Below are 144,179 nucleotides of genomic sequence, written 5' to 3' on the forward strand. Positions count from 1 at the left end.
GGTACAGACAGGGAAGCTGAAAGTCACACAGACCTCACCCATTTCACCACCAAGCATAAGACCAGCTTCTGTGATAGCAAGATAAACCTGGAGCTTTTTCCAAGGCAGAGCCTCATTGCTTTCAAGGGTTTTGAAAGCATGCTTTAACATGATGTGATAACTAATTTTAGGTGTTAACTTGACTGGACTGAGGAATACCTAGGGAAGGCATTATTTTGGGTTCTTTCTGTAAGGATGTTTTCAGAGGAGATTAGCATGTGAGTCTGAGTGGACTAGGTTGGAAAGATCCACCCTCAGTGTGGGCAGGCACTATCCAATTGGCTGGGGGGCCTAGAGAGAACAAAAACAGAGGGAAGGCAAATGTGTCTTTTTTTTTTTTTTTTTTTTTTTTTGAGATGGAGTCTCAATCTGTCACCCAGGCTGGAGTGCAGTGGTGCAATCTTGGCTCACTGCAACCTCCGCCTCTCGGGTTCAAGCGATTCTCCTACCTCAGCCTCCTCAGTAGTTGGGATCACAGACACCCACCACCATGCCTGGCTAATTTTTGTATTTTTAGTAGAGACAGGGTTTCATCATGTTGGCCAGGCTGGTCTTGAACTCCTGACGTCAGGCGATCTGCCTACCTCGGCCTCCCAAAGTGTTGGGATTACGGGCATGAGCCACTGAGCCCGGCCAAAGGTATCTTTATCTACCTCCTGGAGCTGGGATACATTCTCCTTCTCAGGTTACTGGGCATCGGAACTCCAGGCTGTCTCGCTTTTGGACTCCAAGGCTTACACCAGTGGACCTCTGGTTCTCAGAACTCACACCATTGGCTTTCTGGGCTCTGAGGCCTTCAGACTTGGACTGAACTACACTACCAGCATTCAGGGTCCGCAGCTTGCAAATGGCTTGTCGTGGGACTTCTCAGCCTCCATAATCACGTGAGCCAATTCCCTAGTAAATCACCTCTCATCTCTCTATCTCTATCACCTGTCTCTAATCCATCTATCTATATTGATGTCTATCTATATCCATATATCCTATTACTTCTATCTCTCTGGAGAACCTTGACTAATAAACATGGAATAACAAAGAGAAAGGGAACAACAAGAAGAAGCTGTGCAACAAAGTCTATTGCGCTCTTTGGTATTTTGGTAGGCATTTATTTCCCCATTAAAGAACCATAATAATCAACAGCTCCAACTTGTTTCCATTCTAGTGTAAGCATCTAAGTGGATGTAAGAAGACATGTTCTAAAAGGCTATGTAGCGTGACTGTACCTAATTTTATGATGAGACTTTAATCACCCTTCTTGATTTTCGTCACGATTAAACATAATGCCACATACCTATCCCCTATTGTCTTATCAAGAACATTTCTTTCCCTGATTCCTTTCCTAAGAGGTGCCTTGGACAGGCTGTGTGTCACCACGAAAGCTTGCTGCCACTCTCAAGGGCCTCTTCTATGGACTTTTTCCCTCCTGGTTTTGGTAGCCCTTCCTTTCCCTCATTCTTTCAGACATAAGGGTAGTGACAGCGCCAGTGCTACTAGCTTAGGGTTGTTGTCTTTTCTAGTCCTTTATAAACAGATCTTTTGTAAATAAACCCTCCATGCATTATCCTAATTTGAATGTGCTGTCTGATTCCTGTTAAGACCCTGACAGATTCACCCCTCCCACCAAAACAACATCCCCATTTGTGCTGTCTTACTAGGGTAACCACCAGCCACCTAGGGGTATTGAGCATTTGAAATGCGGCTAGTCCCAACTGAGATGTGCAGAAGTGTAACATTCACACTGTATGAAAAGAAAGAACATACATGACTTCAATCATTTTTATATTGACTACATGTTATAGTCACATTTTTGGATGTATGGGATATATCATGAAAAGATAACTTTCTCTGCTTCTTTTTTAACCTTTTGTAAGGTGCTAATATTTACTAGAAATTAGCCTGGGCAACATGGCAAAACCCCATCTCTACAAAAAACAACAACAAAAAATTAGCTAGGTGTAGTGGCACATGCCTGTAGTCCCAGCTACTCAGGAGGCTAAGGTGGGAAGATCACTTGAGCCCGGGAGGCAGAGGTTGCAGTGAGCCAAGATTGTGCCATTGCACTCCAGCCTGGGTGACAGTGAGACCCCATTTCAAAAAACACGGAAAAAAATTACTAGAAATTGAAAATTATCCATGCAGCTTTTATTTGTGGCTCACATTTTGCTTCTAAAGTGCAGAGCTGCCCTACATGTCATGCAAGTGATGGTGAGAACCATGTCTCCTACATCGAGCATCTTTAATACCCACGTAAAGGAAAGACCTGTGCTCAGAAAGTGAAAGACTAAACACATGCTATGATGTCATGTTGGAGCTAGAAGGGAACTTCGAGTCCATCATTTTCCAGTCCAGGAAACTGGGGCATGTTTATAAGCATTCACGGGACTGCATGCCTTCAAAACAACTTAAAAATGGTCTTTGTTTTGTTGTCTTCCTTCTGCAAATCTGACTGAAGTACTTAGGGAAAAAATGTGAAAACACAGGAAAGTTTAAGTTAGCATTAGATCTCAACTGGTTTGTCAATATCCAATTTTAGAACACAAAAGGACATTACAGCTTGGCAGGGCTTGTCCATCCTCGTAAATGCCCAGCGCTTTATGGCATCAGAATCTAAAAAGCTCTTCACTGGTTGTCGAATCAGTTGGGATTGGTAGTTCATAAACATAAAACCATAAACCATATCCAGCAGTGAGTATTTATCTAGCAGGGCACAAATTCATGGATCCATGCAAGCCCAGAGTTAGAACCACTAGGTGCCCCTTGGAAGCTGAAAAAGTGGAAGCTGACTTCCACTTCCGTGGTCAAATAGAGCACAGAAAGGCTGCGAAGTTCCTGCATGGGGACGCAGAAATGCCTGGTAAGTTTCCTGCACCGTGGACCTTGAGCCTGCGGTGGGCCCTTGTTAGCACCCGCAGAGGTCCCAGAAAGCTGCCTCCACAGCTTGCAGGGGCTGGTAAGAAGCTCCCAAGCTGCCGCCCACATGGTGAGGCATCCCGTGGAGGCAAGGAAGCCAAAAAATAAGGAACAAATAGGATTAGAACAAAAAACCACCTCATGCAGCTTCCACGGGCCACCTCCCTCCATTAGACAGCAAGGCGGTTTGTATCCCTTCCTGACCTGCTCTCCGGGGAGCGCACGAAGAGGATATAGGGTCAGGGGAGGCAAGGGAAAGAGGAAACCGCAGTTTATGAAAGGACATTTAACCCCTTTGCGAGCGTGCATGCGCGCGCGCACACACACACACACAAAAGTACAAACAACATTAAGGAAATACACACTACATTAAAAATTGGGCATAGGGACTTGGAATCGGAGTTGAATTTTTTTTTTTATTTTAATTTTGCCTTTGATTTATGCATTGGGTTTTTTTTTTTTTTTTTCGTAAGAGGTTGTTCCTTTCTAGGCCCTGGAGGACTGTATCATCTTATACAAATCCAAGGGAAAACAATCAAAATAAGAAAAGAAAAGAAAACAAACAAACAAAAAACAGACTGATGGGAGAAAGAGCTTTGCTCCAAGACCCGCAGCAGACAGTTGAGTAGGTAGAAGTCCAAGCTGCTGCAGAGGAATTCGGTTTGCTCCAGACAAACGGGGGCGTGGCGCGCAGCGCAGTACTGGGAACTGCTGCAAACAAAACTTCCAAGGGGACGAGGAGTAGGTTCCAGGCGATGGAAAGCAGTGGGATGGGGAAGGATAGGGCAACAGTGCCAAGAGGGGAGCAGAGCGCGGGGAACCTGGAGAGGGTCAGGGCTGCGGAGGGCTGAGCTGCGGTGGAGAGCTCTGGAGCCCCTCACCAAGCTAGTGGCGTCTTGGGTGGAAGTCAGGCCCCCAGAGATCCGGCCGGCCTTAGCTGTCACTCAGGCAACCCCGGAGCCGCCGCAGACACCGGATCCACTGGAAGGGGGCGAAGCCGCGGGGAGGAATGGGGGACACTGGGGAAGGGGCGTCGCCCCTGCCGCCCCCGCCCTCTCCAGTGCCATTGGGCGGCTGCTGCGGAGCCCGCGCCACCTTTTCTCCATCCCACCCCGTCCGTCTGGCCCCGCCTGGCCGCTGGTCCGCGCCCCGCTGCGCTCGTCCGGGGGCTGGTCCGGCCTGGGCCGTTGACGTCACCAGCAAGTTTGCTGCCCTCGGCGTCCCACGTGTGGCGGCGGCAGCGGCGGCCCAGGAGGCAGCCGGTGAGCGCCTGCGAGCAGAGTGGCGGGGGCCGCTGACAGGTCCCGCGCAGCCCAGCCCAGCCCAGCCACGCGGCTCACAGGTGGGGTCCAAGAGCAATTTGGAGCAACCCGGCGCTACGGAGAGGGGTGGACGGCTCTGCACGGGCCTCCTGTCTCCCGCTCGGGCAGAGGGACTCGGGGGGACCTCGCTCCTTGGCCGAGAGAACCTGAACTCGGGCGGAGAGAACGCGCCCAGGCGGGCAAGGGGACCAGAGAAAGCCGGGGCTGGAAGTCACTGTCGCTCGCCACTGTCTGGAGCGCACGGAGCGCAGAGGCCCGGCAGCCGCGCGTGCCCTCACGGGGACCGAGCCAGTGATGCAGGATCGCTGAGCGGAGATCCGCGCCGAGAAGTCTCTCGGGGCCGGGGCTGAGACGCACGCCTTCGACACCGCTGCCAAGACCCCGATTCCGGCTACTCTTGCGGGGAACCGAGGGGCCAAGGCTGCCCCAAGCTCAGGACTTGGGCGAGTCTAAGACGATGGTTTCTTAAGCACGGACCCGCGTTCCCCTTCCCGCCCCCTCGACTGGAGGCAGGGATCCTGCGCGGGGCCCCCGGGATTCCGTTTCCCCGCGGAGCCCCGGCCGCTGCCTCCCGGGACAGTTCGCACGGCCACAGGGGCGCACGGCGATGTGGCCTCCGTCCAGCGCGCTGGCCCGCCGGGGGGATGCTCTGGCACCAGTCGGGGTCCAGGCCTAGCATGGCCGGCGCGTTGCCCGACGTCGCCTCCGGCTAGGATGGCCCCTCCGGGCCCGGCCAGTGCCCTCTCCACCTCGTCCGAGCCGCTGTCCCGCAGCATCTTCCGGAAGTTCTTGCTGATGCTCTGCTCCCTGCTCACGTCCCTTTACGTCTTCTACTGCCTGGCCGAGCGCTGCCAGACCCTGTCCGGCCCCGTCGTGGGGCTGTCCGGCGGCGGCGAGGAGGCGGGGGCCCCTGGTGGCGGCGTCCTGGCCGGAGGCCCGAGGGAGCTGGCGGTGTGGCCGGCGGCGGCACAGAGAAAGCGCCTCCTGCAACTGCCGCAGTGGCGGAGGCGCCGGCCGCCCGCGCCCCGCGACGACGGCGAGGAGGCGGCCTGGGAAGAAGAGTCCCCTGGCCTGTCAGGGGGTCCGGGCGGCTCCGGGGCCGGAAGCACCGTGGCCGAGGCCCCGCCGGGGACCCTGGCGCTGCTCCTGGACGAAGGCAGCAAGCAGCTGCCGCAGGCCATCATCATCGGAGTGAAGAAGGGCGGCACGCGGGCGCTGCTGGAGTTCCTGCGCGTGCACCCCGACGTGCGCGCCGTGGGCGCCGAGCCCCACTTCTTCGACCGCAGCTACGACAAGGGCCTCGCCTGGTACCGGTGAGCGGGGCGGGCCAGGGCTGGGGCTGAAGGATCCGGGGGTCCTGGGCTGGGAAAGACGTGGAGGAGCCCTCGGTGACCCCCAGTTCGCCCTCCTCCCCACTTCATGCAGAAGGCGAAGGGTCGTCAAGGGTCTTTCTTCCCTCTCCGCCTTCTCCTTCCTGGGAAGTGGATGTTGAAGGAGAGAGTGGGAGGGAAATTCTGGCCTTCATAATTTTCATCCTTGGGAATCCCTTGCCAGTAAATAGCCAGTATGGTCTCTTTCTCCTGCTCTGCGAAAGTATTCATGTATTTAACTAAAGGAAAAAAAAAGTCTCTTCTAAATTAGAAACCTGTTCAACAATTAATAGATTGCCTTCTCCTTCCCAAGGAAGCCCGTTTTCATTCTTTATCTTTTGGAAAGTTCTTTGTGGTTAACACAGTCTTTACCATCAGGTGTTTATTTACCTTGACCTTTTGCCAGATAGTTGTCCTAGGTGGGAAGTAATATAGAGACTTAGTAAAAGTGTCAAGAACCAGAGAATCTGGGTAGTTTGGAAAATATATGTCTGTCTGAGCAAGGGAAAGCAACCAGGCTCTGTATTTTAAAGGACGCTTGGCAATAACTTTTGTTTGAGGGCAAGGAATGAGTTTTGTAAAGTGCTTTTGATATTTGCAGGGAAAAGTAACTTTTGTCTTTTGACTGACAGAAACTTTTCTAAAGATCTTCAATCCTCTTTACAAATAAGGTAGCCAATTAAAAGAAGAAGACAAAAGAGAGAAAAATACATTGGCACAACTTTGCCAATACAGTTTAGGAAATAAGTCTGGCTTAGATCTTAATCTTAAATTTGCCAGTCTCTTCAAATTCAGACCACCTTTAATAATAAAATCAGCCAGATTCTAATAAAGCTAGTGTTGCCTGGATTTTGTTTGCCATAATATATTGGCTTTTTTTTTTCTTTCTTCAAAGTACCAGTAAAAATTATGTTGCTAGAATTTTCCATTTTATAAAGTTTATCTTGTTCATAAAAGATGCATTCTCTTTGTTATTTTAACTGAAACAATGTTACAAAAATTACAACACAATTTAGGTATTTTCAAAAAGCCCATTAAATTAATCATTCATCCCCAACACAGAAATGGATATGATTTGACAAGTTTATTTACTTGAGGGGCTAATTGCAGTCTCAGATTGATTTCAGGAGCCGAATTTACAGTAAATCCACTCAGAGAGAAAAGATTTGGCCCTAAAAATAGAATTTGAACATTAAACACTTTTAAAACAGTAACTTTCCATTTGTTGGAAAGAAAAAACAAACAACCTTCCCTTAATATAGATGATATATCATTTAAAATCATCAGCCACTTAAAATATCCCCTTGTGTTTCTGTCATTTATGTTGTATCCTCTGGGAAGTTCTTATAAAAATGACCTGTCCAATCTGGAAACAACAGGTCCTTCTTTTTAGCACAAAGGCAGCTCTGTTTTTTCCATCAAGGACACGAGAAAGAAGTGATTAAAGACCCCTAAAACTCTTATCTATAGCAGTTTGCATTGAATTCAGCCTCGTACCGTGCTGTAAGCGAACACATTTCAAGCTGACTGTCTGAAACATCTAACACTACGTTGGGCTCTGAGGTGCTATTAAATATGGTGAAATATTTAGTACTAAAACCCTTTATTTTCCTTTTGCCATATAAACTTTATTTCCACAAAGTAGGATTGTTTCTTCTTATTCCAGAAATGAGTATTTGAGGGCACAGTGTATCTGCAGACCTGGATCTTATTTTCCGTGGACCTTTCTGAGCTCCTGTAAGGGGAGGAAGGTTTCAAGGTAACTAGAAACACAAGTATTTTTTTTAAAAAGAAAGAAAGAAAGAAAAAAAAGAGTCATAAACTTGTAGGCCACTCTTTCCTTTGGAAACTGAATGCATGCTATAAAGTAAATCTCTTCTTGGATTGTTTACTGCAGCAGAAGAGTTTTGTAAAGCAATTTATGGTGGTTACAAAAATAACTGCACAGTAGACTTCACGGTTTGGTGAATTTAATTTTCTAAGTGTTGGAGCAATGTCTTTGTTTTTCCATTTGCAGTGGTTTTTTATTGGATGCATAAATTTACGTTTAACTCAATTACATAGGAAACTTATTTAAAAAAAATCCAACCTGTGGAGCCTGGATTATGTGATTATTTAATGAAATTTCCCCACAGTTCTCTTTCATCTTGGCTCTGAACTTGGAGTTTGATGTTTGTGAGCAAGACTGAAGGCTCGTCTATGAAAAAAAAATCTCCCACCCAGAATGCCACTTAAATATTAAGTGCATTTTAGCTACTTATATTTAGCTAATAGTTTAGAACAGGGGATTCAGTTAGACCTGCATGAGTCAGCCCAAACTTTGCAATACAGGAGTTGTACCACACACTTATGACCACACTATCACAGACACACACACAAACAGAAATAAATTCCAGATTTTGCACCCAGCAGTGAATTATGGAAGAGAAAAACCCATATAATTATTTTTAGGTGTACATTGACACGGGAGAATCCTAAAAGGTCTAGCCTTTTTTTGCCCAGTGAAATCACTCAGTTAGCCATGATAGTTTGTGGTGGCAGTGCCACCTACTGTCCTCACAAAGGGACAAATCTGCTGCAATTAGCAAGTTTGAAGAAAGTGTCTTGGAGAATGAGTTTGTGAGTTAGAAATGCCTGTTGCTGAACTTTTTCAGTCAATTACTCTCACTGGGAAGAAAATAAAATACTTTATGAAGTTTTTTCCAAGAGTGAAGTAATAAACACTTCCTTCATTTGAACACATTTGTAGTAAAGATAAAGAAAATATTTATTATTCAAAGTCTCTAGAAAGAAAATTATTCTCACTAATTTAAATGTCCTAATAGACTTTCTCTAAAATAAATAAAACAAAGGCAAATTTTTATATGCTGAGAAACTCGACCCTGGTGGAGTTTAAAAAAAAAACACTCCTCATTACTTAATTTAGCAGACATGATATCACTAAAACAAATGTCTGTGGCTCGCATGTCACGGTAAAGCAGTCCCTTGCAATGAATAGTGTCCATTTCTCTTGTATGTATGGTGGCTTCATAAAGGAAAGGAAAAAGTTTCCTTAGCTTCAAAACATTGAGATCTTTGCTGGAAGTCAGGACCGAATACCTCTACTGTAGTTCAAGAGCAGGCGAGCTTAGAATTTAATAAGGAGGCTCTCTTCTGCTTGTTTCTGTCTGTACCAACTAAAAGGTATGTCTCCTTTTTCTTGTAAGCTAAAAGATACTTATTAATAAAGTAGTTAAATATGTGTGTACACATACACATACATATGTATGTATATAAATGTTTAGATTCAATAATATTTCAGTCTATTATTTTGGTACAAGATAGGAAATATTTATTATCCAGTCTCTTACACTAGCATGTCTATTTCTTATATTTCAGTTTCTTTTCTTTAGCAAGTCTGGACAATTTCAGCAGAGAAGGATATCACTAGAATCATTTTATTCTAGAGCATACAGGAAGATCAAAGATTGTCCAGCTCACAGTTTAGGAACTAGTGCTCCCCTGACTTCATCAAAATTTGAAATTTTCTGGCCTCGAATGATCATGGCCCCGTTTTTCAAGTCCATTAGAGAGGCATACTGAGCAGAGGCCCTTTCGAGTCCTAGGAGGAGAAATTGGCATTTCGTAGCAGCTGGGAGCAGCTGCAAAGTCCCTCCATGTGCAGTTTCCCACCCTCCTGTACTGTGCAAGCCCCTTCTGTGTGAAGAGTTTGAAATGAAATCCGAGCCACGAAGCTGCAGTCTGGCCGCCCATGCAAGGTCATGTGGACTGATGGCCAAGGGCGCTCTGTCCTTAGGGCAGAGGAAAGAACATTGGGAATAGATGAGGGCTAGGAAGAGAGTGAGATGTTACTTCGGACTCTGAGTCTAGCGTACTTGTCTATAGAAGTTCTCAGTACCTAGACATTCCCCACCTGGTCACAGGTTGGGGACCCAAAATACTGTCATCTAGTTTGCTAAATGTCTGAACTCTGGGCTCATCCCCAATAGACAACCAGAAGTGCAAGTTGATCAGCCTAGTTCCTCTGTGTGTGTATGTGTGTGTGTGTGTGCGCGCGTGCGCGCGCACACCCTCACACATGCAGGAGCAGACACCGAGAAGGCAGGGACAATGATGGAATTTATGAGAGGAAAGTTACTAAGTAGTTGGGGAATTTCTGAGCAATATTGGACATCCTGAGTAGGGAACAGTTTGGGGACACTATTGAGATCATAGTCCGGGCATTAAACAACACCAAAAACACTTGGTAGAGCTTGGACTGGAATGCCTTGTGTGAATGGATATTCCTTTACAGGGATGAGATTTATAATACGCTCTTATACTTTATGTGAAATTCACAGACTTCCATGAAAATCCACCACTACGTTATAATCTCCTGCCTGCTCTTTAAAAAGAAAATACCCTGGCCAAAATATTTGTCTCCTTTAAATAAGTCTGTTGATTGGCCAGGAAAGAATAAGTGCCAAATCTGTATTTTGGCAGGGTCATGGGAATGAAATAAGCCTGTGTAATTAATGACAATAGGGGCTGACCTCACATAGACCAGATGCTTACTTCATGAGAAGAGTGTTGCAGAGCAAACAAAACTCTCTGATATCAACAACAACAACAACAACAACAACAACAACAAAGGCCTCGTATCTCTCCGGGACACCGTTGAACAATTGCAAATTGCAATTACCATCAGTCAAATTGCTGGGCCCAGTCGGGAACTTGATATTCTTAGCTCGTTTCCTTAGGGGGAAATCTTCCTCCACCAAGTGATAGTAACTTGGCTGAAAAAGAGCATCGTTTCTTGGTATGGGTTTCCTAATGATATTAAACTCCAAGCTTTTAGAAAATTTGTTCTGCTTAAGCGATGAGTTGCAATTGTGAACATAAGGTTTCTTATTAAATATGTGCCTCTAATATGTAATCAGAGGAATTTGTACTCCCTCCTCTTTGCATTTTATAAGGATGTCTTAAAAATGCTTGTCAGCACTTTAAAACCTTTGCTAATTTGATACAGTTTTAAAATCTCTCTGGGGGATATTTATATAGTGAATAAATAAACTGTTGTGAAGCCAAAATTTAGAAATTGAATTTATGAGAGGAATGTTATTAAGTAGTTGGGGAACTTCTGAGCAGTATTGGACATCCTGAGTAGGGAAGAATTGGGGGGCACTGTTGAGATCATATTCCAGGCAATGCTGAGTTAGTGAATGGAAGCCTTTCCCCAGTTTCTTGCCTTCGTGATGTAACTCTTGAATTTTTGCCTTACTATGTGGTCATGATTCTTCAGGCCCCTAAAAACTTACATTTATCCTAAGATTGCCCGACTGTATTACAGAAATTCAGAACTGGCCTGTTTCAGTTGTCTGATGACAATAAATGTGAAAAGAGACAGGGGAAGTGTTTAATTAACAATGGAGTTTAGTACTTGCCATCTGGAGTTCGAGAGACATTCTTGCAAAGGTTTCAACACAAACTATTCACCGACTGGAACAGCCCGCTTTGAATGTGATGTGTAGCGCCACCTAGTGGGAGGAGGAGTCAGGAAGGAACCCCTAAAGGGAGAACTTTGAAAAACCTCATCATGATAGAGCATATTTGCAGTCTCAATTTAAAAAAGAAACTACAGCAACAACAAAAGCTTGTGTTTAGGTAGCACTTATAGCAAGATGATCTGTCTAGTACGGATGAGCTGCACTTTGCCTTTTTTTCAAGCAAGGATAATTCACTTCTTTTAGGCAGGGAGTTTATTCTTTGGAGAGAAAGAAGAGATTTGGCTTCACAATAAACTGAAAACCAAGATATAAATGATTAGGGGATTTATATTAAAAATGCCTATGACTGAAAGGAATACCATATGCCCCAGATTACTTTTGTTAGTGTGTTTTGCCTCTGTGTCTGAAAGCCAGCTTCAAATGAAAATACTTCCAGATGATTTTATTTCAACATCAGTAATGCAGGCCTGTTCCTTCCCCTGTGTGGTACAGGCTCTGGAGGAGGGTCCTGTGATTCTAAACAGAAGCCTGTTTAACCCTTAAGGTGCCTGAGATGCCCTGTTGAGAATCCTGTCCACCACACACGGGACAGCTTCACAGGAAAGCGCTTTGAGAGTTCCGATAGGACAGGCATTTCTACGCCTGCAGTCCAGGGCCTGGGAGGGCAGGCTGGGATGCAGGGTGGTGGTCAGGTTAAAGGAAGGCAGGATGAAAGGGACAAATAGGACAGATTGAGTGGAGAAACTGACAGACACCACCTTAACCAAGTGACCAAGGTTAGCATTCCCTGTTGTGTTGAGATCATGATCCCCGATGTAATACAATAGGATGGCACTTCACCTGTGCGGTAATCTTCCCCCAAATCCGTAACCCCAGTAGAGCCCTGAGAAAACATTAGACGAACACTGATTGAGGGACATTTTACAAAATACTTGACCAGTACTCTTCAAAAGTGTCAGGATCATACAAAACAATGCCAAGACCGCTAAGCTATCCCAGATGCGGGGAGACAAAAGTGAGTCATTACTAACAAGTAAACACGAGGGTGCCTTTGGTCGGATCCTGGGTCTGAACTAAGGCATTTATGGGAAAACTGGGGAAATGTGGATAATGTATACAGTTTAGTTAGTAACATTATACCAACGTCAGTTTCTTGGTTTTGATCGTTGTACTGTTCTAGGGTTATGATATCCCCTAAGATGATCATTTGGGTGAAAGGAGTATGCGAATTCTCTGTACTATTTTTCACAATTGTAATATCTAAAATGATTCTAAAATCAAAGGTGAAAACAGCAAAGAAGGCAGGAGAAGCCTAACAGGCGTTGAAGGATGAGGGCTCATACTGAAATCCTGTCTGTGCCGATTCTCTTTTATTCCGTGTTTCTTCTTTCGTTTCCTTCGGAAGGGCCCCCAGGATGGGCCCGCCAGCTTCCCCTCCCCTGCCCCGCACCTGTTGCTTCCAGACATGCTGATCTTTCCCTCAGCTGATTTCATAATCATATTGGCTCACGGCTCCCTCCTACTCTCTTGTTCCCGAACCAAGCACAGAGACAGTTTTGTATTCCTTTCTTTCTGTCTTCTATGGCAGGCAAATGTAAAGTGAAGAAGGTGTGAAAGGTTCCCCAAAGCTTCTTGTCATAGAGAACAAAAACGTTGATGTAAATGACAGGTCTCTGAGGGCACAAAGAGCTAAAAACTAAAATAAGGGTCAGAGGAAAATCAGACTTGGGCGTATGACTTTTTTTTTTTTTTTTTGGCTACAAACATAGAAGGAACAGGTGTCAGTGGTTGAAAGCTGGTTATAGGGAAAATAGATAGGGCCAGAGCTGTGGATGCACCTTATGGCAAAGATGACAACACGGTCCCGATTTTCCAGGCCAGCTTAGTAATTTTATCTGCTTACTTCGCTTGTTTTAACCTTTGTTGTAGACACTTTGGGTTATGAAACTTTCCATAGGAGCAAAACAGACCTGGAACAATGAACGCATTCAAGGAAGAGGCAAGAAGAGAGAAAGTGCAACCTTCAGAGCTCTGGAGGACCAGTTTCTTTGCACCTTCTAACTATGCGGGTTTATTCCACTGGAACTGCTCAGCCAGACTCCCAGCTTTATCAGACTCAAAGTTCCTGTCTAGGTGGTGTGCTGTCGTTTTCTGCTTCTGTTTTTAAATACACAGTTATGTTTATCTGGGCTTCTGGTTGACTAGAGTAATGAAAATCTCCCTCAAAACATTTCCTCTGATATTTTTAACAACTGTAAAAATAGTTTTATCCACATTACATTTTTACTTAAGCAAAACAAAACAACACCCACGCCATCAAGAGACTCCGAGAAACTAACAGTATTTTCTTTGAATCGTTCATTCACTTATCTTTATTGGATCCGTTTTATCAACTGCTTTCGTGCAAGGGATAGACTGCAAATGCTTATGTAGTTAAAAATAATTTCTGTGATTTAATACCATTCTCTACTTGTTTGGCATTTTTCCATTTTAGTGGCTATACACTTTTCTTCATGCGTTTTAGCCTTTTTTAAAATAGCAAAATAACTGGACCCTGCGGTGTATCTTTGATGAAATCTATCATTTTAGAGGTGAGGTGATATTAACTGTATTTGTTGAGGCCACACTATGTGCTGGATGATGCGGAATGATCTGTTGCTTGTAGTCTGATGTTATTAATAGGATTTATATTTTTATGCAGGTCCTATCGTTTTCTACATTTTATAGATCAGAAAAGAGGTTCAGAAAGACGAAATAACTTGTCCAAGGTCATAGAACTATGTACGTTATAGAACTACTGCCAAACCCAGATTCACCCACCTCCAGCATGCCAGAGCCTCACCACTGGGGTGAATGGTCTCTGTGATGGTCTCTGGCAGAACTGCCCAGAGGTAGTTCTTGCTACCTGCCTACATAGCAAGCCATCAGTGTCTCAAAGGTGCAGGGGATTGAAAGGCTGCCCCATGTGGTAGATGACTTGGACATTCTGATCTTGGACCTTTAGTTAGAAAATTGGGCAGCACGTTAGGGCCAGGTGTGGTGGCTCATGCCTGGAATCCCGGCACTTTGGGAGACAGAGGCAGGCAGATCACTTGAGGGCAGGAGTTCAAGACCAGCCTGGCCAACATGGTGAAATCGCATCTCTACTAAAAATACAAAAATTAGCCGGATGTGGTCGTGGACGCCCTGTAATCCCAGCTACTCGGGAAGCTGAGGTACAGGAATCGCTTAAGCCCAGGAGGCAGAGGCTGCATTGAGCTGAGATTGCGCCACTGCACTCCAGCCTGGGCAACAGAGTGAGACTCTGTCTCAAAAAAAAAAAAAAAGAAAGAAAAAGAAAAAAGGAAATTTGGGCAATACATTAAAATATGGTTGTAAAAGTGAATTTTTAAAAGTATTTAAATACCTCTGTTAGTCAATTGGCCTATTATGGAATAACTAAAACCGCCTTCATTTTTGTCAACTTTTCTCCCTTTTTCTCTAAAGAAGTTGTCTGATCACAGAACTTATCTTGTTGAACATATTAGAAATCTTGTGTCATTCAATTGATTTTTCCCCCATTTATTACAAAATAACAATAACCACTAAAAACACTCTCTAAACTGCTATGTGAGAAAGCCAATATGTTGTCAGAAATGTAATCAGAGCTGGGTGCGGTGGCTCATGCCTGTAATCCCAGCACTTTGGGAGGCTGAGGCGGGCAGATCACTTGAAGTCAGGAATTCGAGACCAGCCTGGGCAACATGGTAAAACCCTGTCTCTACCCAAAATACAAAAGATTAGCCGGGTGTGGTGGCCATGCCTGTAATCCCAGGTACTCCGGATGCTGAGGTAAGAGGATGGCCAGAGCCCGGGAGGCAGAGGTAGCAGTGAGCCAAGATCTCACCACTGCACTCCAGTCTGGCTGACAGAGTGAGACTCTGTCTCAAAAAAAAAAAAAAAAAAAAAAAAAAACAAAGAAAAAGAAAATAAATGTAATCAGAAGGACGCTTGCTGCTCCTGGAATTGGAGCAAGGAGAGCTGAGGCCCGTGTGCCGTGGCTAGTGTCACCGAGCTACCCTGAGGTCCCTTTTGCACTGTAGGGATCTCCCAATCCAGTGCTCTCCTGGAACCTTGCTGAGCCACTCTGCCAGTCTGTCTTTTTCACTGTTCCATATTTTCACCTTTGGATTGATGCTTTTTAAAAATTCTTCAGATATGTTAATACCCCCAATGAGAGCACAGCCTGGTTGTTATCCCAAGTACTATTCTATCTTCATTATTATTGTTATTAATAATGTTTGTCTAATTGATTTCCTGTCATCTGGTCATTATTAGCACCAAGCATTTACTGGAGTGGTCAGACCATTAGTCACATAAGACATGACTGTTGATCTGAACTTCCTTTAGTTCCAATAAGATAGAATCATAAACAGATAGGATGTTGGAGGTAGAAGGTATCCGAAAGATAAAGATAGTCTTCCGAATAGGAAGAAACAGAAGTGCTTTGCCCAGGTTAAGCTGAAAGACAAGAACTCAGGGCTTCTAATTCCAATGGTATAATTCTTAAATGCAATTGGGAAATAATTGCCCATCTCCACAAATGTAAGTTTAGTTTTGGCAGATTTGAAACAATGATAAAAATATTTTTTTGAATGGAACCAGTCGTACCATTGTTTTTTGTTTTTGTTTTTCTTTTTTTTTTAACCTCACAGAGCTATTAAATTAAAGCATTGAATTGAATTGAATCAATGGTCAATTCATCTTTAAATTTCTGGTTTTCATCTCAGATGTCTTCCACAATATTTTGATACTTAGAGGTATGGGAACCCATCGAGTGTGATTGGTCTTTGGGTCCTTGGAAATAATTTGTGTTTTATGGCCGTTGCCTGCTTGTTAAAGATTAGCAGGAGAAATCTGAGTATGGACAGGAAAAAGTTTGCTTTTTTCTCTCTCGAGTGTTCAGAGTAAGAAGTAATCAATCAAATTATGGGAATAAAATTTCTTTCCCTTTTTTCAGAGTTCTTACTTGGATTAGATCTCTCCTTTCACTAGGAAATATCAAAGTTGCCAGGCTGGTTTGAATGACAAAGTCAAAAATGATGTGTTTGTTATGGTCATAAATCTCTGCGGATTCTCATTAAGTTCAGGTATTTAACAAAAGGGAACTGGATTAAGCTGCAACTAAAGTTACATTCCCAGAGCTAACTGCTCCCCTTGTCACCTTTCTAAACGGAAGCCATGTTTGCCCTAACTCCATGTTTTGAAAAAACGCTGCAATGATGCAGTGATTTCATTTCACAGACAAAGCTTTTCACAAAGTAAACAGAAACTTGCACCTGTGTGTGTGCGTGTGTGTGTGTGTGTGTGTGTGTTTAATTTTCTGGTGAACTCTAATTATTCTTGTAGTTTCCTTTGTCAAATGTTGTGTGTTTGCTTTTTTGTTTTTTCTTGTTTTAAGAAAGAAATGCCACTTTTTTCTTTCTAATGAGGCCTTACTCTTACTCCTTGGTGTAGGAGGCTTTTGGATTACAACATTATTTGTTCAAAAGGGCTTTCCCCAAAGCCAGAGGGTCTACTAGAATGCCCTGCTAGGGTTTAATGATGGAAAGAAAACAGATTGGATCTGTTTTATATTTATGTGGGGAGAGGTCACAGGGAGCTAAAGCTTGTGATGACAATTCTGGGGATTTTCAGGTGCATTTGCCCTGTTGGCGAAGGGTGGCAAATTGGAGAGCAGGCCTTGGAGAAACTGCTCAGCTCCCACGGATTGTTACCAAGTAGGAAGGAGGGCTCCTAGTGCCTTGTCCTCTGACTTTTTTTTTTTTTTTTTTTTTTGAGACGGAGTCTCGCTCTGTCGCCCAGGCTGGAGTGCAGTGGCGCGATCTCGGCTCACTGCAAGCTCCGCCTCCCGGGTTCACGCCATTCTGCTGCCTCAGCCTCCCGAGTAGCTGGGACTACAGGCGCCCGCTACCACGCCCGGCTAATTTTTTGTATTTTTAGTAGAGACGGGGTTTCACCGTGTTAGCCAGGATGGTCTCGATCTCCTGACCTCGTGATCCGCCCGCCTCGGCCTCCCAAAGTGCTGGGATTACAGGCGTGAGCCACCGCGCCCGGCCTGTCCTCTGACTTTTTAAAGAAACTTGGAATATCGACTTTTTAAAAACAGATTGGAAAAGAATTTACATATTAAAAACCAAAACCCACATGAAAACCAAACAAACGTCTGTGTGGATGAAGCGAATCAATCTCAACTGAAGTGAATGGCTGCAAGTTTACAGCCTGTGACTTGTGGTGAAGGTCAGAGTTAGACAATCCACAGCTGGAGTGGACCAGCGAGTTTTTCAAACTGTGAATCACAAGACATGAATGTCTGATAAAATCAATCATTCTTTAAAAATGGAATTATATATCACGCCTGTAATCCCAGCACTTTGGGAGGCCGAGACGGTCAAGACCATCCTGGCTAACACAGTGAAAACCCGTCTCTACTAAAAATACAAAAAAATTAGATGGGCGTGGTGGTAGGCGCCTATAGTCCCAGCTACTCGGGAGGCTGAGGCAGGAGAATGGCATGAACCCAGGAGGCAGAGCTTGTAGTGAGCTGAGATTGTGCCACAGCACTCCAGCCTGGGCAACAGAGCGAGACTCAATCTTAAAAAAAAAAAAAAAAAATGGAACTACATATAAAATGGACTATACTAAGAGAGTGAATCCCATGTAGTAAGAAAGACAAGTATTGTCTTGACAAACTTGGTTCTGTTTGTTATATTTACTTATATAGATGTGTGTGTGCTGAAAGGGTTGGGTGTAAAATATATTTGTTATAGTGGATCCCAATAGAAAAAAACAGTTTGAAAAACATTGACTAGTGTACATGGAAGTCATGTTTGAAAAGACTAAAATGAATGTGCTTCAGGGCCCCTTGAGAAACTAAGTGTGAACATTCTATGCTATGGATTCTAAACTTCAATTCTTTTAACCCTATATGCCCATGGCTTGCAACTGTACCACGAATAGAATCACTATGAGTTTAATGAAAAAACAACAATTTAATGACCCCTTAGGCCAGGTGTCAGCAATTTTTTTTTTTTCTGGAAAGGGCCAGATACTAAATACTTTAGGTTTTGTGGGTGGTACAGTGTTTATCACAACCACTCAATTCTGCTTGTGTAGCATGGAAGCAGCCACAGACGATATGTAAATGAATACGTGTGGCTGTGTTCCAATAAAACTTTATTGACCCAAACTATAAAACCACTGGCTGTTGTTTGCAGACTTCTGGGCTAAGCCAGAGGCTTCAAATATCTCATATGTGCTTCCTTTATTTATGGGTTATTCTCAGGTGAGCACCCGCAGCTAATATTCATGGCAATGTTAGGGAGGCAGAATGTAGGTGATGAAACTCCAATTCAAGATCCAATTTAGAAATAACAGAGCTCCCTGTGGCTGTGTGGGAATGGGATTAGGTCATGCATTCTGGAACTGCATGCCAGTGACCTGTATTTTTGAAAGGCACAAAGTTGTTTGGGAGGATGACATTTTCTAGAATGTGATTATATGCTCAACTACAAATATTCTGTTTTGAAATAGACATAAACACCAATCAAAGTAGTGGTAGGTCTTTTTTTTCAAGCTTAATCATCTGTTTTGATGCTTCCTTGACTTTGTACTTGAGTGTGTTTAGTTTATAAATCATCCCCTGCTCTCTCTTTTTCCTTTAGATGCCTGGGTACCATATGAATCATTTAGGAGTAGTAGGGGTACAGTGAGGTCACTTTCATTGTCACCTGACTTCTGCACTGAAACAGCGTGTTATTCACTCATCTGTCTGTGCAGGTGAGGAGTGAGACATCAAGTTAGGAACAAAGGTTGGGAAAGATTTTTGAAGATTATTATTATTTTTATTTTTGAGACGGAGTCTCACTCAGTCACCAGATTGGAGTGCAGTGGCACGATATCAGCTCATTGCAACCTCTGCCTCCTGGATTCCAGCGATTCTCCTGCCTCAGCCTCCCGAGCAGCTGGGACTACAGGCGCACGCCACCACACCCAGCTAATTTTTGTATTTTTAGTAGAAGTGGGGTTTCACCATGTTGGCCAGGATGATCTCGATCTCCTGACCTCGTGATCCGCCCACCTCAGCCTCCCAAAGTGCTGGGATTACAGGCGTGAGCCACCATGCCTGGCCTCAAAGATTATTAAGGGGGCATGTTTAAGGAGTTAGGACTTTATTCAAAAGGACATCACGGTCCAATGGAAATGTAATGAGAACCTTATATGTAATTTCAACTTTCTAGTAGTTACCTTAAAAAGGTGAGAGTAAAGAGGTGAAATTAATTTTAATAAGATTTTAACTTAAGCCAATATGTCTAAAATATTATATTTTCAATATGAAATCAAAATAAAACATTATTAGTAAGAAATCTTGTAGTTTTTCATATTAAGTCTTCAAAATCTAGTATACTTTTTTTTTTTTTTTGAGACAGAGTCTCGCTCTGTCGCCCAGGCTGGAGTGCAGTGGCTTGATCTCTGCTCACTGCAAGCTCCGCCTCCTGGGTTCACGCCATTCTCCTGCCTCAGCCTCCCGAGTAGCTGGGACTACAGGCGCCCGCCACCACGCTTGGCTACTTTTTTGTATTTTTTTAGTAGAGACTGGGTTTCACCGTGTTAGCCAGGATGGTTGCAATCTGCTGACCTCGTGATCCGCCCGCCTCGGCGTCCCAAAGTGTTGGGATTACAGGCGTGAGCCACCGCGCCCGGCCTAAAATCCAGTATGCATTTTACACTTGCAGCAGATTTCAGTTTGTGTTAACTACAGTTCAAGAGCTCAGTAGCCTCATGAAGCCAATGGCTATTCTACTGGCTGCTCAAGGCACTGGAGGCAGAGTCAGAGGAGGGGGCATTGAAGGCTTGTGGTGGAGGACTGATTTCACAGACCCCCTCTGGTTCTGCTGTGGAAATCTAGTTCTCGGTGGCATACGGATGCACACTGGGATAGGTGGCTGTTGAGGAATCTAGAGGACCGATGATAGAGGCTTGAACTAGAGCAGTGCGGTATGCATGGGAAGTGAGGGAAAGATTTGGTAGGTGTTTCAGAAGCAGGACTTATAACACTGTGTGGAATATTAGCCATGCGAAAAGGAGGAGGAAAGGGAGAGTAGTTCAGTTATTAGTAACTGTAACTGTGATAAGGAACACAGAGGCGGGTTGCGGTGGCTCACGCCTGTAATCCCAGCACTTTGGGAGGCTGAGGCGGGCGGATCATGAGGTCAGGAGATTAAGACCATCCTGGTCAACATGGTGAAACCCCGTCTCTACTAAAATACAAAAAATTAGCCGGGCGTCGTAGTCCGCGCCTGTAGTCCCAGCTACTTGGAGGCTGAAGTAGGGGAATTGCTTGAACCTGGGAGGCAGAGGTTGCAGTGAGCCGAGATTGCGCCACTGTGCTCCAGCCTGGGCGACAGAGCGAGACTCTGTCAGAAAAAAAAAAAAAAAAAAAAGAACGCAGAAGGCGGAATAACAAGTCTCAAGGGGAACGAGCAATTTTGTTTCATACACATAAAGTGGAAAGCGCTCTGGGTTAAGCTGGAGCCCAGGAGTAAGGGGTCAGATTTGGGAGCTATGATCACTACGGTTGTGTCAGTGGCCAGCACAGCCAAGATGTGAACGTATGTAGAGGAGCAGACCTAGGTCTTCCGAGTCCTACTTGTGCTTATTTCTATTCTAGACCCAAAGGGAGAATTTCTGCAGTCTATACCATGCATGCAGAAATGTTTAGTGTGAACTGCTGTCCACAATTTACTTTGAAATGCATTTTAAAAAGGAAAAAAAAAAAAAAAAGGAGAATAGGACCAGGTGCACTGGCTCATGCCTGTAACCTCAGCACTTTGGGAGGCTGAGGCGGGTGGATCACCTGAGGTCAGGAGTTTGAGACCAGCCTGGTCAACATGGTGAAACCCCGTCTCCACTAAAAATACAAAAATTAGCCGGGCGTGGTGGTGCATGCCTGCAGTCCCAGCTACTCTGGAGGCTGAAGCAGGAGAATAGCTTGAACCCGGGAGGCAGAGGCTGCAGTGAGCTGAGATTGCACCACTGCACTCCAGCCTGGGCGACAGAGCAAGACTCCGTCTCAAAAAAAAAAAAAAACACACACAGAAAAATGAGTATTTAGATTGTAATTGGTGGCTAAATGGTTGTTCATGGTATGATTCTTTCAAAGTTTTGCTCTAATTTACATTTCCACAATAAATGCTGGTAATGAGGATGGGAGGATGGTTTCAAGGTCCGTGGTATCAAATACTACAGAAAGGATGAATACAGGTTTTATTATTTGCCTTGTGAGTTAAGAAGTCATTGGTGACCTTGAAGCCAGGTGGGCTTTTGCGGTGTGACAGAAGCCACATGGCATGGGGTGATGAGTAAATGGAAATGTGTCAGAAGACACAGGAATGTAATGAACTTCACCAGTGTATCTGTGTAATCTTTGCCACCTTCCCTATCTTTCCTGGACTTGAGTCACCCAATGGGATCCTCATACTTGCTTTGTGATGATTATGACTAGTTATCCACGTGAATAAAACTTCCTGAGATGAAAAGAGGGTTTAGAATGTGCTTACTGTATTTTTTCCTGGTTACTGCACCTAGATGCCCTGGTTTCTGTGTTTATGTGTTTGCTTATGTATAGTGGCATGATTAATTGTTTTTTTATCAGAGAGTTTTAGCCAAATCAATCCTTCCTTTCTTCCTTCCTTCCCTCCTTCCTTCCTTCTTTCCTTCCTTCCTTCTTTCCTTCCTTCCTTCTTTGCCTCCCTCCCTCCCTCCCTCTCTCCCTTCCTTCCTTCCTTCCTCTCTCTCTCTTTCTTCTTTTTTTTTTTTGAAAATTGCAGGTTGTGCTCTTTGGATGAATGCTTATGGTTTCCATCCTTAATGATTAAACACACGTAGCCATGTAGCATCTGAAATGCCTGTTTAATTTTCGTGAACATTTTGGTAAAAGCATAGCGGTTCTTCTTCAAGGCAGCACTTGTACCAGTCTATTCTAAGCTCCATTGCAAGTATGAAAATAAAGACAAACTTGCTTTAAGAATCTCCATTTTTTGAATACTTGCTTGAAGATTTCATCAGAGAATGAAGAAATTTAAATACCTTATGGTTTTTCCTCATTAACATTGAAGGCTTTTAAAAAGTTTTAACCATTGGCTATTCTTCCATCAGTGACATATTTTTATGTGTTCACTATGAATACCAGATAGCACATAAAATCCAGGTACTCTTTGCTTTGCATTCAATACTTTCCTTTTTCTTCTCTGGAAATCATGGTAATGGTGAGAAATCCTCAAAAACGAAGCAAAGCAAAAACCCTCAGGAGTGAGAAAACCAAACCAATGTATTATTGCTTTATAGTCTGACTCACAAATGTACTGCTCATGGCAAAACAAAACCAAACTAAGCCAAATGCCGTTGTAGTGTTCAATTTCTCATTTAGTTCACAGCGAATATTTCTCTCCAACTCATAGAGGTTCGTAGAGAAAAGAATTAGAGAAAATTTCAAGCTGAATGTTATTTAAAATAAGTGGAGTGACTATATGTAAAGTTCAGCAACTATGTTCATGTCATCTCTTTAGATTTAATATTGGGATATTGCAAGTAATTAATGTATTTCACCATGAGTTTCTTTTCCAGTTTGATAAAAAAATCTAAGGGTAGGCCTTTAGCAGCATGGTGACGTGTTAAGGGGCATTTTTCTGGAGGAGATGAGGGAGAAGAGAAATTGAGAGTATGAGGAGCCCAGAAAACAGGAGAATGTAAAAGCTGGTGGCTTAAGTTTAAACAAATAAGTGCCTGAGATCTTCACTTTTCTAATATCCTGATTAAAATAAAGCCAGACTCCTTGTGACTCTCTGCATATATGTAACAAAATTTAGAATATTTCGTTGCATGACCAGAAACTCCACACAACTGCAGCAGAGGAGAAAATAGAAAACCAAAAGGGGAAGAGAAAAGAGAAAGTAGCCCTCATCAAATGCTTCAGAGGCCCACCAATAAAAGGGCAAAGAGGCCAACATGAAGGGGAATGTGATTTAAAGGCAGTTTCAAATTTTCTTAGTGGTCGAGTCAGATTTTTTCAAGGAATAACTCTGAAGACTTCTGTGAGTCCTAAAATTCACAGATGCCGAAATGTTTGTATCTTCTCTACGTCTCCCGCGTCTCATGCCTTTCTATGGCCGTGGATTTCCAGTGAATTTCCTCATACCCACAATTTATTGCCTTTCAGTTACCACTATAATTTTGTTCACAAAGTTGCATTTTTCTCTCATATCTGGAGAGTGAATGGCTGTAACATCTTCACAGGAATTTAAACGATCTGCCTCTACAAAATTAACAAATGACTGAGTCTCAGGAACTGTGCAGGCTACTTACACATTATCAAAGAGCAAATGTGAATCTTTGCCTGCCAGAGGTTACTCTGTATTACAGCATTATCTAAAAAATAAGTCACTCGGAAAGACACCATAGTATTTTAAATATGATTTCTGATAGACTGATTGATTTCTCAGGGAAAGAAAGCATGAAAATCATTAAGTAATGTAATGAATGAGAAAGTAGTACTATGCAAATGAAAAGGTGATTATTTTGAAATCTTAGAAATACGCTGGGCATTAAATGTTTCATTTCACGTGCAACTCCTTGATCGTTTAGCAAACCACATCAGTGGACAGATTATATTTTGGCTCTATTCATGCAAGCATGTTTTTCCTTCATTTATAAAAAAGCAAATAAATCATAGTTCATTTAAATAGCTACATAAGTACATTGATTTGGACTTCTGACTTATGTATTCCTGTTATCATAGTATACTAGCACAGTTGTAAAGGTTCGGGCAAAATTATTGCCCTTTTAAACAGGAAGTTCTTAAAAACCAAATAATAACTGGATATTTAAGCAACTTCTATACATTGATTTGGGCATATGACTTTTATGTATGCCTATTATCAGAATTGCGTAGAATATGCTAGCTCAGTTTTAAAAGCTCAGGCAAAATCATTTTCCTTGAAAACAGAAAGTTCTTTTTCTTCCTCCCCAAGGCCGCTAAAAATTTGAACTATTGAACTCAGATTTGAGTGATGATGTACTATACTTTGCCAAACGAGTTGTTTCCCCTTTTATAACATCCATCAGAAAAAAAAAAGAGAAGAAACACTTCCTTTCATTTGTTCATTGGTCAAACTGTTTGCCAGGAAAGTCTTTTTTTGTGTGTCTGTTTGCTTAAGTCAAGGTAATTTTAAAATAGGAAGAAAATTTCACACCGTTCTCAGGTGACATTTAGGAAATAAAAAAGTATGAGTCTGTGTGTTACGTTCTATTGGCACAGAAATGCCCAGACAGTAGTTAAAGGGCGACCCCCTGGGAACTGAGTTTATTTATTCTTATCTAAATATAAAGTACCTTGTTATTAAGAAAAAAGTACACTATCACAAAATCTCATTATTAGCATTGGAAATGAACTTGGGGTCATTTAGCCCAATACTTATCTGATAGACCAAAGTTTATTAAAACAGTTCTGTAGCTATTCTAGTCATCAAATCATGTTTTTAAGATAAGTTCTCAAAACATTGATATAACATAACTTATTTGGATGGTAAAAATATTTATTCAGTCCATTGCTTGCTTTGCCTGCTCATTGACAAGCACATTCACATCTATTTATTCTGTATTTGTGTGGCTAGTTGTTTTCAGACAGTGTTGGGTGTGTAGACAACTTTAGAAATATTATTTTATTAGCTTATGTTAAAGTTTATTAATTAGGAAGTTTCTACTTTTTTTTTTTTTTTTTTGAGATAGAGTCTCACTTCATCACCCAGGCTGGAGTGCAGTGGCTCGATCTCAGCCCACTGCAACCTCTCTCTCCTGGGTTCAAGTGATTCTCATGCCTCAGCCTCCTGAGTAGCTGGGACTACAGGTGCGTGCCACCACACCCAGCTAATTTTTGTATTTTTAGTACAGACAGAGTTTTGCCATGTTGGCCAGGCTGGTCTTCAACTCCTGACCTCAGGTGATCCACCCACTGCAGAAGCTTCTACTATTATGTGTATATAGCACATATATAAATGTATATGATAGACACATAAGTTAAGTCAGTTCTGCTGTAATGCTTGTATTGAAATGCAAATTTGTTCCAATGGAATTAAAATATTAATATTAATATCTTTGAGCATACCATTTGAACATAATGTGAGCTTTGCATTTGCTTATGTGCATTTTCATTCACAAGAAACGGCAGTGAATACAGAAAAGCGAAAGTTGCACCCAGCCTCACAGGAATACACAAGCACACACATGCAGGTACATGCCCCAACTGCCTACCAGAGACCTCAATTGACTGTGTGTGTTCTTTTTTTTGTTTGTTTTTGAGATGGAGTTTTGCTCTTGTTGCCCAGGCTGGAGTGCAATGGCGTGATCTCAGCTCACGACAACCTCCGCCTCCTGGGTTCAAGCGATTCTACTGCCTCAGCCTCCCAAGTAGCTGGGATTACAGGCATGTGTCACCACGTCCGGCTAATTTTGTATTTTTAGTAGAGATGGAGTTTCTCCATGTTGGTCAGGCTGATCTCGAACTCCGACCTCAGGTGATCTGCCTGTCTCAGCCTCCCAAAGTGTTAGTATAACAGGTGTGAGCCACTGCACCTGGTCCACTGTGTGTGTTCTGAGTCTTACCCATAAAATCTGGCTTTAAGCTGGATTTTACTTTACTATGTTTTTCTTTTTAAAATTATTATTTTTTATTAACTTGTTTTTAATGGACAAATACTAATTTTGTGTATAAATGTATAAACAGGGTACAGTGTGATGTTTTGCTGATCTGATTTTAGATAACCTTCCATTCACCACTTCACAATAATTCACAAACTGCAACCCCTCCAATGCCCACTTCCATGAGAAAACACTAGGGCTTTTTCAAAGTCAAAGTGTCATTTTTATTTTAGAATTTCTGGATTTCTTAACCATCAACATGTATGGAACTGTGTTACCATTGTTATTTAGGTTCTTTTTATTTTTTTTAATGTACCACTGAGAAAATTTTAAGTGTTGTACCCTAATCCTATTTTCCTCTAAGTCCTGTGGTTTTTTTAATCTGTGAATTTTTATCAGCATAGTGATTTGAAGAATGCGTGTGTTGGCATTATAGCACAACAGACTGTATATGCTCCCCCTTACGAAAAACATGGCAAATGCAATGGCAAATGCAAGACATGGCAAATGCAAAACTGGTAGCCTTGCTTTTGTTTTGTTTTTAACCTAATTAAGATCATAGTATATGTATAATTTCTTTTTTTTTTTTTTTTTTTTTTTTAGACAGAGTCACTCTGTCACCCAGGCTGAGTGCAGGGGCACGATCTCAGCTCACTGCAACCTCTGCCTCTGAGGCTCCCGAATAACTGGGATTACAGGCAAGCGCCACCATGGCCCCACTAATTTTTGTAGTTTTAGTAGAGACAGGGTTTCCCCATGTTGACCTCAGGTGATCTGAGGAGTTCTGTCAGTCTCCCAAAGCATAATTTCTTATGATTTTTTTTTTTTTTTTTTTTTTGGAGATGGAGTCTGGCTCTGTCACCCAGGCTGGAATGCAGTAGTGTGATCTTGGCTCACTGCAACCTCCGCCTCCCAAGTTCAACCAATTCTCCTGCCTCAGCCTCCCGAGTAGCCGGGATTGCAGGTATGCGCCACCTGCCCAGCTAGTTTTTGTATTTTTTAGTAGAGACAGGGTTTCACCATGTTGGCCAGGTTGGTCTGGAACTCCTGAGTGCAAGTGATCTGCCCACCTCGGCCTCCTATAGTGCTGGGATTACAAGAGTGAGCCACTAGGCCCAGCCTAAATCCTCTTTTAAGAGTATCTCATAGTAATCATTACCCCTTTAAGGTACTTTTTAATTTGGGACTATTATAAGGGATACTTTTGATGGAAATCTTTGTTTGTAATGTTATTTCTAATATTGAGTAAGAGTTTAGAATACATTTCAAGAAGTGGAATCATAAGGTCGAAGGCTATGAACATTTGATACATACTGCCAAATCGACGTCCAAAATGGATGTATGAATTTACACTCCCGGCAGTACTGTACCAATAGAACAGTGGTAGAGTTTCCACATCTTTATGATGCTGAAACAACAAAGACAAAAAATTTCATTAAAATGAAAAAATGTGTCCAGTTATATGAATGGCTTTCTTTTTTGAAAAGATACACAGTGCTGGGCATCTGGGAATTTAAAAATATATAATTATGTGATATGGTCAAGAAAATGTTCAGCTTATCTAGTAATAAATGTTTTCCTAGGTAGCTGCATGTTGCATGCATATTTTGTATATTTAATAAAAATGACAAATTTGAGTATCTTTAATAATGAAAAATCAACATCTATTTTGAATACATGAAGTAATTCAAACAGTCAAATACTTGACACACCTGCAAATAATTGCTTATATTGACATGATCTCTGTAATTCCTCTTACTCAGGTAAGATTTTGTTATTAGGGTGTGTCTGGTGTTACACTAAAAATCTAATCAACATTCATTCGTTCAGTATTACTAAGTCTCTTTCCTGTGGCAAGCACTGTACTGAACACTGGATATGTATGTCTAAGAGAGACTGGGCCCAGGCTTCAGATTAGATTGAATAAATTTTCAGACACCACTATGGAAACCCTGACTTTTTTTTTTTTTTTTTTTTTTTTTTGAGATGGAGTCTGGCTCTGTCACCCGGGCTGGAGTGCAGTGGCACGATCTTGGCTCACTGCAACCTCTGCCTCCTGGGTTCAAGCGATTCTTTTACCTCCACTTCCGAGTAGCTGGGACTACAGGCGCCCACCACCAAGCCCAGCTAAATTTTTTTTTTTTTTTTTTTTGTATTTTTGTAGAGACGGGGATTTCACCGTGTTGGCCGGGCTAGTCTTGAACTCCAGACCTCAGGTGATCTGCCCACCTCAGCCTCACAAAGCTCTGAGATTACAGGCGTGAGCCACCATTCCCGGCCTGGAAACCCTGACTTTTAAAAAGATTTTAAGCATTTTTTAAAAGATTGCATGGATTCTGTTGTCTGGATGTCCCATAAGTCACTTAGGCAATCCTTATTGTTCAATGTTTAACTTGATTCCAATATTTCACTATGACTAAAACTGCCGTGGACTCCTTGTAACTAAATCTTTAATGCTCACCTATCATTATTTTCTTATGATAACTTCTCAGCAGAAAAAATGGCTGAGTAAAGTGATATATGCATTTTTTAAATCTTTTGACACCTGTTACAAAATTGCCCTTTGGAAAAGTTGTATCAAATACTGTCTCTGGTAGTGTGAAGATGCCCGTTTTGATTGGGTTCTAGATTAAGAGCTATTCTAAGAATTCTTTTGACACACACACACACACCAGAAACTGCTACCAAAATTTCTTGGCTTCTTTAAAATAGTCATTAGACATAAAAGCTGGGGCCTGAACTTGATGCAAATGGTAGTCATATTGACTAGGATAACAAAGCACTTTCGAGTAGGGATCTAGCCGTGGCTTTGCCATTAATTAATTGGTGAACTTGTACAAGGTACTTGTGTTTTATCTCTGACTGAGTTTTTTTCATCTTCTAAATTAAAATGTCAAATTTGGTGATTTCTGTTGGTTTCCTCCAAGCCTACAGTTGTATTATTCTATATGTATTCTGTCCTGGTTTATGTTAATTTTGACTAAGGAAAGCTTGTGGGTATGACTGTTGTCATGAATGTCCTCAAGCTCTCATTATTCCTCTGTCCCAGGAGGGAGAAGTTAGCTGTACTGGTTTCCTTGCCAGACCAAAAGGCTCTTCAGAGTGGAAGGCAGTGGGGAAGGAAGGTCTTCTTTCATGAGGCAGTCAGAAAGCAACCCCAGGAATACAATGAACTGATAATAGCTTGGAGAACTGGAGACTAGCAAGATTTCCTCCAGTCCTGGCCAGGCAGACTCAGGGTGAAGAAACCTTAGTTCCCTGAATTAATAGCATGCTGAGTAGGTGTTATCGTTTGGCTGTGTCCCTACCCAAATCTCATCTTGAATTATAGCTCCCATAATTTCCATGTGTCATGGAAGGGACCTGGTGGAAGGTAATTGAATCATGGGGGTGGATCCTTCCTGTGCTGTTCTTGCAATAGTGAATAAGTCTCACGAGATCTGAAGATTTTATAAAGGGGAGTTCCCCTGCACACACCCTCTTGTCTGCCACCATGTAAAGCATGCCTTTGCTCTTCCTTTGCCTTCTGCAATGATTGTGAGGCCTCCCCAGCCATGTGGAACTGTAAGTCCATTAAATCTCTTTCCTTTATAAATTACCCAGTCTCAGATATGTCTTTATCAGCAGCATGAGAATGTACTAATGCAGTAGGCCATCCTACCAACCAAATGTCTGTTCTGCCATCTAGTGCTAGACATGAAAATTGTGATTAATTGCACCATCCAGTTTATTGGTTAAAAAAATCATTAGGATTGTTGCTTGCTCTAGGAATAGTGAACTAATTTTTAGAATGTCCCTTGATCTCTACTGCTGGAGAAGCATTAATTAAAATCAGATGCCTCAGATGTTAGGTGTTATTAAAAGTTTTTGGACACCCTTAACACCGCTGTGGTGATCTTCCAGATATGTCCACAAAGTCATATACTCTTGATACTCTTTTCTTTAATAATTGAAGCATAATCCTCCTCTTGGATGTGGGCTAGACCTAGTCATTCACTTGCAACAAAAAGAATATAAGAGAAGTGATGAGATGTATCTTCCACGCTTGGCTTGTTAAAATATTGTGCTTTCTGTCTTGAGTGCGTTCTCTGTCTGGAGTGACTTGAAGTAGCAGAAATTAGCTGCCATGTTTTATGAGCAGCCCCTATGGAGAGGCCCACATGGCAAGGACCTGAAGTCTTCCAACAGCCACGTTGAGTGAGCTTGGAGTGACTCTTCCACCTTATTCAAGCATCCATATGTCTGCAGCTCCAGCTGATGACTGTGATCCCAAGAGATACACTGAGCTGAGCTGGAACCACCCACTTAAGCAGCTGCAGCATTCCTGACTCTGGGCAACTGTGTGAGATAATCAATGTTTGTTATTTTAAGCTATTAAGGTCTAGAGTCCCTTGCTGTGCTGCAATTGTTAATGCAGCCACCACCACCATTTGCTAAGGCAGTGCTTAACCTAAGTTGCATCAGAATCACCTGGAGAGCTCATCAAAACTCAAGTTCCTGGGCCTCAGTCCCAGAAATACCAATGCAGTAGGCTTAACATGAGGCCTGAGCATTTGCATTTCTAACAAGCTTCCAAGTAGTGCTGATGCTACTAGTGTGGAGATCATCCTTTGAGCGACAAGACCTTTATCTGCTTTCCAGAAAGACTTGTCGTGAATATGCTGTTCACAGCAGGGTAAATCTTTTCCATGGCACTTTTCTGGGAAATGTTTCTAGCTCCCCCAATCTAACTGGAGCCTCTGCTTCCCAGCATTGATGGGAATGACAGTTAATACTTACAATGGTTATTTTTGAGGCTTCTAAACCTGCTGGGCTTTCGGTAGACATTCCAGCCACTAGTCAATTATCAGCTCATTATTTTCCAATACAATTTCCCTCCCTTCTTAGCTTCTATTGGCAGACTCTTTGCTAACCTCTGGTTTGGTCTTGTGCTATCTGGGAACCTCAGATACAGGCACAAGGAGCTAAAATCTTTGACTGACCCCTAGAATAAGCTGTGAGCTGAAAGATTTTTTGTATTCTTTTCCTGATGCATGTCACCACAATTAGAAGTGAGAGAGCAAAAACTCCCTGATTGGAACTAGGAATCAGCAAGGTATAGATTCATGCTCTATAGTTTCCTCTTCAAAGCATACCCCTGCCTTTATCTTACCAGCGTGTTTCATTTGCAATGTCTTATGAATTTGGCAAATTATGAAATCAAAATTGAGGCTGGGAATTTCATGTCTTTCTGACCTCATCCATTATCCATTTCTTTTTTGAATCTAAAAGATGCTTTTTCCCTACTTAGTGTAGGAGTTTGCAATTTGATGGAGGAATCAGAAAAGAGCTTCAGCATGGGTAGTACATGTAATGCTAGGCAAAGGGTATAGGTAATAATTATCAGAGAGTTTCACAACTGAGAGAGCAAGCAAGAGTGGCCTTGGTATGCTAAAGCAAATAGGGGAAAGCCTCCTGAAGGAGATGGGATTATTAAAAAATGGATAGGAATTAGATAAACAGAGAGACACTGAGAAAAAATTCCAGGTAGGGGCAACTGTGAAGTGGAAGAGGGAAGCACATGTGGATGCATTACAGGATGGTGGCAAGAGGATTAATTTGACTATAGGGGATATTTTGTCTTCAAGCAGTATTACAAGGTGAGATGGGAAAGAAAAAGCAGACCCCCCTTGCAGGGGACCCTGGACATCAGTTTTAGTGTTTTACAATTACCATCTATTGATATGGGGAACATTTTTGAGCAGGGTGATTATGAGACATGCCCTTCATTTTTGTGTGTGTGGTTTTTTTTGTGTGTGTATTTGTTTCGTTTGGTTTTGTTTTCAGATGGAGTCTTGCACTCTTGCCTAGGCTGGAGTGCAGTGGCATGATCTCAGCTCACTGCAGGCTCCGCCTCCTGGGTTCATGCCATTCTCCTGCCTCAGCCTCCTGAGTAGCTGGGACTACAGGCGCCCGCCAACATGCCCCGCTAATTTTTTGTACTTTTAGTAGAGATGGGGTTTCACCGTGTTAGCCAGGATGGTCTCGATCTCCTGACCTCGTGATCCGCCTGTCTCAGCCTCCCAAAGTGCTGGGATTACAGATGTGAGCCACCACACCCGACCCACTGTTTTAAGAGTGATAGGGCTGGGCGCAGTGGCTCACGCCTGTAATCCCAGCACTTTGGGAGGCTGAGGTCAGGAGATTGAGACCATCTTAGCTAACACGGTGAAAACCCGTCTCTACTAAAAACACAAAAAATTAGCCAGGTGTGGTGACACACACCTGTAGTCCCAGCTACTTGGGAGGCTGAGGCAGGAGAATCACTTGAACCCGGGAGGTGGAGGTTGCAGTGAGCTGAGATCGCGCCACTGTACTCCAGCCTGAGCGATAGAGTGAGACTCCATCTCAAAAAAAAAAAAAAAGAGTGATATGGCAATGGGTATATACTGAATTAATTGAGCACAAGGATAGAGAGTACTGGGGTGAGAACTGCATTAGGGAATGGTCTTAGTTTATCTGCTGTAACAGAATACCACTGACTTAAACAACAAATACTGATTTCTTACTTCTATGGAGGTTGGAAAGTCTAAGACCAAGGTGTGGGAAGATCTGGTGTCCAGTAAGGGCACTCTTCCTGGTTTGCAGACTGCCATCTTCTTGTGTATTCTCACATATCAGAGAGAGCAGAGAGAAGGAGGCAAGCTCCCCTGTGCCCTTAACTCCACTTTGGAGGCTCCACCCTCATGCCTTCATCTAAATCCAATCACCTCGCAAAGGCCCCCAGCTCCTCGTACCATCACATTAGAGATGACAGTTTCAACATATGAATTTGGGGGAGGGGTACAAACATTCAGCCCGTGTTGTTGACACTCACACTCAACATTGAGCTCAGTCACATGTTGATTGTGAGGATAGAGGGTTCTGGAGGTGGGAACTCTGCCAGAGACACAGCTACTGTCTTTTGGGCTGGTGGCGATGAAGACCTGGACCAGGAAAGACTGGAGAGGAAGAATCATCAGATTTCGATTTCTGGTTGGTTCAGGAGACTAAAAAGGAATCATAAATGATGACTTTCCCAACTTTGCAGCGTGATGGTGTGGAAATGGGTAGAACTGAGGGGGCATGGTTGTGGATAGACAGAGAGGTCAGGTGGGGAGCTTCGAGTTCTAGGTGGAACCTTCCATGAGACAGGGGTAATACTATAAATGGAGGCTTGGAATGATCTGCTTGGAAGTGAGAAGACAAAGCATGGATGGATTGAGTATTTATGAGTTGGAAGGAGGAGGTCTTGGAAGAAGCCTCCCTGTGGGCATTGGGGTATTCTAAAATGCATTCAGAGAAGGGGGATGAGATCTAGGGCAACTATAATGCCATAGAGGTCGGGGAAAGGTCATTTTAAATGTAGACAGGAAGGAGGCTAAGGAGAGCCAAGAATACTGAAAATCTGATGGATTTGTCAACTAGGAGGTCAGGGTGAGGAATCTCATGGTGTTCAATATTTTGACTGAAATCCAGACATCAGTGGAAAAACTTTAGTGGAGTTGGCTATAATCTTTCTTCCAGGACCTCCTGAACTCCAGGACTCCACATAAAAGTCCTTTTCTGTTCATTGGGATCAGGCTGTTAAATAAGCAAGGTCTTGTGGCGGAAAAGGGTCATCTGCTTTCCCTAATTCAATATATACAATTTTAACTTATTCTTTTCCTGCCTCCCATATCCCTAACAGGACGGCTAGTTCCTTGAGTTTGTGTTTGGCTCAATTTTTTATTTTCCTGTGGTTTCTGGCACAGTGCCTTGCACATGGTAAAAACTCAGAAAATAGCTGTTGAATTCCCCATCTACTTAATCCTGTAAAATAAAAGCATGGGTGTGAAGATCAGGCAGGTGAAATGACCTTAACAAATTAAAACACAGCCTGGACCTCTCCTCTAGGGAGCCCAGCCTCTATGAACAGAAGCCAGAGACTTAATTACAGCCAATACAATTGTGAGCCCTATATCAACCTCAGGATCAAATCCCTGTAGCAGCTCTCACATCCTTTCTGCTGGCCCCCTTGATGCCCTTTTATCATGGGTATTTCTTAGCACCCCGACTTTCTCTAAACCTCCATTTACAATTTCCAAATGCATTGTTTTCCTAGTCCTTCCAGATAGGGTCCCACAAGAAAGTGGTCCGAGCGGTCACCCCCTAGGAAGGAAAGGATCCTTGGACGCAGGAGCCCAACCTTTGATCCTGCACCTGCCATATGATGACTTGATTTGGGATAAGTCAGTTCCCTTCTTTAGGACTCAGTATTATCCTCTCAAAAATACGTTTGATTAAATGTTTTCTGAGCATATTCATTCATCTTTAGAGAAATATCCCTAAACAATTCATAGACGTAAAAAGGACATGGTAAGGAGAGAGATGAAGAGAGACAGAAAAAATAAATCTATCCAGCAACATTTGGTTACCCAGAAAAGCATTTTCCTGTGGAGTCTCTCTGTTTTTTAAAAACATCATTGGCAGGGTGCTGTGGCTCATGGCTGTAATCCCAGCACTTTGAGAGGCCGAGGTGGGTGGATCACGTGAGGTCAGGAGTTCGAGACCAACTGGCTAGCGTGGCGAAACCCCGTCTGTACTAAAAATACAAAAATTAGCCAGATGCAGTGGCACATGCCGGTAGTCCTAGCTACTCAGGAGGCTGAGGCAGGAGAAACGCTTGAACCTGGGAGGTGGAGGCTGCAGTGAGCCGAGATCATGCCACCGCACTCCAGCCTGGGCAACGGAGTGTGACTCCATCTCAAAACAACAACAACAACAAAACATTATTATGAAAATTTCAGTATATAGCAACACTAAAATAATTTTATAGTGAAAACTCATCTACCTATTGTCTAGATTCTATTCTTTACATTTTACTAAACTTGTTTTTATCATATATGTTTCCATCTACCTATTCTCTCTCCAGCACTAATTCCCTTTTTGATTTCCTGATCCCTCTGAGGATATGACTGTCCTGAGACATCAGAGGCTTGCAGTAAAGTTATGGAAAATTGTCAGTCATTGAGGTGAAGTGAGGTTGGCCAGTTGGTAACCTGTGCCATCTAGGTTGCCCTCAGAAAGCGATTTTCTTCCTGCAGTCGTCAAAGCGTAGAGCACTTGCTAAAATAATGCATCAACTGAATTATGTAAAATATGAGAATAGGAAGACTGAGTTTCTTTGAAAACAGACACACATAATTTATAGATCCAATTAAGTAATGTCCATCAAAGCAGTCCCCAGCAGAGGTTATGTACTTACTCTAGTATTGCCGTCACACAGAGTATTTCGGGGGATTTTTATCTGGAATTCCCTCTAGAACTATATGTGTCACAAGGAAACTGGCTTTATTGTTTCTAGACAGGCCATACACTGATTAGATTCATAATCACAGCTTTGCAAAGCCCCCTTCCTCCCACCTTTCTCCCTTTAATTCCAGTTTGGCTCTAGTTCTAACTACCCATGAATTTGTATGGGCTGATAGCGCAATTGTGAATTCCCTAGGTTTACGGACACCTAAGAAGACAGCCTTGGTAACAACAGGCTTCTCCTATATCTCTAATGCTGAGCAACTCATTGCCAAATGCCTGCGTCTCAGTTTCCTTCTCTGTCAAATATGGTCAAGGACTTTTACTTTGCTTTAGTGAAAGGGTTGTTGTGATTAAAAAACAAAACAAAACAAAACAAAACTGAGATGCGTAGGAACCTAAAACTCCTGTAAATATGTGAAAAATAATGGATATTTTGATTTTAACTGTGTTTAAATAAGTTGTAGGCTGGACACCGTGGCTCACCCCCGTAATCCCAGCACTTTGGGAGGCTGAGGCTGGCGAATTGCCCAAGAGTTGGAGACCAGCCTGGGCAACATGATGAAATCCCATCTCTACAAAAAATTCAAAAATTAGCTAGGCCTGGTGCATGCACCTGTATCCCAGCTACTCGGGAGGCTGAGGTGGGGGGATCACTTTGAGCCTAGGAGGTTGAGGCTACAGTGAGCTGTGATTGTGTCACTGCACTCCAGCCTAGATAGCAGAGTTTGTTTGTCTCGAAAAACAAACAAACAAAAAGGAAATAACCTTAGAATGCTAGCAATGCTGGAATTATGGATGAGTGATTATCTTTTTTTTCAAAACTGTATAAGGTGATATTATTACCTTTATCATGAAAAAGCATATTAGAACTAAGCATCCAATATTCTTTTCACTTTTAGGACAAACAGCAAGAAATGACTTTTGTAGTAGTTACTTAGTTCAAGAAGGAAACAACGAGTCATTTGAGACAGAGATTGAAATAGCATGGAGAAGGTCCTTCTTTGTCTCCTGGTAGCATTGAGTACAATTTCCTTCTTCCATATCCTAAGACCATTGGTTTGCATTGCATCTCTGAGTAACAGCTGGAATCTCTCAAATGTGGTGAGAATATTCATATATCAATAATTCTAGAAGATTTTTCTTCTACGAGTTTTGAGCTATAAGAGGATTTTGAAAGGTTAGAATAACTGTTTGTTAACCAGCTAACTCCCATCTTCTGCACAGTGCCACTTTCCAAGAGGGATTAATGGGAAGTCCCAGAATAGAATCTCCAGCCTACACGTCTAGGACACAGCTTCTGTGAGCAGGAAGGTGGGAGGAGTGTGGAATGGTTAAAGACCCATTTTAGATGGAGACGAACAGAGAATGTGAAAACCAGGAAGGTGACAGCCAGAGCTGATGATAAGCCAGCTCCAAAGGAGAGGTAGTACTGAGATTCTTCAGACGTGCTTTTCAGTTACATTTTACTTTTTGTTTCACTACCTTTCCCAAGGGATTGAATTTACATCAGAATTTTACTGCCAGTGGAGGTCTCTTGCATTAAAGTTTCAGAAGTTGATAGTTGTAAAAAATGAACGCCTGAAAAATCACTACTGGTTGTATAGAGAGATAGAAATGGAAGGAGCTGGCAGGGCATGGCTGGGGGACACTGGCCGTGAATCACCTGATTCATGCAGGCTTTGTGTACTTGCTGGCAGGCCGCAGCAGTCTCCGGTGGAGGGCTGGGACTGGTGTGTGTATCTGCCATGTCTCGCAGCAATGCATGTGGAGCTTGGATGCCTAGCCTCTGTTCACATAATATGGTGCCAATAAAGCATCATAATTAAAATCTTTAATTATCACAGAAACATTTCCAGCAATAAGAGGGACTGAGCTGAAGAAAGAAGTGATCTACTTCTCTCTTCTTTCCACCCAAAATAAACACAAAAGAACGCTGCATAAGATGTAACAGCTACCACAACAAAAACAAGTATACCCAGCCAAAGTTCAAAGAAAGGAAATCCTGCCAGGGCAGTAAGTGGGGGCTGAGGCTGCTGTAGCCCACAGACGATAAACAGGAGAAAAGACCTGGGTTGAAAGCTGGGATTCAGGAATTTGGCCACTGCCTGCATTTGCCCCTGGAGACAAAACCATGCCTGCACATAAAGCCAAGCATCTTGACACGCTCCATGCTCCTTGACCTCATAGATTAGAAAACCCTGCCTCCCAGGCTCAGCAAAAGTGCCAGGAAGCTTGCCCTCTCTGTAGACTTTTGGACAAAATATAAAAATAAAAAAAGTCTCTCATAAGGAATTAAAACCACAGGTCTGAGCTCTATGTTTGCATGTGGCCTGAGTTTATGCTTCCCGTGAAGTGTGAGAACCACAAGCTGAGAAATCAACAGAAGAACTGGTCTCAGGACCATTGAAACCCTTGGTATCTTTGGCAAAAGAAAAACTGAAGCTGTTCCGAATGATTTTTTACAACTTGGTTCCCAGGAGACTACCCCAGAATGAACGACCACAATTGAGGATGGGAAACACAGTTAGAAATTTCAGTCACTCGAAGAAAGAAACCTACCGTGTGGAAGAGGCAGTAGAACCAACAAACCCCAAACTGACCTCAAAATCATAACACTCTGAAAGATACTTACATGCTTGTTTCAAATTAAAGAAACAAAAGAAAATATTAAAATTATTATGAAAAATCTGGACAGCATAAAAATATTTGACAAAGAGCCAAATAGAATGTGAAATGAAAAATTGTAAATGTTGAAGTTAAAAACTCAATAGGAAGGATAAACTGCAGATTAAAATAGCAGAAAAACATAGTCCAGGCATACCTCAGAGATCTTGCAGGTTCTGCTCCAGACCACTGTAATAAAGCAAATATCACAGTAAAGCAAATATTACAATAAAGTGAGCTGAACAAGTTATTTGATTTCCCAGTGTGTATAAAAGTTATGTTTATGCTATACTATAGTCTATTAAGCGTGCTATGTAATTATGTCTAAAAAAGTACATACCTTAGTTTAAAAATACTTTATTGCTAACAAAGTGCTAATGATTAGCTGAGTCTTCAGTGAGTTGTAATCTTTTTGCTGAGAAAGAGTGTTGCCTCAGTGTCGATGGCTGCTGACTAATCAGGATAGTGGTTGCTGAAGACTGGGGTGGTTGTGGCAATTTCTTAAAATAAGGCAACAATGAAATTTGCCTCATTGACCCACTCTTCCTTTCATGAAAGATTTCTCTGCAGCATGCGATGCTGCTGTTTGATAGTATTTTACCTCCAGTCAAACTTCCTTTAAAATTGGAGTCAATCCTCTCGAATCCTGCTGCTGTTTTATCTACTAAGTTTATGTAACATTCTAAATCCTTTGTTGTCATTTCAACAATGCTCACAGCATCTTTACCAGGAGGAGATTCCGTCTCAAGAAACCACATTCTTCGTTCATCCATAAGAAGCAACTCATTATCGGTTCAAGGTTTATTGTGAGATTGCAGCAATTCAGTCACATCTTCAGGCTCCACTTTTAAGTCTAGTTCTCAGGCCATTTCCACCACATCTGGAGTTACTTCCTTCTCTGAAGTCCAGAACTTCTCAAAGTCATCCATGAGGGTTGGAATCAATTTCTTCAAAACTCCTGTTTGTGTTGATATTTTATAGCCTCCTCCCAAGAATTACAAATGTTCTTCATGGCACCTAGAATGGTGAATTCTTACCAGAAGGTTTTCAGTTTACTTTGCCAAGATCTATCAGAGGAATCATTATCTATGGTAGCTATAGCCTTACAAAGTATATTCCTTAAATAATGAGACTTGAAAGTCAAAATTACTCTTTGTCCTGTGGGCTACAGAATGGATATTGTATTAGCAGGTATAAAAAACAACATTCATCTTATACCTCAGAGATCTTAGATAACCAGATGCATTATCAATGAGTAGTAATATTTAGATGGATATCTTTTTTTTCTGAGCAGTAGGTCTCAATAGTGGGCTTAAAATATTCAGTAAACCATGCTGTAAACAGATGTGCTGTCATCCAGGCTTTGTTGTTCCATTTGTACAGCACAGGCAGAATAGGCTTAGCATAAATTGTAAGGGCCCTAGAACTTTTGAAATGGCAAATGAGCATTGGCTTCAGCTCAAAGTCACCAGCTGCATTAACCCCTAACAAAAGTGTCAGCCTGTCCTTGAAACTTTGAAGCCAGGTATTAACTTCTCTGTAGCTATAAAATTCCTAGATGGCATCTTCTTCTATCTTCCATGTTGTCTACATGGAAAATCTGTTGTTTGGTGTAGCCACCTTCATCAATAATTTTATGTAGATATTCTGGATAACTTTTTGCAACTTCTGTGTCAGTACCTGCTGCTTCGTCTTACACTTTTATGTTATGGAGATGGCTTCTTTTTTTAAACCCCATGAACTAGACTCTGCTAACTTCACACTTTTTTTTCTGCAACTTCCTCACCTTCTCAGCCTTCATAAAATATGAGAGACTTAGGGCCTTGCTCTGGATTAGGCTTTGGCTTAAGGGGATGTTGTGGCTGGTTTGATCTTCTGTCCAGATCAGCGATAAGGCTGTTTCACTTTCTTATCATTTGTGTGTTCACTGGAGTAGCACGTTTGTTTCCTTTAAGAACTTTTCCTCTGCATTTACAACTTGGCTAACTGTTGCAGGAGGCCTAGCTTTCAGCCTGTCTCAGCTTTCAACATGCCTTCCTCACTAAGTTTAATCATTTCTGGCTTTTGATTTAAAGTGAGGGAGGTGCAACTCTTCCTTTCCCTTGAACATTTATAACATTGTAGGGATATTAAATGACCTAATTTCAATATTGTTGTGTCTCAGGTAATAGGGAGGCCTGAGGAGGAGAGAAATGGGGGATAGCTGGTCTGTGGAGCAGTCAGTACACACACATTTATCAATAAAATTGCCTGTCTTCTATGGGCGTGGTTTGAGGCACCTCAAAACAATTACAATAGTAACATCAAAGACCACTGATCACAGATCACCATAACAGATACAATAGTCATGAAAAAGTGAAATATTGAGAAAAATACCAAAATGTGACACAGAGACACAGCATGTGAGCATGCTATTGGAAAAATGACCCCGATAGACTTACTTGATGCAGGGTTGCTGCAAACCTTCAATTTTTAAAAAATGCAATATCTGCAATGCACAGTAAACCAGAGCTCAATAAAGCAAGGTATGCCTGTAATAACTAAAAGGTAAATGATAAACTTACTGAACAGCAGAGGAAAACAGCTGAAAAACATTAACAATGAAAAGATTTGAGAAACTTCTTAAAGAGATAAAAAGATGGAACTGTAAAAGGGTGGTTTACACACTCGGAGTATAGACTTACTAGGTCCAAAATGCATTTAACAAAACTTCCAGAGGACAGAACATGGAGAACTTTCAGATAAACAAAGAGAGAAGTAACTACATAAAACCTTTACTGAAACTACTAAATGACATGCTTTAGCAAGAAAGACTGAATCCAGAAGGAAAACAAGATGTACTAAAAGCAAGAGTGAGCCGAGAAGATGGTAAACACACTCATCCATCCAAACGAGCTGTGACTATAAAATTAATAAAAGTAATATGTTGCTTGGATTAATAGCAGTTTTACCAATGGTAAAATTAGAATGAGGGAAAGGTGAAGTGGAGGGCAGTGTTAAAGCATTTTATTTTTTATTTTACTTATTTATTTATTTTTTTGAGACACGGTCTCACTCTGTAGCCCAGGCTGGAGTGCAGTGGCACGATCACAGCTCACTGCAGCCTTGACCTCCCAGGCTCAAGTGATCCTCCTTCCTCAGCCTCTGGAGTAGCTGGGACTACAGGTGAAAGCCACCACACCGAGCTAATTTTTGTATTTTTTGTAGAGATGGGGATTCACTATGTTGCCCAAGCTGGTCTCGAACTCCTGGGTGATCTGCCTGCCTTGGCCTCCCAAGGTGCTGGGATTATAGGCAGGGGCAACTGTGCCTGGCCTCAAGCTTTTTAAACCCTTGCATTGATAGAGAAGGATTGCAATAGTAATTTGAAGTTTTCTTAAATTAACTACCGTGCAAAAATTGAAATGTAACCACTGAAATAATAATTTCTAAACTGGAAAGGGATTCAATAAAATAAACTTGACTACTCCAATAAAAGAAAAGAAAAAAACAAACAGACATAGTACATGGAAAGCATCAAATAAGATGATAGAAAACAAGTCCAAATTTCGTCCAGGCACGATGGCTCATGTCTGTAATCCCAGCACTTTGGGAGGTCAAAGCAGGCAGATCACTTGAGGTCAGGAGTTTGCGACCAGCCTGGCCAACTTGGCAGAACCCCGTCTCTACTAAAAATACAAAAATTAGCCGGGCATGGTGGCATGCACCTGTAATCCCAGCTACTTGAGAGATTGAGGCGTAAGAATCATTTGAACTCGGGAGGTGGAGGTTGCAGTGAGCTGCGATTGCACCACTGCACTCGAGCCTGGGTGACAGAGTGAGACTCTGTCTCTTAAAAAAAAAAATAAAAAAGGAAAGAAGTCCAAATTTCTAAGCACAGGGGACATTCCACATCTGTGGGTTCTACATTCAGGGATTCAACCAATCTCCAGCCCCCCCTCCCACAAAACAATACAATAATAAAAAGTAATACAAATTCTAAAAAATATGGTCTAAGAGCTGTTTACGTAGCATTTCCATTCTGTTAGGTATTACAAGTAATCTAGAGAAGATTTAAATGTATACAGGAGGATGTGTGTAGGTTATATGCAAATACCATGCCACTTTATATAAGGAACTTGAGCATCCATGGATTTTGGTATCCTTAGGGGGTCCTGGAACCAATCCTTTGTGGATACCAAGGGACAACTGTAATCAAAATAAATTTAAATGGATTAAAATCAAATACTAAAGGAGTCCAGATTGGATAATTTACTCAGAAAAAATAAATCTCTGCCAAAAAGCATCTGAACCTTTTGAGAAAATCCCTACTGCCTTTAATCTTCCTCAGGATATTTCACTTCTGTTATTTTCTGCGTCAAGGGGTAAAAATGCATGTTGCTGAGCATTGGCAAAAGGAAGTTCAGGGTACAGAAAAAATATCATTAACACATGTCATGAGGTGCTGCTGATGGAGGCAGAATTGCTTTCCTGGATTAACAGTAAAAACTTCCTAAAACCCATCTAATCTCTTTAGCTTCCTGAAGAGCAATGGTAATTCAGCTTTGTGGTCCACGAGACGAGTCCAAATGTTTTATTGTGCAATCGTAGATTGATCCATTTATTCAATAATAATTAATAAGAAATTAATTTTTCTTAATAATTAAGAAAAACTAGTGCCTGGCACCGGTGCTCATAGTTGCAATTTTGTGATCTTTAAGTTGTCCTTTCACAGTTAATTAATAGCATTTAAAAAGTACAGAAATGTGTATCAGGAAAGGAAGGAGCTGCAACCGCGTACTCCAGGAACAAATACCCATTGCCAGAAAGAGAGACAGCAGCCTTCAGTTCTGTGTTGGGGACTTGTGCGTGTCCTTTGAAAAGGCTGTTTCCTGAGGCTTTGCTCAACTATGACCCTCTGAACTCCATTGACTTAGTGATTCCCAGAGTTAGAGAGTGTCAGAGCTAAAAGAACCTCTGGATTTCTGTGAAGCTGCTCTAGAGATGAGGACAATTTACAAGCTCCCTCTCTGCCCCCCACACTGGGGTCAACACTTTAGACTAGTAGCTGGACATATCTGACATTTTCTTAGTTTGCTTACATCCTCACAAAATGCCTACATACATCCTGCTCCAATTCCCTTGGCCCCAGCTGGCATAGGTCCTCCTGCAGAGTGACTTGAGTGAAATAAATGCAACGTTGGTAGCAAACAACCCACAGACCCTCCAGGTAACTGAAAGAGCCCAGAATGTGTTGTCCCTTCTGCAGCAGGAAGCTCCCTCCTAAATCCCTTCATTCCCTTTATACCCCAACTTCAGTTTCTTTCCATAGCCTGACCAACCTAAATTGATGATGTGGTTCTACCCTTTGCTGCGGTTCTGGCGAACATTTCAGAGGCTCATCACTGTCCCTTTTTCCAAATGGGGTCTAGGTATCCCTGGAGAAGGCAGGGCTGGGGAGGTTAGATAAAGTGATTCTCTTCTCCCTGCTTCCCATTTGCAGCATACAAGATAACAGGTATGTATTTTTCCCACTTATCGTGGACCTTCAAGAATCTATGGAATCTTGTTTAGGGCCCCTTTACGTCTGACTCAATTTCTTTACCCCAATGAAATGAGCAAACAGCTGGCTTTTCAGGCTCTGTATCGGGTCCTGACACACAATCCCCCTGTAAAAGAAGCTAGGGCCTTCCAGGCAACAAAAGTTAGGCAGAAAAATCGTCTTTTTATTAACTCAAATACTGTCCTGTCATAGTAAATATAAGATGGTTTACGGTCACAGGGCACATCGACTGGCTTCATAAACGCTGGCTCCTGGAGCTCAGCTGGGTGCCTTGATATTTGACTCTGGATGGAGTTTGGCCCAGTGGAAACGTTTGCCCGTGATTTCCATCAATGTAGAAAAACAGGACTTAGAGCTCATAAATTCTCTGCCTGGCCAGGGTTGGGGATGGGAGTTCTATTGTAGAGCCTGGGGGAAGGGCCTGAAGCTTGAGGGTGGAGGATGTTAAAGGACTTCCATCAGGATACTGTTTCTTCAGTTTTTGAATCTGTCTTTCACGGTGGACATTTTTATAGGGCCATTCAATCCCAGGATGTAATGGAGATCAGAGCGGGTGTGAGGGGGCTGCAATGTCAGGAATTGGATAGGGTTACTTTCCCCCCCCACCCGCTGTCCCTCGTGTGTGCCCGAGCAGCCACACTGGTGACAGGATGTGAAATGTTCGCAGAATAGACGAGGCTGTCTGTCTGTCCACGGCACACACGTCTGTCCCTGCCTCTTGCAGAATGAGCGATCCTGGACTCCTCCAGACCATGACTGTGTCTGACTCATCTCCTGGCATGTGATGGAAGCTCAGTCCACTCTTGCAGGCTGCGGCTCCTTTTTCCTAGAGACGGAGCCAAAGTTACTGCTTGCCTATTCCAAAAAGACAGGGTGGTCATGGCCATGGGGAGAAGGGAAAGAAGAGGGAGGTATATCCGTTATTTATTCACATAGTCAGGTATTGTGACCTGTCACAAACGCTGGTCTTTGCTTGAGAATTCAACTGTTTATAAGGGACATGGGCGGCGTGACTTTGTCAATTACAGGTTTCTTCCCTAGCTAAGCTCCTGGGCCCAGTGACAGCCCACACCACTGAGAGCTTCATCTGAGGAAGCCGCCTTCAGCACCACACAGATCCGTACCCTACACTCTCTTTTTGCCCTTTGTCTGTCCTCTTTGTACCCCTGGGATCCGGACATTGGCACGGGCACAATTCACAGCTCTGTCATTTTGCGCTTGTGTGAGTGAAATGCCTGCAGTTGGGTGTGGCGTCCATCTCCTGCTGGAATCCCGCAGTGTCTCCAGCCTGGTGGGAGGTCTGACACATTGTGGACAATGCATTTAAGAACGGTCTGGTGGCTAGGTCCAGTGGCTCACCCCTGTAATCCCAGCACTTTGGGAGGCCAAGGTGGTTGGATCAAGAGGTCAGGAGTTCGAGACCAGCCTGGCCAACATGGCGAAACCCCGTCACTACTAAAATTACAAAAATTAGCAGGGCATGGTGATAGGTGCCTGTAATCCCAAATCCCAGCTCCTTGGGAGGCTGAGGCAGGAGAATCGCTTAAACCCAGGAGGAGGAGGTTGCAGTGAATCAAGATCACGCCACTGTACTCTAGCCTGGGCGACAGAGCAAGATTCTGTCTCCAAAAAAAAAAAGAATGATCTGGTATCTCAGGGTGAATGCTCGAATGCTCACAAGAAAATCAGGAGCAGAGGGAAGGAAAAATGCGGTGCAGTGTCACTTCCTAAGGCAAGAGACTTAGGTAGGGGTGGACAAGAATACACAGCCATACCCAAAGTCCAAACTTCCTTTCCTCTAGGGCAATGGGTCTCAATTCTGGCTGCTTGTTAGAATCACCTCGGAGCTTGTAAATACCAGCATCCTTGTTCTGTCCCCAGTGATTTCTACTTTTATTGGTCTGAGGTAGGCTCCAAGGCATCTCTGCATCTTTTAAAAGCTCCCAAGATGACTCTAACATCCATCGAGGAATGGAGGCCTCTGGCTGAGATGTATTACAAACAGAAATGAGGGAGATGGAAGCAATGTGTTTCTGGTCTCTTACTGGATCGTCTGTGCCCACCTCTCCCATAGGCTACATGGTGTCAGGATCTGTGCTTTGCTGTACAGTATTGCTGGAACTTAAGTTTGAATTTTACCAACCTTCCTTCTGTAAACTTGAGGAATGTCACTTTAATTTCCCACACTTTGCTTCCCCTGTCTTTTACAAGAAGAAAACATTTTAATAAGTTTTCCTGAGGTACTAAGTACTTCAGTTCCAAACCAGATTCTCTATCAGGCACCTGTGTTGAAATTGCACTTTGATCAAAATGGAATTGCAATAGTTAATTATTTAGAGATATTTACTCATGATTTTTAGTAATGGAGCTATATTGTTAGTCAGCTCACTTTACCATAGGCATAATCAGCCAGGGTATCCAGACTAAAAGAAACTCTATATTCCAAACCAAAAATCCAGACACACGCTGTAATAAAATTTGTTTTCCTCCATGTTAAATATCCTGAGTATGATGATTGTATTATGATTACTTAGGAGAATGTTTTTGTTTGTAGGTAATACACGTGGAAGTATTTGAGGTGAGATGTTTAACTCTATTACAGTTCAGAAAGAATATATACAGTTACACACACACAGAGAGGCAAAGGTGGCAGGAAAAAAGAAATGGTGACTCCAGTTGAAGAGTATGTAGGTAATACACTTTTTTTTTTTTTTTTTTTTTTTGGAGACGAGTCTCCCTCTGTTGCCCAGGCTGGAGTACAGTGGCGCTGTCTCGGCTCACTGCAACCTCCACCTCTCGGGTTCAAGCGATTCTCCTGCCTCAGCCTCGCGAGTAGCTGGCATTACAGGCATGTGCCACCATACCTGGCTAATTTTTGTATTTTTAGTAGAGATGGGGTTTCACCATGTTGGCCAGGCTGGTCTTGAACTCCTGACCTCAGGTGATCTGCCTGCCTCGGCCTCCCAAAGTGCTGTGATTACAGGCGTGAACCACCACGCCCGGCCAATACACTCTTACTATTGTACCTTTCCTGTAACTTTGAAAATTTTCAAAATATAAATTTAGAGGATCAAAGAATTGTTAAGAAAACAAGATGGGCCTTTTGCAAAAAAACCAAAACCAAACTTGCTGCTTGAAAAATAAATATTAATTGTACAACCTAAGCAAAAAATAAAATAAAATAAAATAAAAATATGTATTTACACATTGCCCCTCAGTCTCCTCAGTTGCCTTAGGGATAGCCTGTGCTTCCATCCTGTACCTGGAATGTGAAGAAGAAAGTGCTGTTCACTGAATTTGGTAGGAACATGTTCATTTCCATTTCTAGAGTTTTCTAAGGGGAAGGATACTTTAAAGATAATCAATTGCCTAAGACCTTAATAATAAATAAATTAGCCAATAATAAATTAAACATATGATACAAGATCAAACTTTTATAATATATAATATAAATAAAATTATATCATAAAATATAAGATTATATCTAATATGTAATTAATGTAATATGTTATATAATTAAATTTTATATAGAACATTAAAATATATGTATATAATTGAATATATATTCACATGTAATAAAAATAATATATTTTCAAAAATATTTTTACTTTTAGGTGTAAGAAGAGTGTAGAAGTAGAGTTTGGACACATAAATGTCTGAATTTCTAGATGCTTGAAGAGGTGTGTCCATTAATACGAAATTACCTGTTCCAGATTTGCCTTGGGTGGTAGCCCCCAGCTGAGGGGCTAAGAGACTGGAGTAAAACAAAGCATCTCCACCCAGTCTCTTTTTTTGTTGTCATAATAATACTAACAGTTAATATTAGTTGAATACTCATATGTGCCAGGCTCCAGGCTGATTGGTATTCATTGTTTTACACAACAGTGTTCTGGATTTGTATTCCTTGTTTTACATAATTGTTACAATTTCCCCATGAGGTAGGTATTATTATTAGCCTTTGTACAAGGGCATAGCTGAGATTCAGACAGGCATTGTAACTTACTGAAGGCCACATCACTGCTAAGTGGTAGAGTCAGAATCTGAGCACAGAGCAGTATTATTCCTGAGCTCAAGCCTTAAACCATTGTAATCTACCACCTGGCCTTTTATTATTACTTTTCAGTAGCATTGTGGTTTTTTTCTTCAAGGGCTATTTTTTACACTGGCATTTCGTAAACATTTTTGTGACAATTTTTTAGACTTCCGTGTTTAGCTTATTTGATGATGCAACTCTGCAGTCTCTAATCTCTTCATTATTCAGTTCTTTTAAAAAGCATGTACAATATATTAAGTCTGCAAATGATACAGTTAACTTCTCACATGCCAGATTTGATATTTTGCCATGTTTGTTTGTTTCAGACATAGCTACAGATAGATAGAGATCGTTTTAAAGAAAATAAAACTGGAATAGTTACAGGCAGATGTGCCTGTGTCAGATTCCACCCTCTGCCTTCCTTCCCTCGAGATAATCATCTTCTTTAACATTTTTATCATTTGCTTTCTTACTTTGAATTTTTTATTACTTACATATAGCATAGATCACTACTGTTTTTGTTTTTAAATTGTATAATTGATCTTTGAAATTTTTATTTTATCTATGTATTATTGAAGTACATAGTACTTTATATATATTATAAATAATACCATATGTATACAGTATAAAGTAATGTTTTCAACATTTAAAATTTTTTGCACATCCAATTTTTGTTTGTTTGTTTTAGAGACAGTGTCTCACTATGTTGTCCAGTCTGGTGTGCAATGGTTATTCACAGGCACAACTGCAGTACACCAAGTCTCTAACTCCTGGGCTCAAGGGATTCTCCTATCTCAGCCTCCCAAGCAGCAAGGAGCTACAGGCTCGAGCCTCTATGCCTGGCTTTTCCATTTTTTTCTTAAATCTTGTCTTATAAATGAAATCTTGGTGGACTATAGCTTTCCTGAGTCATAGATATTTTCCCTCAGATTTCTGCAGAATCTGCTCCCCGGTCTTATGGTATTTAATGGTGTTAAGTAAAGGCCTTAGACCACTTCTTTTATCTTGCTTTTAGGTAACTTACAGGATTCTGTCTTTATTCCTAAAATTCAAAACGTTTACCAGGACACAGCAAATGCTTGTCCCTTTTCAGCAATTTTGTTAACGATGAACATTTTTTCTCTGAGGATTCCAGGTCTTGAGATCTTTTTCCAAAACATTCAATGACCTGCATCGTGGAGCTTCATTCTCTGATCTCAACCTGTCTGCTCCTCTTCCTGTTCCCATATCTGAGTAGCTTTTCTCTGCAGCTTGAGAGGAGATGGCTTCAAGCTTGGCCTCCACAATGATACTTAACCTTTCTACTTTTGTATTTTCAGTTTCTTTGAATGATTTCACCTGTCCTTTTTTCCTGCTCACCTCTTAAGTAGCTGCTTCTTAACCTGTCTTTATTCTTACTATTCTTTATTCTTACTATTTCCAATTTCATCTCTGTTTGATGAAGTCCATATTTACATTTAGTGAGAGGATTGGACAGGTATCACTTAATTCTTACCTCGGGTTTTTTTGTTGTTGTTGTTACAAATCTTCTTTTTTCTTCCCTCTGAAAGGTGCCTTTGTTGTCTCTTTCTCTTTAGAGGTTGTCTTTTTCTTTTAATTTTGTAACTTCTCTTTCTGATGTCTGTTGACTCATGCTTAAATGTTCAAGGGTTTTACTCAGGCCTTTAATTTGCTCAAAAAGTAGAGTGTGTGATTCGCCTCAGATAAACAGGAGGTCTAGCTGATGAAAAATCCATTCTTATTAAGTGATTCAGCAACTGTGAAGAGGGGAAAAGAGGCGGAATCGCAGGGCATCCATTAAGGAAACATTTCTGGGCCTTCGTCCTACCCGTGCTCATTTTTATGAATCTGCTGGGCTAGATGTTTGCTTTGTATGTATCGTTTTGTTTGTTGGAAGTTTGTTGTTCTCATTGGTTTTAATTTGGGTGAGCTAAGGCGTCTCTGTGGCTATACAATTTGACTGTGTCAAACCTATTGCCTATTCTGGTACCTGCTCTTTCAGGGAATCTGTTCGCTGTCCTGAGGATATTCTGCTGGGTGCAAGTATGTGCAAGCATGGCTGCCATTGAGTTTCTGAGTGCATTTCTGTTTATGCTGATTTCACCTTGCTTTTTTTTTTTTTTTTAGACGGAGTTTCACTCTTTCGCCCAGGCTGGAGTGCAGTGGCGCGATCTCTGCTCCCTGCAACCTCTGCCTTCCGGTTTCAAGTGATTCTCCTGCCTCAGCCTCCCGAGTAGCAGAGGCTACAGGTGCCTGTCACCATGCCTGACTAATTTTTGTATTTTTAGTAGAGACAGGGTTTCACCATGTTGGCCAGGCTGGTCTCGAACTCCTGACCTCGTGATCCGCCTGACTTGGCCTCCCAAAGTGCTGGGATTACAGGCATGAGCCACCGTGCCCGGCCTCACCTTGCTTTCTTTTTATTTTTTATCTGTTTATTTTATTTTATTTCTTTTTTGAGACAAAGTCTTACTCTGTCGCCTTGGCTGGAGTGCAGTGGCACAGTCTCGGCTCACTGCAAGCTCCGCCTCCCGGGTTCACACCATTCCCCTGCCTCAGCCTCCCGAGTAGCTGGGACTACAGGTGCCCGCCACCAGGCCCCACTGATTTTTTGTATTTTTAGTAGAGATGGGGTTTCACCATGTTAGCCAGGGTGGTCTGCCCTGTCCTGACCTCGTGATCTGCCCGCCCCGGCCTCCCAAAGTGCTGGGATTACAGATGTGAGCCACCGCGCCCGGCCGGCTTTGCCTTGCTTTCTAATTCTCCCCAAATCTAGGGAGATTGAAGTCCTTCTGGTGTAGCCCCTCATCACATCACATACTGTTTTCGGGAAGGTATTATATCTGTGCAACATGGCCCTAGGTGTCATCCTTTAACTTGATTCCTCAAAGCTGAATGTGGATGCCACCCTTCACTAGGGCTCAGTACTGAAGAAGGGCTTCCCAGATTTTTCTTCTTCTTAGGTCATTTTGCATAAGATTGGGAGAAAGACAAGAGAAGGAGGAAATCTAACGAAACCAAAGGTATCTTTTATTTCATAATTCGTGCCTTTGCTTTTATGCTTAGAAAACAGTTCTTCAGGAATGACTTCATCTGTTTTCAAGTTCTTATATGTAATATAATATACTCTCAGACACATTTAACTCAACACATCTGGGGTTGACTTTTGCATGTGGTTTGAGGTGCTGCTGGAGCTTCATTTCTTATCTCAAGTAGTTAAATGATTGTCTCAGCACCTTCTGTTAATTATAAATATCTTTTGCATTTTTATTATTTTATGAAAAAATGACATATTTGTGCATGTAGAGAAATCATGTTTTGTTTGGGTGTTAGGTCTAAAACTCCACGTGTAAGTAAGCTCTTAATACAGTCTAACATTGACTTGAGAAACTCTTTAATAAAGTCTAGGATGGTTTTGAGGCAAGATGCTTCCGCTCTAAGGGGCCCTCAGGGATCTGGGGACCTTGGAGAAGACAGGTGAGTCTCAGCCCCATTTCTGTTTTCTAGGACACAGGCTCCTAGTTGAACACCAGGCTAAATTGCCTGCATCATTTCAATTGTGCTGTGTCTCCCCATTGCCAAGTTGAATCTGTGTAAGTGAAATGGGTTTAATGTTGAATGTGACACCCCTTTATACAAAAGTAGATTACATTTCTTCCTCCACTGTTCCATTCCCATACTGCTTGAAACACGGTAGGTTTATAAAAACAAGGGTTTGTGAAAGACTTCCTGGAGTGGAATGGAGGGAGGATGAACTCCAGGCAGAAAAGACCCACCCAGCGGGAGGCATAAGGGTGTAATCTGTGCTCAGGAAGCCATAAGTGTTTTTGTTCAGCAGAAATGGGGGTCACCGCTGGGGAGTAGTGGGTGAGAACACTGACGAGGTAGGTAGCGTGGGACACCATTGGTGAAAATGGTGAATTCTAGACTGAAATGTCTGTGAGTTATTTGCAAATCAGGCACGTGCTGCTGAATGAGGTTAAGTGACATTATTCTCAGGGGGCTTGAGGAATACTAATTTGGCACACCAGGACACAGGGTGGAATAGAGTTAGGGGGCAGTCTGCCTGTGGGGAGATAATTTATGGGGATATTGCCATCGTTTAGTTTCAAGATAATAAGGTACTAGACTTGTTGGGGGTGGAGGGTATGGTGGAGGAAGGTGGTACCTGTTAAATCCTCAGGGATGGCATCTTATCCCAACCCTGCAGGTTTTGAAAATCTGGATGAACATTTCCTCTTCGTGCTTGAAAGACAAAACCTTTGCTTTATCTCTCTTTCAAAAGGAGGCTGAGCATGCTTCAAACTAGATTGCCTTGGTAGGTCTGGGGACTTAACAGTTCCAAAGTCAGCACCCCTCAACAAGAAAGGCAATAATCAGCTGCGCACCCCTCAGGGGTTTGCACTGAGCTGCCTTGAGCACATAGCCCACAAGGCATCACAGAGATATCAGCACCGCACAGGGCTGAGCGGCTGTCAGATGTCAGCTCTGGTAATGACTGTATCTTGTAAAACTTTGTGAATTTCCCATTCCCCTTGTGAGCACTTTTATTTCTCATTTATATTTTTTAATAAGCTTGATACATTATACATTGCTCATTTGCTACTAAAATTGGAACCAGTAGAGCAATAACTGGCAATTACCTCCTGAGCGCTGTGAATTTTCCTGCTACTTTTCTGGAATCCGTGGAAGGCTCAGAGCTACTCAAACCACCAGGCTTTGGCCTTAGGCTTTGCAACTGGACCAGTAGTCTTGCCAAGCCTCTGCCTAGAACACAGACTAGCCACTCAATAGAAACTCTCAGAAAAAAGGTACAATCGAATGTCTTGCTTATGAGGCAGGAAGTTTTCAAAAATGCTCTTTTTCCTTCTGAATCTGTGACTTTTTTTGAGTCTCTGGCCCTCATGCTTCCTGGTGATGATATCAGTGGCATCACTCCCTTACCTTTGTGTCTAATTTTCCTTGCAGAGTCCTGTCTAGAGTTTTTATAGGACAATTATTAGATCGTCTATTGCTCTATAGCTCCTATCTGTAAGCAGTATCAGTGGAATAAAATTCCTCCTGGATGTTATTTTAAGGGAAGTTTAATTAAGATGTGGATAGTTAGGTCAGGGGCCTACTTACAGATTTCAAAGGAAGTACCTGAGACGGGAGAATGTGTGAGAGAAGGGGATTAGGGATGATGAGCTTAAAAAAAGGTATTTTGATAAACTAGTATTATTTCACATGTCTAGAAAGAACTCCAGGAGTTGCCAGAAAAGAGTAAGTTAGCTGGCTAGGGGCATCTCAGAAGAAAAGCTTTTAAAACAAGGGATGATGTGGACAGGTGTTTGATTGGTAAGGAATCAAATCGAAGACATTCAGGGGATTTGAACTGCTGTTCAGAATTTGAGATATGGATTTTTTATTTAGAATGTAATCTAATCTGGACAGGTCTTGAGGACCCCAACAAAATCAAGGGTAGAGAAGATCTTAGTTGTTTCAACTAAGAGAGAAGGCACAGTATCCTCATCAAAGAGGTCTGTAATGATGCTGTTATTTAAAGCTGCCAGTGCAATGGTGGCTTCTGGCTTAAACCACTGGTGAATGCAGCCACAAGACCCACTCCTTTCTGCAAGCAGCTTCTCTCACACAAGGTATGTCATGGCGGTCTTCATGGCCAACCCCAATGCTGCACCTGCTGGGGCATCAGCGCTTCCTGTCCTGTGAACTTACAGAACACCTCTCCTCAACCCAGCACTGTCACTGCTGAAGGGAAGAATGACTCCAGCTCTCTACTTAGCCATAGAGACACAGTGGGATCATTTGTTACTGGGATCCTGTATTTTGTTATCACCCTTTAGCCAAAGCAATTCTTGTAGACTCTGCCCCATGAAAAACATTGTAGACTCTGCCCCATGAAAAACAAAAGAAGCTTTAACTAACATGGTCCTAGAAAGACCAGGAAGCCTTAGACCCAGGGGACTAGAATTCCAAATGGCACTACAGGCAACTTTTCCAGGCAGTCAATTATAATTCTCCTTCTTGCTTAAAGGGGAGGACTGTAAGTCTACCAGAGAGGGAAGAAGTTCTTGACTTGATTTATTCAAGGCTCCAATAATGTGCATGCAATGGAAAATGTGAAAAGTGGGAATCACTTTTCTCCAGTATACCACATCCGTTTCCACTTCTCAAGCACAAGGGCAGCTGATCATGCTGAATTGGGAAAGGTTTTAGCTGTGCCTTTCTTTGTCTTCATTTGCATTTGAAAAAGTTCTCCAGCCTTGCCTAAAACAGTTAATCATTTTGGGTTCAGCACTGTTCCTCCAACCAGTAGGCAGAGTTCTGGAGAAAGACATATTTCTGTATACATGGGGATTCTCTTTATAAGTAAACTTAGAAATGAGGTGACAGAGCCAAAGCCAGCCACCTAAGATGAGGCAGAAACGGCCTCCTCTGAATCCCCCTTTGATGTTGCCCTTGAGAATGCTTCCATGGGGAAGCTGTACTGATCAACACTGGAATCGTATTTTGCCCTGCCATGCCTGGTGCTTAGGTTATCAGTATTGTGGTCAGCCAAGGGAAAATTAAAGTGTTCAAGAACCGGCCAGGTGCGGTGGCTCACGGCTGTGATCCCAGCACTTTAGGAGGCCGAGGCGGGTGGATCACGAGGTCAGGAGTTCGAGACCAGTCTGGCCAACATAGTGAAACCCTGTCTCTACTAAAAATACACAAAAAATTAGCAGGGTGTGGTGGTGTGTGCCTGTAATCTCAGCTACTCAGGAGGCTGAGGCAGGAGAATCGTGTGAACCTGGGAGGCGGAGGTTGCGGTGAGCCAAGATTGTGCCACTGCACTCCAGCCTGGGCGACAGAATGAGACTCTGTCTCAAAAAATAAAAATAAAAAAAATAAAGTGTTCAAGAACCAAATACAGCAATTGCCAGTCACACAGCAATAAAATCAGGTGTAAATCAAATCAGTAAGTGCCCATCAGTGTCCTGTGCAGGTGGGAACAGAAAGAGGATTCAGACAGGGTTCCTATTTTTACAAAGCATGCAGCTTAGTTAGATAGAGTAGACTCAGATCTGAAGCGTTAGCTAGTAATCCTCAAGTTAAATTATATAAGAAAAAACATACAAGAGGAAGAGGAAATGCCACAAGGAAATACCAAATGCGTGGAAAACAAATCATTATGGTCAAGTTGCACAGAGGAGGTCATTGGACCTTAACTAATAAGGATTTGGTATGATCAGGAAGATGATCAAGAAGGAAATTCTAGGAATGGGAAGCTGTTTGAGGACAAGCATGAAGAAATAAGTGAATACAATTTATTCAAAATAACGTAAAAATACTCCCCCCCCCCTTTTTTTTTTCTTGGAATGAAATTTATTTAAGCAGGCAAAATCGTTTAGAGCCAAAAGTGAAGAACTCTGGCTGGGCAGTTTTGAGATATCTAGTAACCCCTTCTGAACAGGACAGTGATATGGCCACAGTGGTGGGACTGTTTATCAATTGCTGTGTGAGTGTTGGAAACCTCTGTCAGCTGGGTATGGCTGCTGTAGCAAGTAAATGGTGATCCTGTATTTATTTTTATATTTATTTATTTATTTATTTATTTTTTGAGATGGAGTCTCTCCGTGTCGCCAGGCTGGAGTGCAGTGGCCCGATCTCAGCTCACTGCAACCTCTGCCTCCCAGGTTCAAGCGATTCTCCTGCCTCAGCCTCCCAAGTAGCTGGCATTACAGGCACACACAACCATGCCCAGCTAATTTTTTTGCATTTTTAATAGAGACGGGGTTTCATCTTGTTGGCCAGGATGGTCTTGATCTCTTGACCTCGTGATTATTGGTATTTTACTCGTTATAGATTTTTTTGAATTGATTTCTTTTTTTTTTTTTTTTTTGAGACAGTCTCACTCTGTCGCCCAGGCTGGAGTGCAGTGACGCGATCTCGGCTCACTGCAAGCTTCGCCTCCCGGGTTCATGCCATTCTCCTGCCTCAGCCTCCCCAGTAGCTGGGGCTACAGGCACCTGCCACCATGCCCGGCTAATTTTTGTATTTTTCGTAGAGACGGGGTTTCACTGTGCTAGCCAGGATGGTCTCGATCTTCGGACCTCGAGATCTGCCCGCCTCGGCCTCCCAAAGTGCTGGGATTACAGGCGTGAGCCACTGCGCCGGGCCTGATTTGAATTTTTAAAAAATATTGCATCTTGTTTATCTTTATATCTGTTTTGTTGTTGTTGTTGTTTTGGTGCTTGCCTTCCATTTTGCACCTAAAGCAAGTAAGTACCGCATTTGTCTTATCCTAATCTTGGTCCTGAATATATCTTCAAATTTTAGTGTCTACATAACAAAGTTTATTTTTCACTCATAAAACTGACAATGCAGGCGTTCTTGGTCAGGTGACTCAGCTCCAAGTGGTGATTCAGGGACCCAGGCTCCTCACGCAGCACATGCTTCTAAGATCGCTCAGGGGCTTAGCTCCATTCCAGCAGCCAGAACCAGAAAAGAACATGGGGGACGTGTGTGGAGGGAGGTTTCCAAAGACCAGACTAAGAAGCAATGCACGTCATCTCTACTGTAATTTCCTTGGCCAGAGGTCATTCACACCTTATGCCATACTGGAAGGGAGGTTGGTAAATGAGGTGTAGCTGTGTTCTCAGGAAGAAGAGGGAATAGGCTGGGTGAACAGCCAGTGAACCTTTCTGTCATGAGTCCTGAAAAGAAAATTTAAACTAAAGTCATTCAAAATTTAGTCCATGCACTCTAAAAAATTAAAACAAAACAAAACAAAATGATTACTACTACTAAACAGATTCAGTTATCACATAAACTTGTATATGCTGTGTGGTGTTGCATATACAACATTTAGCAAATTCACAATGCATGCTAGCGTTTTAAGGCTCTGAAAATAAATGAGACAAGTTTATTTAAATTTAGCCTTATATTCCCCCAATATCTATATGACCATGGAACCTTCTTTCCATAGAATATTTATCAGTATCCTGTCAGCACTTTGGAGATAGTGGGTTTACAGGAAAGGAAAGTTTAAGTTAATCAATAAGAAATGAATCAAGGGTCCTCAGGGTACAATAACTAATTCAGTTATGAGAATTGGCAACTCTTTATGGTGAACTAAAATAAACTAGTTTTGTGACTTTTCCCAATAATTTTCTTAGACGCTAAAAGGAACCAAGCACGTGGCTGAAGAGCTTCCTGTGTGACAGTCGGCACGGAACCATGTTAAGTCTGTATGGGGGTTTAGGGGGCTTGGCTAGGTGATGTCCAATAGTCCAGTGCTGGAGCCCAGTAGAGTGGGGAGCAACCACCATCAGAAGAGGACGAATGGACTTAGTGCTTTGGAAGTCATCAGTGTTCAGGAAATTGCCCTGAGGTCAGAGGATTGTCGAACAGCGGTGGAACAAAGGAATGCGGCAAGAGGAAATTTTTACACAGAAGGAAGGAAGAGAGCTCAGAGGCTGAGCAGTGCAATGCAATAACAACTATGAGCCTTTGTGGGTAGATGACATTGTGTCCCGAATTTATTCCTTCCGGTGGGTTCTTGGTCTTGCTGACTTCAAGAATGAAGCTGCGGACTCTCACAGTGAGTGTTACAGTTCTTAAAGATGGTGTGTCCAGAGTTTGTTCCTTCGGATGTTCAGATGTGTCTGCAGTTTCTTCTTTCCAGTGGGTTGGTGGTCTTGCTGACTTCAGGAGTGAAGCCGCAGACCTTCGCAGTGAGGTTTACAGCTCTTAAAGGCAGCGTGTCCGGAGTTGTTTGTTCCTCCCAGTGGGTTCGTGATCTTGCTGACTTCAGGAATGAAGCTGCAGACCCTTGTGGTGAGTGTTATAGCTCATAAAGGTAGTGCGGACCCAAAGCGTGAGCAACAGCAAGATTTATTGTGAAAAGCAAAAGAACCAAGCTTCCACAGTGTGGCAAGGGACCGGAGCAGATTGCTGCTGCGGGCTCCGGTGGCCACTTTTTAATTCTTATTTGGCTCCGCCCATGTCCTGCTGATTGGTCCATTTTACAAAGCACTGATTAGTCCATTTTACAGAGTGCTGATTGGTGTGTTTTTACAGAGTGCTGATTGGTGCATTTACAAACTTTTAGGTAGACACAGAGCGCTGATTGGTGCATTTTTTACAGAGTGCTGATTGGTGTGTTTGTAAACCTTTAGCTAGACACAAGAACGCTGATTGGTGCGTTTTTACAGAGGGATGATTAGTGCGTTTGAAAACCTTTAGCTAGACAGAGTGCTGATTGGTGTGTTTACAATCCTTTAGCTAGACAGAAAAGTTCTCCAAGTCCCCGCCCGACCCAGAAGCCCAGTCAGCTTCACCTCTCAACATGTGGAGTGGAGACTGCCAGTGAAGTCTAAGAATATGGTAGACTGGGGGATAGGATTAGAGACGGTTTGTTAATCTGAACACTAAGATGTTAAGACACATAGTGGATATAATGGACTAAACATGTTCCTGCAAAATTCATACATTGAAGCCCTTATCTTCTGTGGGGTGGTATTGGTATAGGTAGCACCTTCAGTAGATAATCAGGCTTGGGTGAGAGGATGAGAGTAGAGATGCTATGACGGGATTAGTGCCCTTATAAGAAGAAGAGACCAGGGGTTTCTCTGACTCCTCCATGTGAGAATGACACAGAATATGGCCATTTACAAAGCAGGGAGAGAGCCCTCACTAGATGCTGAATCTGCCTACACCTTGATCTTGGACCTCCCAGCCTCCAGAACTGGGAGAAATACATATTTGTTGTATAAACCATCTTGTCTGTGGTATTTTGTTATAGCTACCCAAAGTAACTGTAACAATTTAGAGAAGTAATACAGATACAAAGTCATCAGACAATGAAAATGGCTACTGGAAACCATGAGAGTGTGAAAGTGAGAATTTAGACTTGGTTAGTATATTTAAATAATCAGGACTACTGTGCTGTGTTTAATAACACCATACCTGACGCCAAACGTGTGGTTTTTTTTTTTGTTTTTTGTTTTTTTTTGCTCACACCAACCAATTCTCCAACTCTCCAGACACCAAGTAGGTGTTCAACAACTCAATTCAATTCTGACACTATCTACCCGGAGTTAGCATCCTATCCCTGGAGTTAAGGGCTCAGTCCCTCCCACAAGGCTGTCCCGTATCAGATGCTAATCCCAAGTCCCAGGCCTCCTGTACTTCTGACTGACTGGCTAAATATCAAGGGTTCTCATAACCCCTTTCTTAGGTTCAATAATTTGCCAGAATAACTCACAGAACTCAAAAAAGACTGTACTTATTATAACCAGTTTATTGTCAAGAATACAACTCAAGAACAGCCAAATGGAAAAGATGCTTAGGGCAAGGTGTGGAGGAAGGGCATGGATCTTCCCATGTCCTCTCTGGGTGCACAGCCTCCCAGCACCTCCGTAAGCTTTCTGAACCCTGGTTGTTTAGGGGCTTTTATGGAAGTTCCATTACATAGACATGATGAACTAAATCACTGGCCATTGTTGATTAGTTCCAATTCCAGCCCTTTCTCCCCTCCAGGGAGGTTGTAGGGTGAGGCTAAAAGTTCCACCTCTCTAATGGTGCGTTGGTCTTTCTGGCAACCCGTTCCCCTGAAGCTATCTAGGGGCCCCCCAACCATCAGTCATCACATTTACTTGCAAAAGGCACTTATTACTCCCAAAATTCCAAGGGCTTTAGGAGCTGTGTCAGGAACTGGGGACAAAGACCAAATTTTTTTTAATGATCACAGGACTTTAAAAGGAAAAACATAGTGTTAGATGCTCTGGGGAGGGATGAAGTTGAAGACTTATTTTCTTCCCTTGAGGTGAATGGGAGTGATGGGTGGGTCTCTGTGTAAGACACGTGGTCATAGAATTTAATAGCCAAAAGAAATTTGGTAATCATTAAATCTAATGTATATTCTGTGACGGGTTCCTAGGCAACTGCAAAACATGAAATTCAATGGTTAAATAAGTTTGCTAAAAGTTGCATACCATATGAAGTTTCATACTGCTTAGTAGCCCATCGGAAGGTCTGAAAAGTTTTAGAGTAAAGATTAAACACATTTTTCTCAGCTCTCCCTACACTTGTCTCCAGAATCCCTTTTATCATGACACAAGTATTTTCATTTATTCAACAAATATTTATTGAACAACTGCTGCTTGGCACTGTACTACGAAAAGTTGGTGTTCTAGAGAACACAGTTTGAGAAATGATGATTTTGTCCAACTTCAGCGATTTTCAGGTGAGCAAATTAAGTCTATGAATAATCATATTTTAGTCAAAGGAGGTAGTTAAAAAGAGAGGATGAAAGAGGGGGTGCCATTTCCATAGGGAAATCAGTAGGAAAAATCTACTGCAAGATAACGGCAATTAAGAAGCGTAATATGGGCTGGGTGCGGTGGCTCACGCCTGTAATCCCAACACTTTTGGGAGGCTGAGGCGGGCAGATCACGAGGTCCAGAGATCAAGACCATGCTGGCCAACATGATGAAACCCTGTCTCTACTAAAAATACAAAAATTACCTGGGCGTAGTGGCACACGCACTTGTAATTTCAGCTTCTCGAGAGGCTGAGGCAGGAGAATCTCTTGAACCTGGGAAGCAGAGATTGCAGTGAGCCAAGATCACGCCACTGCACTCCAGCCTAGCAACAGAGTGAGACTCCATCAAAAAAAAAAAAAAAAAAGAAAGAAAAGAAAAACAAAGAAAGAAAAAGAAAAAAGAAACATGATAAGGAGTTGTAGAAATGGTTTCAGAGGCAGATTCGTTTTTTCCTGGGAGTGGCATATAAAGATAAAGGACTAGATAAGATGAAAGTGCTTGCATCTTAGTGGTGAGGAGTTGGTCCACGTGGTAGACAGTCAATTTTATGAAGTCAGAGAGGGCGGACAGGTGGAAATTAGTCAAATAAATGCACATACGCACTCTCTCTCTCAAACGACCCCCAGAGCTGGCAAGAGGCTGGAGATCAGATTCACCTGGTACTTTTTTAAAAATTATTTTGAGATGGAGACTCGCTCTGTCACCCAGGCTGGAGTGCAGTGACACAATCTCGGTTCACCGCAGCCTCTGCTTCCTGGGTTCAAGCGATTCTCCTGCCTCAGCCTCCTGAGTAGCTGGGACTCTATAGGTGCGCACCACCACACCCGGCTAATTTTTGTATTTTTAGTAGAGAAAGTTTCACCATGTTAGCTAGGCTGGTTTCGAACTCCTGACCTCAAGTGATCCACGCGCCTCGGCCCCCGAAAATGCTGAGATTACCACCTGATGCTTTTTAGCATTTTGCTGGATGTACTGAGTGATGCAGACATGAGCAACGGAGGTTTCTCCCGGGACTCCGTGGAGGAGGTGATGCAGCCGCAGCTCCAGGATCAGCAAACACTGGTGTCCTAAGCATAGTGGGGTTATTTCAGATGTCACAAAACCAAAATCTCTGTGGCCCAGTGGAGTGTAACAAAAGATACACAAACCTCTTCCATGCAGAGAGATGCATAGCTCTCCGGTATAGCTAGGGAGAAAGAAGGAAAGATTTCTCAGATGGTGAAGGCAGGCCAATCGAAGAGAAAAGGCCGGAAATAAAACTCCACCACGATGAGAAGCAACCTCTGTGAGGAGTTACTGGGGGAAGAGTCCCCTGTGGAACCAGCATTGATGTCTCCATTCATTGTGCAGGTCCCTCTCACACTGCTTTCATTACTTGAACACTATCTGGTGTCATTAAGATATCAATTTTATTTAGGTATATCTGCATTGGCAGTTTAATTATGTCTGGGTAAGGCCCGGTATTTATTCATGGGTGATCTTGGTAGTTGTCAGACACCAGCCTGAAGATAAAGGCGTCCATGCCTGAGGAATGCTAATGCTCCCCAGCCTGTCATTTGACAGGCGCACATGCCAGTTACTACCAAACTGATTATTTCAATCATTAACAACACATGCATCAGCCTCCTTCACCCGAGATTGCCACATGCATTCATCTTTTCATAAACAATTATCTGACAAGGGTGCTGATAATTGATGTTCTGGGGGGAATTGCCCAACTTGCCTTAGCTACGGATGCAGCAAGCTGAACGCCCCGCTTAGCATCGTCATTTCATTAATCAGATTAGCGCAATGCCCAATTGAGTGAGCACCATGTTCCTAAACAATCTCCAATCAGGGTTCCTTTCTGTTGTCCATGCTGGTGGCTGCACTTTTTTTTTTTTTTTTTTCCTGGAGGGTTCAGCTTTGCAGATCCTCTTAGAAAACTTGGATCTTTGCTTATCCCACCACCCATCCCATTTATAATAATTACTCTTGTTCCAAGGAGCAGGGTGCGGGGAGAGGCTCTGGGTTTGTGGAGGCGCCATCTGCTCCTTATTGCTCACCTGAGTCAGAGCCTCCTGACATCACTTCTCTGCCCCAATGAGAGCCAGATATCCACACAAAGAGGCTGGGGCTGTGCCAGACGGCGCAGGGCCTGTAAAGTGATGAATGAAAGAAATGTGAAACAGTAAAACTGCTCCCAGGCAGCGAGCCCTTCCTTCAAAGGGTGACTCACAGAAAAGGCAGTTTTGCCTTAGTTAGGAAGGTCGTCCCAGACCCCTACAGCTGAAGGACTAGCATTTGTTTCTCTACACTCACAGCTTGTGCAGATCGCATCTCACCCATCAGGGAAAAGAGAACACTCTGTTCAGTTTCACTAAGGCTTTTTGTTGCTCTTCTTCTTATGATGTAAGGCAAACTTCCAGGGTTTGGGTTTTTAATGGTTTTATATGATTGCCTTTTCATGAGAAACACAGTTATATTTATATTTTTAAAGCAAACCCAAAGTAAGAAAAAATTTATATATTTTCATCATATGAATGGAAAGCATTATATATTTTTTCTTTTCTTGGAATATTTTCATTTGATGACACCAATGGCATGATGATGATGATAATGTTTTCTATTTATTTGATGCTTTACTAATATATTCTTTTCAATTTTCACAAAAACTGTACTTTCTTTTTAAAAAGATTTTTGGAAACTGAGATGAAGAGACTTTGGGCAACTTGCCCAAGATAATGAGCTACTTAGTGGTAACCCTTGATGAGAGGGTTTTAAAATCCTACTTTTACCACTTAAAAGTCATCATAGAGTCCTGGTAGTCCAACATTCTTTGTGATGCTTCGGAATCCAGATCGATGGTTATTTATGAGATGGGATCTTACCCACTTTTGTTATGTAGCTCATTCTCATTCTTCTTTTGAAAAGCTTTAACAGTTAAAAATTCCTTTTTTATCATTGAGACAAATTCCTTATTTTTTAAAACATTTCCAACCAGTTCTAGATTTCCTTCTAGATTCACAGAGAACAAATCTGATTCTGCATGTATTAGGTTGGTGCAAAAGTAATCGCGGTTTTTGTCATTGAAAGTAATAGCAAAAACTGCAATTACTTTTGCACCAACCTAAAAGTAGTCACTGTCTTCAGATGTTTAAAAACAGCCATAATGTCTTCTGCAAACTTCTCTTCTTCAGACTGATTCCAAATGTTGAAGTTATGTGGCACTGTATTAGTCTGCTTGGGCTATGTCAGAGAAAAAAAAAATCTTTTTTCTCTACTTCCACACATCTCTCAATATAACACTTTTGACACTACATTCTCCAGCACACATCATCTGGGTGTCTTATTCAATTCAGTTCGGACACCATCAACGTGTAGATAGCATCAGATATCATAGGTTAAGGGCTCAGTCTCACAAGACTGCCCCCCACTTTAAATGCTTGTTGCGAATAGTATACCTCTGATTGATTATCTGGCTATAAATTGGGGTTTTCCATGAATGCTTCATTAGATTTGTTTAATTTGCTAGAGTGGTTCACAGAACTCAGGGAAACGCTTATGTTGACCCACTTATTACAAAGGATATTACAAAGGATACAGAGGAGCAGCCAGATAGAAGAGATGCATAGGGCGAGGTATGTAGGAAGGGGTTTGGAGCTCCCAGATCCCTGGTTGCACCAACCTCCAGGAACTGCTGTGTGTGCAGCTCTCTGGAAGCTGTCAGAACCCACTCTTGGGTTCTTGTAGAGGTCTCATCACATAGGCATGATTGATTAAACCACTGGCCATTGGTGATGAACTCAATCTTCAGCTCCTCTTTCCACCCCAGAGGTGTGTGTGTGGTGGTAGTGGGGGAGCTGAAAGTTCCAGCCCTCTAATTACAACATTCCCCTGGCAACCATCCCCCATCCTGAGGCTATCCAGGAGCCCCCAGCCACCAGTCATCTCATTAACATTCACAAAGACATTTATTGCTTTAGATTCCAAGGGTTTTGGGAATGATGAGCCAGGAAACAGGAAGACCAAATATCAAAATATGGTAGCCTGTGATATTTCAAAATATCACAGGCTACCATAACAAAGTGCCACAGGCTGGCGGACCTAAACAACAGTTTATTTTCTCACAATTCTGGAGGCTGGAAGTCTGAGATTGAGGATGGGTAGGGTTGTTCTCTCCCATGACCTCTCTCCTTGGCTTGCACATGGCCACCTTCTCTCTGTGTCTTCACACAACCTTTCCTCTGTGCAGACATACTCCTGGTATCTCTTCCTCTTCCTTTAAGGACACCAATTCTGTTGGATCAGGGATCTACTCTTCCAACCTCACTTAACTTTTTTTTTTTTTTTTTTTTTGAGACAGAGTCTCGCTCTGTTGCCCAGGCTGGAGGGCAGTGGCGCAATCTCTGCTCACTGCAACCTCCACCTCTCCCGAGTTCAAGTGATTCTCATGCCTCAGCCTCCCAAGTAGCTGGGACTGCAGGTGCACGCCACCATGCCCAGCTATTTTTGTATTTTTTATAGGGATGCGGTTTTGCCATGCTGGCCAGACTGATCTCAGACTCCTAACCTCAAGTGATCCACCTGCCTTGGCCTCCTAAAGTGCTGGGATTACAGGCATGAACCACTGTGCCCGACCCCTCATTTAACTTTAATAACCTCCTTTAATGCCCTTTAATCTTCAAATACAGTCACATTGAGAGCTGAGGCTTCAACATACCAATTTTGAGGGGACATAATTCAGTCCATTCCAGGTATCAATGAAGTCAAGGCATCCATTCCTTCAACATGCTTCACTACATGTACAGAAACCACAGCAAGCCAAGACTGTTCACAGTTGAAAGAGGTTTCTGGAGGTGTGTGAACCATCTGAACTTCATCCTCTTTCTTCAAGTAGCCTTCAAGATTTGTGCCCACTGAACGAATGCTATGGAAACTGCCAACAGATGACCATCTGGTCATGATGTTCAAAGGCTCAACCTAAACAACATTGAAAATTACCAAAACTAAGGCAAAGGGTATGATTCTACTAAAGAAAGAGACTCCTTAAGGAGCAAGAGTCTCTAGGAACTGACTCTTCAGCAGTACTGAATGTAAAATTGGAATAACCACCCTCTCAAATCTCAGAGAAACTGGACTTAGGGCTCTTTTTTTATTAGAATGTGTTTGGGAAGGTGGACAGGGTGATTATATTAACTGGCCCTTCCATTCCCAATGTGTGTACCAAGAGCGAGTGAGACAGTGATGAATTACCCAGGATGAGGTTAGAATAATTTAATAAAAAGAGGTGGAAATGGGGTCTTTAATTCCTAACCTTTTGAGCTGTGGCTAAAATCCATTAATAGAACATGGATTAAGAGTCCAAAGTAAGATTAGTCAGCATCACCCGCCAGTGAATCACTCTGGCACTTGGGTCAGAATTAATATCTGAGAATTCTTTGAAACTTTACGGCTGGAATTTTTCTTTCCCCCTGGCTTGGCTTCTTTTGTAGTCTTAGCCTCTTTAGCAGAGGAGATAGGAAATCTTTGGCATCCATTCAAAAACTCATTCAAACCACAGGGTAGAACTTTAAAGGAGGCCTTTGGGGATATGTGGGGTCAGTTGGAATAGTTTATATCATAGCTTTCAGTTTAAAACATTTTTTTACAGCATCAGTAGGGAGAATTATATCACAATACATAAATAGATTTAGCAGGATTTACAAATCCACATGTGTTCCCTTAAGCAGTAGTTTTCAAATATTTGATGACCTTAGAACTCCTAGTTCAAATGAAACTTTACACTGAAGTGAAAATGAACACTGATAAAAGGGGAGTTTCTCTGCTTAAATAAGGATGTGAGGTCCCAGAGATCCCTTCTGCCTTTCCCTTTTGCTCTTTTGGGTAGCCCCTAAGGGGAATGAATGCCAAGATCTTCCAGGAAGATAGATTGAATGTTTTTTCTCTAGGAGACTCTTGTTCTACAGTGAAGTTCGCTCAATGAACCACAGAAATGTGTGAGCAAAGGCTGATCATTAAGTAGTAAGTCACACCTCTCCTTAAGTTTTGAAAAAATATTTTGAAAGTGATATCTGGTCTTCCAACGTAAATGCAGAGATGAAAGAAACAGACTTCTTTCTCCACAGCAGGAGCACTTAAGTCTTTGACTATTTAAACTACTGGAAAAAGGTACATTTTATCAATTGAGCATGCATTTTTAATCCATCAAATCATACAATGTTGAAGATGGAAGGAACCCTAGAAATTGATATCAAATGAGGCAATTACACAAAATGCTTTGGAACCTGTGAAACATTTTGCAAGAGTAAAATTTGATGATGATATTTAACCCCTTCCACTAACTAGAGCTTTAATGCGCCTTTAATGTTTAACCCTGAACCCTTTGGCAAGAACTCAGAAAGGGAAAAACCACCCTGCCAGTGTCAAGCTGCTGGTCAGTGACACAGATAACACTAGAACATTATAGATTGTTGCTTGAAGACATTGTGGTCCGTCATAAAAACCTAGGAATCAGAGGTCAATCAGAAATTAGAAAGAAATCATTTACTTTCTCACGCACAAAAATATGTTTTATTTATACCTAAGGTGGATCCCAAGGGACTACTTTCTGTTGGAACACAAAAGACAAGTCTATCAGTCTTGATCTGCAAATCTAAACCATGTTTTAGAGAGGGGATTTAGGCTTATTTACTAACTAAGCCCAAACTGGGGTGCACAGGAGCACCCTCTGTTTGTAGCTCTAGTGACACATTTTGAGCAAATGGGTGGAATCTCATCTTACATAATTGGTGGTGAGCTTCTAAAATGAGTAAAGAAGTTAAAGATCATACAAAATCAGAATTTTTTTCTGAGGACCCTTCAGACTCTTAGAAGCTCAATGACAAATCATGTGTTAATATTATTGTCTATGGAAATTTCACTGACATGTTCCTTTTCCTGTGACATTGGAAGCTAACGTCTCTTTCGAATTGAGGAAGGCAGCATAAATAAGGTGTGTTTTGTCTCCTTTGTGCTTGATTGGTTGAATATGAATCATGTGCTCTGATTCCTAAACAAGCTGCCTGTTTGACTTACAAATTGACTCATGGTGCTAGAACTGGTCTGAAGCTCAAGTTAATTTGAAATGAGAATCTAATAACAAACATGCAATGATGTTTAAAGAAAAAGATGTTCTTTGCCAATGTCTCTAACCTGTGAAGTGAAATTATGGAGAGTGACCACTAACTCCCTGAGCTGACCATTAGTACCCTCATCCACGCTAGGGTTGAGAAAAACACTGGGAGCTAGTACGGTTGACTGTCTCCATAGATATGCCAACTATTTCTCCCACCCATATTTGTGCATTCCATTTACCCCATCCAGATACGGAATCATGGAATCTAATTATGTTCACTCCCCTTGGATTTGAGCTGGCCTTGTGATTTGCATCAGCTACTAGAATGTGGCAGCAGCAATGTTGTGCCAACTCCAGGCTTAGCCACTTAGAGTCCTGACAGCTTCTGCTGTGGCTCACCTTGGAGCCCTGAGCCACCAAATAAGGAATTCAACAACCCTGCTGAGGAGAGGCCCAGACAGCTCCCAGATCTTCAGCCACCACAGCTGAGGACCCAGATATATGAGTGAAGCCACCTCGATATCATTCTAGCCCCAGCTGACCTCTCCATCAACTAAAGCTAAATGAGTGACTCTAGCTGATATCACATGGAGCAGATGAATCACTTAGCTGAGCCCTTTGTAAATTTCAGAATTATGAGCAAATAAATGTTTTGTATTGTTGCAAGCATTAAGTTTAAGGATGCTTTGTTAAACAGCAGTACATGACAGTTAGTTGGCCAAGAGATTTCTGATAGATTTTGTTTTATAGACTCTTCCATGATCCTCTTCCTTCTCCAGATAGGCTCTCCTACTTTCGTGTCCCCTGATTTTACCCCAAATCTTGATTGAAAAGAAAAGCAAAACCAAAACACCTGGGACTTCCTCATTGGTAGACGCTGCACAGTCTTCCTTTCCTTCCAAGCAGATGATGTGGTTGGGGGATCTTGCCTGAGTCTCTTAATGTTCTCACCTTTCAGGAGTGGTCAGAAATGTGGGTCAGAGTATTATGCTGGCATTCGGTTTTCATTTCCTATTACAGAAGAAGACATGGACAGGTGGCCCACAATTACTTTCTAAAGAATTCAATACCCCAGGAAGAAGGGGTTAGTGATAAGCATCAGAAGTGAAAAATTAGACAATTCTTGGGTAACCAGGGTAAGCGGAATGAATTTCTAAGAATTTCTAAGTGCTACTAGGAAAATAGCAACAGACAACCTTGATGACTTGCAAAATGGTCAGATCACTTCTGTGGCTAATCGGGATGGCTTGGAGTCAGTCAGTAATTGAGCCATTTCAGTCAATTCTGAAATAAATTTGTCTGCAAAAAAAGTAGAATAACCATCTGTAAACACAAAGGGTTTATCCCAGTATCCAATATCATGGTGAATTTCATTCTGCAAAATGCAGTTGCTGGATGTTTAACCATTAAGTAGTAAGACACATTATTTCTGTTGTATTAAAAAACACTATAGAGATGATGTGTCATTTAAAATACACAAATATAGCCCTGACAGACCAAATAGATGTTTCTTAATACAAGCATCTTTTGAAACCCTGGCACAGTAAAGCAATCGCTAAAGAATGTTTATTGTATTAGTTGAACAACTCCGTTAAATCCAATAATGTTGTCACCTAAGAAAACAACAAAGCTGAGTTTTTAACCTTACAGAAATATTGATGGCATAAAGTGGAGGCTGATGAAATAAAGATTTCTTATTACTTTTACTACCTTGGAATAACCTTCTACCTGTGAACTGTAGGAAAATGCTTTGCCAGTGCCACCACCTGCCCTCCAGGGTAGCTCTACCCTCAGTTGACAAGTGTTCGTAGAAATTTTATAGGAGTTTTCAGTGAGGCATCAGTTGTCTTTAATACTTGAAAGAAAATTGAATGGAAGGATCCAATTACTCATGTGAAAAATGAATCTTCTACCCAAGGTTTGGCCACTGCTGGCATGCTTGTTTTAAAACTGAATTATAGGCGCAATACATTTGCCAGAGACACAGGCATTAATTTCTCTCAAACCATTCAAGATTGGGAGGACAGAATAGAAGGGAGCAGAGAGAAAATAAGATGATAAGAGCTTCACGTTGATTTATTCACCTTTGGGCAAAGTAATGGGGACAAGAGGGAGGCGGCCCCCGGAGCCTGGAAGAGAGATGGAGGAGCTGAGAAAGGAAGGATTGCAGGGCAGCCTGCCAAATAGAAAGTCAGATTGTTGTTCTTAGATGATATAAGATTGCTTTATTTCTCTAGCTGCTTTATAAAAATACATATGCATAAAATATGCCACATGATGCAGCTGGAGTGAACGAAGGCCACTCTATTTATCCAAGAAAAGATTGTATTCCTAACCTGCCTGTCTGTTAGCTCATTCTTTTAATAAAGATAAACTGATCCTCTACCTAGCAGAGCTCAGGCTATGATTCCAATGTGTTTGATGCTAGGAGTGCATGAGTGATTGGCTCACGACCTGCCCTAGGCAGATGGATGGATGGATGCTCTGAAGCACAAAGTTGACACCATACAGAAGTCTGTGTATGTGAGCTATCATAGTTGCGGAGGAGGTTCTGTCCTTCGCAGACCTGATGTCAGGTCACTTAGCATAGGTGGGAGAAGTATTGGACAAGGAGTCTGTGCAATCCTCCTCAGCTACCAACTAGCTCCATGCAGGACTAGGCTCATAATTTTCAGGGCCCAGGGCAGTAAGAAAATGTAGGGATCCTTGTTAAAAAGAAAAATGAGAATTTTAAGACTGCAGTGTCAGTGCATTAAACCAAAGGCAGAACCCTTCTAAGTATGGTGATCTTTTGAGTGCAGGACTCTGTGGGACTTCATGGGTTACATGCCCAGAGAGCCCAACCTGGCTCCATGATTTTGTGACAAGAAGCTTCTCATTTGGGACTGTCAGTTTCCGTGTGTTAAGAGAAGCCAACTGGAAGTGATCAGCAGCTTTCACCCTAGGGGTGTTAAACGTGGGCGTGGTCAGTTAGCAACATTAATGGTGAGGTTGGATCTTCTCTGTATTATGGAATTTGAATCTTAATTCCAAGAAAACTTTCCCCTTCCTGTTTTTGGAACCATGTGACAGTGCAGAGGGGAATACCCACTCTCTTGGGTACCCAGGAGATGGGGAGCAGAAAGCTTGTGTCCATTGTCTTATAGAGCAAAAGAAAACTTATATTAACAAAGAGTATATTTTCTCATGTCTATAAAAGAAAATCAAGTCCATTCCATAAATTAGCCCCTGCCTTTCTTCTAAAACAACTTAAATTTTTTTTTTTGTCTCCAAACAGAAATTTTAAAAAATAGCATAAGCTCATTTATCTTGGAACTGACATTGCAGGCAAAGTTGACAGGTTTATCTGTTTGAAAAGAGACCTTGAAACCAAAATGCCTTCTTTCAAGCTTGGGCTCTGAAGTTGAACTTCTGGGAGATGACAAATGAGAATGGGATGAAGTATAACTTTTCTTATTTTAACCATAAAAGTATCACTAAACCCAAGCATATTACTTGACTTATAAGTTCTGAGAAATAGAACTCTGTCCAGCAGTTGCAAAATTAGTAACTGTGGTTCTCTAGGTCATTTTGGGAAGGTTCTGGAGTCACCAGAACCTTGCTGATATTTCAGTTTCTCATCTTAATGAAAGAATCTAGTATAATTCTGTGAATTTGCTAGTTTTCTCTGTTCACACCCCAGAGGGTAGCCAATGGGTCAGTAAAACCTTAGAAACCATTCATCAGCATTGGAAAAGCCATTTGATACCAACTTGCCATTTTGCACTGAACAGGTGTGTTGCTGACTTATACATATTTTTACTTTTTTAAGAAAGATTTTTTTTAAGAGGGAGAAAGCTGATTTGGAAGAACAGACATCCCAATATATTTGGCCTATTTTCAAGGGTTTTTAATTTCTTTTTTTTTATACATCCATTTAACAAATGCAGTTGATCCTCACTATTCACAGATTTGTGTCTGCAAATTTGCCTACTTGCTAAATTTATTTGTAGCTCCAGAACCAAGACTTGTAGCACTTTCACAGTCATTTGTGGGCATGCCCAGAGCTGCCAAAAATTTGAGTTGCTTGAGGTTTGCAGCTGAGGTTGAATGAAACAACACTCTCCCTTCTTGTTTTAGCTCTCATACTGTAACCTGGCTTTCTTGCATGTATTTGGTGACTTGGTTTTTGCACTTTCATGCTTTTTGTTGATTTCATTGTTTAAAATGGCCCCTAAATGTAGTGCCAAATTGCCATCTAGTGTTCCTAAGCACAAGAAGGCTGTGATGTGCCTTGCAGGGAAAATACATATGTTAACAAACTCCCTTCAGGCACAAGGTATAGCACTATTGGCCATGAGTTTACTGTTAATGCATCAACTACATATTAAATAATATGTCTTTAAACAGAAACACATAAAACAAGATTATGATTTGAGCATTTGACAAAATGTGACCAGAAACTCATAGGAACCTAGCCCTATGTTTCCTCTAGGAGCATTGGTTCAGTATTCACTAATTAGTGTTTCATTTTATTTATTTATTTATTTATTTATTTTTGAGATGGAGTTTTGCTCTTGTTGCCCAAGCTGTTGTGCAATGGCACAATCTCAGCTCACCACAACCTCTGCCTCCCATGTTCAAGTGATTCTCCTGCCTCAGCCTCCCTAATAGCTGGGATTACAGGCATGCGCCACCACACCTGGCTAATTTTTGTATTTTTAGTAGAGACGTGGTTTCTCCATGTTAGTCAGGCTGGTCGCGAACTCCCAACCTCAGGTGATCTGCCTGCCTTGGCCTCACAAAATGCTGGGATTACAGGTGTGAGCCACCGCACCCTGCCATTATTTATTTTTTTGAGACAGGGTGTCACTCTGTTGCCCAGGCTGGATGGCAGTGGCAGCATCACGGCTCACTGCAGCCTTGATCTCCCTGGGCTGCAGCAATCCTACCACCTCATTCTCCCAGGATGCTGGAACTACAGGTGCATGCCACCATGCCTGGCTAACTTTTTTTTTTTTTTTTGTATTTTGTAGAGATGAAGTTTCACCATGTTACCCAGGCTGGTCTCAAACTCCTGGGCTCAAGCAATCCACCTCCCTCCACCTCCCAAAGTGCTGGGATTACTGGTGTAAGCCACCACACCTGGACTGCAGCAACTTTATAGAACATAATTACTTAGAATAACAAGAACTGACTGTATGTGTTGAGAGTCTGCTCTGTTCAAATGCCCTGAAGGAGGCAAAGTACAATAAAAGGTATCCTATCTTCAAGGAGTGTGTTTAATGGCAATCTTTTCCATTTTTGAGTACTTACTCCAAGCATCTTAAATATGTATCTGCTTTAATTTTCTCAGTAACACTGTAAGTTAGACATTAACCCCATTTATAGAAACAAAGACTTGAGTTATCACAGCTACTACTAAGTAGGGCAAGCAGGATTTGGACTGTCCACATCATGCATTCATCCTCCCACATTCTTCTACCTACCTAGTCAAGGGGAAGAAAACTTGCAGGTTATGGTTTCATAACAAGACTCTAATGCCTGTGATTGCTTCGGGATCTATGGAATTGAGACAAACGAAAGTACCCAAATTGATATTTCTGGCTAGTTTTCTTAAAAATACTAAATTCATCCTAATTTCTTTCTCTCTCTTTCTCTGAGACATCTGTGAAAATGCCCTCAGAGAAGCTCTTCAGGGATTTACAGTCCTTCCTATGTTAAGTTCTTTCTCTTCTGATTTGTTACATTAAATATAAGGCAGGAATTTTAAACAAGCAAGAAAAGAACTTTATACTCTAGACTATGATCTTTGACGACAATAAATGTCACTGACGATTTTGTTTGGTTCTGTTTCTTTTTGGGTTATTGCTCTCCTATTTGATCAAATTATAGACCCTATCTAAAGCTTTAGGAAGTTGTTTCCATGAAAGTAACATCTTTCTATCGTGATGCAATCAGATTTCTCCTGCTTTTTGTTATTTTGATTTAAATTCTTTGCAATGAATGGAACCAATCTCAAATGACAGATACAGAGTTGCCTTAAAAATTAATAACTTCAGTTTATAAGTATTCTTTGTATATTTTCATTATTATTTTTCTTACCTCCCCTTTAAAGGTCTGGGAACTCATTGAAAACAGAGTCTCTGTTCCAGACCTTTCTCCTTCCAAACAAGACTTAGGACAATGACATTTCCTTTTTCTGTTTCTTCAAGGTTGCTGTGAGGATAAAGTGAGATAACCTACAAAGTCACCTTAAGCAGTGTGTGGATTGTAGCAGATGTGTATTAAATATTCGTTTCTTTCCTATTTCCCTTATTAAGCAGTTTAATTTCTATTCAGCAGTGCATGCCATTTACAAGGTTGGTATGCAAATGAGAAAGCCTAACTTGACTATGTATGTTAACCTTATACATGTAGATATTTTACACTTTACACAGTTCCCCCCTCCTCCACAATCTTGACATATTCTATTCAATTTAATTCTTACAGCAACACTATAAAAAGGATGGAGCAGGTGCTGTTGTCCTTTTTTGATAAGATGATGGAACTGAGGTTTAGAGTGGATGAGATTATTCAGGGTGAGATCCAGATGTCACTGAAAACAGCCTATTATATTTCCTCCATTTTTATCATAAGTCAAAGCATATGTGTGTGTGTATATATATATATGTATTTGTGTGTGTGTAACCATAACCATATTGTTTACTAGTTGCAAATATGTCTTGGAAATATTCAACAAAGATGATAAAAACCACCAGAACCTGAATCCTGCATGCTGCTTTCTGATGCTTCTATCTCCTGCTGCCCAGATGTCCCCAATTTCAGACTTTTGTCTGATAGGACTATGGAAAATGATTGTCTTTGCCCATCTTCAGTATTCCATCAGCAGATATTTAAGAACGACTCTCTCGTAAACTCCTAATACCCAGACATCTTGCTTGTGTTGATCTCCACTTTATTCCCCTTTCATTCTGACCCCCCTCGGGCCCTGGACTCTCCTGGAAAACTCATTTCCTCACGATCTTGCTTCCATCTCCTTGTTGCTAGGTGTTCAGCTAGCTCCTGAAGTGCTAGGCTTTGTTTCTCAGTTTCTAAAACCCAGGCTTCTTTGAAATTTGCTTCTGACCCCCGACAGCCTTAGGACCCTGTTTCCTAATTTGAACTCAGCATTCTCCTGGTCAGCCCCTGGTCTTCCTGGCACCATTGCTAACTAGAACCACTCTACCTATGCCCCGCTGTGTTACCTGATGACAATCAGATCTTTTGCAAATGCAATGGTAAAGGAACACAAGTGCAGCCAGCACTTGGGAGGGCATAAGAGATGTGTAGAAGATCCTGTGTTCAGCAGCCCGTCTTCATCTGAAACAGAACTGCCAGAGAAGTCACTGGTGAACTAAGTCCGTGGCTTCTCCCCTTAAAGTATGCTGTTTCAAGTCATCTGGCTGATTGTGCTTGCAAAGAGCCTTGATTCTGAGCTCTAATTACCAGCCGCTAATTCAAGCCTGTCCTCTGATCATTCATCTTTTAAGTGTTCAGCTTCTGAATCCCATTTGATTCCCTGTCCCCTCTCTCTTTCCTACCACCTCCCCTTGATGTGGCCAGAATAGTTAACTCAGACAATTAGTAAATGCTGAATCATTGAGTCAGTGAATGAGGCAAGTGTCTGTGTGAGGTATACAACTTCCTGAGTGGGTTTAATGGAAGCCTAAAGAGATTTTTCACAGATTCATGGGTTTTCAAAGGAGAAATTTGCATATTAATAAGAAGCTGTTCAGACTGATTCGCTTAATGTGTTTGGAGTAAGTATAATTAAATGTCAAGGGAGATATATCATGAAGTAATGAAGCTGAAGCCAATTTATCAAAAATAAGGTCTGGAGAGAGACATTTCAAATAATAAACAGTTCTCTAACCTTCCTTTTTAAGGTGATTTGCTTAGTCTGGGCCAAGATTTACATGTTTTTTGAGACTTGGTTCAAACAAAGATGCTGGGAACTGGGTGGGGGTGGGGAAGGAGAATGAACATTTTTTCCCATTCAAGTTTATAACATTCAAGGAGGTCTTTCCTGTCTGAAACACTTTTAAAGGGGACAAAACCTATTTCGTTTTTCTTACTCAGATATTGGGATGTGGGTAGGATCAGCACCCCACCCAAACTCCACAATTATAGCTGCCATTTGAAAACTCCTGTTCTGATGAAAGGGAAGGTGATATGCAACGGGATCTAGTTCATCAGGAATTGCAACTGTGAGAAAAATGGATGAAAATACAACCCCGAGTTCTTGATTTTGAAGAGTGAGCTATTTACTAATGGACATGTTTTAAGAGTTGGTCATTCTTTGAGCAAACTCAATCCATGCTTTGCTTTGAATTCACTTAGGAAAGATATCATGATAAAATTGCACAGCCATCTTTTTGTGCTTATTCCCTAAATGCTGGATTAAATTAAGAAGTTTAAGCTCATGCAATACATGGATTCTCTTGAGTTCAGATGACACTGAATCGACCTCAGGAATAGTTGCCTGACCCAATCAAATGGAAACACTCAATAGCATCTGATTCTGTTTATCAGAATGTGAAAGTCACTGGGTTCATTTCTAGCCAGAGAAGAGGGATCAGGATCCTCACTGGCCCACCTCAAAGAGGTCTCAGGGGAAGAGAGGAAGGGCTTGAGTCAATACTGTAAAACTACTGGGTGGAAGAAAGAAAATGCCTGCCTCGTATTCATTTGTCACACTGAAAAAATGAAAAGCCACATACAGAAAACTGAGAGATTGCGTTGCTTATACTGGTATTGACTGTGACTTGTGCTGACTGTGGCCATGGGGAGGATAAAGCAGAGAAAGGCCATGATTCAGGACTATCAGCTTTTGGGGTGGTGGCAGGCTCCCCCAAGTCTTACAAAGGGAGGTAACTTTGAGAAGCATCAATCTATTTTGTTTCATAACCAAACAGATTGTTAGATTGTCTATATATGATTTTTAAAAGTTAGTGTGACCCACTGCCTTTGTAACAGGACCACCTTTGAAATCTGCCTGTCTTGGGTTCAAGTCTCTCCACACCTCCTTATCATCTGGCTAACTTGGTACAAGTTACTGAAGCTCTCTACACTTCAGTCATTTGGAGAGTGGGAATAATAATGCCACCTTGCTTGGCGTTTGTCAGGATTAGAGATGATGTATGTGAACTACCTTGTTGATATTACTGTTGTGATTGTCATTTGACCCATAACTTCTTGTCACCATCTTTTCTGGATATCCTTTGTAGACATCATTTATACCTCAAATGATTAGTGATAATGATCCTTGCAATTTCCTCTTAACTTATTCAAAGCTAAAAATAAGAACTATATCTTAGGTGGGACTGCATATGTCTGAGCAGGAGTGTCCTTTGGGAACTTTGTATTGCATCTATTCAAAGGAATGAAAAGGGGGCATTTCTTCTTCTGAGATCAAGCCCCTGGTCTTTCTCCTTTTCCTAATGGTAGATATATGCCCACCCCAACCCGTGTGTGTGTGTGTGTGTGTGTGTGTAGTTACATAAATTGATTGATTGCTGTTGTGGTTTCGAATATTTGTAGCACTAGAACTCATTTTTTTTCCTTAAATATCTGTTACAAATTCTTAATATATAATACAATTCATGATGATTGAATTGGGGGGGGCTCTAGAACCCACCTGCTTAGCCACCCTCTCATTTCATGGAGTAACCCTAAAACATTTACAAGGAGACTTTGGGGTTGTGTTCAGCAAGTTTTGATAGGAAATGCTTTTGAATTCCTCAAAGTCAACCCACAAAATGTTTTCCCTGTAGTGTTATTTCCATATCTTTCTTGAGAGTCGTGAAGGTAGGAGGATTTTGTGATCAAATATGAATAGGAAATGAATTCAACAAACATAAATGGATTTTTTACAGTAGACTTTTAAAGTCTATGGACTTCTAAGATTCACTGTGAAAAGTCAGATGGGATTTGTCACATACAGTGTTTCCCATATTACAATGACAGTGGAAAGCATTTTAATGAAAAACCCACAGGACTCTGTGTTTCTTGGAATGCAGTTCGGTAATTTTTTTTAATAAAAGCAAATTATGATTTATAAAATAACTTCCTTAGGATGGATGGTCTTCCTTGTTAGAATTTGATAATGGGCTTAAGGAAGTTATTTTAGAACCACATAAACATGTCTTTTTCTTCTCTTGAATAAGTAGTCAGGAATAGGAATATTAACTGCCATTTTCTTTCCTCAAAACGTGGGCCTAGAGAATGAATTTTACATGATAGATTGGTGTTATGATATGATTGATTTAACTGTACCATGGGACAAGTAATTCATTCTCTCCCTAACAAATAGCAGGTGCTATTTTTTCAAGGAAACCACCTACATAGAAGTAAAATATCTGTTTTAGGGCTGTCAAAAATACTATGCTATGGAATTCTACATATTTTGTTGCTTTGTACAGCTCATTCTTCTCCCAGGACTACCATTTCCCTTTATCAGAGTCTACAAACCAATAGGAGTATATACATAGAGTGTTTGTGACAGCTGTTTATGTTGGATCCCGTATTTCCCAGCTTTATCTCCCCGCTTCACCCCCCACCCCCACCACTGCACACGTCCACATGGTTCCATGCATTACCCATGCTCCCACATCCTGCTCTTTATATCATGCCTTTGTGCATGTGTCCATCCCGCTGCTTGAAATGCCTATTTGCTTCTTTCCTACTCATTCAACTCCTGTTCATCTTCAGAGTCAACTCAAATGCAGTTTCCTTCATGACTTCGCCTTCCTCAGTTCCCCCAGTGGTTGGATCCATCACACCCTCTTCTGCATTGCATGCCACTTTGTTTGCAACTCATCCTCTGTCACCATGGGGGTTCTCCAGGAAGCAGATCCTAAGAGGGAGTTAGAAGTACAAAAGGTGTCTTAGAGAGGGAACTCTGTACAAGTAAAGGAAGGGAAGTTGGATTGGGCAGACCCTCATGCAGACCTGACAGTCTCTGCCAGACCAATGGGGAACTCTGGAGCAAAGATGGCTCAGCACAGGAGTCACTGGGCTAAGCCTTGGTGTCATCACCTTGTTCCACTATTGACCAAGCTCTGCTCTGAGCAATCCATGAGCTTGATAGTGAGATGGAGCCTAAAGGCTCTAACAGCTGAAACCTGTCGGCTGCCCACACGTCACACAGCTGGATGGCAGGCCAGTCCTTTCCTGAAGGGTGATCTGAGTAGCACATCTCTGTGCCTGTCACATTTCTCATCCTTTTTGTTGCCTGCCAGAGTTTTTATTCCTTGATCCACATGTCCAGAAGGTTAGAGGTAGATGGGACTTTGGAGCCCATGCAGTGCAGCCTTCACATTCCATTAGGAATGGAGACGTTCGTTACTCATACTGCATTATAACTTCCCTGACTGTATGATCCATTCTGAATTGGATCCCAAATCAGAATCCAGTAGATCCCCTCCTTCTTTCCGATGACACGGATCAGTATACATGTATCTGGCCACCCCAGGGGGCACTGCTTATTCCTGGGGGCCAAGAAGAATGAATGTTGATAGCTGTAAAAAAATAAGAACATTATTAGTGATATCGTGATATCTGCAGTAGGTCATTGTACTTTAATTATACATTTCCCAAAAAAGCAAGCAGCAACCAAGAATATTGACACTTTAAATATTAGCCTTTTGTGACTTGAAGTCCCCACGCAATTACAGATAATGGAGGGGAGCTAAACTCCACAAAGCCAGATCCGCTGCAGCCATAGTTGGAAGCCTACGAACAAATGTTTGTTTGTAAAAGGAGGAAAATCAATGAGCAGAATGGGAATACATTGGAGCAGAGTTTGTTTCCCTTTCTGTTGATCAATCAGTCTTCCTAGAAGCTGCTGGGCTGTGGAGTTATCTTAGACGCATTTCCAAAGACCTGGGCTCTTGGCACTTTGTGGTGAGCAATCTTTGTGCTGTGGGGAGCAGGGGGGCTTCACTCTCCCACCAGGGTCCACTCCGCTCCTGGGGTGATGGATAATGCCTTAATTACCAAACCCAGAGCAGGTGATGTCTGTCTTCTTGGTCCTGAGGGCTCTTGATTACTTAACTCCCTCCCCAAAAGGAAACACTTTCCACATCAATAATTAAACAGAGCAATTAGGGGAATTTTAAAAGTATAATTAGACAGAATCAACTCTGTGTCCCTTGGGTATTCTATCTCTTTTTCTTTTTAATGCTCCATGCCCTCCCTCTCCTTTTTCTAAAGGATCATTTTGTGGATATAGCAGATAGGAACATAGTTCAGTGTCTTTAGTGCAGGCAAGAGAGAAAAAAAATCAGTTTAAAGGAATGAAAGAGGGGTGGAAGGTAAGTGCAGACCCAGGCTGTCTGGGTTCAGTCCTGGGACCTGCTGTTTCCCACGTATAGCAGCCTCAGCTCTTGGGGCTTGAGGAAGGCAAAGCAGGTAGGTTATTTGGGGCTGGAACAATCCATTGTGCAGGAACTCTCTGGAAATGGGATTCTCAGTCAGCAGCAAAGTATGTGGCAGCCCCCATAGAAAACGACCACTGTGGGCCGGGTGCGGTGGCTCACGCCTATAATCCCAGCACTTTGAGAGGCCAAGGCGGGTAGATCACCTGAGGTCGGGAGTTCGAGACCAGGCTGACCAACATGAAGAAACCCGTCTCTACTAAAAATACAAAAAAAAAAATTAGCTGGGCGTGGTGGCACATGCCTGTAATCCCAGCTACTCGGGAGGCTGAGGCAGGAGAATCGCTTGAACCTGGGAGGAGGAGGTTGCTGTAAGCCGAGATCATGCCATTGCACTCCAACCTGGGCAACAAGAGCGAAACTCTGTCTTAAAAAAATAAAAAATAAAATAAAATAAAATAAAAAGAAAATGACCACTGTGAGTGGCTTTAACTTTACTCTGATCTGCCTAGTATCCTCAGGTGAGGAGAATATATATTTTTTAACCTTGAGGAAATGAAAATTAATCACAGACCAACCCAATAATATATATATATATAAATTAAAGTTGCATCCAAGTTCAATATGGCAATAAAAATTTTTGCTTTAAGTGTTTCCTTCCCCCCAATTCCCAGTGACATGGCCAAAGAAATAGTAGCAAGAAGGAAAAAGCACTGTCAGTAATGGAAAAAGAACAATCACCGTCTACCTACTAAAGAGCTCATAAATTCTCTAAGATACAATGCAGGGAAGTCTGGATTGAGGCGACAGCAATTGGGAAGTTGGGACAGGAGCCTCTGAAGGAAAGCTTGTTCTCAGAAGGAAGCAGAAGGGACCATCTGCAAACCCCAGAGCTCAGATACTGGGCCCCAGGGAGGGCGCACCGTAGGGCAGTGACACAGGGCAGATTCTAAGACTGCCCTGTGGAGACGCCAAGGGCCAGGACTGAACAAGCAGGAGTCAGGCCTGCAGATGGCAAGGTTGGTGCCTGGAGGACTGATATCCCAGTCTCCTAGGATATCATGTCAAATACAGCTGGGGGCTTAGTGCAGCCAGCCTCAGGTCTGAGCCTTGGCATACCAGTTCCTGTGCTGTCTCCCTGCCTCCTCCTCTTGGGATATTTATTTGACTTTTAATTTGATAAAGTAAATCACAGAAAAAAAAAAAAGGGTAACATTTCTCTTCTCCCTTCCTCTGGCCCTGAACAGATTTCAACAGGCACTCAGAAAAACAGAAGCCGTTTCAGTCCCAAATATGGACAAATATAGATTCACCTCTGGTGCCCTGTAAGGTCAGCAGGAAGGAACATGATCAAACATAAAACTCAGTCGTTTAGAAGAACAGAGTCAATTGGAGGGATCAGAATGAATGTCCTGCCTTCCTGACCCTCTATGATATAGAGTTTCAGTATGAAATGGGAGAAAACAGGAGAAAATCTCTAATTTGTTTTCTCCAGATTTCAGTCTGTAATTTGAAAAGGTTAACTGAGTATCATGCAAAAGTAATGAAAGTGGCCTAAATGTATCCTGATTCCAAGGAGAAAAGTTTAATCAAGGGAAAACAACAACATCAACACACAAAAACCCTGCAATTATCTAGATGACAAAAACAGGTTGCCTCAGAGGAAAAAAAATAATGCTGGCATTAGATGTCTTCCTTGAAATATTACACTTCAGAAAGCATTAGCCTAATATTACAGTTTTAAGGAAAAAAAATTAGGACAATAATTTTTAACTGTCCAAATTACCTGATATGGTTAAGGTATAAAGAAAGTTAAGACATCACAATAAAAATGAATGAACTAAAATTATATCATAATAGGAGGAATAAGAATCTGTGATCATTATTTCTTATTTGTAACAGACATACTAAAACAATATGAAATAAGTTTAAAAATGTAGGATGGTCAAAGCTGACTTACCAGACTTGCGAGTATGCAGACACACTCATACATACTCCAAGACAGAAAAGAAAGAAAATAAAATAAAGCAAGCTGGGGTAACAAAATTAGCATCAGGCAAAGTAAAATTCAAGGTAAAACATGTTAAATAAAACAAAAATATCTATTTTTAATAATCAAGGGTATAATTTATAGCTTAATATTTATGAACCTTTATGTAGTAGATGGCATAACCACTAACATCAAAATATATGACATGAAAGCTGTTAGAAATGCAAGCAGTGACTTTTAAAATTTATTTTTATTTTTATTTGGAAACAATTATAGATTTGTAGGAATGTGAATAAATTTTGCAGAAAGTTCCTATGTACCCTTCACCCAGCCTCTCCCAGTGTTATCACCTTCTATAACTATTGTACCATATTAAAGCCAGGAAATTGATATTGATACAATCCATAGAACACGTAGAAATTTTAAAAAAATACCACAGTACTGGTGGAATATTCTAATACATTCATTTGAACTTTTGCCAGAGCAATTGGAAAAACAAGAATAAATATAGAAATATCAAAAATATGCTTAAGCCGGGCTCAATGGCGCACACCTGTAATCCCAACACTTTGGGAGGCTGAGGCAGGCAGCTCACCAGAGTCCTCAGCCTGGGCAACGTGGTGATACCCCATATCTACAAAAAAAACAAAAATTAGCCGGGTGTGGTAGTGTGTGCCTGTAGTCTCAGCTACTCAGGAGGCTGACTCAGGAGGATCGCTTGAGCCCTGGAACTTGAGGCTGCAGTGAGCCGAGATCATGTCACTGCACTCTGGCCTGGGTGACAGAGTGAGACCCTGTCTCAAATATATAGGCTTAATTTTGATGTGATAAATAGCTATCAGAAGGCTACTTATCTACACAGAAAATAGTCGTTTCAAAAGTCTGTGAAGTATTTGTAAAATGTGTATATACTTGGCCACAAACTCATACTCTGTGAGTGACAAGTAATAACAAAGGAAAAATAAAATTAATAAAATCAATATAAGGTTAAAAACTATTTTTTAAAACCTGTAAAGAGGAAATCAAACATGCAGCTAAAGACCATGTATGTAAGAGCCAAATGATAACACTATATACCTATCATATTTGTACAGTCAGTGATGTAAATAGAATGAATTCACATTTTTATGTATTTTAGTATTAAGGTAGGAAGAATGAAAATGGGTAAATAAGCATTCATGCCCCCAAACTTGAAAAAGAACAAAAAGTAATAAAACAATGAGACTAGATACGGCCAAAAGTAACAAAGAAATTATAAAACATACATTACATAACTCTACAATAATGAATTTTAAATATATCTGAAATAAATTCTCTATCAAAAGACACAAGTTGCTAAAACTCTCTGTGGGAAACAAAGCAGGCAAAAACAACCAATTGAAAACAGGCAAAAACTTACCGAGAGAAAACTATTGGAGATTTTTCCGTGTAAAACTAACTCTTATCTATTTTCTGTAGCACCCAGAAAACCTCTCTTAGTGTGAAGGGCACAAATTCTATGGAAAGTTCTTTCCAGGGGCAATAGCAATCCACCATTATCAGATCTGCCATTTCTCAACATCTTTGCAACATTTGATATTCAACACCATAGATCACAGGTACATTTAAAAATGATTTCCTGCATCCTTTTCGTTTCCTCTTCCATATGACACTGCCCTCTGTCTTCGTAATTTTCCCCCAAATGTGGGCTCTCAAATATCCAGGCTTTGTCTTACCCATTACTACGTTATTTGTTTCCGTTAACTGATCCAGTTTCCTGCTCAAGAAATTAACTAGACTGGCCATATTCTTTGTCGTTTCCTTGTTATTTCACCCACTTTCCACACAACTATATGGCCAGTTCTTCAAATGCAGATTGGGTTGTTTTTTTCTTTTCTAGAAAGGAAATATTTAAGAAAAAAATAGAGAAAGCTTCACTTTGTCTTTAGCTTGATCCTAGAGTCTCAGATGCTGGACTCTTGAGACCTAGTTCATCCTCTGTCTTCTGTGAACTTCCTAGCTTGTATAACTTCTCACTTCTGCCTTTGGTTTCCATCTTGACCCTCTTTTATTTTTTTTCTAAGTATTCGGCATTTCTCACTTACCCTAGCTGTCTGTTTTAGCTTGAATATGTGCTTTACCACTCTCGATAAAGCTCCACTTCTGTGTTCTATGGTTACCACAAACTTATGGCCAAAACTGAAAAGGTTATCTTTTGTACTTGCTTTTTTTTTTGTGTGTGTGTGTGTGTGTGTGCATCTCTGTGTGTGTGTGTGTGTGTGATTATGAAGCTTGACTTGACTTGAAACAGCTTTGGTATCATTAAATATTATTTTGCCATTTTTTTATTGTTTCAGTTTTTATGTGTTCATGCATATGCCCCCAACTGACAGCAAATGCCATTTTCTTGTCTAATTTGACTTGATATTAACCATCTGACTTGTGTCATCTGTCTGTAAAGTGAGATTTAAATACACATTGCTTAATAATTGTCTCCTGAAATATATAATAAGCCCAGAGATGGCAAGATTGGGCAGCTTCGCACATATTTTGCTATTTCCTTCAGCATATAGACTCCCTAATCTCCTGAATGACCCATGATATTTTGTTTTGATACTTTTATATTATCTAAGGTAGACAGAAATCACTAAACTTGTGTTAATAAGGTAGAAAACAAAGTGCCCATTAGTTGTTGAAAGAAAACCATATTAAATTAAAAACAACCAAACAAAAGCATACAATACAATATTGAAGAGAAATAGAGATTTCTAAGTGGGAGACTATAACCCATCTCTTAGTAATAGCACAGATAAATAATAGGCTTTCTGAGGGTCAAGATACTCTCTCGGTATTGTTAACTTTTTTTTTTTTACCATAATCCATGTTATGTATCTGCATATACATACACACAAACAGATGAATATGAAATACATGTTCACGAAACAATTATTTCTCTTATGCTATGCTGTCTGATATTTTTTATCTGATCCTATTTTACTGTATTCCACTTTTTAAATTAAATATTGGTGGCAATTTTCTAAAGCAGTGGTTTTCATCAGAGGACAGTTTTGCCCCCAGGAGACATTTGGCCACGTCTGGAGACACTAGCAGTTGTTATCACACCCTAGAGGGGGAGTGGAGGGAAGGGAGGTTGCTACTGGCATCTATCTATTCAGTCCAGAGATGCTGCCCACATTTTACAATGCATAGAACAGCCCCCAAACAAAGAATTATCCATCCTGGAACGTCAGTCGTGTTGGGGTTGAGAAACTCATATCTAAAGAGTTGTATCCACAGATGTAAACACACTTCCCTCAGTCCTAGGGTTACCAAGAAGAGAGGAACATTGCCTGTAACAATATGATAAAGTTCTTCTAACAGTAATAATTAGAGCAATTTTCGTCTATATGAAGACCCCACAAAGTAGGCCCATCTTTCCTATTATAGTGCTTGATGTACTCTTTCTTCAAGTTTATATCAACTTGTGAGACCTTGAAGGCCATGCAGGGCACGTTGAGGTTAAACGTTAACGAATGCCTCTCTAAGTGTCCATGAAAGCGGATTCATCACTCGGGGAGATTAGCTGTGTTGGGTTAGAACTAATGAGCTTTGAGTGCCAGTAGTTGCTATGTGAGCTTAGTGGGGCATTGAAACTCAACAGCACTCAACTTCTTTCCGACCTGCCTGGCCCTCTATTACTTCAAAACCCGGTAGTGAGAAAACTGCTGAAACAGCAGTTTATTCCCCATCAGGCTAATTACTTCTTTTCCCAAGATCAAGACTACATTTTGGAAGGGCTGACACATCTGAAAGCAGAGAACATCCTGCCTACTGGGGCAGGGAAGCTCAAGCAGTTTTTGTGCCCCTCAAAAGAAAGAAGCAATTAGCAAAGGATCTGAAAGCAGAACACAAAACACGGGGACTTCTGATGGAGTCTGTAGACCAACCCGGCCAAGAGGCAAATGGTGACTCAAACTCAGAAGCAAGAGTTTGGGAGTTCTGCCACCACAGACAGCTGCTGCCATGTAGTAAAAAGGGTGTCAGTGGGACTGGGGAAGCCCAACAGAATGCTTGTAAACCATAGAGAATTTGGAAAGAAGCTCATGAAGTTGCTTTTGGTTGGAAGGTTTGAGGTTGTCAGAGCAAACTCTCACCAAATTCAACAAACAAGGATATTGTTCCAGTTTTCCAATGAATAAGCACTTAAAAATCTAAATGATCCCACCACTTTGGGAGGTCGAGGTGGGCAGATCACTTGAGGTCAGGAGTTAGAAACCAGCCTGGCCAACATGGTGAAATCCCATCTCTACTAAAAATACAAAAATTAGCCAGGCCTGGTGGTGGATGCCTGTAATCCCAGCTATTTGGGAAGTTGAGGCAGGAGAATCGCTTGAACCCAGGAGGTGGAGGTTGCAGTGAGTCGAAATTGCGCCATTGCACTCCAGCCTGGGTGACAGAGCAAGACTCTATCTCAAAAAAAAAAAAAAAAAGAAAAAAGAAAGAAAGAAATGAAAATATTTGCATATTCTTCAGCATTGTTAGCTCACTATTGACTGGTTCTACAGACATAGACTGGTTGGGAAATATTTCAGACGTTGCTCTGGCCTGCAGAATAGGGTCCTAGATTTTTGTTCCTATTCGGTTGATGTAACATTTGGCAAGTGACCCTGTCTTCTGACCAGGATCTTATAATATCCGAATGTGCAGTAGGACTGATACAATTTTCAAAGGTTTGTTTCCCCTCAAACATACTGTAGATTTAAGAGGATTGGATGATAATGAAACTGTCCTAAATTATATCAGATTTTGTTTCGCATCACTGCTTAAGCAGACATTAGAAAATAATAGCATACTGGGGAAAAGAAAATTAATGAGTCAAAGCAATAGCATAAGAGACATGAAGAGTGTCAATAGCAATAGCATATCCATTCTTTATTGAACCTTTACCAGCCTTTTTATTAATTAGAGGATACATGTAGGGAGGTGGTGGCAAGCAACTGAATTTAATTTCTATAACATGAATTTTCTATTCATTATTTCTTTTCAATGGATGAGGAAACTAAGACACAGAAATTAAGAAACTTAGGGTCAGATAGTTATTAGGAGATGGAATCAGGTACTTTTAATCCTCAAACTTGACATAGTTTCATGCTATTTTCCCATCCTGCTACCTCTAATAAGTTCTATGCTTCACACGGGAGAAGACTCTCTGATATTTTGGATGCCTACAGTTATTTTAAATGCTTGCCATTTGTTAAAACTATTGGTTGAAGCTTAATGTGGGGTGAGCAATCAAACCAAATCAATAGGTTGGAGTTACTTTTTTTTTTCTAGACTTGGTAAAGATTAAAACAATAACTAAATTTTCTCCCAGAGAGTTGGCATGAATGAATAAAATAACCATACATCAGAATCCACTTACTTATAAAATAACTCAGCTCTTTTAATAATCTGAAAGGCCAAATTAGGTCAATCTCAAGAAAATTAATAGATCATATGGCAGTTGGCTCTTAGTGTGGGTTAAAATTAAATTATCATCATCATCATCATCATTGCTATTCTAAGCACTTTCAGCTTATAATACATTTATACAGAACTTTGGGTACTTTTAACAGTTTCTTATATGGCTGTTCCTCTTCAAAATAGACATAATCATTATCTCAATGATCTCACCCCCAGCATCAGCCGTTTGCAGCTTTATAAATAAAGAAAAATGGGCTAAAATAGAGGTTAAGTGTCTCATTCACTGATGTTCAACCTATCAGCGTGATAGATAAGAACAAAAGCCAATTATTCTCAAACTTTTTAGAACGTTAGTTCTGTAACCATTCAGACTTAATCTTAAGGCCCTAGGCTGCCATCAGGATCAAGACCTATTTTCTTACCTATTTTTGGTGTTTTAAGAACACATTAAGGAGAGAAAACGGATCAAAGCAAAAACAGAAATTCAATTTCTTAGAGAGTACATCAATACTTTCAGTGTATGGAAGTACAATGTTAACCAACCATTCCATTTCCTAGAGGTAACCACTGTTAATAATTTGTTATGTATCTGTCCAGATTTTTGGTAAGCACATATTATATACAAATATAGCCTATCAGTTATCTAGGGCTAAAGTAATGCTTCATAACATTACCACAAAACCTCAGAGACATACAATAACAGTTATTTATTTTATAAGTCTGCAGGTTTTAGCTGATCCAGGCTAACTTGGGATCTCAGCTGGCCTTGCTTATGTGTCTGTGGTCAGCTGTGGGTCGACCAGATGGCTCTGCTGATCTTGGCTGAGCCTGTGCAGAAGGAATTAGCTGGCTGAAGGCTGACCTAGGGAGGGCTTTCCTGGGATAACTGAGGTGCCTTGACTTTGTTCCATCTGTCTTTCATCCTTCAGAAGGCTAGTCCAGAGATGTCCTCACAGTGATGGAGAATTTTCAAGTCTCTTCTTGTAGCACAAGTGCTAATGTTCCATTGGCCAAAGCAAGTCACATGGATAAACTAAGTATCAAGAAATGGGAAAACAGATTCCACTCCTGATGAAAAAACTAGAAAGTCCATGGCAAATGGCAGGGATAAAGAGAGGAAAGAAGAATTGGACCCGTCAACACACTCAACCTAATACTAAAACACATTCTAACTCAAAACATTTTTTTTTATTGCCTGTTTTTACAAACATGAGATAGTATCTTATTGTTTTATGACTTGTTTTGTAACCTAATACTATTTTGGGGCTCTTTCTAAGTCATTGGAAACAGATGTAACTCAATCTTTTTAACATTGGGAAATGTTACATTGTATGAATAAATCAGAGATTTTTCAGCAGTCCTCTAATGATGGATTAAGCTAATAATGATTAAGTTATTTCCTGTTTTGAGAAGTTTGTTAACAGTGCTACAATAGACACCATCTTACATAAATATTTGTGTATTTCCACTGTAATTTCTGTAAATTAAATTTGTATAAGTCAGACTGTAGGATCCTTCCTACTTCACCCTCCAGCAAGACTGAGCCACTTATAGTTCTCTGAATATGCCTCCATTTTTACAAGCACTAATCTCTTATGCCTCCATTTTTTCAAGCACTTTTCTTCTAGAATCCTTCCTCTCCCAGTTGACCCTGATAAACTATAATAAAACTCTATTAGAAAATAAATTTACGGCCAGGCACAGTGACTCATGCCTGTAATCCCAACACTTTGGGAGGCCGAGGCCAACGGATCACCTGAGGTCAGGAGTTTGAGATCAGCCTAGCCAACATGGCAAAACCCTGTCTCTACTGAAAATTAGCCAGAGATGGTGGCAGGTGCCTGTAATCCCAGCTACTTGGGAGGCTAAGGCAGGAGAATCGCTTGAACCTGGGAGGCGGAGGTTGTAGTGAGCCAAGATTGCACCACTGCATTCCAGCCTCGGCGACAGAGTGAGACTCCGTCTCAAAAAATAATAATAATAATAAAATAAATTTACGTATAATTGATGATTAGTTCCCATTCTCTATATCTGACTCACTCTGCAACATCTCAAGTTTACAGAATATGCAAATTATTGGGAGGTCACTTATGGCTCTAGTTTTATCATCATTCTTTTCTTCACTCAAGCACTTCTGTATTTGTGAAGCTTTTTCTAAATTCCTCAGGCAGATTCAGTACTCCTTCTGTGAACATAAACATTCGCTTATAGTAATTTTCCCATTGAAATACATTTCTTATTATATCTACCTGCCCTCTAGATGGTAAGCTTTTTGTCTCAGGGACATTACCTTTTTATTCATGTAGCCAATAGGATGCTTGGCCAAGGTAGACGTTCAATAAATGTTTACTAAATAAAAATTTTGCACTTTAGGTCAAACCTAATGTTAGCCATTTATTAATAACGTTCATTCAGTAAATATTTATTAAATTTGTTCAGTGATTTAGATATGTTTGAAATGAGAGTGTGGCTAGAATATGAATGTGCCTAATTGAAAAGGGATGATCTTTTTAGAGTATCTGATGACATTTCAAATTTTTCCCTCAGAAAAACTCATGTATGCTCATTTCCACACTTTTACATACACTTATTGTAAGTTCACTGTTTCCTGATACTCATTCTTGGAACTCAAGTTAGGAACCTCTGCCTTGGCGGGGCACAGTGGCTCACACCTGTAATCCCAGCACTTTAGGAGGCCAAGGCCGGCGGATCACGAGGTCAGGAGATCAAGACCATCCTGGCTAACACGGTGAAACCCTGTCTCTACTAAAAATACAAAAAATTAGCCGAGCGTAGTGGCGGGCGCCTGTAATCCCAGCTACTTGGGAGGCTGAGGCACTAGACCATAATTCTGTGTAAGTACATTGATCTGTTTGATTTAATGGGAGAAAGAAAAAGTTTCCAAAAAATCACTCGATTGAAAGTATAACTTCTGCATCTTAAAAAAGAACAGCTTAAGGTATATTTAGATCAAATGAAACATCAAGATCTCATTCACAATAACAGTAAAAATTAAAGTATGTTGAAATAATCTCAACAAGAAGCGTGTACAACTTGCCTGTTAAAAGCTTTATTGAGGCTTCATGACTTGGGTCTAGGCAAAGAGTTCATACACAGGTGCTAAAAGCATAATCCATAAAATAAATTGGTAAATTGGACTTCATCAAAATTAAAAAACTTTTGCTCAGCCAAAGACACTTAAAATAAATGCAAAGTCAAACTACAAACTAGGAAAACACTTGGAAAAACCTCCTATCCAACAAAGGACTTTTATTTTGAATATATAAAGAACCTTTATTTATTTATTTATTTATTTATTTATTTTTTGAGACAGAGTCTTGCGCTGTCACCCAGGCTGGAGTCCAATGATGCAATCTCTGCTCACCGCAACCTCTGCCTCCTGGGTTCAAGCGATTCTCCTGCCTCAGCCTTCTGAGTAGCTGGGATTACAGGCACGTGCCACCATGCCTGGCTCATTGTTTGTATTTTTAGTAGCAACGGGGTTTCTCCATGTTGGCCAGGCTGGTCTCAAACTCCTGACCTCGTGATTCGCCCGCTTCGGTCTTCCAAACTGCTGGGATTACAGGTGTGAGCCAACACGCCAGGCCCGTGAATATATAAAGAACTTTTAAAACTCAGCAGTAAGAAAATAAACAGCCCCATGTGAAAATGGGCAAAAAACTGTAATAAACATTTCAATAAGGAGGCAATTAAACACATAAAAAGACATTCAACATCATTCATCAATAGGAAAAGGTAAATTAAAACCACCATGTGATACCACCACACAACTATTAGAATGGCTAAAATTATTTTTAAAAACTGATAACATTAAGTGCTGACAAGGATGTGGAGCAAAAGAAACCCTCATACATTGCTTTTGGGAAATGAGAAATGGGAGACACTTTTTAAAACAGTTTGGCAGTTACTTATAAAGTTACACATATACTTGTTAAATGACCCAGCAATTTTGCTCCTTACTATTTAGCCTACAGTAAAACTTGTATTCACATACAACCTCTGCAAAATGTTAATAACAGTGCTAGTCATAAACATTGAAAACCGTTACTGACCAAGATGTCCTCCAGCAGTTAAATGGATAAACAAATCGTGGTGCATGTAGGCAATAGAATACTATTCAGCAAAAAAAAAAAAAAAAAAAAAAAACACTGAAACAAACTGGTTGGACACAGTGGCTCATGCCTGTAATCCCAGCACTTTGGGAGGCGAAGGCAGGCAGATCACCTGAGGTCACGAGTTCAAGAACAGCCTGGCCAACATGGTGAAACCCCATCTCTACTAAAAATACAAAAATTAGCCAGGTATGATGGCACGTGCCTGTTATGCCAGCTACTCGGGAGGCTGAGGCGGGAGAATCGCCTGAACCCAAGAGGTGGAAGTTGCAGTGAGCCAAGATAGTGCCCTGCACTCCAGCCTGGGCAAAAGAGGGAAACTCGTCTCAGAAAATATATGTTATTGCAATTTTATATGTCTCAGATCTAATGTGAAATTTCCTATTCTAGAACATTTTTTATTGAATGTATTTTCTTCCAAATACATTGAAGAATTATACAATATTTTAATTAAATCCCCTTTCCCTCTTCATTTCCATTTGAATTGGCATTTCATAAAATGTAAGTACTAGTTTAGGAAGAGATGACTTTTTAGTACATGTAGTTCATTAATCTAGGAAAATTATATGGCTTTTATTGATATAAATTTTCTTTTATGTTCCTCAGTAAAATTCTTATTTTGTTTTATATTTAAATTAACATTTAGCAAAACTGACATTTCTGGAAGACAACTCTATGAAATCCAGTATGTGTACTGATTTGCATAACCAACACCACCATCCGAATATAAAACAGTTTCATCACTTTAATCTCATGCTATCACTTTGTAGTCTTACCCTCTCCTCGTCTCTGGCAACGTTTCCTCAAAAGGAAACGCCATATCTATAAACACCTGACCTCACATGATCCACCCTCGTTGTCCTCTCAAAGTGCTGGGATTACAGGCATGGGCCATCACGCCCAGCCAAATTGCAATAATTAAAAGAGTGCTCTACTAATGCCAAGACAAGCATAGAACAGTATCAAAACTCCAAACACAAAATGAAGGATACATAGCAACTTAGTATACGATGTAGGTGGCATGTCAGTACTGGATAAAAGGACAGGTACTTGTTCATAATTTTAAAATATATATATTTCCAATTTGACTTTAACCATGATTTAAACTGAATTAAAAAATAAATAAAATACAAGTCAAAGATGGATATTTATTTATTTAATGTTAAGATTAGAAAGACCTTTCTTAGGAAACATCAGAAAGGAAAAGCAAAAGTCATAAAGAAAAACATTGATGGATTTAAAACTATTTTTTAAAAACCACTATAAATAAAAAAAGAAACAAGAAAGGATATACTGGATGTTTGCTACCTAAAAGACAAGGGATAAATATCATTAATGTAAAGAAAATGTTTGAAATCTAAGAAAAAAATCCCATCAGAAAAAAATAGACAAAACATACATAACCAAAAAATGTCTTTGAAAATCATAATCTTGATATACAACTGGGAAATGGTCTAATTGAAAACATAAGTATTAAAATATTAAAAAATCATTTCCCTATGCTTACTAGAAGCAATTTAAATATAATACAAAGTGTTAAGGAGTGTATGAGAAAATATATACTTTAATATACTGAAATGGAACCAAAATATTTTAAATAATATATTAAGATTCAAAGACAAAATATAAATACCTTCATAGAAGTTTTACAGTATGGCTCCAAAGCTTTTAAAATACTCATGCCTTCATTTCCACTTCGAGGAAACAATTAAACATGTGAATGAAAATGTTTGACTTTAGAAACAACCCATGTATCCAATAATAAGGGATTCACTAAACACTTTAGGGCATTTCATAAAATAGGATACTGCGCAGCAATTTAAAACGAAGTAGATGTGTGATTAATGACAAGAATGGTGTTTCTATTTATTCCAGAGTGCAAAAGGCAGTTTAGAATAGTGTGTGCACAATATAATTGAATTTTATAAATAAGTTATTAACATAAAGCTCTGCATAGAATGAGATCTGCACGGATGTATTTTTAAATGCTATATCGGAGCGGTGGGTGAGTAATTTTACTTTGTAGAATTTTGTGCTTCTCTGGGAATTTTCTAAGTTTTCTATAATGAACCTTTTTTGCACGTAGAATTTTTTGAATGTTGTTGAAGTTTAATTTTTTTAAAAGCCCATTTGGAAAGCAGCTATTTTCCAAATGGGCTGCTCCCCCCAGAGCCTAGCATGTTTCGTTTTCCTGTGCTGAAAGAAGAGGGATTTCTGTTCCGTCACACAGATGTGAGGCGTCTGCAGCATTTCTGCTGCGGTGCAGCCACCTAGTCCGCGTGAAGTGCCTCATCTGGAAAGTTTAGCTCCTGACAGCCCCAGGCTTTTTTGGAATGGACAGCCTGTCTGCCGGCCTTGTTTTCCTTCACCATGACTTAGCTCTAAGTCCTGGTGTGTTTTCTTCTGGCCCACCCTTTACATTTCAGGTCCCTGAATGAAGGCCCGCATACCATATGTCTGAACATTTAAAAAGTTATGAATCAAGCTAATAAACTGTTACATGAAATACATCCTATTCTCCTATTTCGACAAATATTCCTTCCTAACAACAAAACAGAAAAAATATATGAATCTATTATTTTTCTATGTCTGAAAGTTGGCAAATGACCAAAAATGACTCAATTTAATTATTATTGCTCATTTGGGCATTCTGTTGATGGGCCAGCAATGTTGGGATGAGTAATAAAACAAAGACGTACGCAGATCATGGACTACTACATACTTACGCGGTACAATTTATTTTTTTATCCCTTAATTTCAACAAAATACTAATTATGCTACAATCAAGATTTTGAATACTAATTTTATTCTACTGACAGCAATGGTCTAAAGCAGGAGGTGAAAACTGTTTTATGAAAAGGTCCAGATAATGAATATTTTGCAGGCCACGTGATCTCTGTCACAAGTACCCAGTCCAGTGTTTGTGGTTCAAAAGCTGCCGAGAGGATACATTTGCAAATGGACATGGCTATGTTTCAATAAAACTTTATTGACAAAAATAGCTGACCACCACTGCTCTCCAATCCCAGAGCACTTTCATCTCGTCAAAAGGAAACGTCATGCCTATTGAGCACTCACTCCTATTCCCCACACCCCTCAGTCCTTGGCAACAACTAATCTGCTTTCTGTCACCATAGATTTGCTTATTCTGAATGTGTCATATAAATGGGATCATGCAGTTTAAAAAACTAGCTGGTGTTGGCCTGTGGGCCATAGCTTGATGACCTCTGATATAAAGGATTTTTGAAGTGCAAGTATACAAATTTGAATATATTTTGATCCAAAATATGAATTAAAGTAAATGTAAAATTTAAGAAATGAAAATTATTTCCACGTGTATTTAAAAGTTGCCTTTATTTCTAAAATATTCCAAGTTATCTATCAAAATTCAAAGACAAAATAGAGATTCTAATTAATAAATATAAAATGTTGAAATAAAAATTATTTTAAATTGACTTCCTAATTTTTAAATTGTAATTAAATCTCAAACATATTTATAAAGTTAGAACTGTTCTCCATTCTAGCTTTTAACATCCATCTAGTTGCCACTAGAAAGAATCAGTACCATACTTCAGCTGTTTCATCTAGACCTACATACTTATACATGTCAGAGTGGCATCGTTTGCTTCATTATAAAATATGCCCCTCCACCTCCACGTGCGAATATTGTGAGTACCTCCATAATGTGTTAATATCTTCAGGACCGTGAACTGGATTAGGAGGAGAAGCAGAGAAATGAGCACTCAGTAATACCAGGAAATGATACTTTTACTTCAAGAGGCTATTTCATGCTCTCTGATAGGAAGCGCTGGATAAGCTACTTAATTTGATTTTCTTTTCTCTTAGCTAACTACTTCCCTCACCCAAATCCTTCCCCAAACTTGAAGCAGTGTCTATCTGCTGCAACACAACCCCTGTATGTTCTCAGCATTTGGCCCTTTTGTTTTAAAGACACAGGGCAAGAGGTTTGCAGAAGCATTTCTCTGGGATTTAAATATGAGAATGGATATTTAGGGTTTCTGGTTGCACTATGCTGATGCTGGAGTGACGGTTTCTGTAATAAATTTGTGTGTGTATGCAATTTGTGGGAACTACCAAATTCTGGGACTTAAAGTCAGAGCCCTTCTTACCTGTGTCCCTATTGGATGGATGGTTTTACTTCTTCGTAGTGGTACGTGGTACAGCTGCACTAAGAGGCTATGTAAAATGCGAACTCCGGGATGGCTTTCCCAAAGTTTGTTTTGTCTGCATGCCTCATTTCATGATGACATTATTATTTTGGAGTTTTTATATCATAAGAGTGATTAATAAGAGATTATTTTGGAAGTTTGTTTTGATCTGTATGAGACAAAATGTTTCTCCTTTTCTCCTGTTCAAAATCAAGGACATGGTGGCGGGTGCCTGTAATCCCAGCTACACGGGAGGCTGAGGCAGGAGAATCACTTGAACCTGGGAAGTGGAGGTTGCAGTGAGCCAAGATCGCACCACTGCACTCCAGCCTGGGTCACAGAGCAAGACTTCGTCTAAAAAAAAAAAAAAAAAAAATCAAGGACACTGAGATATTCACACAGGGTGAGGATGGCAAATTTTAGAAAGAATATCCTAGCAGTTCAAGACCCCAGACTCCTGCCAAAATCATAGCTGCAAGTCACTTCTCCTGGTTCAAACTTAAAAGACATATTGATTTAGCACCTACCGTGTGTCCAGAATCTAACTAGTAGAATAAAATAAACTGACAGAAAAATAGCGAATGAACAAACAACCAACAACAACAAAAAAACACCATTGCCAAAATGTAACGAAGAACCTTTCTAAAATTTTGATTTATCCTCATCATGTTTCTCTCTCAGCTTCCCCACTCTCCTTAGATTGTTGATTTGCAAGCAAGGAAAAACACGTTTTCCCCCCTTATCTCCAGCTGCACATATGCAAAGACTCGATAATTCCTGGCTGATGAGAGCTCTGTTCCGAAGCAGCTGCCTGCAGTTGCACAAAAGCCGATAGCACAGCTCTCAGACTAATCATTTATAAAACTCCTGTCAAGAGCGCAGATCAGCCTAGATGTGGGGTTTGCTGTGGCAGCCGCCACAGAGCCAGGAGAGGGCCCTGCCCTTGGCCCAGGCTCTCCCCACTTTGAATAAGAATTCCATTCGCCCCTTCTAGATGCTGACCTGAGAACCAGGTAGGCCGAAGAAAAGCCAGTTCTCCCTTTAATCAGGACTCAACATTTAATGTAACTTTCACAGTTCAGAAGCACTACGAGGGAATTCCACCCCCAGCCCCCAAGATGAATTTTGTTTTTCAGATAATCAAGCCCTGGGCACATTATATTTCTAGGATTCAGGCAGAATAATGTAACATAGAAAGAACAGTGAGCCAAGCATCAGAAGACTCAGAATCTAAGCCTGGCTTTTTGTGTTCTTTCGGCTGAATGACTTAGGACAAGCCCCTTCTCAAACCTTTCAACATCTGTGAAATGAAGCAGCTGGATTAGGGGATTTCTAAGGTTCTTTCCAGTTCTAATTTTTAGTGGTGCTGCTTGGAAGAATACAGTCCTTGCACTTTCCTATCTCTGGTAGATTCTAGATTCTTCTCTTTTTTTCTTCTATCTTCTTGCTCTCTTCTCTGTCTCCTTGTAACCTATCAATCTCTCTCTGTCTCTCTCTCGCACACAAATACACACACACTTCTAAGGGCTTGTAAATATTGATCAGGCTTTAGATCCTAACTAACTTAATTACATTTTATTTCTGCTACGTATTTACCATCATTTTTATGGACACATTAAGAATAATTCTTTAAGACATTTCTATTTTGACTGATTTTACATGGCCCCTCATTTTACTGAAATACACTCACTTTTTCATTCTTGTGCTTTTAATTTTTCTCTATTTATTGTTCAGTTGAAATGAACCTTCGAGTTTGTTTGTTTCCCAGGGTTACATGGGTGTCAAGTTTTTTAAACCATTGCGTATCTGAAAATGTCATTTTCATATGTCATCAAATGAAATAAAACTTAGCTGAGCATAAAGGTCTTTTTCCCTTTAAGCTCTTCTCCACTTTGGGCACTTATTACTGAAGGCTAAAGCCCAACTCCCCCATCTCCTCCTTCATTTGTCAGTAGCCTAGGTGTCATGTTATTTGTTTCTCTTTCTGTTTAAATGCCAGGAAGTTCTTCCTTTTTTCTCAAACTCTAAAAACTTGCTAGTATTTTCAAATTGTGGATCTCTGCCAGGGCCAGGACCAGGGTGAAGCAAGATTGGCACTTAGGCTAAAAAAAAAAAAATTAAAGAGATGCTTACCCTCAGAGTAGGAAATATTACTTTTTGCTTGGTACACAAAGAATGTCGGAAGTCCAGAGATGGCCCCACGGTAGGGAAGTACGATATATTCCTACCTTTCCCAGGTGGTTTCTGAGGCTCTGATCGTCTTACAGATTCTGACATAATTAGGTTGTTCGTGAATTTTAGTTTTCAGTGTTGTAAAGTTATTTCTCTGGATATTATTTGATACTTTGATAGGACATTGATAGAAGCACACTGGCTCCTAGGAGACAGAAACCACTTTAAAACAGAATTTGGGACAATGCCTACCGTGTTAGAAATGGTATTTTACATCTTATGAATATATGAGTTCCCTCAACGAAGTTAACATAGAAAGGGGGATCAGGGGTTGAAGCAATGAGCCTTGTAAGTTACTGGTTTATTTTTACTGTTTCTAAGAGTCAATGAAAGAGAAAATGTGTGGAATTGCTTGGGAAACTCTAAGATCCAACAGAAACATAAAGGATTCTTACTTGAATTTATGAGCCCAAAACACTCTCACCCCTTGTCTTCCAGGAGGACTCTTTGATCTGACCTGACTACAGATGGATTCGTTATCTTTTCATGAGGTTCCCCAAAATTACCGATCAAGAGTCCTTGAGTTTTCTCTCCTCCCCTACAGTCCAGGGAACCCTGTGCTGTTTTCTTGAAGTAAGCTTTGGTACATATTGCGTCATAAAGACTAGTGAGAATAAGAATCCATTTTTTTTTCTCTTTCTTCTTTACCTGGTCGTTAAAAGTTTTAAAAGGAGTCTGCTATCAATGGCACTGGTCAGTGTCCCGGACTCTAACCCTGATGTTTAGCTTATCTTGATGATGATTTGGTTCTTAGAATTGCATATCCAGATTCGGTTCGTGTGGGAGCTGCTTCAAAAACATAAGTCTTCCTCTCCCACAGAAGCCAATTCAAACAACAAGTAAAGGGAGTTTTCTTTCCATCCTTATAAGTCACGTTTTCAGAGGGGTCCCACATAACAACAGCAGGAAAAGAAATATTGATGTGAGTGGGCTCGGCCCAAGGGATGGCGAGCTGACAGCACAGAGAGTTTCCAGCAGTTTCCCCTGCTCCCAGACACACACCATCGAGGACCCACAGGAACTACCTTCTTGCCATGGCCATGAAAAGAGCATGTTTTTCTAGCATGTTCTGCTGCCGGAGGCTTCCAAAAACAGACACAGTTCTGTTTGGCTGTATAGACTTAAAAAAAAGTACATGTACATGGGCCAGATTTATTTATTCCTCAAGGCACACTACCTTTGCATTACAACTCAGGGACTTCCGTTTGCAGGATGTTCTTCCCTTGCAGAAGATAGCCTTTGAAAAACATGTGATATATATTACCTGTTCGCAAGATTTCAGGAAGGGTGATTTGCATTCAGAGATGGATAGGTAAAGAATGCATTTAACACTCATATGTTTTGGCAGAATGTCAAAGATGGCCAGGAATATCAACCAAAAGAGTCACTCTGATGTTCCCTGGCTGTTTGGGAAGGTTGAAAGAATATGCACTTTGGAGCTGGATGGAGCTGGATTTTCATTCTAGACCTATTAGCAACTATGTGTGCTTGGATAAGTCACATTATCTCTCTGAGCCTATTTTCCCATCTGTGAAATGAGGGGAATAATTCTAGCTCTTCATTTTAGTTGTGAGACTCAAGAAATAACACACCAGACCTTGTTCTATGGTAAATGCTCAGTATGTGTTCATTTTCTTCTGTCTTCGTGATGCTCTTCCCAAGGACCCTGAACTTGAATTTCTGGCTGCCCTGGATCTATTATTTTTAATGCAGTCCTATCCATGACTATGAACTTCATCTTCTGACTTTGACATCTTTTTTTGTTTGTTTGTTTGGTTTTTTTTGGAGACAGAGTCTAGCTCTGTCACCCTGGCTGGAGTGTGGTGGCGCAATCTTGGCTCACTGCAACCTCTGCCTCCCGGGTTCAAGCGATTCTCCCACCTCAGCCACCTGAGGAGCTGGGATTACAAGCCTCCACCCCCAGGCCTGGCTAATTTTTTTTTTTTTTTGTATTTTAGTAGAGACGGGGTTACAGCGTGTTGCCCAGGCTGGCCTCGAACTCCTGAGCTCAGGCGATCCACCCGCCTCGGCCTCCCAAAGTGCTGGGATTACAGGCGTGAGCCACCGCTCCCGGCCTCCTGACTTTGACATCTCATTTCAATGTGTCAGGCACAGAGGAAGCATCGCATAGACATGGGTCTCCTCCATCACATGCCTTGTGGAATATAGTGAGACCTCTCTGCTCATAGATTTCCTGGTCTTTCTGCTGCCCCCAAGCCTTAGGGATATGTCAAGTTAGCCTTCATTTGAACTAACCTCAGCACTTTCTCTTGCATCAGTTATTTGAACTGCATTCTTTCAGACCTCATTGATTTTGAAATCAATTCTGTTGATGCAGAATTGCTCTGTGTAATTATTTATACAAATCTCTTGATGTGATTGGTGGAGCCTTACTTCAGAACACAGCAGCATGATGCTACGCAGAGCTCTAAATATGACAAGTTAAAAATGAATTAAAGTCCCACTGCCTACATGGAATCTTAGAGGTGGAAAGTCCTACAGACATTGAGGACAATAAACTTTTTTTGTTTATGAAGAAATCGAGGCCAGGAGAACGAAAGTGATTTGCCCAAGATCACACAGCTTATTAATAGCAAAATCAAGGCTGAAATCCTTATTCCTATTCCTGCTTTTGAGTTTCCTATAAAACTATGTTGTCTTCATGGAGATACATGAGCCATCTGTGTCATAGTTTAGAATAAAACTAATACTATTTTGTCTCCATTAGAAACCTCATGCAGAAACCCTAACTTTAAAAAAAAAAAAAAAAAGTAACTCCAACTCTACTGAAACAGAAATCCAATTTTTTTTTTTTTTTGAGATGAAGTCTTGCTCTGTTGCCCAGCCTGGAGTGCAGTGGTGAGACTTCAGCTCACTGCAACCTCCGCCTCGCGGGTTCAAGTGAGTCTCCTGCCTCAGCCTCCTGAGTACTGGGATTACAGGCACGCGCCACCACACCCGGCTAATTTTTGTATTTTTAGTAGAGATGGGGTTTCACCATGTTGGTCAGGCTGGTCTCGAACTCCTGACCTGGTGATCTGCCCACATCTGCCTCCCAAAGTGCTGGGATTATAGGCGTAAACCACCATGCCCAGCCCAAATTTTCTTTTTTAATGGGGAGAGGGCACCACTTCCTTCTTCAAAATAATTGTTCACTTTAATAAAATTTTTATTCTTTTCCGCCTTTTTTTTTTGAAGATGTCTACATTGTTTCAGTCATAAATCAGCTATCTAGCCTCACCGATTATACTCTAAATATTCCTTTTGTCCTCACCCACCCTGTCTTTCCCACTATCAGCACCCTAATCCAGGTCTTTAACTCCTCGAGCTTGGATTCTGTCGGAAGAGCCCCCTAAAGTATTAAACCACCTGCAGTCCTTTCCTGCTCCAAACCTGCACACTGTTTCAGATTTAATATATCGCTGACATTAATCAAGTCATCATCTTTTTGGTCTAATTTCATACAGCTCCCCAGTTCAAGCAGACAAATTTCTTCGTCTCATCTGTATTCAATTCAGGATTTAGTTCTTTCAGGATTTTCACAGCTACCTTCTGGATAACTCTCTCAGGTTCCCATGTTTTCCCTCCATCGAATTTGCTCCATTGGAGCCTTCGTCTGTATACTATTTTTGTAATCCCCTTTGGCTGCTGACTTTCTCTTATCTGCTGCAATAGAAATACTCTCACACTAGGCATTGGGAGGACACCCATTACCTTCCATACCCTGATTGTGAACACGTCAGCATACTGCTCAGTCTCTCTGAACCTCAGCTTCCTTGTCAGAAAAATTAGGGAATGTAATTACCTACCTTATCTCTTTTTTGGCTGAGTAAAGATTAGCTGAGAAAGTCGTCACCCAAATGTTTTGCAAGTATAACTTATTCTTCAGTTCTCTCTTTTCTGAGTTCACACTCTTGAAACACATCCTCCAGGTTACACTGCACAGCACTGTGCTCATAGTGGCCCATGTGAGGGGCAGCTGCCGTCCTTATGATTTGCCTGAGGTGAGGGAGAAGTGGTCTTGGAGAGGACGCCTGACTCCTAGGTATATGATCTCCACTCCTTTACCTTTGTGATCTGAATTTACAGAAATTGGAAACATAGAGGGCTTCGCAAATACCCTTAAAAAAAAAAATCATGCTTTTCTTGGAGCATTATGGGATATTGGTCCATTTATTTTTTATAAGCATAGTAAAATCTTTATTCAAGTACAACATAAATAGAAAAAAGGACACAAATCATGGGACACAGCTCAATAAATTTTCACAAAGTGGATACGCTTCTGTGGCCAGTACCCAGGTCATGAATTGGGACTTTTCCTTCAGCCTGGAAGTCCCTCTCATGCCCTCTTCTAGACACCGATCCCCCTAAGGGTAACCACCATTTTGATATTGAATGGGATAGATGAGTTTGGCCTGTTTAAGAACATTTTTTATAAAGGAAATCATACAGTGTTTCCTTTTTTGTGACTGGCTGTGTTTGTTAGCATTGTAATGTTCACCCACAGGTTTTTTGTTTGTTTGTTTGTTTGTTTGAGATGGAGTCTCGCTCTGTCACCCAGGCTGGAGTGCAGTGGTGTGATCTCAGCTCACTGCGACCTCCGCTTCCTGGGTTCAAGTTATTCTCCTGCCTCAGCCTCCTGAGTAGCTGGGACTTGTAACAGGTGCCCGCCACCACACCCAGCTAATTTTTGTATTTTTTGGTAGAGACGGGGTTTCACCAGTTGGTCAGGCTGGTCTTGAACTCCTGACCTCATGATCCACCCACTGTGGCCTCCCAAAGGGCTGGGATTACAGGCATGAGCCACCACACCCAGCCCACTCACAGGTTTTAAGTCATTCATTCTGTGTGCTGTTTAAGATCTCAGTATGTGTCTACGTGCGTGTATTTTGGGTGGACATTTGGAGAGCTTGAATTGGGGACTATTAGGATTGTCTGTGAACATTCATGAACGTGTCTTTTGGTGAACATATATATGATTTCCATGAGTATAGCCCTGGCCATGAAATGGCTGGGTCACAGTGAATGCACTTGTTTGGTAGATAGTGCCAAAGAGTTTTCTAAAGTCACTGTGCCAGTTTACTCTTTAACCACCAAAGTGCCAGTTCCACATTCTCACCCAAACTCAGAATTCTCTGTGGTTTTTATTCTGGATGACCAGTGGGTGTGTCATAGTATGGTATTGTGTTTTAATTTACATTTTCCTGATGACCGATGAAGTTCAGTGCCTTCTCGTGTGTTTATTGATTACTTACTTTATTTATTTTTCATTTCATTTTTAGTTGACACCTAATAATTGTACATACTTATGGGACGCAGAGTGATATTTCAATATATATACAATGTAATAATTAAATCAGGGTAGTTAGCATATCCATCACCTCAAACATTTATTACTTTTTAGTGTTGTGAGCATTCAAAAATCTTCTCTTCTAGCTTGTTGAAAATATACACGAAATTGTTGTTAACCATATTCACCCTACAGTGCTACAGAACACTAGAACTTATTCCTCCTATCTAGCTGTAATTTTGTGGATACTGTATTTTGTTAACAAAACTTTACTTCCTTCAAAAGTGCTAATTCCAGCTTTTTGCCTGTTTTTCTTCTATGATGTGTAGCTATTTTTACTTATTGATTTATAGGAGCTCTTTTTTTTTCTTTTTTTTCTTTTTTTTTTTTTTTTTTGAGTTGGAGTCTTGCTCTCTTGCTAGGCTGGAGTGCAGTGGCCTGATCTCAGCTCACTGCAACCTCTACCTCCCAGGTTCAAGCGATTCTGCCTCAGCCTCTCGAGTAGCTGGGACTACAGGCACACGCCAACACGCCCAGCTAATTTTGTATTTTTAGTAGAGATGTGGTTTCACCATGTTGGCCAGGATGGTCTCGCTCTCTTGACCTCATGATTGGCCTGCCTTGGCCTCCCAAAGTGCTGGGATTATAGGCGTGAGCCACCACCCCCAGCCCTATTTTTTTTTTTTTCATTATAGTTACTCCTTTAAGAAATTAACAAAACTTTACCTCCTTCAAAATCATCAAGATATTCTACGTTTCCTTCCAAAAGGTGGTTGTTTCACCACTTATATTTGTATCTCCAGGCGATCTGGAATTAATTTTTCCCAAATAGCCAGAGGCAAATGCCAAGATTTATTTTTCCATATAAATAGAAAATTGACCAAACATCATTGGTTAAAAATAAAATGGGGAAGGGTAATAGGGTAATTGTTTTTTGGAAGAAGTACTTCCAGAGAGGGCCAGTAGCAGTTCCAGAGGGAGGGTGAAGGAGCAAAAGACAACATGAGGGCAATGAGAATTCAGGGCAAATGGCCCAAATTGATAAGAAGAGTGAGGCACATGGGGGAAGTTCTTTTTATTCTTTCTTGCACATATCGGATGCACCATGCATATGTGTTGTTGAGTGTCATGGAGAGCTCTCCCAGGTGGTTCCCTGATCATAGAGGTGGCAGTGGTGCAGCCAGTGCTAGAGTGCTAGGCTTGCCTCTTGGACCATCGTTAAGGCACAGCCATGGAGGCAGGTCTGTCCCCTCAGTAGTGTGGCAGTGGGAAAGTCCTCTGGGTCATTTTAGTACTCCCACCATTAATTCCTGACCTGGTTGAAGGCTGGGGTAGAAAACAGAGGACAACTTAGCATGTGTATTGTGGTTCCTGCTTGACCATAACACTTCCTGCACCACAGAAAGACAGCAGCTCTGACAACCCTAGGCCCCGAGACCCTTACCCAGGGTGACAGATCAGATCCAGAATGGAATTCCCTAGCACGGTAGAGTGGCATGATGTTTGAGCCAGATAGGAAAATTGCCAAGCAGTTTCCTTCCTGGCACAACTGCACCCATGCCATGGAAGGAAATGAAATCCCCTTAAAAACTGAGCCCATCTCTCTCACACCATAATAAGATAATAAGCCAGGCTCTGCCCTTCCAAATAATGTAGCCAGCTCATGGCCTTCAAACCAGGCATCCTCACTGTCTGAATGACAAATGGTCAGGTGTGTCAGGAACATGGCAAAGAGTTCTAACTCTCTGAACCCTTTGTTAGCTGAACTAAGTGGAGTTCTCCTGAAGTTGGGAATTCAGAACACTGGGTGTCACATTCTTAACAAGAGTGCTTCCATGTATTCCCTGTAGTAATAATGGCCATGTTGACACTTCGTTACAGTCCAGGAATTTTGAACCTTTGGCTTGATTTTCCTGGTAAGGTGAATAAACTGAGCATAGAGATGCTAAATTACTATCTAGTGATCATGCAGCAGGCAGTGGGCATGGACCACAAACCTCATTTTTTGATTTGAGATCAGCTGCACAAAAATCTCATAAATTATTGTATTTCCCTTTTAGCAAAACCACAGCCCCCTTCAGCAGTACCTTGTTCTAATGTTTAATTAGCCATAAAGCAAAAAGACTCTTTTGTCTAACTAATTTCTATCAATGCCACTGAAATGTTTGTCCTCCCTTAAGTTCTTTTTTTAAAAACATTGTAGTAAAATACACATAACATAAAATTTACCATTTTAACCATTGTTAGGTTCAGTGGTGTTAAGTACATACACGTTGTTATGTGATCAATCTCCAGAACTCTTTTAATCTTAGAAAACACATAACATAAAATTTACCATTTTAACCATTGTTAGGTTCAGTGGTGTTAAGTACATACACGCTGTTACGTGATCGATCCCCACAGCTCTTTTAATCTTACGAAACTCAAACTTCATACCTACTGAACAATAGTTCTCTGTTCCTCTTCCCCACAGCCCCTGGAAACCACCATTCTACTTGCTGTCTCAATGAATTTGAGTATCCCAGATATATCATATAAGTGAACTCATACAGTATTTGTCTTTTTGTGACTGGATTATTTCACTTGGCATAATGTCCCCAGGGTTCATCCATGTTGGAGTGTATGTCAGAATTTCTGAATAGTATTCCATTGTATGCATAAACCACATTTTGTTTATCCGTTCATCTGTCAATACGCACTTGGGTTGCTTCCACCCTTTGGCTATTGTGAATTCTGTTTGAGTTCTACGGGGAGAAGAGCAACTGTGTATAACCTACCTTGTAATAATTCTTAATTCGCTTGTGAAATTTCTGCTTATCTTTGCCTCCCTCAGGACAAAACAAATACATTTCTATATTTTTTCCTTATAGTGTTGGTCTCAACCCATTTCCTCATCCTCATACCTACTGTAAATGTCTCCAAATCCTGTTCACTATTCAGAGGGGAGGTTGGAATGGTCTACACTACTTAGCTTGGAAAGAAAGTTCTCCTAGAACCTATGCCTCCCATCATCCAGTTGAATTTCTCCCATCCTTCTTCACCTGTTGTGTCTTCAGGCAAACCTCACGTGATTTATCAGTGCACACACCTTCGTGCTCCCATAGCCTGCCTCATATTTCTACAGACCTTTTATAATACTGTAATAGATCTTTCACTACCCATCCCGGGCCCCAGTTTTTACACAAAGCACAGTCATAGTATTAGGTTGGTGCAAAAGTAATTGTAGGTTTTGCCATTAAAAGTGTTAGGTTGATGCAAAAGTAATTGCGGTTTTGCCAATAATTGCAAAAGCCACAATTACTTTTGCACCAACTTAATTTGTGCCTTACTCAGGTAAAGAAGAACAATTTCCAAGTTATAGACATTTCGAAATGCAGTATTCCAACATACACATGCCTTTTGTTTTATATGACAGTGTGGTGCTTTGTTGAACGTTAAAATCCAGTAAGATTTGCAATAAAAAAGTATGAAAAAAATTTATCCCCTTCTTTGACTTGTTTGAAAAAAATTTTGTATCCCTTTTATTGACTTTTTTGAAAAAAAAAATTTAAGATTGCAATTTAAAGAATTCTGTTGTGAGTCCTGTTACAAAGCAACCATTTTCTACAATGTAAGCTTGATTAGGATTTATTTAGACTATCGTTTCTTTATTTTTGTAGAAAGAAGCTTGCAGGTAGCTTATAGTTAAGCCCAACTCTCCACACCCATCCCATGCTAAATCAGTCAGTTTTCCTCATCCTGCAAATGACAGTAATGAATGTGTTTTTCTTTTGCAATCCTATTTTAGCTGTTTCCTCTTGAAACTCCTCTTATGTTGGATAGCTCTTTTCCCTACTCTATTGAGATTATTTAAAATATGGTTCCTTGTTTTAGTGGTTTTAGCAGTGTTTCCTCTGGCCCAGCGCAATCTATAGCCTCAATCTCTGCAAAAGTCTCCTACAGCTCTTCCCCACCCCAACCCCACCCATATACCCAGCCCCTTCCCCAACAGGCCAACCAGGAGCTCCCGAGTGAAGTATTATGCTCTCTCTATTTTACTGGTCAAAATTTGAAATAAAGTAGTTAAAAGTCAAAGATATATAGAAAAAAAGAGAAAGTAATGATGGCTTTTTCAAAAAAAAATCTATAAATACTCTTTCTTATCACTTCAGTGTAGTTGATGGTTGCTTTCCAAGCCCAAAACTTTTTCACGCATCTGATTAAATTTCCTTCACTGAGAAATTCCAGCCATCTCTGGATAGATCTCCTGGCTCACCTTAGACAAGAGTAACATAAGCTTTTATATTAGGCTGGCCTAGCCAACTTTTCAGTTCCACAAAAGGAGTCACAGAGGGATGAGTTCTATGCATTCATGTCACACCACGGAATCTGCATCACATAGGTGGTTATGCCAATGTGTCTCCTTTGTGTCAACACCAAACTCTCTGGTGTTCACGTACTCTTACCCAGACCTTAAGGTGTGTCTAAGAGGTGGGTAATGAGGTCCATTAAGAGTTATTTTGAAAAAGGAAGTTCACATTTATTTCAAAAATTAAAAGCTCAGAAACAGAAAGCAAATGTCTATAAAAAGTAAAGATAAACTGACTGAAATGACAAAAATAAACCCCCCACCCAAAAAAAAAAAATAGGAGGAAATCTGAGTATGGGCTAAGGGAAAACTTCCCCTTCAACTCCTGAAGGGTTGCTGAAAATCACTGATGAGAGGCCGATTCATAGGAGAAAAGGCATACACGTTTATTACTGTGTATGCAAGAACTTTCAGGGTGAAGACCCAAAGATACAGAGGAAATTGTCCATTTTTATGCTTGGGCTTAACTAAATTTGAACAGTTGTATAGAAATATGACTGGACAAAAAGGGTATGATCTAACCCAAATACACCCAGTTTGGGGAAGCCTGCAAGGCCTCTCTGTCTAGATGCTTCTTGGCCTCTGCACATGCCTTCCTTCCTTCTAGGTGTGGGGCAGGACCCTCTCAGGAATGAAGGTCTTATGACCTACAGTCAAACAGGATAGGTCAGATAATTTCTTTATGGACAGTTTTTATACAGAAAAGTAGAAGGAAAGTTAGAGTAATGTTTTTAGGTTTTATGGCTGGCTTTGGGGAAAAGGAGTTCCGATCTGTATGACCTGCCTTGGGGGAGAGAGATTTTAGTTTCTGTGGTTAGTCTTTGGTAAGAGTGGGATTGAAAGACAGAGGGGCAAGAGAAGTTCAGAGAAAAACTTCTGCTTCTGAGGCTGCTTTTGAGGCCTTCATTTTGGAGTACTGTTTTCTGAGTCCCAGTACCTGCATCATTAAAACTAAGGAAGTATCGGGGCCATCAGATTGCCCAAGAGATTGAGGAATTTGTGCTAGAAATAATGCAGATGGGAGCAGGAATACTTATTAATCCATTAATAGGATGTTTGTGAATGACTTTAAAATAATCTAACTGGCCTGGTGGGGCAGCAGAAATGAGGGGATTTATAAATAAAATAGGCCATTATGAAGTTTTGACGCTGGATGTGAGGTGTTTGAGATTGATTTGACAATTTTCTCTGCTTTTGTTTATGTTTGACATGTCTCACAAAATATAGTTAGCCCAGATAGTGTAGGTGGGACAAAATCACAGGGAATTAATAACTGCAAGCTCCCATGATACAAAGTGTATCTTTTCCTTGCAGATGCAAAATAAAAACTAATCACAAATTCCATGAACAAAAGTAACAAATCTATCATCAGGATTAAAGATACAATATAATCCTAGATAATGCCTACATTAAAAGAGAAGTCAAAACTACAAAATGAAATAACTAAAGATCTCTATCTATCCATCTGTCTGTAACTGTCTCAACAAATAGTGCATTTAATTGCAGTATACTTAAGTTGGAAGAACAAATAGATTTGATGTCTCCTGTTCATGTGTTTTGACTGGCCCTGACTGAGGCCAGTAGAAAGCCTGCTTGAACAGAGAAGCAATATCTGCTGTATCAAGACTCCAATTGGATTTTTGTTTTTAATGTGACAAAGTGATATGTCATTTGTCAGGAGGAATAAACAGACAAGAATCATCAAGGACATGCTGAACAACAGAAAGTCAGAATTTACTTTGGTGTACATGAAAATATACTATCACATGATAATAACTTATAATTGGGCCAATGTAGAAAGGAATCAACATATTTAGAATATGATAATGATGGCATTTCAAATCATTAGGCAAAAGATGGATTCTTTAATAAGTCTTGTTTGTTGCAGGAAAACTCAAGAATTACAAACATAAGTATTTTGTGTAATATGCTACATTATGTTGAATATGATTGCTTTGTTCATAAGAAAACTACAGGAAAAGCTCAGGATATTTTAATACTATCTCATAGCAGTATAATTGTGTTTATGACAATATTCTAATTCACCTGAAGATTTTGACCAAAGTTATTTTCTTACAGCATTGTGGATAAACAATAATAAAACACAGAAACTTAATATGGCATTTATTCGGTGCCAGGCAGTTTTCTAAGCTGTCGAGGTATATTAACTCATTTAATCATCACAAAACTGTATGCAATGGTTAATATTAGTATTCTCCGTTTAATACACTAGGAATCTGAGGTTCGGGGCTCGTTGTGCGACGTCACCATCAGACGTCTAGCAAGTGGGGGGTTGGTGGGGCTGGAATTGCGGCCTGGCTCCAGCGTGTACTTGACAGTCTCTCCTGGGACTGAGCTCTCTCTGCACATCTCTGACATGCCTTTTTGCGTTTCTCAGGGACCTGATGCCCAGAACCCTGGACGGGCAGATCACCATGGAGAAGACGCCCAGTTACTTCGTCACGCGGGAGGCCCCCGCGCGCATCTCGGCCATGTCCAAGGACACCAAGCTCATCGTGGTGGTGCGGGACCCGGTGACCAGGGCCATCTCGGACTACACGCAGACGCTGTCCAAGCGGCCCGACATCCCCACCTTCGAGAGCTTGACGTTCAAAAACAGGACAGCGGGCCTCATCGACACGTCGTGGAGCGCCATCCAGATCGGCATCTACGCCAAGCACCTGGAGCACTGGCTGCGCCACTTCCCCATCCGCCAGATGCTCTTCGTGAGCGGCGAGCGGCTCATCAGCGACCCGGCCGGGGAACTGGGCCGCGTGCAAGACTTCCTGGGCCTCAAGAGGATCATCACGGACAAGCACTTCTACTTCAACAAGACCAAGGGCTTCCCCTGCCTGAAGAAGGCGGAGGGCAGCAGCCGGCCCCATTGCCTGGGCAAGACCAAGGGCAGGACCCATCCTGAGATCGACCGCGAGGTGGTGCGCAGGCTGCGCGAGTTCTACCGGCCTTTCAACCTCAAGTTCTACCAGATGACCGGGCACGACTTTGGCTGGGATGGATAACCATATAATTTAAAAAGAAAAAAAAATCAAAATATAATATATTTTTTTACCAATCTGTAGAGAAGAGACAGTTTAATATTTGTGCTGAAAACATGTTTCAGTATTTTTTTCAATGAATGTTAAGAGATTGTTCTCACTCCCGCCCCATCTTAATGTATAACCAACACCAAACACGTGGATCAACAGAAAAGGAAAATTTCACTCGTCTAAACGCTTTCAATTTTCAGTTTTTATTTTATGTTCTATATACCCAGTCATAAAGTATAAGCATCAGTTGTCATTAAAAGTTTTCAGAAAATCTTGAGGTTAAACATCTCTCTCTCTTTTTTTAAAATACAAGGCCCTGATAAAATTGATATCTATCCTTATATGTTTCTCCCTTTTTCCTGTGCCACTTTTTCTTAAATTATTTCCCAGTTAGTATTATCATATGTTTGTACCCGTCACAGTTTTCATAGTGCTTTCAAATACACCTTTTTGATCATTAAAATAAAAAAAGAAATCTTGCTCTGTTGTATAAGAGCACAATAAGTAAATATTATTATCCCCATTTTACAGAAAGGAAAACTGAGTCTTTGGGAGGTGAAATAATGTATCTAAAGGTCAAATGGTGGATGGACCCTGGACAAAATTCCATCTTCCACTTGTTCCCTATTTCATGTCACTTTTTCCAGGGAGAATGGAAAAGAAGACATCTGCACCTTTAGAAATGGTTAGGTAGTTTTCAGATGATATGAAAAGGGAAAGAGAGCCCCTTGTTTTCTAAATTCCCAGGCTACCCCTCATGGCACCCAGTCTCATTACATAGTTGTGTCCAAGAAAACCACTCAGACCTGGACACAACCTCTCTTAAGAGCCAATCTTGCCTCTTGGCTATTTAAAGTACACTGAGATATGGAAATCTTGACTGATGAATGCTTGATTGAATTGGAGAGGAATTATTGGATTCTTGCATGGAGGACAAGGTGGCCAGCCACACTAGGGGTAGCACAAGATGTGTTAGGAACGTAACTTACCCATTTGTTGATTTAACTGACTTTTAAAAAAAAAAGAAACAGATTTCAATTAGTGCTTACAGGTATGAGTCTCATTTGTTTTTTAGTTTACCTCTTTTTAAAGAGAGAAAACCTACCTTTCTTTGTAATATCTCACTTCTAACTTTGGAGCTAGTACTCTGAAAGAATTAATTAGCAATTCGTTTAAAATGTTTTTATTTTTCATGGGTGGAAGACTATCATTTTGTCACTTTATTCCCCCCTCCCACTTCCTATTTATACCATTTATAACCTAATGTTCAGTAATATTTGGAAAAATATTCTAGGAAATGCATTTGTGGGTAAAATGGTGGCTTTTCCTCTTCTCTCGTCTGTTTCTGCCCATCCCCCATTTAAATCACTCAAATAAATCAAGAGTTTATTAACAGTATTCCTTTCCTCTCTGAGTGGGTATTAACAAGATTAGCATTAATGGGAATTAAATTGGTTTAGAGAGGAACACATATGCACGAAATATATAAAACATTTATAATTAGCCTGTCAGCAACATTTTATTAGAAGTTTAAACCCAAGAGGAAAAATGTCTTCTATTTCATGGAAGTTTTCTTTATCTGCCAAAATTTAAAGGACAAGACACTCTAAAATAATATTCTTTTTCTTCTTTAATGTTGTCAATCAAAAGAAACTAAAGTTGTTTTAAAATATGCGGTACAATTGTACATTTACCATAGCTGCTGCATCAGGTGATGTAAATATTTCTTGAGAAGCTTAACACAGGATTAAAATGAAGGAAAAAATATTTTAAGTGTTAGATATTTTGTCATTGCTCCAAATCTTTGGATTTATCTGTTAATATCCCATTTATAGAAGTTAAGTAAACCCCAAATCCAGGTCACGTTTTTTCAGTTGATTTCCTTCATGTCTATGCTCTCAATTTCCCAGTGCCACAGACTGTTTTTATTCTACTTGAATCACTAGCTGCAACAAGATACTCATTTTAAACTCTTGTCATCATTTCTCTTAGCTCATTTTGTTTGTACAACTGATTCTTTTGTAAGTGTTTGCTTGGCATTATGCAAAAGTGGCTTGCACAAAGAAACAATCACATTCTGCAACCTTCATTTTTTTAATGTGAAAGAAATAAAAGAACAGAATTGAATGCAAAGGATCCCTTTTTGAATATAGATATTTTTGTTCATATTATTTTAAAAATGAATGACTATGGAAAACACCGGGAAAATCTTCAAGCTTCTATGACTTCCTACGAGTGTTGGAAGTAATAAGTCCCAGCAAAATGTATAAAGATTTAGAGTCAGTATTCTCTAACAGGAATGTCCATTCATTTCTGCCTCTATATAGTACTCGTCCCTGCTGTGCATGAACTTGGCCTCACATTTATTTTGTCCATTTAGCTACACCAAATAATAGGCTTTGACCTTGATTGGAACATCTTAGCATCCATTCTCTGAGCTGTCTGCTCCAAAGCCATGCCTTCCAATCCCCTTCCTGTTTCTTAGAGGTAGAGTGTTGTCTTTCAAGAAGAATATCTAGAAAATATCTACAGCTTCTTTTCGAGCAGTTTGCTTCCAAGATCACATCTGCAGTGTATCCATTCTCCAGAGAACTTAGTCACTTCTAGGGAAATGAATTTTATTTCAATAAATGGAGATTAATATGCTTCTAAAGAATGGATATTGATTATTCTAGAAATATTAATCCCACTCTAATTTTCTAATTTTCTTATTTTCAAAGGATCTTCAAAGCTGAAATCAACTTCAATGGTCATTTGGATCAAAGCCCTGTTCAGCACCTGAATCCTTTCGTTAACTTGTAATGCAGGGGGTTAAAACATTGGCGTGTCTGTAAATTCTTAACTCTTGATATTACAGTTGAAAAGAAAGAGGATACATTGCTCCTAAACAGCTTCATCGTATTCTGCCAGCTGAGACCTGCTGAGTCCCCAGCTCCCCATGAAGATATCTTAAATTCAATACGTGAATAAATAAATATGTCTATAAAATAATAATGCCTTATATATATATTGCAAACTAATCTTTCAAATGCATTATTTCACCGTATACCAACAACAGCAGCTCTCTACTCTCATTAGTTTCACTTCACAGATGTTTCACTAAGTTTCACTAGGGCTTAAGGCACTGGTTCTCAACAAAACATGATTTTGCATCCCAGGGCAACGTCTGGAGATATTTTTGGTTGCCTCAAGGATTGAGGAGTGTAGGGTGCTGCTAGCATCCTGGATAGAGGCCAGGGATGCTGCTAAACATTCTGTAAAGCGCAAGACAGTCTCCATTACTAAAAATGATCTCAACCAAAACGTCAGTCATGCTGCATTTCCTGAGTTAAGATGTGTATCAGTCACAGCTAGTGTGTGCCTCAGGTCTAAAAGCCAGATTCTAATTAATGCTAGACTGGTAATTCCTCCAGTCACCATTCTATATTTTCTCTTGGAAACCACTTTTCTATTATTTTCTTCCCTCCCTTCCTCCTTTCTCTTTCTTTCTTTCTCTTTCTTTCTTTCTTTCTCTTTCTTTGTTTTCTTTCTTTTTCTTTTCTTTCTTTCTTTCTTCGTTCTTTCTTTCTTTCTTCTTTCTTTCTCTTTCTTTCTTTTCTTTCTTTTTCTTTTCTTTCTTTCTTTCTTCGTTCTTTCTTTCTTTCTTCTTTCTTTCTTTCTTTCTCTTTCTCTCCCTCTCTCTCTGTTTCTCTCTCTCTTTCTTTCTTCTGATAAGCAGAGCAATGTTTACTGTTGTGCTTTGCTGGGAAAAATGCTAAAGGCAACCGACAGAAGCTGTTACAGAAGCAGCTTGTAACAAATGGGTAACTGCAATTGTGAGAAATGGCATCAGTCAGCTTCAGGTGGAAAATAACATTCCAATAAAACACTTCTAAAGCCTCTTTCAAGTTCAAGTCTTGCAGTTTCTATTTGCCTCCACAACAGGGCCATGACTGTATTTCTTGTCACCTGACAAAACCAAAGTGCCTAGGGAAGGAAGTAAATATCTCCATTTCTGTTAAATGTTAAATTCAGATGGATGTGCTATGGTTACAAATAGCCTCGAGTTGCTGAATAATAGCAAAGGAAAGCAAATTCCTATTGCCTCATATCCTAGAAACCCCACAACTTTGTGCATAATTTCGATAGACTCAGAGAACAGAAAAACGTATGGTTCTCAAACACAGGAAAAGTGTTGCTGGGATTCATTCCAATATAAGCCTTGGTGTAGAAAAAAAGGGCCCCTACTTATTCTCCTATTGTATCCTGTAATCATTGAAGGAGAGTGGAATTTTAAAAGCCCAACCTCAAGCCCTGTTGGTGAAGCATTGGTGTTATTGTAGAATTTGTGGTCCTTGAAATATCTTCATCAACATGCAAACAGATTTGCATTGAGTTTCTAATATACAGAAGAAGAACATGGATAGGAAAATTATAAATCTGTTTGCTACATAATGGAATGTTGAAATGGCAGGCCTTTCTTTAAAAGCTTGAAAAAGGATGAATTTGGGGAAATTATGAGGCAGTGTGACATCACATACAAAGTCATAAAATAATAAATTTTAGTTACGCTAGGAGGAAATAAAACTGAAAATAGAAATTGCTTCTAATATATGGTTCTATTGTGGGATGTTAGTATGTTTCAGGCTATAGCCCAATTGTTTTAGTTTAATTTCCAACTGTTGGTTGTGTTCTTTTAATAACAATATGCTCAACAACTTACTCTCCTCTAGTTTTACTGTAAAAATAAAAGGGAACACTGAATGGGGAACACATTCTGCTGTGAGTCCTTTTTGCTCTCAAATGTCTGGGTATGATATTTTAGTTACCTTTGAAGGATCAGATAGGATGAGATCTGGTGTCCTTCATTAGCTCTGCCTGGATGATCCATGACTATGCTAGATTTTGAACTTGGTGCTAACTTTGATTATTCCTAAGAGGGCTTTTCTGTAACTGTCTGATCTGTACGTTGACCATTAGGTCTCTCCCAGAGTCATTTTGTAATAAACCTAGAGTGTTCTCCCACACCCCAAGGGGAGCTTGCTTTCATTGCAAATAGGAATAATGAGTCTTTCCCCCTCCCATCTTCTACCTCCATGCTTCTCTCACTTTCCGGTGGCTTCTGCCACATCCTGCCGGTGACTAGTGATCTTTGGCATCTGATTCTTCCCTCTCTTCAGATGTACCATATCTGAGGATGTCCATTTCCTACTTCAGATTCCTGGGGAAAAAACTGCAGCCCACCTAGGGCACTCGTTCTCCACTTCAGCTCCAGGAAAAACAGTCTGAATATCTGATATAGACCCCTAGAGAGATCAAAGTCAAGTAGGCTTAGCTTTCCCCAAGAGGGTTTACATTAGGAAAAAAAAAAAAAGGCCCCAAAGGAGGATGGATGGAACTGAATCTGAAAGAATGGAGGCATGTTTGACATAGGAGATGGAGGTGTTGTTGAAAGGATGCATACCTGGCTTCCAGTACCCCAACCCCTCACCACGGACGTGAAGAACCAGGGGCAGCAATGTGTGGCCTTCCACTCCTGAAAGGTTATCTGCCTCTGGTCTGGGCAGTGGCATTTTTCTCCCACCTGTTTTCCCAGAAAGCCTTATCTAAGCTCAGATTTCTTTATTTCAGGCCTGCAACAGCTGGTCAACCAGGGAACTGTAGGAAGCAAGGAAACTTTAGAGTCATTTCACTGCAATTTTTCAGAGGCAACAAGAGTTTTTGATTAAGTGCTATCAACTGATACCTTTATAGCCAAACCTAATTTTTATTTCAGACTACTTGATCTTACCCCTAAATTCTAGATCAGTTGTTCTTCATTATACAAAGTCCAACTAAATATCCTATAGTAGTAATACCTTACCTTTATACAGAATGATTCAAAACATGTTTATATCAAAGAGGGTATAGACTTTAGACTTGAATAGTTTTTTTTTCTTTTTCCTTCCTTTCTAGATTAAAAAAAAAAGTTGATATGGTCTATTGCAGTTCATTCCCACCTTGGACAAACCCCACATTTCTCCTCAGCTGAATTACTTACAAAAGTCTTTTCAGCATCTTTCCTTCTACACTTCTTGATTTTATTTTTTTCCTCATCTGAGTAAACTTTTACTCTTCAATTTTTTCCTGTATCAAAATCCTTATGTCAAAAACTATCTTACATTTTTTTTTTATTCCTCCTTTCTTTTTTTTTTTTTTTTTTTTTTGAGACAGAGTCTTGCTCTGTCACCCAGGCTGGAGTGCAGTGGCCCTCGGCTCACTGCAAGCTCCGTCTCCTGGGTTCACGCCATTCTCCTGCCTCAGCCTCCTGAGTAGCTGGGACCACAGGCGCCTGCCACCACACCCAGCTAATTTTTTATATTTTTAGTAGAGATGGGGTTTCACCATGTTAGCCAGGATGGTCTCGATCTCCTAACCTCATGATCTGCCCGCCTCGGCTTCCCAAAGTGCTGGGAATACAGATGTGAGCCACCACGCCCGGCCTCCTCCTTTCTTTTCAACAAGACCCCTAATTGTTATTTTCCCCCTTTTATAACAATCTGGCCTCAAAATTATACCTTTCTTTTCATTTCATTTCAAAGTGCTTGGCCTTCATCCTACCCTCTTTGATGTTCTTTGCCTTTCTCAAATTGTGTTCTTTCCATGTCAGGGACAGTTCTCTTTAGAGAAAAATCCCCTCCCTACTATCATTCATGAATATGGCATTTGAAACTTTCTTGTGGATGTAGCTTTCTTATTCCTTCCGACCCACTGAAATGCAAAAATTCCAACTGGTATTGACTTCCAACTGTAAAGTGATTCCGTATTGAACACACCTAGCTCTTCTTCTATCTAGCCATAAGTAATGAGCTCTTTTTCAGACTCTTTGGCCCCTGCTATTTGGTGAGGCCATTAATAAAAAGTTATTTATCAATGAGATGATGCATTTTACTAGTCCAAGCTATATATAATGAACACACAGAATAAAATTGGAAGCAGATCTGTTTCTACCAGCCTCATTCTGTCTTCTAACTGAAGTTGCAAATCTCCCACGTGTAACAATGCCCATAGTCTGTTTCCCTCATCATTTCTGCATGTCTGCTCCTAGGCTTCTCACCAGTCTGGTCTCTGTTTGTTCATTACCATTTATTTCTGTGATGCTTTCATTATTTAATGGACTCTCATTCCAGTTCATCATTTTTACTATTGTGTCCCTTATTTATGTGGTTGCCACTTTGATGTTTTCCAGGTCTCTAAACCTGTGCTGAGTTGGCTGTTCCCTGACACTCTGTCATCAGCATAAGCAACCTTCCTTCATTTCATTCCACTTACCTTTTGAGCACAGGGATACAGCCATACAGGCAAATTATATACATATATATAATATGTATATGTGTGTATATATGTACATTTATATATATGTGTATATATATACATTTATATATATGTGTGTGTATATATATATATATATTTGAAACGGAGTCTTGCTCTGTCACCCAGCCTGGAGTGTAGTGTCACAATCTCAGCTCACTGCAACCTCCACCTCCCAGGTTCAAGCAATTCTCCCTGCCTCAGCCTCCTGAGTAGCTGGGATCACAGGCGCCCACAACCATGCCCAGCTAATTTTTGTATTTTTTAGTGGAGATGGGTTTTCACTATGTTGGCTGGGTTGGTCTTGAACTCCTGACCTCAGGTGATCCTGCCTTGGTCTCCCAAAGTGCTGGGATTATGGGCATGAGCCACCGTGCCCGGCTTATTATATATTTTACCCTTACGTGGTACTTCATACCATGAAAGAGAAAACAATGGCTTATCTAATCTGTCATTTTCTTGGTCCCGTCTTTTTTTATGATGTTCTTTCTTTAGACTCACCAGCTCTTTCCGTGCCCTAATGATGAAACCCCATGGCTTGTATATAATCTTGTGAGTAATTTTTGATTTGGCCACAAATAATGAAAATTTGCATGGATCATTCAATCCCACTGAACCTTAATTTTTTCATTTATTAAAAAGTGAAGAGGATTAACAGTTCTGTTAGTCTCATTCCAACTGTGATATGTCTGGAAGCATTCTATGGTTGAAGGTGTTACTAATAATTATTTTTCTTCTGCCTCTTAAAAGGTAATCTTTAAGTCAATCACTTTACTAACTTCTCATAGGCTGCTGAATCTGTGACCAAAGTTTATTTTTAGTAATAACAATCAGTGCTAGCTGGCCACTGAATCTTTCCTTTCAATAGAAATTGATCACATTTTTCAATGTTGGAGAAGTGGTCACTGCCCTTGAATTGTGTGTTTCTTCCTACTTCCCCTGAAGTCCCGACATTATCACCCTTCCTGAGCTCTAAGGCTTCTGAAATAGTTCTGTTAAAAAAAAAAAAAGTCCTTAATAACAGTTTCTAAATTGAGGGTATGGGTATCTTAATCCATTCATTTTTGGCTCTTTAATTTACAGACAATCTCCTACCTTGAACAGTAAAATATAGCTATAAAGAAACTCAATCATTACTTCTGTCATTGCTTTGATCTGGCCCACAGTGGTTTTCCTTTGACATATGCTATTTTCTGTGAATTTTTATGCCCTGTTTTCTCCTGTCTCCTGCACCATTCCCTGCTTTTGCAAAAGGAGGTAGGTACCTTACCCTTTGAATTCTTTCTACAGACAGTGCAACAGTTATAACCATTTGGAAATGGGGACCGGGCTTCTCACCTCTTGATAGGTCATACAAATACCTTCTGAGTCTACAATTTACACAAAGGTTATTATGTGACCAGAAAAGGCAGTATCTGTTGCTTTATTTCCCAGCCTCTATCGTCCTTACAATTAAACCCATGGCTTTGATTTGTGGAATTTTACTTAGGTTCTGGGATGTCTTTTGAATTCACTTTTATAAAAGGATTTTTTTTATTTTGTTAAAATATATGTAACATAAAATTTATCATCTTAACCAGTAAGTATATAATTCAGTGCATTAAGCACATTCACAATATTGTTCTAGAACCATCACCAATATTCATTTCCAGAATATTTTATCATCCTAAACTGAAGCTCTAAACCCACTAAACAGTAACTCTTCATTCCCTCCTCCCTCAGTCCCTGGCAACCACCATCCTACTTTCTGTCTCTATTCTAGGTACCAGAGGTCCCGCCTACCTTGAAGGCATACTCAAATTTTGATCACTCAGCTCATTTTGTTTTTCTGTAAGCAAGCTCCCAATTGTTCAGTCCTGCCCAGCAGCTGAGTGATGTCTGCTACCTCTATAGCCAGGTTTTAGACTTTCCAGCCCTTCCCTCAGTTACTCCAGATCAGGAGGTCCACCCAAACCCATCTGTTTGACTACACGCCTGATATCTCTTGCTAGACCTCCCCTGTTTTATATACCCAGGCAGATTAGGAGATTGGACAGTAGTCTTCTATTTCAATCCACTCAAGCACTGGAAAAAAAATCTCTGTAGCCCTCTTTATTGATTTTACTGCCTTAGTGATCTCCTCCCTGGTCTATTCTAAAGCCAAGGGAAGCCCAGTTATAATAAAATTGTTCCAATGGCTGTGGCCCAAGTTTTTCTTTACACGTTTTTAAATACATTTTCTGCATGTTATCTTTTAACTTGGCCACATTTCTCATAGGAATTTGAAAGGTAGCTTATGCATCTTTGGTTCCTCTCGATTTAATTCATAGTCCCCAGGTAGCTGTTGTCTCTCCTGAAGGGTTCTCGTGAAGAAATCTGCAGTCTACATGGGGCACAGAGATAGCAAAAGTTCCTCCTGCCTTCTCCTGCCTCTGCCATATGCAAGTAAATTCACAAATCGCTACAAAATAAGTAAAGCTCAAGCTTCAGACTCTTCACTGGCAATGAGTGCCTTCCAGGGTCCTTTGCCCCTACATTTCTACTTTTGTATTTTTTTCTTGAAGGGACCCCTAAAATTATTTGAGTGTCAGGGTGTCAGGTGCCATTAAACCTATATCCACTTCTGCTTGCTTGATTTTTTTTTTTTTTTTTTTTTTGAGACAGAGTTTTGCTCTCGTTGCCCAGGCTGGAGTGCAATGGCGCTACCTTGGCTCACTGCAACCTCCGCCTCCTGGGTTTGAACAATTCTCTTGCCTCAGCCACCAGAGTAGCTGGGATTACAGGAGCCTGCCACCACGTCCAGCTAATTTTTTGTACTTTTAGTAGAGACGGGGTTTAACCATGTCAGCCAGGATGGTCCCAAACTCCTGACCTCAGGTGATCCACCCACCTTGGCCTCCCAAAGTGCTGTGATTACAGGCGTGAGCCACCGCGCCTGGCCTGCTTGCTTGATTCTTGAAGAAAAATTTGCCATAAATGCAGAATGAAACTTCTTCCCTTTTTACCACCTTTTTTTTTTTTTTTTTTGATACAGGGTCTTACTCCAATGTCCAGGCTGAAGTGCAGTGGCATGATCACGGCTCACTGTAGCCTTGAATTCCCAGGCTCAGGTTATCCTTCCACCTCAGCCCCCCAAGTAGCTAGGACTACAGGCATGTGCCACCACAGTGGGGTAAGCTTTTGTACTTTTTGTAGAGATGAGTTTTACCATGTTGCTCAGGCTGGTCTTGAACTCCTGGGCTCAAGCAATCTGCTCATCTTGGCCTCCCAAAGTGCTGGAATTATAGGCATGAGCCACTACGCCTGGCCTCACCTCCTTCCTGATTAGTACATCTCAAATCCCACGCTCCCCTAGTTCCTCAGTTAGATTCTCCAGTTCCTCTTCCTCATTCTCATCATTCTCATCTGGCTGATGGCATTCATTTGACAAAGGGTGGCTCATAGGTCTGTGTAAGAAACAAATGACAAGCCACTGCATTGGGAGATCATTCCATCTGCTCCATTTGAAAGGACTGGTGATGATGCCGTTTAATTTTAGCTGGTAGTGCCAGGTGAAACTGGTCAGCATAGGCCAAAACCCACGATAACTAAGGAATTATAACTTACAAATCACCTGACACCCTTTTTCGGCCCTTCTTAGCCTATATTCTAATATAAATATTTATTACAAAGAATCAATGTAATGTAAATTATTAGTTAAGAGGATGGCCTTTCAATTTGAATTCTAGATTTGCCTATTTCTAGCTTTGCAACTTTGGTAACAGGACTTAATCTCTCCGTGCCTCAGTTTTCTCTTCTGTAAAGAGGGGATGTTAATAATAGCATTCACAACAAAGGATTGTTATGAGGATTAAATTATTATGTAAAATGCTTATATCAATGCCTGGCACATGGTAACTAGGATGTGTTTCAGCTTTTATATTAGCTGTTGTTTGGAAGCTTTATATTCACTCACTTTCTTGGTTCTAAAATGACAGTGCTATGCATGAATATGTTTGTGTACTTAGGCATTCTTATATTCCAGGTCTCTTTGCACAGAGATTATATAATTTGAGATAATTGCATTACATCGTGTTATTATTTTACCTTGAAATTAGAGAACTGCTAAAATATGCACTGGAAGTTTCCAAATCCTAAAGCTCTCTAACAGCTAAGTAGAAATTAGAAGTAGAAAGGAATAATTTGAAGCCATTGTCTTAGACCATTTGGCCTTCCATAACAGGATGCAATAAACTGGTTGGTTTACAAGTATTAGAAATTTATTTTTTCACAGTTCTGGAGGCTGGGAAGTCCAATATCAAAATGCCAGTAGGTTCTGTGTCAAATGCGGGCCTGCTTCCTATTTCATAGGCACCCGTCTTCTCATTGTATCTTCACATGGTGGAACGGGCAAGGGCACTCTCTGGGCTCTCTTCTATGAGGGCGCTAATCCTATTCAAAAGATCCCCACCCTCATGATCTAATCACCTGACAAAGGCCTCACCTCCAAATCTAATCACATTGAGGATTAGGGTTCAACATACGAACCTTTGGGGAGACATAAGCGTTCAGTCTATAGCACTGATTGATGGAGTCTGGTTTCATCATTTCATAGTTATGTATCTCTATTTTGCAGACATAAGTCATGGGCAGGAGGGTGACTACAGAGGCATTCCCATCGTAAGTCATCTAACAGAAAGCAAAGCTTAGGGTTACTTGGTAAAGTGACTCACAGATCTCTTCATTGCAGGGCTGTGAAACTCTACAAGGAGCAGCTCTTAACAGCCTCAAGATCTGGGGTTTTGCTCATGAATGACACTATCTTATGACTTTACGTAAACCCTTGGGGGTTCTCAGAGTCTCAGTTTGCTCATTAGGGACTAGATTAAATGATTTCAGAGGTTCCTACTAGCTCTAAACGAGTATAAATGTATAAACAAGTAAAAACAGTTCATCAAACTGACTGGTGAATCCTAGTAGTGACACATTTCAATTGTAGAACACTTTAGGGTTTGTACAGGTCTTTTGTAGGCACGGACTAGTATTTGTTTTTTTCTTTAGCACCCAGTGTTTTTAAAGGAGGTTATTTCCATTTTGACCCCTGACCACTACCAATTTCGCCTAAGTTCAAGACTATTTCTTCAGTAATACCTTTGTAAGAACATGGCAGAGTATTTTCTTTACTTAAAAAACTACTATCATGAGCACAGTTGACCTGATAAATTTAGAATTTATGTCACATCCCACTTCTGCAAAATTCTAGTGCAGAAACCATTTATGTTCATATTTTATAATTTCATTGGAAGAGGAAAAAGGGTGGTAATATGGAAGTTGAAAATATATTGATTTTTCAACTGATAGGCTTTAGAGAAAAAAAGCCTAATGCAAGATAATCTATATACTACCAAGGATGTTGTTCACCTTAATAGCTATAAAATCTAGGTTAATCAAGCTGGGATGCTCTGGTTATCAGAATGTTTTGAGGTCATGGAGTCAATTCATGATCACAGTTGCAAAATCTCAACATAATGAAAATAATCCTTAGCAGCAGTGCCACAAGATGAAGATATTTACTATGAAATGAACTTACATGTTATAAAGTTAAACTTTACAGGGCTCCCAGCTTTATAGACTAGGACTATTTGTGTTTTATATATCAATCAAATTGGTTAACCAGTTTTAGCTTCCCTGCCTTTCCTTAAATTAAAAGTTGTAATTTTCAAAGGTAAATCTGGGCTTCCTAGGGCTTTTTGCAAATATATTAAGATTCTTCATAAACAAGAAAATTAATAGTTTCCCTTGATGGTTTGGTTCAGTTAATCCAATTGTACATTTTTGTTTATTTTCTTCCCACTGTAGTGGAAAAGGGACTAAAAGAAGACCGTGTGGTGTTGGTAGTGGTGGTTAATTTGATGCAATTTGTTTTCTCATATTTACTGAAGTAGAAATTACATGTGTGCTATATTAAGGAGGCACTCTATTTGAAGTTCCAAGTTTTTTGGCCCAAACTGATGATCATTAATATTTAAAAAAGCCTTTCAAAGCTCCTCTAAAATAATTTTCTAAGCCTCAGTCATCAAAATGGTAGCTTTTATGTGCTTTAACTCTTTGAAATATTTTTAGCATCCCAAATTTTTCCCACTTGAAATAACGTATCAGTTTTTTTCTCATAGAAAATATAATTTACTTTTCATTTTATGCCCATAGTTCTTAATTATTTCTTACAAAACCTGTCAAGTGGCCTTTCATTCAAAATATTTCTTTAAGCACTTTCTCAATTCTGTAGCTTTTTCACTCTAATAATTTAAATTGGAAACTGTTTAATGTATTAAATGTACATTTACTGTAATAAAACTACCAGAAAAATTATAGGCAATGACAATAAATTAAAATTTTAAGCTTAAAATGAGAAAATCTCATTTAAAGTATATCTGTTAAATTGCATCACTACACCGGGTTTTCTGTCTCTTTTAACGTAACAAAATATGTACGTTTTATGGTAAAGATTTAAAGAGCTTGTAACACCTTTTTTCACATCATATTTTACATTGAACATTTTCCCTTCGCTGTTATTCTGTTTAAAAAATAATTTTGCTTATGTTTTATATTTCATTTAATAAAATACATCCATTTCTTACAATATAGGAATGGTTGCTATCATTCATTTATGTCTATTTACAGCACATCATACTTGAAGATGCTAATGTTACTGATGGGGTGAACATTGATTTTAATATTAAAGTTAGTATTATGTTATTTAAAATGAAAAATATCAAAATTTTAGACTTATATGTATTTCTTTATTTTCTGAAAACTGTATTAGTTTTTTCTTGCACTGCTGTAAAGGAAAACTTGACACTGGGCAATTTATAAAGAGAAGAGGTTTAACTGGCTCACAGTTCTGCAGGCTGTACAGAAGGTATGGCCAGGGAGGCCTCAGAAAACTTACAATCATGGTGGAAGCTGAAGGGGAAACCAGCACTTCACATGGCCAGGGTAGGAGAGAGAGAGAGATGGGAGAGGTGTTATACATTTTAAACAAGATCTCATGATAACTTACTCACTATCATGAAAGCAGCACCAAGGGGGAAATCTGACCCCATGATCCAATCACTTCCCACCACGCCCCACCTCCAACATTGAGGATTCCAATTTGACATGAGATTTGGGTGAAGACATAGACCCAAACCATATTATTCTGCTCCTGGCCCCTCCCAAATCTCATGTTGTTCTCACATTGCAAAATATAGTCATGTCTTCACAACAGTCCCCCAAACTCTTAACTCATTCTGGCATTAACTTAAAAGTACAAAGCCCAAAGTCTCATCTGAGACAAAGCTAGTCATTCTGCCTATAAGCGTGTAAAATGAAAAAACAAGTTAGTTACTTCCAAGACACAATGAGGGTATAGGCATTGGATAAATAGTCCCTTTCCAAAAGGGGGAAATTGGCCCAAAAAGGGGGCTACAGGCCCTGTCCATTCCAAAACACAGTAGGGCAGTCATTAAATCTTAAAGCTTCAAAATAATCTTCTTTGACTCAATCTCTCCACATCCAGGGTGCACTGATGCAAGAGGTGGGCTCCCAAGGCCTTAAGCAGCTCTCCCCTTGTGACTATGCAGAGTTCAGCCCCCAAGACTGTGCTCATGGGCTGATGTTGAGTGCCTACAGCTTTTCTAGGCACATGGTGCAAGCTGTCAGTGTATCTACCATTTTGGGGTCTGGAGGATGGTGACCCTCTTCTTACAGCTCCACTAGGAAGTGCCCCAGTGGAGACTCTGTGTGAAGGCTCCAACCCCACATTTCCCCTACATACTGCCCTAGTAGATGTTATACATGAAGGCTCCCCCTTTTTAGTAGACTTCTGCCTGGATATCCAAACTTTTCCATATGTCTTCTGAAATCTAGGTGGAGGCCTTCAAGCCTCAACTCTTATACTCTGCATACCCACAGGCTTACTACCATATGGTAACCACCGGGGCTTATGGGTTGCACCCTCTGAAGAAGCAGCTCAAGTACCTGGGCTGTTTTGAGCCATGGATGGAGCTGGAGTGGGGCTCTGGGACTGGCCCATAAACCCATTCTTCCCTCTCAGGCCTCTGGGCCTGTGATGGAAGAGGCTGCTGCAAAGATCTCTAAAATGCCTTTGGGGCCTTTTTTCCCATTGTCTTGGCTATTAGTACTTCCCTTCCTTTTAGTTATGCAAATTGCTGCAGCCGGCTTTAATTCCTCCCTTGAAAATGGGTTTTTCTTTTCTACCACATGGCCAAGTTGCAAACTTTCCAAGCTTTTATGCTCTGCTTGCCTTTTAAATATAAGCTCTAGCTTCAGGTTATTTATTAGTTTATGCATATGAGGATAGGCTTTTAGAAGCAGCCAGGCCACATCTTGAATGCTTTGCTACTTAGAAATTTCTTCCACCAAATACCCTAAATCATCACTCTCAAGTTCAAAGTTCCACAGCTCCCTAAGGCAGGGGCGCAATGCCAACAGGTTCTTTGCTAACACATAACAAAAGTGACTTTTGCTCCAGTTCTCAATAAATTCCTCATCTCTGTCTGAGACTTTCTTAGCCTAGACTTCACTGTTTGTATCACTATTAGCATTTTGGTTGCAACCATTCAGAAAGTCTCTAGGAAGTTCCAAACTTTCCCTCATCTTCCTGTCTTCTTCTGAGCCCTCCACATTCTTTCAACCTCTACCCATTACGCAGTTCCAAAGCCACTTCCATGTTTTCAGGTATCTTTATAGCAATGTCCCACTCCTAGGTAGCAATTTTCTGTATTAGTCCATTCTTGCACTGCTATAAAGGAATACCTGAGACTGGGTAATTTATAAAGAGAAGAGGTTTAATTGGCTCACAGTTCTGCAGACTATACAGGAAGCATGGCAGCATGTGCTCAGCTTCAATCATGGTGGAAGGAAAAGGGGAAACCAGAACTTCATATGGACGGGTCAGGAGAAAGAGGGAGACAAGGAAGGTGCTAAACACTTTTAAACAACCGGATCCCACAAAAACTCACTCACTATCATGAGAACAGCCCCAGGCAGGAAAACCACCCCCATAATCCAATGACTTCCAACAAGGCCCCAGCTCCTACATTGGGGATTACAATTTGACATGAGATTTGGGTTGGGACACAGACTCAAACCATATTATCAAACACAACTAATTTTCCTTTGGTCCAAAAGCAAAAAATGTGAAGCATTTTTGTTTTCTGATAAAGCAAAAATTTACATCAGTTTATTTATTAAATATTTTGTTCATTTTGTTTTTTCAGATTCCTAGGACTTTATTAACAGCTCTATTGATATACAATCAAACGTAATTAAACTGTACATATTCAAAGAATATGGTTTAAGTTTTCAGATATTTAAATATTCATGAAACCATTGCCATAATCAAGAAAATTCACGTACCCAACACCCCAAAAGTTTCCTATTTCTTCTTATAATTCTATCACATTTCATTTCATGCATATTGAAGTTCTATTATTAAGTACATACACGTTTAAAATTGCTATGTTCCCTTGATATATTATCTCTTTATCATTATAAAGGATTCTTTATCCTTGGTAATACTTGCTCAGAAATATACTTTGGTATTATATTACTATAGGCATTCAAGCTTTCTTTTGATTAGTGTTAACATAATAAGTCCTTTTTATTGTCCTTTTTGCTTTTAACTTATTTTTGTCTTTATATTTGAAGTCTTTTTCTTGTAGGCATTATATAGTTGGGTCTTGCTTTTTTCTCCAATTATGTCAACCTCTGCATATTTATTGCAATATTTAGACCATTTACATTGATATAGTTAGGTCCAAACCTTTTATCTTGATCTTTCTTTTCTATTTAGCCCATATTTGTTTCCATGTCAATTTTTCTCTTCCTTTGGATTAATTGATTACTTTTTATTCAATTTTATCTCCTTAGTTGATTTACGAATGTGAGTTTTTAAAGGATGAATTTCATTACTGTGAAATAGCAGGGGAAGTTCCCAGAAAAGTTGGATTGTCACCATGCCTACCCCTAGTTCCATGACAGAGACAGAACTGTTGTTTCCACTTAGTTTCTAGTAGTAAACCCTACCTTCTACCTGCTCATTTTTAGGACTAATCTTATGTTGTGGTTTGAACGAGCATGTGTTTCTCTCTCTCTTTCTCTCTCTCTCTCTTCATTTCTCCCTCTCTCCACTGCTCTCATTTGGCCTTGCATATCCCTAACTCTTTCCTGGTATCTCATCATCTTAATGAACTCAGATTTAAGAACTTTGGGAATGTGGGACACTGAGCTTGCTATTCAGAGTATTTACATTAGTTTTTTATGGCTGTCCTAATAAATTGCAATAAACTGGGTGACTTAAAAACAACAGAACTTTATTCTCTCACAGTTCAGGAGGCCAGAAGCCTGAAACCAAAATGTGGGCAAGACTGGTAACTTCTGGAAGCTCTGAGGGAGAATCTGTTTTATGCTTCTGGCAGTTACCACAATCCTTGGTATTCCCTGGCTTACAGATGCATTGCTACAATTTCTGCCTCTGTCTTCACATGGCTGTCTTCTGTGTGTGCCTGCCCTCTCTAAGTCTTCTTCCCTTATAAAAACACCAGGCATTAGATTTAGGGCTCACCCCAATCCAGTGTGACTTTAGCTTAACTTGATTACATCTTCAAACACTTACATCCACATAAATTCACATTCACAATTACCTGGAGTTAGGATTTTAACATATCTTTTTAGGAGACACAATTTAATCCACAGCAGTACCATAAATTCAGAGGGCATTAAATAAATATTCACTGAGTTATACTAAATAGACCATAGACAAATTATGACTCCTACCTGGGTTTCGTGTTTATGTTATCTATTACTGCAGAACAAATGGTCACATATTTATTATCTCTCAGTTTCAGTGGATCAGGAGATCAGATACAATATTTTGATAAGAGTTTCACAAAGTTGCAGTTAATCAGCCTGTACTATCATCCAAAGTCTTGTCTGGGGAAGAATCTGCTTCCAAGCTCATTCAAGGTATTGGCAGGATTCATTTTCTTGAGGTTTTACAACTGAAGACCTAGTTCTTACTAACTGTCAGCTGAAATCTACTTTAGCTTTTAGAGGCTGCTTTCAGCAACTAGGGGCTACGTGCAGTCCTAGAGGCCACCTATTATGCCTTACCATGTGGGTTTCTTCAACATGCCTACTTGTTTCAAGCCAGCAAAGAGAGCCTCCAGAGTGTGTCCCCTAGCAAGATAGAGTCTGAGGTCATGCAACATAATTATGAGAATGTCATCCCATGACTTTAGACATATTCTATTGGTTAGAAGTAAGTCTTTCCCAGACTCCAGGTGTGGAAGGAATGGGGGCAGGGGATTACACAAAGGCATGTACATCAGTAGGTGGGGATCACTAGGGCCCATCTTAGAGTCTGTCTGCCATATGTTCCCTCACTTGGAGAATGAGGGGACTGAGTAGGAGCTCACTAAGGTTCTCTTTGGCTCTGTAATCTATGCATCTAAAGAAATTCTTCACCTCCAAATTTACATCTGCTTGTGACTCCCTTTCATCATGGCCCACTTCTGACATGCAAACACTGAGTCATTCAGTAACTTTATCTATGTTTTGACAATAAAAAGCCCAGACTAATCTGCTGCCTTTGCTAAGATTAGTAATCATTCATAGAAAGGTGTCTTTAACCAATCCAAGGTGACTTTTAATTCCTACTTAAAACAAGGCCTTTACTTTTATCTTATTAGGTGGAATAACTTGATTTTCTAACACTCTTAACCTGCTTTCTCTTGGTGCATTCTTTTGTGCATCCTCTTGAGGAATAAGAATACTTTCTTTGCTGATCTGAAGTTATCATCAAATTCCTTGCTTCCGAATAGGCAAACTATAGGAATATGACTTTTTGTTTTGACTTACCAATTCCTAGGAAAAATTGCCATCATATTGTTTTTTCCTGGTCTGCTTTTATCAGATCCAATCTCCATGTGACTCTTGCCTGGAAGACCTTGTTGCGTAAGACTTCTTTCTTCTCACACTCACCACACATCTCCCTTGCTTACTCAACTCCACTTTATTTTCTTTCCTCCTTTCTTTTCTCTTCTTCAACCTGCTCAGGCTACAACCATTCCTCACTCTGCCACAACTAGAACTGTTCACAGGAAAACAGCAAACACACACAGACACACACACACACACACACACACACACCCCTGAAGTGTCTGTTGCTATTCTTCGCTTTTTCTCATATCCCTGTTGGTACACCACTATCTCATCCTATTCCAGCACTGATGCTTCCTGCTATAGGCCCACTCTTCCTTTCACTATGCTATGTGTGGCTAAAACCTGATGCACCTTGGGAGAGAAAAGCTCAGAACTTAGATATCCCCACCCCAAGTCTCTTGCTGTGCTGCTACTCTTGTCAGTGTCCATATGTAGTTGCCCATGGGTTCTTCCTGCCTGCTGCACAGACAAAACCAATTCACTGAGACCACAGTGCTGCAGTTGAGAAAGAGTTTAGTTAACACAGAGCGAGCCAAGTAGAAGGACTGGAGTTGATATTCAAATTAGTCTCCCTGAGAACTCAGAGGTGAGGTTTTTCACGGATAATTTGGTGGACAGGAGGCTGGGAATGGGTGCTGCTTATTCGTTGGGAATTAAATCATAGGGATATGGAAAATGTTCCTCATGCACTAAGTCCACCTCTGGGTGGGGACCACAGAACCAGTTGAGTTGGGAGCCCTGAGTCTAGGTGGAGTCTGTCAGCAAAAGTCTGAAAAAACATCTCAAAAGACCAATCTTAGGTTTTACAATAGCAACAGTAGTGATGTTATCTATAGGAGCAATTGGGGAAGTCACAAATCTTGTGACCTCCAGCCACATGACTCTTGAGCAGCAAGGGATTATAGAGAGGCAAGCCAGGGGACAACGACTGGCTATCATTTAGCTACATGTACATTTTAGCAGAATTCAGGACCCTCCCATAATCCTCATCTTGTGGCCCTTCACTAGTCTTACAAAGGCAGTTTCTGTCCCCAGGCAAGGAGGAGATCAGTTTTAGGGAGGTATTACTATTATCCCTGTTTTAAAGTTAAATGATAAACTAAATTTCTTCCATGGTTAGCTTGACCTATGCCCAGGAATGAGCGAGAACAGCCAGGCTGTGAGGCTGGAAGCAAGATGGAGTCACGCACGCCAGACTTCTCTCAGTGTCATAATTTTGCAAAGACAGTTTCACATACATATGTGCGGCCTCCCCTGCTCCCCACCACTCACTTCCATCTTCCCCATGACATTAATAAATTAATTTCTTGTTTCAGGTCACTATTGAAGACCAACAGAAGTACAAAGTCCCTACTCTGGGAATGGCTATAACCTGGTTTACCTTCCCTTTATGCTCCCTCCCATGCCCACAGAAGACGTCATTAATGGATCACAGAAGGCATCATTAATCAATCATAGAAGACATCATAAATCAATCACAGAATTCATCATTAATTGATCATAGAAGGCATCAAAAGTTGATCATAGAAGACATCATTAATCAATCATAGTACTCTGATATAGTTAGCTCCAATTTCTCCAGAGAATTCTCCCCAGCCTCATGCTTAGGGAAAACACTGCCAATTGATGGAAGCTGGTTGATGCCATAAAGCCAATTTGCCATCCCTGCACTAGAGCTCAGGGAATATAAAGGGATAGAATGGAGGGAAAAAAGCTGGAAAGGAAAATGGACAAGATCGTTGGAATCTCAAATGATGGCTAACTCTTTTTACAGAGCTTTTAACTTGATCACATTTCAGGGGCTCAGTTGTGGAACTGACATAGAGATAGATACCCATAAGTTAGCTGGGTTCCCTAAATATTAAAGAGCTGACTTATGGTGTTTTTAGTTTGCTTCATTTTTATTTATAAAATGGGGGCACTAAAGGCATTCAATTTATAGAACTGTAAAGATTCAATAAAGTTATGTGTGTCAGAGTAGTGCTTTAGTATATTGTAGATACTTGGCAAATAATAGCTATCATTGATAATTAATATCAATTAGGACTCCCAAGCAGCTACCCTCTTGATGAGGTTTGGGAGGCATCTTTTGCCACCAACACAGCCTTTCTTGGGTGGGCTGGACTGCATTCTGCCTCTACTCCAGAGAAATGCCACGTGAAAAAATCGGCAATCCTGCTTCCCTCTGCATTTACCGTGTCATGGCACAGCGGATACGTCTGCAGCATCTGCAACGTTATGTGAATCATAACAAACTTCCCAAATGCAACCTGACCCCAGGCCCCTCACAGTGCTTCCCGTTAACTTTTACTTCACCTCAGAAAGACCTTCCTGGGAAATGTGGTTTTAAAAGTGTTGGAAGAATTTGTCATCGGGGACCTCTTTAGTTTCAGAACCCAAGTGAAGTAACCAAGGCAGGAAATACATCTGTTCCACAGCACTGGGTTGCCCCACTGGGTACACAGCCCTCCAACTCCAGGGGAACTTTCACACACCAACATCCTATATCATAGCCATCTGCCCCAATAAATCCGACACCTATCACTAGTTAAAACCCGTGATATCCAGGAATGCAATGCTTGATTCATTTGCTACTGATGAGGCTAGGAATCAGAAGACCTGCCTTCTGTTTTCCACTTCATTACATTCAAGAGCAATTAAGAAAAGTGATTTTGTCATCACGCTCTTGGCAATAAATGCAGTTTCTGTAGGCTGAGCTGTAGCCTTTGAAGCAAAGAAGGGTCACAGGTTCCAATCACATTTTCAGGTGGAAGTTAATGACTGTCATTGTCAAAAGCTTTTTGTGATTCTGCGTCTCTATTTTACAACCTAAAAATAAAAAGAACGGATGAACACATTGGCCTCCTTTCAGGAGAGCAGTGAAAGTTGGAGCCAGCTGGCCTTCAGGGACCTTCTGGTTGCACAATGGGTTATGTTTTATGTCGGAGATCCTTAGAGGAAAGGTGCAATTCTTCCTGACCCACAGATCAGAGGCCAGGGGTTTGTCAAAAGGCATGAGGGAGCCCTCCTAGATTTATGAAGTGTTCTGAGATTTCTACTTCCATTTCAAACCTGGCCGGCAAGTCGTTTCCTTCTCCTCGTGCCTTCGGGCCATGCGTTGTAGCACTCCAAAGGACTGTAAAAGAGAAAGTAGAGTGATATTAAAGAATTTGGCAAATCACTGGGGTTTTTGGTTTTGTTTTTTGTTGTTGTTGCCTTTGCTTCAAGCAAATCATATTTGAAAGGAATGAAAAAGATACGCAGAAGAAATCAGTGATGTTAATTATTTCCCCTAAACATGTGTTGTTTCAATCCTGATTATATCCACAACTTACACTATCCTTTTCATGAAAAATAGGAGATGCATTAACTTTTAAAGTTTTTTTTAGCAACTTGGGATTTTAAAGACAGCTGAGCAATTCGATCCTTTCCCACCCTCTAAGCCAAAATCCAAGAATTCAATATGAGTGGCCAGGGGCATAAACAAATGCTCAGGACTGTCAATGAAATGTTAAATGCAATGCAGAAAACCGGTTAATTTTTCTACATTTTAATTTAATTTAATCTTGGAATTCAAAGATTTTTTGGGGCTTAACTATTCCAGCTTCCTTAAGACCTGGACAAAGTCTCAATCCATCACCTTAGTCTTGTATTCCAATGGTCACGTCTTGATTTTCTTGACCTTCAAGGTACACGAGAAGAAACTCCTTGGGCCTTTCTTATTCTATCAACTGTTTTGAAATAAAGAGATCCTAGAGAGCGCCCTCCAACAAGAAACCATTGACTTTTCACTTTATTCCTGTGCATGCAAACTCCAGCTGGTCAGTAGCATATTGATAAAATTTTCTTGATATTAGAAAAGAGATAAAGAAGGGAGAACCCAGTACTTCACTAGAAGTTGTTGGATGTCACGAATGATTCCGTGTATCAGTCACCCCTGCCTTTTGACTTCTGGACGCCAATCCAGACCTACCTTTGTGGACTCTATAATTTGCCTGAGTAATGTCATTTTGTCTGACTTTCTGACTAATCAAACCTTTATCTACATGCTGGATTTTCTGGCACACTGTGTTCCCAGCCAAAACCTCCATGGCCTACAGGTTGTTTAAGCTTTTGCTCAGCTCTACGCTTGGTTCTTTCTCACTTACCTGGAAACCTAGTACAGAGAGCACTGGGTTCTTACTGGGACTTCAGAGTTGGGAAAAAGAAATGAAGCTTGTTGTATTGTGCAGCATATTGGGCTCAGCTCAAGGGCTGGCATAAGATGTGCTTCCTGATATTATTTCAAACCACTAGTGGTATGAGGACAGAGAGAGTTGATCCAATCCATTGAGCCAGAGTCCAGTACAAATAAAGCTGTAGTTATAGCTGTTAGGAGGGTCAAAAATCAAAGGAATTTACTACATGCCAAATTCATTCTGACAGGGGGATGGCATGAGTCAGGTGAGAGAAGGCAAAGAACCGATGGAGAAGACACAGTTTGAAAAGAGTGTTTCCCAAAGGGACTTGGGAAAGACCAGAGTCTAGATTGTGGGATGGGAGCCGATTTGATCAGCAAGACTGACTCTTTGGCTCCTGGTTTATTCCAGAAGGATAGCCCCACCCACCAAAGAATATCACTCAAGAATATTGGATCAAATGACCAAGGACTCTTGGCAAAGATTTATGTATGGGCAAGATTGAGCACATCCTGTCCAACTGAGTAAATTATAGAATTGTGTTTCTTCCTCTATCTCTACAAGTATTGAAAATAGGAGTATTCTAGATTCTGGCCCTGGTAGATGTGTGATTTCTTCTGTGCATCTCTGGTGCTCTCTTTTGGCTCTACCCACCCTTTGTGCTCGCGCCACCTTAAAAGATGCCTATTGTAAAGGATATTGCTCTTTCCTGGTGGCAGCTGCAGTGTTAGGCACAGTCTCAGGAGGCTATACTGCAATTCCAGGAAACACGCCTTGCATAGCTCACCCATATTGTCTTCTGTAAACTTTTAATACTAAGCTATCACATAGGAGAAGGCTGACTGTTAATCAACATCCAGTCTTTTGGGAAATCACATAATGTTCAACTTTCTACATTTGCTTTCCGACATATCAAACTTACATTTCTCACTCCAGGGTAGTTACTTGATCTACATTCTGATTATTCGTTTGCTTAAAGATTTATTGCTGCTCTTGATTTTCAACTCTAAACTCTTACTTCAGTTAACCTAACCATAGTGATGCTGAAGAAAGAAACTGAGCCCATTTCTTCATATTGTTAGTGAAATGAAAGGTGTTATTAATGAGTGTCCTGGCTTGGGAGAAATAGCTCTCTTCAATGTTCTTTCCCACCAAAGTACACATACGAGAGACTTCCCTAACACTAGCACCCCTTCTTTACCCCAGGGTCCTTGGCGTGCTGGGGTGCTGGTTGTTCTAGGACGGTGCAGCAGCACGGAGTTGAGAGGAATGAAGCAATTATCTTGGAACCTAGATAAATATCCTTTTTGCTGAGCAGCACAAGATGAGGAAATAGAAGTCTCAACAGTGACCCAGGGAAGTCATATTTGATGCAAAGGATGCATTTTTGGAGGACTCTCACAGCTCAGAACTTTTTAAAAGAATATTTTTAAACCATATATAAGGCAGGGGCGGCTGGTACGGTGGCTCATGCCTGTAATCCCAGCACTTTAGGAGGCTGAGGTGGGTGGATCACTTCAGGTCAGGAGTTTGAGACCAGTCTGGCCAACATGGTGAAACCCCGTCTCTAATAAAAATATAAAAATTAGCTGGGTGTGTTGGTGCACACCTGTAATCCTAGCTATTTGGGAGGCTGAGGCAGGAGGATTGCTTGAACCTGGGATGCAGAGGTTGCAGTGAGCCAATATCGTGTCACTGCACTCCAGCCTGGGCAATAGGGAAGATGCTGTCTCAAAAAAAAATTTTTTTTAAATAAAACCATATATAAGGCGGGGGAATTACACTCCTGAACACCACAAATCTACTAACCGTAGTTAGTGCCCAACGAATAATGCTCAACAGTGAAGTGGGAGGACCCAAGGGCAATGGCTCAGCTCCCAACACCCAATACCTAAGCCCCTTGGCGCTAGAAGCCCCTGGGGTCATTCTTGACACAGTCTACCTCTCGGGGCTTCTCAGGCTGAGGGGACCTCTCCCAAAGTTTTGTTTTTTGTTTTTTTTTTTTTTGAGATGGAGTCTCGCTCTGTCGCCCAGGCCGGAGTGTAATGGCGTGTTCTCTGCTCACTGCAAGCTCCGCCTCCTGGGTTCACGCCATTCTCCTGCCTCAGCCTCCTGAGTAGCTGGAACTACAGGTGCCCACCACCTCGCCCGGCTAATTTTTTGTATTTTTAGTAGAGATGGGGTTTCACCGTGTTAGCCAGGATGGTCTGGATCTCCTGACCTCGTGATCCGCCCGCCTCGGCCTCCCTAAGTGCTGGGATTACAGGCGTGAGCCACCGCGCCCTGCCGACCTCTCCCTTTTTGAGCAATTCTTGTTGGATATGACCCTGGGTCCTGAGGTCCTCAGACTCTTGTCTACTAACTCCTTCTCTTTTTGGTCCTATCTCTCTTCCGATTTGGGAAAACCCTCCGTCTAATTTGGTGAAAATTCCTCCTCCCAGCTATTTTGCTATACCTATGAATCCTATTCTTGGCATTTTCCTCCAGAGGCACCTAGAGATTGGCTTAGGTTTGTAAGCAGACACTAGCGCAAAAAAGCACTGAATGTGCTCATTTGTTTGAAAGGCGAAATAAGAGGTCAACACAAAACATGCTCCAGACCAGAATATCATCCAGTTTCCCTTAGCATTTCAAAGGGCAGTGGAAATTGGAAGAGTGTTCGAACCTCCATAGCAGGGCAATTGCTGAAACAGTTTTCCAGAGGCTGCCCTGTAGTCCTGCTGAGACCCTGTCATACAGAACAGTCCACACAACTGTGAATTGCTGGGAGGTACTGCCAAACAAAGTCAGAGAGGGCATGAGAGGGAACGTACAATGTCAATTCTTCAGAAACCCTGTGTCTGGGGGAACAAAGAGAACCTCAAAGCTCTCATTTTACTCTCTTCCCATTTGGGGTTCTGTATACACAAGCCTGCCTCCCACTTTCTTGTGAATTAACCATGGTACATTTATTGACTGAATCTTTAAAAAAATATTTAGGAGACTGAACAAGAAAAAGAATTAGCTATTATTTTCTTCAAAATAATAAGTTCGACTGATGGAAATTTCAGAAAGAAAATACTGCCGTGCTCAAGCTCCCTGTAATTGAAGAATGGCATTTCTGAAGCTGGACTGAGGTGATTGGTTCACAAGATAAACAAGAGATAGCAAGTTTTGAGTGACAAAGAAGTGAATAAAGTCCTCTCATGAGTCATATACATATATTTCCTTCCTTCCTATATATATATACAAGTATATATATATATATATATATACAAGTATATATATATATATATACTTCCTATATATATACAAGTATATATATATACTTCCTATATATATATAAGTGTATATATATACTTCCTATATATATACAAGTATATATATACTTCCTATATATATACAAGTATATATATACTTCCTATATATATGCAAGTATATATATACTTCCTATATATATGCAAGTATATATATACTTCCTATATATATATACAGTATATATATATACTTCCTATATATATATACAGTATATATATACTTCCTATATATATACAGTATATATATACTTCCTATATATATGTATATATATACTTCTATATATATACAGTATATCTATAAACTTCCTATATATATACAAGTGTATATATATACTTCCTATATATACAAGTATATATGTATATACTTCCTATATATATACAAGTATATATATACACTTCCTATATATATATACAAGTATATATATACACTTCCTATATATATACACGAGTATATATATACACTTCCTATATATATACGAGTATATATATACACTTCCTATATATATACGAGTATATATATACACTTCCTATATATATCTACACGAGTATATATATACACTTCCTATATATACATACATGAGTATATATATACACTTCCTATACATACATACACGAGTATATATATACACTTCCTATACATACATACAAGAGTATATATATGCACTTCCTATATATACATACACGAGTATATATATACACTTCCTATATATACATACACGAGTATATATATACACTTCCTATATATATACACGAGTATATATATACACTTCCTATATATATATACACGAGTATATATATACACTTCCTATATATACATACACGAGTATATATATACACTGCCTATATATATACACGAGTATATATGTACACTTCCTATATATATATACACGAGTATATATATACACTTCCTATATATATACACGAGTATATATGTACACTTCCTATATATATATACATGAGTATATATATACACTTCCTATATATACACGAGTATATATATACACTTCCTATATATATACACGAGTATATATATACACTTCCTATATATATACACGAGTATATACTCGTGTATATATATACACTTCCTATATATATATACACGAGTATATATATACACTTCCTATATATATATACACTTCCTATATATATACATGAGTATATATATACACGAGTATATGTATACACTTCCTATATATATATACACGAGTATATATATACACTTCCTATATATATATACACGAGTATATATATATACACTTCCTATATATATACACGAGTGTATATATATACACTTCCTATATACATACACGAGTGTATATATATACACTTCCTATATATATACACGAGTATATATATACACCTCCTATATATATACACGAGTATATATATACACCTCCTGTATATATATACACGAGTATATATATACACCTCCTGTATATATATACACGAGTATGTATATACACCTCCTGTATATATATACACGAGTATGTATATACACCTCCTGTATATATATACACGAGTATGTATATACACTTCCTGTATATATATACACGAGTATGTATATACACTTCCTGTATATATATACACGAGTATGTATATACACTTCCTGTATATATATACACGAGTATGTATATACACTTCCTGTATATATATACACGAGTATGTATATACACTTCCTGTATATATATACAAAGGTATGTATACACTTCCCATATATATATACACAAGTATATGTATACACTTCCTATATATATATACACAAGTATATGTATACACTTCCTCTATATATACACAAATATATGTATATACTTCCTATATATATACACAAGTATATGTATATCCTTCCTATATATATACACAAGTATATGTATATCCTTCCTATATATATACACAAGTATATGTATATTCTTCCTATATATATACACAAGTATATGTATATACTTCTATATATATACAAGTATATATATATACTTCCTATATATGTATATACTTCATATATATATATATAGGAAGGAAGGAAAATATAGTATCTTGGAATAAAATCAGCTCCGAAATAAGAAATGGCATGAACTAGGAGTGGGGAAAGAGTTCCAAATATCCAAATTCATGTTGTTGGGCCAGTAAGTAGTAATGGAGTGTGTGGCACAGACCTGAGTATATCCCGTCACATTTCTTACTAGCACCCACCAGCACAAAATGAAGCATTTTTTATAGTTTTGCTTAAGAAACAGTTAAAGAAGTTGGTGGTGATCTAAGAATGTTAAAATTTTTAAAAAGACCTGGCCACTTTAAAGGGCCCAGTTAGACAATGAGGGAAGCGAGTTCCAGGAGGAAAGAAGGCTTTATGCTGCTGCTGAACAATCCATTGCCAAGTGCTTTCCCACTCCATCTTCACATCCTTCCAGGGACAGCGCTGGGCCTGGCATGAGACGGACAGAAAAGGGCAGGCTGGGGAGGATCCAGAGCCATTCAGGAGAACTTAAAGACTCTGGAAAGCCACCCAAGAAAGACTCTGACAGGGAGTTCACAGACTGAAATGGGCTTAATTAAGACCACATCTCTGACAAGCAGCAGGGAACACAACACTACAGGTATATTCCAGAAGCATGAACATGTGTTGGCTTTGGTCTGGATGCCAGAGGATGATATCTGATTAAGACCAAGGTAAGCGTTCAGCAAAGAGAAGTTGATAGGTAGTCCTGTCTAATATCTATTGGGTTCTTGTGATGGTTTAAGTACTATTCTAAGTTAATGTATTGATTTCCTTAGTATTCCCAACAACATTTTGTGGTCCGTCCCTTGTGAACATCACTTATGGAAAAGGAAACTGAGGCATGAGTTAGCCAAGTGCTCACATAAAATTACAAAGGAGGCAAGTGATGGAGCCTAATTGCAAAGTAGACAGGATGGTTTCAGAACCTTCATTCTTAGCCAAGCCTCTACCGCCTCTTGGATATGAAGGAACATAACCACTATGGACTCTGTACTTGAGAGTTTCAAAGACAAGTCATATCAGTGAAGCATTTATGAGCAGTTACTACATGCTAAGCATAGCGCTAAGATGATTTTATACTTATTTTGTCCAACAACCGTGATGAATCTATTCCATTTCCTTCTAACCTTGTTCTTGTTGAGAGTAGCTTTGTAATGGAATTGATGCCATTTTCTATAGACTCCACTTTTATAGAGAAATCCAAAAGAAAAATGTAATGAGTGAATCCTATTCTCTCCCCTTTCTTTAACTGTTCATACCTCGTTCATACTGTTGTGTGCAGTAAGCCTAGGTAGGAATCGCCTTTCACCTGTGGCAGTGACCCAAGCCTTGGCAGAATATCCTGGCAGAAGTAAGTTACCTCCAGAGCTGGCTCTGAGATCTCTCATACCTTTTCATTGATGCCAGATAGCGTATCAGTTGTCGTCTTTTAACACAAATGGCATCCCGATCAGAAAACAAGTTTCAATGTTGGATTATTTATCTGGATGTATCAGTGAGGTGGGATCTTGTTTCCTTTTTGTTCCTGACTTCACACTGTCACCACAATAATCTTCCAGAAATTCTTGGAGTCTCCTGCCTGGTCAAACATTTTCCTTAGCTCACTATTTACATTGTGAAGTCCAGCCTCTCAGTCTACCATTTAAATTTTTCCCATGATCCAGTCTGAATTATTATTATTATTATTATTTGAGATGGAGTTTCGCTCTTGTCGCCCAGGCTGGAGTGCAATGGCATGATCTCAGCTCACTGCAACCTCCGCCTCCTGGGTTCAAGCGATTTTCCTGCCTCAGCCTCCCAAGTAGCTGGGATTACAGGCATGCACCACCACGCCTGGCTAATTTAGTATTTTTAGTAGAGATGGGGTTTCTCCATGTTGGTCAGGCTGGTCTCGAACTCCCGACCTCAGGTGATCCACCCGCCTCAGCCTCCTAAAGTGGTGGGATTACAGGTGTAAGCCACTGTGCCAAGTCTGAATTATTATTATTTTAAGATGTTATTTTCTGCGACTCCTTTCTTTCTCTCCTACTCTCTACCTGAGGGTCATTCCTCCCTGACTGCAATACACTGGTGCCTCTTTTCTGCGATATTTTTCCATTCTCCCACCTCCTAATGTCTCCACCGCTCTTCGTACTGTGACTCTTTCAAGGCCCAATTCCAACACTGTGTCTATCATAACCTATTCTCCAATCACTCCATAACTTCAAGTGATCTCCTCTTCTTCCCATAGCTCTTTATCTGTGCCCTTTCATAACATTTCAAATTGTCCGTTGTTATTTATAGACAAGTTTTATATTCCTAGATTGTAACTTATTTTTTTTTTCAGGGCTGGACAGGTTTTACTGTGGGATGGAAACAGAGACAGACATGGGTACTGTGATGAAGGATATAGAGGAGGGAGAGTAGGGCCCAGCTGTTACTGCACTGGATGTCCTTATATTTCACAAAGAAGCAGCAAAGCAGCTTTTCATACCTCACAGAGAACCGACTGAGGGCAAACGACTAAACTCTTCTGTGTTTACCTCGCATTTATGTTTTCCAACAAAGGGTCCCCATTGGGTCATTTTGCCATCATGAAGTATAGTGACCCTATTGGAAACTGTCAGCCTCAAATTACCTCAAAGTCCATTGACTTCCATCGTCCCAGCCCCTATGCAGTTGCTTTTTGAATCAAGCACCAATTCTTAAACAAACCTTTAAACAGTCCTTAAACAAACTCTGATCAGTGATTGGGGGAGTAGAGTTGGCTTCATGCAAGTTTATTTTAGCCAAAGCAACTTACATAGAAAATAACTGGTGAGGATCATTTTTTTTTCTCCCCCAAAGGTAGTTAGATTCTGTATTAGTTCATTTTCACAATGCTGATAAAGATGCACCTGAGACTGGAAAATTTACAACAGAAAGAGGTTTAATGGACTTACAGTTCCCCGTGGCTGGGGAAAACTCACAATCATGGTGGTAGGAAAGGAGGAGAAAGTCACATCTCACATGGATGGCAGCAGGCAAAGAGAGTTTGTGCAGGGAGACTCCCATTCCCATTTTTAAAACCATCAGATCTTGTGAGACTCATTCACTATCATGAGAATGGCACAGGAAAGACCCACCCCAATAATTCAATCACTTCCCGCCAGGTCCCTCACACAACACGCGAGAATTCAAAATGGGATTTGGGTGGGGACACAGTCAAACCAGATCAGATTCCCTCTCTTGCCTGCCCAGCATAATAGAATCTGATGATTTCTAACAGGGCTGAATAAATAAGATTTGGTTCCCCATTCTGCTTTTCCTTACAATCTGGACTCACTTTAGAAGGATTTTGAGGATCAAGACAGGAGCGCTGTTCCCATTGCCTGCTTCAACATCTTGAGTGGCCAATGAATGGTTCTTCTTAACTATTTGGTCTTAATCTGGAGCTTAAAGCACGTTATACCATCTAGCTCAGGCTACAACCCACCGCCACACCCCTCCCCTGTACTTCCTTCCATCAGTTGGATCAGAAACCTTTTTACTATCCATGCTGGCTTCAGGAATACAGGTTAATAAGAAGTTCTGTAACCACACCTATTACAGCTTTGTAAAATCAACCAACAAGCCTGTGAGCCAATGGTGTGACACAGCTGATTCCCACTGGTCTCAGTATAGACAGTTGTTTGCATCTCCTCCCAACTTCATGGATTCCACATTCAGTGATATTATGCTGGGGTCCTGAGAACTACCACAGTGGGAGTATGTAAACCATGGGAATTGGCAAACACTATGAATATGACCTGGTTCTTTGGGGTTTTCGTTTTTTGTTTTGTTTTGTTTTTGGGGAGCTGGTTAACCAAATGCCACTGAAGTCAGTCCACCACAACTCCTAACAACAGATAGAACACAGAACACCTGCCCAAAGGAGCATTATTCCATTTCTTCTAATACAGAAAATATATCCTGTTTCTTTGAGGCCAAGTCCACATGAGGAAGCTGAGGCACACAGTTGATTGCTCCAAGGGAAAGACCACTGAGATGAAGCTCGAGGAATAATCTAGACAGGCATCTTCTTCCCACCCAGCTCTGGCTCATGGCACTCCCATTTTCTGACCCAAAAAGGCAGATAAATCCAGGCAAGAGGAGGAAAAAAGCCAATGGCCCGATTAACTTTTTCACAAGGACAAAGGAAGTCAATAAACGTTCAGAATAGAAGGGGCTGCTCCCATTCCAGGGCTCTAACAGCCTCTAGTACATTTCCATGTTATGCTGGCCGTAATGGAAAGTGACAGCTGATGAAAGCTGCTATTCATGGTCATCTGAAACAGCTTTTCCTCCCAGATGAAATTCGGTGTGGCATGAGTCTAAACACACAGACCAAAGGCCAGGCGAACGTATTCCCCAGGTCCCCAAGGACTGGCAGAGGCGACTGTTTGGGAAGGGGGCTTCCTGAATGAGCATCAAAGAGGCTCCGTGCAAACAATAGGAGTCTTTATGCCCCTCCTGAGCTCAGGCCTGAGATGGTGGTCCTGGCCCTCAGCTCTGCCCATCTCAGGCCCTCCTCTTTGTTTATAATCAGCCACCGGCACTTGGAGTGACTTTGGGGTTTCACGACTAATATTTTCCACAACTATAATGAATAAAGCCCAGATTTATCCTCAATGCCTTCTAGGTGAACCATTTCCCGGTAGGGTAAAATGTTGGGGTGGGTGACATGATGCATGAACTATTTCAGCTCTGAGATGACTACCCTGACTCTTTGTCTGGAAGCACCAAGACCAATTGCAAGTCTTAGCAAAAAGGATATGCGTATAGAGTTCAGGAGTAAGTAATCCTGGCAGCCTGTGGGACTGATCTTTATAAGCCTAAGGCAAGCAAATACTCTTTGGAACAAGGAGCCATAGCTTCTACTCCATTCCTTGCTGTCTGACACTGACATCAAATTACAAACATGTGGTTTCCATCAAAACAGAGTTGTTGGTACTCCATCAGCCTCAGGGATGTAGTAACTGGGGCAGCTAGTAGTGTAGGAGCTGGAGCCTGGCCATTTACAACAGCAGCATTGGGGCCAGAAGACAGGTCCTTCTGGAAAGACCAATACAAACTGTACACTAAAACAAGCATTTAGCCAAGTGGCAAGATCAAGAGTCTTGGCTTAAGAAAAATCTAACTTAATCCCATGGCTTCTACCTTTATTCCAAGTCACCTATCAAGCTCTCCACAATTTTCCTTCTTTCTTGCTCTAAGGTTGAACTACTAGCAAGTTGGCTATGGATGCCCAACTAAGAGAGGGGAAACATATTGCACATCAGGTGGGAAAAATTAGCCCCCAAAACAGGGAAAACAGAGTAAAATGTGAATGTCTTTCTCGTTGCTTCTCTTGACTCCTTTCACACCTCTAGATCCCAAATGAATGAATTCTAATCCCAGGCCACAAACTCACCTTAGCAAGAAATGTGACTTTATTTTCTACAGCTAATCTTATTTTCTCTATGAAAATCCTATGCCCCCGAGTGGTGGAAACTAAATTTCTTGTACACTGCAGTGTCCCCCAGAAGCCAGAAGCAATAATGAATAGAACTTAA

General features: G+C 40.7%; 1 protein-coding gene across 1 annotated transcript; it reads left to right on the forward strand.

Annotated features, from left to right (window-relative positions):
• The first annotated feature begins 4,985 nt into the window (after positions 1-4,985).
• Positions 4,986-111,265, forward strand: HS3ST3A1 (heparan sulfate-glucosamine 3-sulfotransferase 3A1). The gene is made up of 2 exons (XM_511827.8): positions 4,986-5,584; positions 109,219-111,265. The coding sequence occupies exons 1-2, from the start codon at positions 4,986-4,988 to the stop codon at positions 109,838-109,840; spliced, it is 1,221 nt and encodes a 406-aa protein (XP_511827.4). The 3' UTR covers positions 109,841-111,265.
• Positions 111,266-144,179: the final 32,914 nt, after the last annotated feature.

Source organism: Pan troglodytes, chromosome 19 (genome assembly GCF_028858775.2).
Source record: "Pan troglodytes isolate AG18354 chromosome 19, NHGRI_mPanTro3-v2.0_pri, whole genome shotgun sequence".
NCBI classification, from domain to species: Eukaryota; Metazoa; Chordata; class Mammalia; order Primates; family Hominidae; genus Pan; species Pan troglodytes.

Coding starts and splice junctions, on each gene's coding strand:
- HS3ST3A1 (XM_511827.8), top strand. CDS start 4,986: ATGGCCCCTCCGGGCCCGGCCAGTGCCCTCTCCACCTCGTCCGAGCCG. Junction 5,585..109,218: donor AAGGGCCTCGCCTGGTACCG/GTGAGCGGGGCG, acceptor TGCGTTTCTCAG/GGACCTGATGCCCAGAACCC.